General features: G+C 40.8%; 1 protein-coding gene across 7 annotated transcripts; it reads right to left on the bottom strand.

Moving 5' to 3' along the window:
- Positions 1–38,380: 38,380 nt before the first annotated feature.
- ZNF608 (zinc finger protein 608) lies at positions 38,381–121,775 on the bottom strand (the record flags this gene model as incomplete). 7 transcript variants are annotated; one of them, XM_084504032.1, is made up of 10 exons in its annotated part: positions 119,291–120,006; positions 117,302–118,353; positions 83,475–83,730; positions 49,705–49,792; positions 46,771–49,222; positions 44,574–44,991; positions 43,831–44,003; positions 42,752–42,905; positions 41,393–41,474; positions 38,381–38,707 (listed from the first exon to the last, which is right to left on the bottom strand). In XM_084504032.1, exons 2-10 carry the CDS (start codon positions 118,190–118,192, stop codon positions 38,695–38,697), a joined length of 4,527 nt encoding a protein of 1,508 aa, XP_084360158.1. In that variant the 5' UTR covers positions 118,193–118,353; positions 119,291–120,006. The 7 variants fall into 7 exon arrangements, with proteins under 7 accessions (XP_084360158.1, XP_084360156.1, XP_084360155.1 ...); XM_084504030.1 differs by lacking the exons at positions 38,381–38,707; positions 119,291–120,006 and adding exons at positions 38,897–40,379; positions 120,964–121,775 and having other exon boundaries at positions 41,415–41,474; XM_084504029.1 differs by lacking the exons at positions 38,381–38,707; positions 119,291–120,006 and adding exons at positions 38,897–40,379; positions 121,019–121,775 and having other exon boundaries at positions 41,415–41,474.
- Between the last annotated feature and the right edge of the window lie 22,404 nt (positions 121,776–144,179).

Genomic DNA, 144,179 nt, shown 5'->3' with positions numbered 1-144,179 from the left:
ACAACAAAAAAAATAGTACATCTGGCTTCAGTATTGTTTCTAGACTCAGGTTTTTCACGTTTTTTAGTGGATTCCCTGTTCTGAAGACTATTGATTCAAGAACCGTGCCCTTCCCATGCTGCTCAGGGGCTTTATTCTCTGAGGAATAAACTGACTTGAATGGGAATATTGGCAGCATATGGCACTGCTCAGGACATCTGAAGTGGATGGTTCGTTATATGGGAAGAAGATTTACTCTTCTTTAGCTCTCATTGTTGCACGCGCTTTTGAGCAGCACACGCCCACTAACTCTCCAATATGGCAATTTTACTGCTCCCGTTTTTCTAGGATTTGCTGCCCTGATGCTAATAGAAGTGAAAGAAACAGTACAGCAGCTCGTAGGCTGGGATTTTAACTACTAAGCTGTTGGGGGAATTTGTTTTGTTTTGTTTTGTTTTGTTTTGTTTGTTTTGTTTTTCTTTACTGCAGTGGTAGCAGAAATAGTGTGTATGTGTGGGGGGGGTGTTACTAGGAAGATAAATCTTCTGTGTATTTAACTTCTAATATATGTGAACATGGAGTATCTCTACTTTATCCAGAGCGCTGGATGTGTGTTTTTGCCCAAGAGGTACAACCACCCTCTCCACATTCTTCCATTCAAAATAGGATGAGCTTTGAAAGAGAGAAATGACTGGAAGGCCTCCTCTCATCCCCAAAGTCTACACCTGCTGGAAGACTGATGGATTTACCAGCTGGTCTGCCTTTCTTTAATCATCTTCCCGCCAACATCTGCTCCAAGCAGCAAAGCCAGCTCCATGTGCTCAAAATGGCCGAGGGAGGAAAAATAGATCTGCTGGTGGGGTAGGGGACTGCTATTTCACATGAGGTGTGAGAAATAGGAAAGTACAGTTATGTTTTTCCCTGTGGGTTTGAGCAGAGTGAATTTGATGAAAAGGTGATGTTGTGTTAGAATTGGGCTAAGCAAAGTATTAACTGAGAAGGGTTGGACAAGGATCAGTGGAAGAGACATGGGACACAAAATTCTGCAGACTAGGAGAGGAGATACAAACTTCTGTGCCTTCATGAAAAGCTGTGAACATCTGTGTGTTTACAGAGGATTGTAGTGGGAGCCAAAGGACAGAAAGGAAAGAGGAGTGGGGAGGTGCAAATGCAAGGAGCAAATCCGAGTCTTTTTGCTCAGGAGAACAAAGCCAATGTTTCTTGTACAAACACTGCTTCGGTCATGCAGGAAAAATGACTCAGCTTCTGGGGACTAACTGAATGTTTTGGCTGTGCTTCCCTAAGCAAGTCATTCTGCTTCATTTGTACATGATAATTGCAACAGCCTTTACAGCTTGTAGTCCCCTTACTGTTAAAGAAAATTTCACGTGGACCAATTTAGGCCAGAAGGCCAGGTTTATTGTATGTTGATCATGTTTGCAAGTTCATATACAGGCTAGATAATTTCTTCTTTGGTAGCTGAGTCTTAATGGTGTTTTCTTTTACATGCCAGCTATTTTCTAGCTTTTAAGTATTTTGTCACTCTGATATTGCCTGAACCATGAAACCTAATGAAGTGATTACGTAAGCTAGTGAATATGGCTTGGTTCTTCTCTCTTTTCTTTGCTAGAGTATCTGTTAAATACATGAGCAAAAAACAGCTCTCTGACCTACCAGCGAAAAATAATAGAAGCAGGAGCACACACACTCAGTAAAGTAGCCTTAGATTTTTACATACACATTAGTGTTTAATTTCAGTCTGTCAGACAATTAAGAAGATTGTTTAGGTAATATTTGTATAAAAGGCATGTATAAAATTTTCACTGAATCATTGGCTGGGTATAAGACTGATCACCAAAAGCAAAGCAAAACCCAAACAAAGGTTTCCATTCTCACAACAATTATTCTATTCTGATCAGCTGAGTGTATGGAAATATCCCTTGACATGCATACACACAGTACTGATTTCCCTGTAAGTAAGCACAGTCCACCACTATCACATTCCAATTACATAGCTGTGCTATGAAGACAATTGTTCACTGAAAGCTGTTGGGAAGGCAAAGTTCACATGCCTTTAAAAACAAAACAAAACAAAATGTAAACTTTTGACTGTTAAAATTCATTATGCTTCCCACTGCTCTTCACTTCAGTGAAGGATCTTGCAGGAAAGCTGTTACAACAATGAAAAACCCATTGCTTTACATGGGGCTGTGTTTGCAAATTCCCTGTGGCTGGTGCATTTCTTTCTCAAACTGAAAGAAATGAAGTGTCATGTACATCAGGTTGTTCTTCATTGCTCACATTCTTCTTTGTGTTTACCAGAATTTTTCATCACAAGAATGCAAGAATGGCACTTTACTTAAAGATGGTGCGCTATGTTAAGCAGACAGTATTGTCATTATTTAGCTGCTATGGTAGACTGTGGATGCAGTCCTGTTGATTTTATTAAAGAGGTTGTCAGGATCTATAATTCACACATCATTAACCGCTTCATTAAAACTACAGCAGCTCTGTGAGCCCTAAACTTGTAACAGTTTCAAGACAATACAAGTAAATGCTCACTGTCTGAGACATGCAGACATCTCCAGTGACTTGTTCACTGAATAGTTAAAAGACAGTGTTGGTTTTTAGGAAATACTTTTTTTTCAAACTATAAGCATGAATGCATAAAACATGTTCACTTCGAATTTGATTTAAGTTAAAAGCATTACTTTGCAATGAGGTGTGCATTCTCACATCGTCAATCAAAAAATAAAAGGCAATAACATACCAAAATGTACAGTCATTTAAACATTTTCATATGGTTTAAGTTTTCTTTACTGGAATATGAAGCAGCCGGTGTCCTGAAACAATGTGAAGGAGAACACTAACAGTCGTGAGCAATGTGAATCATATTTATTTAAGAACTTAAAATTAATGGAGCGTTAATTATGTAGAGATAATTTTTATTTCCCTATTATTTTCCCAGAGTCCTTCTATATTTCTGTTTTGCTAAAGTCAGTGTCTGTCTCTTGTCTTCTCTTTCCCTCTTTCACCAGACACCTCCTTCTCTTTCCCCACTTTCTTTGCTAGAGCTACTCACTCAGACACAAGCATATACCATGGATTTTTGAGCTGTGCTTTGGAGCCTGGTCAACTTGAGCACATTTGGAACCAAGCAGAAAGATTTGCACTTCCACCCATAAGCTGTGGAAGCCTCATGGGTGGGATGCATGTGCAGCTCTCACAGCTCTTTCACCCCTCTTTTCAGAGCCACCAGCCATCCCCCCTTACACTCAGGGAGGTTTTTGGTAAAGCTACATGGTGTCCCCATGAATTCAGATCTTGTGCACCTGTCCTATAGGCTGCCAGCCTTCTCCCACACTTCCATCACCCTGAGCACCCCAGCCCCATGGTCAGCCCCACAGCCACCCCTGCAGATGACCTGACTCAGAGCCACCAGGATGCTCTGAGCTCGTGTCCCAGTAGGTCTGGACCTGCATTTCTGGGACCAAGCGCATTGCACTGCAGTTCCGCAGCAGACTGGCATCCATGAACCAGGGTTCTACTCAAGCTACAGGCACTACCTAAACATAAAGAGCCAAAATCTGTATTGCTTGCAAAAAAGCAAGTAAAAGCTGAGCAGATGTCTGGAAAGCTGGCAGTCTTGTGGGAGTCTCAGTCCACTGTTATTGTTAGAGGTAGGGTCAAGGAAAGAGCAAACCCAGAGCTATCACAAGAGTAGGGCTGCCCAGGGAAATTGACTGTTCCCTGGCCATCACACTCTATGGGTTTTTATCACCTTCTTTTGGAAGGCTGCTAAACAAAATAAATAGCCCTTATTGTATGTCTTATTATCGGTCCAGGAATGCTAAGCAAAGCATAATTGATTGATGTTGTCCTGAAAGTCCATTTGAGTTTTGCTAACTTTGAGTTTACAGCTTCACTGAAAAATTAAATAGCATATTTGTTGCCATAAAGTAAATCTCTGGATAAATGTACTGTCAGCAAGCATATTGTACCTTTCTTGGAGTCAGTATGTGAATATCTCTATTGACATTTTTGTGGAGAAATAAGTCAAATTTTATTTTCAGAAAGTTTTTTCTCTTCTCCTTCCCATTTACCTAGACAGATAAACAGATGTATAGATAGCTTTCTGCTCAATCATGCTAGATTCTTTCAAGGTTAAATCCCAGGTCTCCAGGGGAATGCATTATTCTCTTTGCAAGATGTCAATATTTCCAAGAATGGTCTAAAAAGGAAAAAAAAAAAAAAAGGCATTTTTTTCCAATAGCACATTGAATCATAGAATCATAGAAGATCCCAAGTTGGAAGGGACCCATAAGGATCATCAAGTCCAACTCTTACATTCCATTCCATTGCTTACAACTATTTTTGCTGGGACAGAGCAGTTCATGATGGTCACAAGTTATAATATGCTCACAATTTATTGGGATGTCTGGGCAGTAAAACTGTGGCTTGGGTTGAGATTATTCTTTCCATATTTTGGTATAGTAGTAGTTACTGAGAAATAAAATCAGCTACGGTTAGTAGTCTTTGTCTTTAGCCCCATCCAAACATGACAAATATGACAAAACTGGCTTTTGTAAAAGGGGAATGAATGAGGAACTCTGATTTTATTTATTTATTTGTTTGTTTATTTATTTATTTTATGTAATTATGACTGGTGAGTATTTGTGCTCTCAGCAGAAAAAGTGCTTGTTATGTTGGGAACCGCTAGATCTTGACAAACCAGAAGGCTAGTCACTGTGTAAAGAGTTAGAAGCCAAGATTTTTATTTATTTATTTATTTTTGCCATGACCTTGCACTGACCTCAGCCTTGAGGTAGGAACTTCTTTGCAAGAGATAAACATTAATGCCTTCCTTTCTGTCCAGGACAGATGGCCTAAGACATGGCAGTAAATTCAATCTGCTCAAGGACATTCTCTGGCAATGAAGCCAGCCTACAAGGAATGGCACACATCCTTTCCTTTAAACTATCTCACTGCTCATGACAAGTTGGCCAAATCTGTACCCACAGGTTGTGCAAAGTCACAACCCATGCCCAGCACAAGACTGCTAGCTGGTACAGACAAATCTGGGCTGAGGCAGCCCTGGCACTGTCGGTGTGGGTGGCTGAGCCTAGTGCCCAGATCTGTTTCCCAGCACTCTTTCATTTCACAGTATACCATATATATGTAGCAAGGGGGCTGCTTCTGGTGCTGTCCACTTTTTCTGGGGAGTAAATCTACCCATTCCATGTTCATTTTACCTAGAAAACTTGGAGGAAATACAAGCAGTGACCTCTTAAAGGAAGGTCAATTGTTACCACAAAAGCTTCTGAGCCAGTCAGATTGTATTCATACATTTTCCCAGCACAATTAGCACATTCCTTTCACAGCCTTATCCTTTCCCTGAAACCTGTATTCATTCTTCAGCTAAAAGTAGATTGAAAAGAAGAAAAGAAAAAAAAGAAAAAAAAGAAAAAAAAGAAAAAAAAGAAAAAAAAGAAAAAAAAAGAAAAGAAAAGAAAAGAAAAGAAAAGAAAAGAAAAGAAAAGAAAAGAAAAGAAAAGAAAAGAAAAGAAAAGAAAAGAAAAGAAAAGAAAAGAAAAGAAAAGAAAAGAAAAGAAAAGAAAAGAAAAGAAAAGAAAAGAAAAGAAAAGAAAAGAAAAGAAAAGAAAGGAAAAGAAAGGAAAAGAAAGGAAAAGAAAGGAAAAGAAAAGAAAAGAAAGAAAGGAAAGGAAAGGAAAGGAAAGGAAAGGAAAGGAAAGGAAAGGAAAGGAAAGGAAAGGAAAGGAAAGGAAAGGAAAGGAAAGGAAAGGAAAGGAAAGGAAAGGAAAGGAAAGGAAAGGAAAGGAAAGGAAAGGAAAGGAAAGGAAAGGAAAGGAAAGGAAAGGAAAGGAAAGGAAAGGAAAGGAAAGGAAAGGAAAGGAAAGGAAAGGAAAGGAAAGGAAAGGAAAGGAAAGGAAAGGAAAGGAAAGGAAAGGAAAGGAAAGGAAAGGAAAGGAAAGGAAAGGGAAAGGAAAGGGAAGGAAAGGAAGGGAAGGGAAGGGAAGGGAAGGAAGGGAAGGGAAGGGAAGGGAAGGGAAGGGAAGGGAAGGGAAGGGAAGGGAAGGGAAGGGAAGGGAAGGGAAGGGAAGGGAAGGGAAGGGAAGGGAAGGGAAGGGAAGGGAAGGGAAGGGAAGGGAAGGGAAGGGAAGGGAAGGGAAGGGAAGGGAAGGGAAGGGAAGGGAAGGGAAGGGAAGGAAGGGAAGGGAAGGGAAGGGAAGGGAAGGGAAGGGAAGGAAAAAGTCAGATATTCCTAACTGACCTGGCAGTGTGGAGGATTGTTTGTGTCTAGAGTCTGGATGACAAGAGGCTTGTATCTATGGCAAATCAACATGTTGTAAACGTTACAGAAAGTTAGCAAGGCTTAATTAATTAGTCCCACAAGATAGTATTGTTGACTAACTGGGCAAGTCAACAGTAAAATATTTTTCCTAAAAGATCATCCAGCTTTGCAAGAGCTGAAAATTCAACAACTTATGATTATGGGCTGCAAACAAAAACTCATAGAACTCATCATGAGAAAATCCTTGTCACATATAATTGTAAAAAAAAAAAAAAAAAAAAAAAAGTGTTTGAAAAATAACTAGGAAAAAAATGTCTTTCCAATAGATAAAGAAAAAAATAAAAAAAAAAGCTGTGTTGTCCCTCTCATACAATTCCAGAAACATGCATACCTAACACAAAGATACTGTAAAACAGGCAAGTACATCTTTTTTTGACTTTTTTTTTTTTTTTTTTGACCATGGATCACTTTACTCAGCACCCAGCCTGATGGCTGCATATGGGTCCCTATCTCCAAGGGGAAAAAGGATCCTGGGCCAGGAGCTGGCAGGGCTCATTGAGAGAGCTTTAAACTAGGTAAGATGGGGGATGGGGTTGAAACAAGGCTTGTTGGAACTGTGCCAGGGGGAACAATGGCAAGGCCGGGGGATAAGGCAATGGCCCAGCTGAAGTGCATCTACACCAATGCACGCAGCATGGGTAACAAACAGGAGGAGCTGGAAGCCATCGTGCAGCAGGCAGGCTATGACTTGGTTGCCATCACGGAGACGTGGTGGGACCAGTCTCATGACTGGAGTGCTGAAATGCCTGGCTATAAGCTCTTCAGAAGGGACAGGCAGCACAGAAAGGGTGGTGGTGTGTCTCTCTATATTAGATAATCTTTTGATGTTATGGAACTCGAGGCTGGGAATGACAAGGTTGAGTCCCTTTGGGTTAGGATCGGTGGGAAGGCCAACAAGGCTAGCGTCCGGGTTGGGGTCTGTTATAGACCGCTGAACCAGGACGAGGAGACAGATGAGGAGTTCTACAGGCAGCTGACAGAAGTTGCGAAATCGTCAGCGCTTGTTCTCGTGGGGGACTTCAACTTCCCTGACATATCCTGGAAGCACAACACAGCCCTGAGAAAGCAGTCTAGGAGGTTTCTGGAGAGCGTGGAAGATAGCTTCCTGACGCAGCTGGTTAGTGAGCCTACCAGGGTTGGCGCCCCACTAGACCTTCTCTTCACAACCAGAGAAGGACTGGTGGGAGATGTGGTGGTCAGAAGCTGTCTAGGGCAGAGTGACCATGAAATGGTGGAGTTCTCTATTCTTGGCGAGGCCAGGAACTGGACCAGCAAAACCGCTGTATTGGACTTCCGGAGGGCTGACTTTGAGCTGCTCAGGACACTAGTTGGTGGAGTCCCTTGGGAGGCAGTTCTGAAGGGCAGAGGAGTCCAGGAAGGCTGGGCGCTCTTCAAGAAGGAAATCTTAATGGCGCAGGAACGGTCTGTCCCCACGTGCCCAAAGACGAGCTGGCGGGGAAGAAGACCGGCCTGGCTCAACAGAGAATTGTGGCTTGATCTTAGGAGAAAAAAGAGGGTTTATAATCTTTGGAAAAGTGGGCAGGCCACTAGGGAGGACTTTAAGGATGTAGCGAGCTGTGCAGGGACAAAATTAGGAAGGCCAAAGCTCATCTGGAGCTCAATCTGGCTACTGCCGTTAAAGATAACAAAAAACGTTTCTATAAATACATCAACACAAAAAGGAGGACTAAGGAGAATCTCCAGCCTTTACTGGATGCGGGGGAAAACCTTGTTACAAAAGATGAGGAAAAGGCGGAGGTGCTTAATGCCTTCTTTGCCTCAGTCTTTAGCGGCAATACCGGTTGTTCTCTGGACACCCAATACCCTGGGCTGGTGGAAGGGGATGGGGAGCAGAATGTGGCCCTCACCATCCATGAAGAACTGGTTGGTGACCTGCTACGGCACTTGGATGTGAGCAAGTCAATGGGGCTGGATGGGATCCACCCAAGGGTACTGAGAGAACTGGCGGAGGAGCTGGCCAAGCCGCTTCCCATCATTTATCACCATCCTGGCTATCAGGGGAGGTCCCAGGTGACTGGCGGCTAGCAAATGTGACGCCCATCTACAAGAAGGGCCAGAGGGCAGACCTGGGGAACTACAGGCCTGTCAGTTTGACCTCAGTGTCAGGGAAGCTCATGGAGCAGATTATCTTGAGAGTCATCATGCGGCACTTGCAGGGCAAGCAGGCAATCAGGCCCAGTCAGCATGGGTTTATGAAAGACAGGTCCTGCTTGATGAACCTGATCTTCTATGACAAAGTGACACATTTGGTGGATGAGGGAAAGGCTGTGGATGTGGTTTACCTTGACTTCAGTAAGGCTTTTGACACCGTTTCCCACAGCATTCTCCTCAAGAAACTGGCTGCTCTTGGCTTGGACTGGCGCACGCTTCGTTGGGTTAGAAACTGGCTGGATAGGCAGGCCCAAAGAGTCGTAGTAAATGGAGTCAAATCCAGTTGGAGGCTGGTCACTAATGGCGTTCCCCAGGGCTCGGTGCTGGGGCTGGTCCTCTTTAATATCTTCGTCGATGATCTGGATGAGGACATTGAGTGCACCCTCAGTAATTTTGCAGGTGACACCAAGTTAGGTGCGTGTGTCGATCTGCTTGAGGGTAGGAAGGCTCTGCAGGAGGATCTGGAAAGGCTGGACTGATGGGCTGAGGTCAACTGCATGAAGTTCAACAAGGCCAAGTGCCAGGTCCTGCACTGGGACGCAATAACCCCAAGCAGAACTAGGGCCTGGGAGATGAATGGTTGGAAAGCTGCCTGGCGGAGAAGGACCTGGGAGTATTGATGGATAGTCGGCTGAATATGAGCCAGCAGTGTGCTCAGGTGGCCAAGAAGGCCAACAGCATCCTGGCTTGCATAAGAAACAGTGTGGCCAGGAGGTCTGTGGAAGTGATTGTTCCCTTGTATTTGGCTCTGGTGAGGCCGCATCTCGAGTACTGTGTTCAGTTTTGGGCCCCTCGCTACAAGAAGGACATCAAGGTGCTTGAGCGAGTCCAGAGAAGGGCGACGAAGCTGGTGAGGGGCCTGGAGAACAAGTCCTACGAGGAGTGGCTGAGGGAGCTGGGCTTGTTCAGCCTGGAGAAGAGGAGGCTCAGGGTCGACCTTATTGCTCTCTACAGATACCTTAAAGGAGGCTGTAGTGAGGTGGGGGTTGGTCTGTTCTCCAACATGCCTGGTGACAGGACGAGGGGGAATGGGCTAAAGTTGCGCCAGGGGAGTTTTAGGTTGGATGTTAGGAAGAACTTCTTTACTGAAAGGGTTGTTAGACATTGGAACAGGCTGCCCAGGGAAGTGGTGGAGTCACCATCCCTGGAGGTCTTTAAAAGACGTTTAGATGTAGAGTTTAGGGATATGGTTTAGTGGGGACTGTTTGTGTTAGGTCAGAGGTTGGTCTCGATGATCTTGAGGTCTCTTCTGACCTAGAAATTCTGTGATTCTGTGATTCTGTGATCTACAACAGTTACGTGAATACATATCTTATTGGCAAGGTATCATCATCATATTGTTCAATAAAGGAAGTACAGTCCATGCTTAATCAATGTAAAAGTAAAGTGCAGCCCAACACAACTAGAAACTATAAAATGGTAAAAAGGGAAAAATATTTTAAAATTAAAATTTAAAAATATTTAAAATATTTAAAAATATTTAAAATTTAAAATATTTTAAAATTAACCCCTTACAGGAAGGCATTAGTCATAGCATAGAAATGTCATTTGAAAAAAAAAAAAAAATAGTAAAAATAAAAATAATAGAACAGAAACCTCTTACTGGAAAATTTTAGACAGTAGAGTACATTTGCCTCTACTCTAGGTCTTGTCATAGCCATATAACCTTCCTAACAGTAAGTCTGTGGTCTCTTGGGTACCATCAGAAAGATGTCTAAAGAAGCCAGGTGAAGAAAGGAATCCAGAGATGGTGTTTAAATTTTTCTCATTACAATGAGTTGTGAATAACTATAAATTAGGACTTACAGAGCACAATTAAACATACATAGTATTACTTCTCTTACATTTTAGCCTAGATGAAAAGCACCTGTCTTGTGAGGATAGGCTTCTGGCCTGAATGACCTGGCTTCAATATGTTTGCTATTGGTTTGCTATTGTCTTTTTGTGGGGAGGTCAGCTTGTAGGTATGCCAATGAAAGCAAAGCCAAAGAAAGAAATCTTTCACCTGGAACAGATCTTTTTTTTTTTTTTTTTTTTTTTTTTTTTTTTTTTTTTTTCCCCACTTGGAAGGAAGCCAGAGGGAATTGTTTTGTGGGGCATATGATGATTACATTTAATGCATATGCTGACACAGAAGGCTTGTCCATGCTCCTCTTCCAGTCTCCCAGCCAGTGGCTATCCAAGCCCTTTGGCCAGCACCCAGCCTGCAGGTCCTGCAGAACTGCATCTCGTGCAGCTGCCAGGAAGGCAGGCCATGCTGTGCACCCCAGTCAGAGTGACCAAGTCCTTGAACAGGTTGCCCAGAGGGGTGGCAGCGCCTCCATCCTTGGAGAACTTGAGAATCTCAGCGTGACAGGGTCCTGGGCAACGTGCTCCAGGAGGCCCGTGCTTGAGGAACGGGCTGGACTACATGATCTCCAGGGGTCCCTTCCAAGCTCAGACACTCTGTGCCTCTGTGAGCCTGTGATGAGGTGACACTTTTGGACTCTGAAAGTGGCTGAGGACAGGCTTTGAGCAACCAAAGCTCTTGAATATGTACACCACCTCCCCGCCTCCAACCCCTTAAGCAAGAAGAGATGAGGAGCAGGCAGAAAGCTGTTGGGTTAGGACGAGCAGTTAAGCAAGGGCAGGTGACCTTATCGTGGGGGTCTGCTACAGGTCAGTTGACGCTGAAATCCAAGAAGTTGAGGTCTTCTGCAGGCAGATAGAAGCAGCCTTCCTTTTAGAAGCCCTGGTCATCACGGGAGATTTTGACCATCTCCATATCTTTTGGAAAGACAGCACAGCAGAGAATAAGCAATCCAAGAGATTCCTCGTATGTGTTGATGTTAAATTCTTTACTCAAGGAATAGAGGAGCCAATGAGGCAAGGTGCCATGCTGTATCTTGTTCTCACCAAGGAGGTGCTCGTTGTGAATCTGAAGGTCAACGTCTGTTTTGGCTGCAGTGACCATGAAATGGTGGAGTACAAGAGTCAGCAAGGAGGAGCACAGCAAGCTCAGTACCTCAGTCTTCAGTAGAGCTGCCTTTGAGCTCTTCAAAATTCTGCTTGGTCATGTACTGTAGGATAAGGCTCTGGATGGGAAGGAAGAAGGGCCTAGTAAAGTCAGAGTCAAGGACTACTTCCTGCAGGCTTAGGAGTAATGCATCTCAGTAAAGAGGAAGTCCGGCAAAAATGCCAGGAGGCCTTCATAGGTGAACAAGGAGCTCAAACGCAGGCATAACAAGGAAGTGTACTTCCATAACAAGGAAGGTGGAAGCAAGGACAGGTGATGTGGGAGGAATACGGAGACAATATCTGAGCAGCCAAGGATCAAGTTAGGTAAACTAAAGCCCAGATAGCATTGCATCTGACAATTTAGGGACATCGAGGACAACAAGAACGGCTTCAACAGTATGTCAATAACAAAAGGAAGACTGGGAAAATTGTGAGTCCTCTCCATAAGGAAACAGGAGAAGTGGTTATCCAGGACTTGTAGAAGGCTGAAGGACTCCACATTTTTTTTCCATTGCCTGTCTTCACTGGCAAGTGCTCTAACGAGCCTGAATGTACAAAAGTCCATGGGACCTGATGACATGCACCTGAGTGTCCCAAGGGAACTGGAAAATAACGTTACTAAGCCACTGTCCATCATCATGTTTGAGAGGCTGTGGCAGTCTGGTGATGTTCCCACTGATTGGAAGAGGGAAATCATATGCCCAATAATTTAAAAAGGGAAAAAAGGTGAACCTGAGGAACTACAGTCCAGTCAGTATCACCTCTGTACCAGGCAGAATCGTGGAGCAGATCCTCCTGGAAACTGTGCTAAGGTACATGGAAGATCAGGAGGTGATGGGTGACAGCCAACATGGATACACTAAGGGCAGATCATGCCTGACAAATGTAGTGGCCTTCTGTAATAGGGTTATGGCATTGCTGCATAAAAGAGCAACTGACACCATCTACCTGGACTTGTGCAAAGCGTTTGACCGTATCCAGCACAACATTCTTCTCTCTAAAATAGAGAGAATAGAATCGCCTTTTGAACACTTGCACACATTCTAAAAATCCAAAGATTTTAACACCTTATGATAGTTAGCTGTTTCAACCCAATGATTTTAACCATAACCAGTTTACTCAACTCTGTTCTTACTGCATATTTTACATTCAATCTTGGAAACAAACAAACAAACAAACAAACAAACAAACCACTATCTTTCAAGGGTGAAGCTTGGGAATAAAGCAAAAATCAGCAGCTGAATGTAAACTTACATATTATAATCTGTTATCGAAGTCCTGGAACTATTCTACAATTTATAAATCTAAAATGCATATGGGGTTCTGTCTATGTGGAAACTGGAGTCCCAAAGTAGTCTGAACTCTAAATCAAGGGTAACCTGAACAAAGACACATGAACTGCTGTAATCTCTCTGCCATATGTGCTTTATAAAATTCCTCTATGGCACCAGTGTGGTAATATGAATCCAAACTATTGACCTACTGGATTTCAGCCGTTTCTCTAAAACAAGAGATGCCCTCAACTTTTAACTGTGTCTTCACCATCAACAAGTTTAATATCACACAGAGGTGTATAGATGAAACTACTCAGAATACTTTTAAAGATTGCAATGAAAGACAATCACTATAAATATTTTTATACATCCCCATCACCAGGTACCGTGCACTGCTGTTTTTCTGGAATCCTGCCCAGATTTCTAACCTAATCCTGGTGCCTGACAGCATACACCAAATTTATGTATACATCCAAGATGTATGTAATACACAGAACATGCACACTAAACAAAGCATTTCTTACACATGGCAGTGGGATAGCGTGACCCTTACAAGTCTGAATAGTGTCATGATTTTTTTCTTGTAAACTAGTGGCCTTTGTGCTTTGAATCCTTGCAATTGGTTTTTGGATTAAGGTTAATCTAACAGAGCAATACTTTGTCCGCAAGTAAATAGGTTTTAGACAAATGAAAATAGCAGTGGCTTTAAAAGTGCCTTTTCTGTCACGGATGTAATGTGAGGACAACTAATTCAAGGTGATAATGTTAATGGAGGTTGATAAAGTGTTCGAGCAGACATTTGTATGGATTTATCAAGTGAAGCATGCATCTGAAATGCATTAGAAAATGATCATCTCACACTGATTAAGGATGTAAAATTTCTTTCCATTGAGACATGTTTTACACCTGGGAGGCTGCACTGAGTCTTGCAAATAGCTTAAGTATTTCACAGGCAAATTATGTGTTTCTCACTTCTGCATGTTCTGTCACTAACTGAACAGAGACGCCAGAAATCTCAGCTCTTAAAAAAAAAAAAAACAAAAAACAAAAAAACAAAAAACAAACAAACAAAAACAAACAAACAAACAAACAAACAAACAAAAAAAACAAAAAACAAAAAACAAACTTTCATTGTTTTTCCGTCCAAAACAGCCTTTATATTATGAGCCAGCCTTTTTGCAAGTGCTCTAATACATTTTGAGATGTTTCTCTTGTATTCCCTTAGCAAGCTATGACACAGCTAGATAGACATGAGGAAACTTCAGCCTTGTGAACACTTGCCCACGAGAGACATGTAATCCCTGGCAGCAGTGCTTAATCACATTCCTCAGTCAGGTGTCAAACAGAGCAAAGGCACAAACACACAAGCAAGTTTTGTTTAGAGGACCTCAAAAAACCAGCCAAGTGGCAAATTTGGACATCTGTGCTAGACTGTGGCTGTCCTGTTTTTCCAGTCTAATCTGTCAAGATAACCATTTCCCCATTCTCTTAAACAAACACAGACTTCCTTGTTTAAACACTGCAACAGTTCTAACAGAGCACAGGTTTTAATCATTCTCTGCTAAGTACACTAGCAAGAGACTGCAAAAAGAAACAAAACATCTTAAATGTGAGCTGTTGATTTTGCTCTGTGCAGAAGAATAGGTGCATGCAACCCTCAAATTTCAGATGGACTGTAAACAGTGTGCTTGTAAGAAAAAGCTGCAGCTTAAAAAGATACAAGCTCTTTTTTTGGCCTTTCAGTTTGAAGAAGCAGCTGAATTCAATTCTACTCTGACAGAATAATTAGAATGGGGGGAGGGGAGGGTTCATTTTTCTTTCCCTATAGGGTACACTTTCCTACGGATTTTCTCTTCTACTCAGATTATATTAATGTAGCATTAGTGAAAGGTTTTCCATGAGTGATATAATCATAAAATATGATAAATGTTGAACTATAATCATTCATATTTAGTCACTGCTTTTAATGCCAAAATCTAGGAAGAAATAAGAAGTCATTCACAGGAAATATAGATACACAAATAAATCCAATTAAAATCAGTCTTTTTTTTTTTTTTTAAATGTATATATATTTAATATTGACTTATCTTTTTTATTCTCTTCAGGCTTTCCCCCCCTGTTCTTTTGTATTAATTCTGGTTTATTATATTCACTTCTATATTATTTTTTTTTATTATTATTTTATTTTATTTTTGTTCTGCACATTGTTCTCTTGCCCTTCTCTTCTGTAACTACTTGTTCTTTTTCTCTTTGAAAGGAGCATTTCTCTTCCATTCATTCTTCATTGCTTTTATGCCCAGCACCCATTACTGACCCACACACACGCTTCTCTCTCCTTTTCCTATGATCTTACGCTTCTTTTCTTTTCTTTTGTCTGTTTCTTTTCATTGCATTCTATTGTCTCTTTCTTACTGTCCACTATCACGTTCATCCTTATCCTTTATCCCCAGGGTCTACTTTTTCTTGCCATTGAATCTCTCCTTTTAACTCTTTCTCAATACGGGATTTCCCCACATCCTATTTCCAACATATGGTGCTTCTAACCTCTCATTCCTTATGAGGTCTCTCTTCCTGTCGTCCTGCAAAGGAAATATTTCTACTGACAGAAATACTACTCTCCCATCTTCCTTTTTCACCTTTTGTTCTATTTACACTACAGCAACAGCTGAGTCATATCACATGCTTGGAAATCAGTCTGCACAGGGTTTGGATCTTGTGATTTCCCACACAAATAATTCTGATAATTTTCCACCTGTGAGTCACCTGGGTGTACTCTGGGTGTGGGTTCTGGGTTGGGAGACTCCTTTTCCCTCAACAGAAGAAGAGTCTCAGCCAGGTCCATGCAGCAGCCCCCCATCACAAATTTTCCCATATAGCTCATACAGACTTCCAAGCGCTCCTCTTCTGTGGTTCTCTGGTTGAAAGCATTAAAAAAAAAAAAAAAAAAAAAAAAAAAAGTCTGCAGAGGGATTTTTAAAATACTTTATTCTTGGATAATACAGAAACCACACTGATCCGTGTACAAACATGAACCCTGCATATATCTCTTGGCCAGAGTTAGTTCTTCCCTCTTCAGTTGTTCTTCAGGTTCAATTTATGACTGAGGCAGCTGCACACCTTTCCTCTTCTTCATTACTCTCCTGTTTTCTAAGGATGGTTCTTCAGTGGGGTAGGGAGAGAGGTCAGATAGGTCTGAGAAGATATCTATCTTCAAGTAAGACCTGTTCACCCTTGTCAGGTTACTCACCACTTTTAATATCCTAGCCAGATGCCCAGGTCTGACTTCCATTATCTTAGTCTATTGACAAAATATGTCATTTCTCCTTTATATTCAGGATAAAAATAATTAAGCAACTGGTTTTACAGCACAAAATGGGATGAAACAATCCAGAAGTAAAGTGTCATGTGCAGTGAATCTGAAATACCGTGTATTTTGACAAAATGAGATGCAGGCAAATTCACAAAAACATTGTGATTTCTTGCACAGTAATGTATAGAAAATGCTTCATCAATAGTGTATGGACACTGGAAAAAGAAAGGCACATACCTGGAAAATGTTTCTCCTACCCAAAAGGTGCAGTGTGCTGCTGGGATCAGTACTTCAGATTGAACAAAATAATCATCCTTAGGTACTCCAGTGGTATAGCTACCGTTCTTGCTCATTGCTAAATAATGCCAACACCCAAACAAACGCTAAGGAAAAAATATTAGTAGCTAAGGATCATAAGTAGCCCAGATCTGGAAAGAACCAGAAGCTGTTCACAGTCTTAGCAGGCATAAAGTCTTAAAGACTTGGACATTGGAAATGAAAAGAAATTGTAGTCATATCCCCATGAGACAGGAGTGAAAAAAAGATCACTGAACTAACTGGAAAAAGGACCTAAAGAAACAGCAGGCCCTGGTTCGGGTCTTTGTCCTAGGTCTGACTGCCTCAAGGTAAGTTTCCCTCACATAGGAAATCCAGACTTGTTTGCTACAGGGGGTCCCTTTTAGAGACCAAGTGCAGAACAGCTGGTTGTCCATAGTCTCAATTAAAAAACAGACATTTTAGAGCTTCTGCAAAGAATTTTAGCAGCACCTACATATAAATTCTTTTTGTTGCTGAAGTGTGACCATACTTAGAAAATCCTTGAATACAGAACTTATTTAAAGACAGACTTTAAAAATTTCTAAAATTGCACTGTACTTCTCTGTGCTTGCAAAGATGTCTGCCTTTGAGTCTTCTATACATGCTATAATCTCAGCATTCTGCAAAATAAGTTGCATCCTTCAAAATTATGAGGCCTGCTTTGGGAAACCTACTGTAGATTTCTCATGTGTACTGTGTTGAGGTCATCCATTGAAGCAACACGTCATGGGTGAGTTGTTTTCCACTTAGTGTTAGAAATTCTGCTGAGGGCTTTTATGTTTATGCAATATTGTGGCGTCTTTCCTCAGTTCTGACAAGGAGACTAACAAAACCATGGAAGGATAATGAATTAGAGACACAACATCCAGATTTCCTTCCATATTTTCCTGCTAATCTTGCCCTGCAAAGTCGTTAGCTAAGCAAGTTCATAATCCATCAACACTTGCACATTCTGCAATTACTAATCACCTGGAGGAATTTATAGCTTGGGGAAAAGAGCATAGTTCTAAGAAGAATCCAAATATTAGTGAGGACTGATGTTACAAAGCAGTTTCTCACAAAGGGAATGGAATATTGTCCTGAAGGTTTAAATGTCAGAACATTATGTGGGGAAATGCAAATGGCCATATCACTCAGTGAAAAAATGAGGTTTTCATAAACTAGATGCAAGGTGTGTGAAGTGAGGAATTTAGAGAAACACAGAACAGACTGTAATCAAGAATGAGAATAGAAATAAAAACTCCAGAGGCATCTGAATGGAACTAGCATCTACAAAGGAGAAATGTGAGAATGAAGAAATAGGACTCCAGAGCACCAGGGCTGTCAGACATGGTATGTGACACTGACCATCCAGATTTTAGGCTGGTGTCCAGTCTAGGACAGAATTTGGCCTGACGTGGCCCAGGATTGGCTTGCATTCCTGCTAGGGCATGCTGCTAGCTCATGCTCACAGTGGTGACCAGGGCCTTTACCCAGTCAGACTGCAGCCCATGCCTTTGCCTGAGATCACTGTGTCCCAGGTACAGGACTTAAAGCAAGCTTTGTTACACCTTGTGCCATTCTTTATGACCAAACCATCCAACCTGTCTACGTCCTGTACAGTGGCTCTTCCTCCCTCTGTACATAAAAGCTGCTCCTACTTTGGTGTCATATTCAAACGTTACCCTTGGTAAATATGTGTTGGCTTTTCCCAGTTGCATTCTTGTCCTTTGGGTGCTTGAAAGCAACTCACCACGAGATCTGTACCACAGTTTTTTCAGGGACTGCAACATCCTCTTCTCAGGCTTGAAACATCCTGGATCTGTATTTGCTCTGACCTGCCTCTGATTTCCTGGAACTGTTATCTTCAGTTTAACACCCTATGTATTGGAAGGACACAAATGGGGTACCTCCAAAATTTGTGTGTATCACTTGAGAAGATGACATACAAAATGGCATTCTAGAAGCAGGTGCTCCTGTGACTCATTTAGTCCCTAAAAAGCCCTTTAAGAGGTTCATTTGGGTCTTAGAGCATCCTGTAGTATAGCTCAAGGCTGAGCTTACAGTATGGCTTTTGGAGGGGAAAGAGAAGAAGCTACCCAGAAGCTGCGCAAAATGTCTTCGGTACATAGGCCAGGTCAAGCACTAATTGTACCTCTCCCTTTTTTGTCATGACCCAGTATGTGTCCAGCACTGTGTTGCCCACCCACACAGGCATACATTATCTGAGTGTCCTCAGGTGAGGCCCTTAGTACTTATAATATTGGTACCTTCACACGCATGCCCTGTTAGGACAACATAGGCATATACTTTGTGGGTTTTGCCTGTGTATACATCAGGCTGTGAGTGAGCACTCTGACTCACAGAGCACTCTGTAAGGCTGTGAGTGGCTAGGATGTTCTGACTTGCACCTTAAAATCTCTCTGTTGAGAGAAAGAAGGTAGAATGAATATTTGTTTGATAAACTCAATAGAAGAGGTACCTGAAGGCATGTCTTATAAGGCAACACAAAAGGGATCATACAAAATACTAAAACCTACTTTGAATATTTTCTAACAGAAGAAATAGGTTTTGCAGCGTAATACAATAGTAAGGGAATAAAGTTATCACTCATATATTTCTACCATTGTATATCTCTGCCTTTACTTTCAGACAAAGTAATTTAAACTGTTATACTGTACAGATACCATGTAAAGTCACAGAAAGGCTGTGTTCTTTTTCAAAAGGTGAATTTTAGCACTTCAACAGTAAGTCAGATTCAAGAGCCATGTTGGCACAATCAATATAGTTTTGTGAATATTTGGCTTATTATCAGCATGAATAATTAATTCAATCGAGGTAGACTCCTTTAAAAAACAATTTACTAAGCTGTCAACCAATACGGCAACAAAACACTAGGAAAAGCTTGCTAGGAAATGCTTGCTAAGAGGCACAACTTTAAAAAAGAATTAATTATTAGATTAAAAATATGATAAAAATACTTTTCTTCTGAACCGTGTGGTTCAATTGCCACATTGTCTTCACAAAAATTCACAACTGTGAAAGATGTGTGGAAGACAAATGATTTTGTTATTATATATATATATATCTGTGTGTGTGTGTATATATATATATATATATTAAATGTAACTCCCTACAAGAGATATTTCACATCTAAAATAAATGTTAAATGAATGTATTGCTTACTTCAGAATGATTTAAATATTCCTCAATAATTAATGTGCTGCTGTGCTAATGTGGCATTATAGAGAAGAACTAATTCAAAGGCAATTAGTAGTATCAGATGAAAGTTTTGCTTTGGGGACTTTTATTATTTAGGAGCTATTTTTTATCATTAATTTAAACTCAGTGGCTTACATTTGAGGTCGTGTGGCTGTGGCTGCCTGCTACATGCATGCATGCTCTCCAGCCCGCCAGCCCGTACAGCCCAGAGACAGGGACCCCAGAACAGCTTTCTGCATTCAGGCTATCGCATGGGTGTGCAAACATTTTTAACCCTGCCACCTCCTTGCTATTGTAGCTAAGATATAAAGGAAGAATGCAGCGTCCTGGCTTTGTCTTGCACTTCAGTCCTATGGAGAGGCAAAGGTTAAGAATGAGGAAAATTAGGCAGACAGCCCTGTGTGGCCCAGAGAAAGACATGCTCTTCTGTGGGGGCCAGGTCCCCTTACATAAATGGGAGAAGGCTCTATGAATGAGATCATTTTGACTTCCTCTGCTCACATGCTAATTTGGGCTTTCTTCCCTTTGGCTGAAGCAGGTCAGCCATGCAGCATGGTTCAGCGCCGCATTGTGAAACGTTTCCGAGCCCCTGGTGCCCGCACTGTGACTCAGGCCTGACGAACGTGATGTGAGAGGGCTTCTCCCAGCAGCCCAGCATCCACGGAGCCCACCTTGGTTTTCCCACTGAGATGTCTGCAGACCAGAGACCAGCACAATCAGGAGGAACCATGGGTAGCGGGTTTGATTGCAGGCCACTTCTCAAGGACTTATTAAAATGAGGTTTGTGTGTGCCCTGCCCTCACTGAGAGAAAATTAAATTTTAACAGGGTGCAGCTATAGCGTTTAGGAGTGCCAGCCATCACAGACAAGTGACAGAAAAATCAGACAGAAACACTCTTTTTCCTGGTGTTTAGTTGGTGGCTTTTTTTAATCCTTGGATGACTTTGCCCTCAAATTCTTGTACAGTTTGCTCACTGAGTTATGTTCACTTCAAAGACGGGCATCCAGTTTCCTCTGCTTCCACAGCAACCATCAATTCAAGCTAAAATGAAAGGGTCAAATTCAGAGGCAAGCAGACAGTGGTGTAAATTTCTTGTTAGTGAATCAGTCCAAATTTGTGAAATTCTTTGTTATTGCACCAAAGTCATCCCTGCTTTAAGTGAAACCAAAGTCCATTAATTTCTTTGGGAATGGCATGTTTTTTACCCTCTGCTTGATTCATTGGGTCAGATTACCTCTATACCCTTGACATGACTGTGAATTTGGATTAATTATTAATTATTAATTGTTGTTAATTATTAATTACTTATGTGAACATAAATCTGTATAATTCACTGCTGAGACGGGAATGGGGCTGATGTGGGAAAAAAGAAAGCAAAAGACTAACGAGTTTACATCTATGTATGTGTGCATATATACATACAGATATGTATGTATATATTTATACATATGAAATTTTAAAAAGTATACTTAAAAACAGAATATATCACACAATAAAAATAAGAGAAACAGAAAGGCAAATATATGTCCTTTACTGTGGAATTACTTCTAACCATAAGCTTTTTTAATGAGCCTTCGTTCACGGAAACTTTGCATCAGCTGCAATTTTCTCCTCTTTTTCAAAAGACATCTTTAGAGACGCTTTATAATATTACAAAACCACTATAAGAGTCCTAAATCCTTATGAAATGGATGCATTAGTCAGGGTAGGTCACTTTTAGCAGTAATGTTGTCAAGGACAGCCTCAGCTGCTCTTTTTTTATTATTTATTTTCACGCTGTCCAGATTTGCTTGATATTGTTTTGCATTTTTAGCCCTGTTATCTCTGAAAGCCAGAATGAAGCATTATACCACAGTCATGCTATTATCTCTGAAATATATGTGAACAAAGGCATATTCAGAAGTACATGCAGTTTGGAGGAAATACTATATTCAACACTGGAAATATTTAATGGATCAGATTCTATTCAGTCCCTTTAGGCAGTACCGTCTCTTCCCCACACACACATAAAATTAATATTAATATATTTTTAAAGGAGATTTGCAGGTATTTAGCTCTACGTGCTTGCCTGCACAAGAGCCTTATAGAAATCCTGTTATGCCTAGAATTAATTTGTGAACAAGCTGAAACAGGATGTTAGCACCTACAGCTGTAAAGACCACTGAACTATACGCCTCATACATGAGGAGTCACTCACATTTCCTGCAATAGTGATCAATATACATTTGATTGGACTGCAGTCTCTGAACTAAACACTGGAGCCTGAGCTGCTGTTATGTATCTCTGCAAGAAAAGCTAGAGCCTGGTTTGCAGTCTGACACAGTGTTTCCCATTCGACACTCACTAAACATATGTTTTTGAAATGGTGGAGAATTGTAATAAATTCCAGGGCTGTAGATGGGAGGACGCACAGCCTGGATTCAAATTCTTGGCTTTGAACACTTTGGATTTCAGATTTGGATCATAATCTACGCAGACAGTCAGTGTCAGATTTGCTGTGGTCAGAGTCTCGTGTGAGCTGCCAATTGTATTTCCTATCAAGAGAACAGGAATTTTATGAAAGCAGCTGTTCTGGAGAGATTTTTGCTATTCTCCAGGCTGATTAGAGCTGATTTGTCTTTATCTACTTCATACCATACTCAAACTTTGGGAAATGTACTTCATTATCCTCTTTGGAGTGACTGAGAGAGTCTGTGTTATCTGTATTATCACCAGCAGACTGATAAGACTCAGCTCACCTTCCCACTTTGCTCACTGGTAGACTCGTATCTGTGAAATAGCAAAATGGTGGAGGAGATTTGTGTGGTGTTGTGCCTCGCATACCATCAGACAGAGGAACAGCCACTCAGTACCACGCCAAAGGCTCTCTCTGCAAGGGAAGGCTGTGCTCCTGCTGTGGAGCCCTGTCTCTTCTGCCAGGAGCCACGAGGACATCAAGAGCCACGCACAGGCTTTGGAGGGTGTCAGACCTCAGGTATGCAAACCAGCAGTTAAAACCCCAGCTGGTCTTTGCAAAGCTCATATTGTACACGCTGATGGATCATAGTACTGAAATCACTTCAGTCCAAGCTGATGAATGCTGAATTGCTTCAATTTCTGCTGGCTTTTAATGGTGCCCTTGGGGGCCACTACTCTGTTTGGAATGAACTTCCTAGCACACACACTGTCTACCCAGCGTGTGCTGTAAATACAACATCAGTCAGACAGTTCTTAAGGAATTGTTAGCCACTGGCTGATTCTTTAGATCTAATCACCTACTCTTGAGAAACCTAATTAAATTTGTTAAAAATTTCTTCCAACTCCATGTGAATAGCATCTGTATCCTTGCCCTTGTATTCATTTGTAGTACAATGGCCCCAAATATTCATTTGTAAGGAAAAGATTTGAAAAATGCTGCTGCTGCTGTTGAACCAATGTACACCCTCTTTTTGGCTAAAAGGCACTGTCTTAGTTCAACTTTCAGAACAGAAGGCTGAAGGGAGACCTGACTGCTGTCTACAGCTACTTAGTGGGAGGATATAGGGAAAGCGGAGCCAGGCCCTTCCCAAAGCTGGACAGGAGTGTGAAAAGAAACAACAAACACAAGCTGGAACATGGGAAACTTCAACTAGGTAAAATAAAAACAATTTTCACCATGAAGGCAGTGAGACACTGGAAGAAAAGCCTGGAGAGGTGTGGGATTTTCACTCTTGAATATATTTAAAACTCAGCTGGACACAGCCCTGAGCAACCCCATCTGACCAGACCTGCATCAAGCTGGGTGTTCTGTAATTCTAAGAGCAAACCAAGGAGGTGGGTTTAATAAAATACAGCTGTGGGTAGCTGTTTCTGATCTTTGTTGGGCTCCAAAGAGTGTCCTAAGACAGTCGTGCCTCATCTGTCTATACAAAATCACATGACATTTCATACTGCTAGATTAAAATGTCCAAATACCCATCATTTAGCAACTTTAATCTCTACCCTGCTGTATGCAAACACAAAAGGCACTTCCACACTTGGAATTTCTGTCAGGGGAAGTCCTGCCTTACAAGCCTCTTAACACAGCCTTTTGGGGGATCAACAAGCATATGGAAAAGGATGATTCAACCAGATCACCCAAGTGATAGTGCCTAGTTGGTTTTCCAAGAGCTTCTTGACAGAGTCTTTCATGCTGCTGTAGTTAAACTCAGCAGGCAGCTAAGTGCCCCAGCAGCTCATTCTACCCACGTAGTATGGGGGAAAGAATCAGAAAGGTAAAAGCGCAAGAACTCATGGGTTGAGATAAAGACAGTTTACTAGGTAAAGCAAAAGGCGCGCACGCAAGAAAAGCAAAACAAGGAATTCATTCGCTGCTTCCCATCAGCAGGCAGGCGTTCAGCCCCTCCCAGGAAAGCAGGGCTCAGCACGCGTAATGGTTCCTCAGGCAGACAAATGCCATCACTCTGAATGTTCCGCCTTTCCTCCTTCTTTACCCCAGCTTTTATTGCTGAGCATGACGGTACATGGTATGGAATATCCCCTTGGTGAGCCTGTGCCAGCAGTCCTGGCTGTGTCCCCTCCCAGCTCCTGGTGCACCCTCAGCCTCCTTGCTGGCAGGACAGCACCAGGAGCTGAAACATCCTTGGCTCTGTGTAAGTGCTGCACTGCAACAACTAAAAACTTCAGTGTGTTAGCACCATTATTTTCATCATAAATCCAACACACCGCATTGTGTGAGCCTCTACAAATAAAATTAACCAGCCAAAACCATGACAATGTCCACCCCTTGTTCCATACCATTTATGTCATGCTCAGGTCCCATACTTTCCAATACATATTCATTAATCACCACCCTTGAATACATAGATATAATTTTCTTAGTCTATGGACCACCCATATGAAATGTCCATAAAATGTCCATTAAAAGTCCACTGATTTCTTTTAGTCCATGACTTAGCTTCTATCTGTTACGGTGGTCGCTCAGGACAGGAGACGTGGTGTGTTGCGTGGAGTTATTGGACGCCAAAGTCAGCTCAGGTCGGGTCACTGCTGTACTTGCACTGGTTCTTGTGAGGCTCATCCTCTCTTGATTCGAGTGTTTCCTGCTACAGGAATCCTGTGATCAAGGTTTACAAAAGTTTGAAGGCATATCCATCACAATCTCCACCCCTTGTCCTTTTGGACCAGGCCGTAGGGTTTAGCATTGCAGTGAACTCATCCCCTTGCCCCTGCTCCAGCCTGGGCTTCTCCACTGGCCACTGTCCCTTAGAGGTGTACCTGCTCTGGAATGGACTCATTCATGAGCCACAGTCCCTTCAGAAGTCTACCTACTGTGTTGTGGACTTACCCATGGCCACTAATGCCTTGTGGTCTACCTGCTCTGGTAGTAATGGGCCACACTCACTTTGAGGCGTTCCTGCTCTGGCACAGCCCTTTTCACTGGTCTCAGACACCTGTTCCGTCATGGTCTTATCCACAGCCACAGACTTCTCAGGATGTTCTGGCATGCCCTTATCCATGGACCCTGCAAGGTGTACCTGCTACACAGCATGGACTTCTCCATGGCCGCAGACACTTTGGGGTGTATGTGCTCCCATGTGGACTCACCCACAGGTCACAGTCCCTCTGACATGAATTCAGTCTGGAGCCCCAGCCTGCCTAGTACAGCAGCAATGAGAATGAAAACAAGAACAGCAGCAATGATCTGGCCATCCAACAGCCCCAGAGAATGGTCACGGCTGATACCAAAATGTTCCCAGGCACAGCAAAGCAAGATGCTAAGGAGTAGAGCAAATGGCAGAAGCAGAAGCAGCCACTGACAAGCACTGGACTCTAACATAAAGTAAGGCAAGCAAGCTCCATGGCAAGCACGGGAGCCAGCCAATTAGCAGCTAAACAGCTATAATATTTCCACACTCCAATCAAATCTGTCATCATCTCCAACCTTTCATGGCATATGTTGGGCTCCAGAAAGGACTGCTGTAGTTTAACCTAGAGGGCAGCTTAGCACCACCCCGCTGCTCACCCACTCTCCCCAGGTAGATGGGGGAGAGAATCAGGAAGGTAAAACTGAGAGAGAACTCATGGGTTGAGACAGAGACAGCTCACTTGGGAAAGCAAAAGCTGTGCACACAAGGAAAGCAAAATGAGGAATTCATTCACTGCTTGCCATCAGCAGGCAGGTGTTCAGCCACTCCCAGGAGAGCAGGGCTCAGCATGCACAGCGGTTCCTTGGGCAGGCAAACACCGTCACTCTGAACATCCCCCCTCCCTCCTTCTTTACCCCAGGTTGACCATGACACCACACAGTATGGGACATCCCTCTGGCCAGCCTGGGCCAGCTGTCCTGGCCGTGTACCCTCCTGGTGCACCCCCAGCCTCCTCGCTGGCAGAGCAGCACCAGGAGCTGAAACGTCCTTGGCTCTGTGTGAGCACTGCTCTGCAGCAAGTGACACATCCATGTGCTGTCACTGCTATTTTCATCACAAATCCAAAACACAGCATTGTGTGAGCCTCTGCGAAGAAAATCAACTCTGTCCCAGACAAAACCATGACACATGATGGCTTTTAAAGAAACTCACCAGCATAGAAGTGCACAGAAGGAAAAAACTGGCTAAAACCCAGGAAGCTAAAGGTACAAATAAAAGGGGAGTTCTCACAACGGGAAGATGGATATGTGTCTCCACAGCTTAACAATTATATGAGAAATTAAAAAGGTTCAGGGAAGGATGGGAAGAATGATTAATAGTCTCCATATAGCAAAAAAAAAAAAAAAAAAAAAAAAAAAGGAGAAGGAAAAATAGAAAAAAAAGAGATTAGTCTGGAAATCTTCAGTGAGGGGAAAAAAAGATCACTTAAGGGAGAATATATTAAAGTCTATAAAATCACAGGAGGTGTAGGAGGAAGATGATTAGAACTGAAATTGGTTTTGTTACTTCCAGTACAGGAATCCAGGTCTATCAAATAAAGATAACAGGCATTGCAGTCAGAGCACACAGAAGGTCTTCATGCAATGGCCAGCACACATGGCAAAATCCTTGGCAAGGGACACTGTGAACACAAGAAGTTTCTATTGCATTCAAGAGGGGAGGGAACAAGCAGCTTAAAAATGTTTGTACATTATTACATAGAAAAAACACAAGAGGGTCGGAAAATACCCTGGATGAAAACTGCCAGAAAGCAGGAGAGCGTTGGCATGGTTGAGTATCCTCTTCATGCTCTTTCCCAGGCATTTGCTTGTGGCCACCGGTGATGACCAAGCTAGCCAGATGTTTGGCCCCATGTTCCTTGACCTCCTCTCTGACCTTCCTTCACTCCGGGTACTGCAAAGAGCACCGAGCAAGCAGGTTCCCTGGCCGCAGGGCCACCCCGCATTGCTCAGCATGGATGTGTGTCTGGGGATGTTGTCCTGCCTCCAGTGCCTTCGTGTCCCGGGGTGGCCTCCTGGCTGTCCTCCTGTGCAGCATACACCTGAAGGCTGCTGCAACTCTCAGCTTTGCATTTCAGCCCTGGAGCTATACCTTGTCAGACCTGACGTGCAGGGAGAGGGGAAGTGAGGCAACTCTGTTGCCTGGACCTTTCTGCTGCGGAAGCAGCTGGAGTTTCAAGAGCATTCAGGTGCCTAGAAAGCTCTTCAAAGGAATCTCAAAATGTGCTTTGCTAGATAGTTGCCAGATGCCTAATTCCCCTTGATTTCACTGTGATAGCACTTGTGGAAATACGTATCTACCTATCTACATCTTTAGGTGCTTAAATCACTCCAGTGTGCTGACCCCATGCCCTCCAGAACTTAAAAATAACTTTGCCTAATTGGACCCCTACTTGACCCCATGTGGCTTGAGGCCCGCTCTGCCTGCATGGGATGACAGGGCAAATGAAAATGTATTAATCTGAAGTGAAAAGCACTTATTGCAGATGGAGTGGGGTCCCTTGAGGAACATTTCTTATCCCAAAGTTATGGACAGGCAGAGCAATTTTAATATTAATACTACATTTTAAATAATAGAGAAGCTGTGAAATGTTCAATTCATGGCCTAACAAACTATGAATCACGCTTTTGTATGCCAGATTAAAGGACTGCAATCCATAACTTTTCATGGTTCTCTAGTAAAACAGCGCTATCGTATTAAGCAGAAAGCTGCTATCCATTTGCTTTTTGTCCCCAACACAACCAAAAAGAAAGAAAGGAAGAAGGAAAATGACTGGGACAGAGCTCCGTTTTTAAGCAGGATTGAGTGGACCATGCTGGAATATTTGGAGGGCAGGGTAACATACCTTCAGTGGGAATACTAAATCCTGACACAGAACAAAAGAGCTCGGAAATAGAAAACACAGAGCGGGAGACACTAAGTCCACCACATGTGCACGCGCCAAAGATGACCAGGTCACTGGGGAGACACACATGTATGTGTGCTTATTCAAGGGTTCTGCTGTGTTCTTCTCTCAGGGAGCAGTTTTGTTACCAGACCTGGCCATTCCCATGCTCAGCACATTCACAATTCATTCCTCTGCCTTTGCAATTTTTTGCTTTGTTTCATTTGTCGCAATGTCAGCTGCTGTTAGCACATTCTCTGGCTCCTGATCTGCTGGAGATGTCTTCTAGTCCAATGCACCTGCCCTTGGCAGCTCTGAGCTACAGGTTACAGCTCTGGAGGAGAGGGAGGCATGGGGGAAAGCCTTCTCCTGCCTGGCCAGCTGACTGCTCAGCGTGCAGCACCAGGTGCAAACCATGTGTCTTCAGCAACGCAGGCGTTTGGTTAGCTGTCTGGATGAGCCTGCGCCAAACATTTGGATTCAGAAAGTTTGTTTTCAGCCTTTGTGGCTGCAGCCCTGCTCCTGTCCAGTGCTCCTCCCCCCACTATTTATTCAGCTAAAACACACAAAACTCTTGTCAGTGCAGCAAGGGTGGGATTAGTTCCTTTCTTCCCTCTTCCAAGAGAAGCATTGTTTTACAAGAAGAAACAGCTTGTGTCCAAAAGTAAATAGGTTAGCAAAATTGCTGGTGTCAACACGAGAATCCTGCCTTCCTGTGCGAAACAGCTCATTCATTTGGGTGGTTAAGAAAGAAATTAGGTGCCTGATTTTAGATGCCCATGTCTGGAATTATTGGCCTAAAGTCTCAAACTAACCCTTCTTGTGCCCTAATTCAATTCATACCAACCTTTTTTTGCACAGCAGACCAGTGAATCCTTACAATGGATGTTTGTTGTAAACAACAACAAAAAAAATCACTACTGCGACTTCAATTACAGTTAGCTAAGCTCAGCACTGTGCTGCAGGTATCTTTGCTTGATATTTCCTAACTAAACGGACATGCACATGAAAGGGAAATAAAGATCCCCACAAGCCGCGCCAACCTCATTTGAACATTAGATTATTCACTTTCCCAACTAATCAATAATTGTTATAATTAAAATTGATAGCTGCAAATAACATGACAGAGTGCTGCTGCCAGAATACTGATTGTGTATTTGGCTTGGAAAGATAGGCAGTAGCGTGGAACACTTATTTTCCAATTTGCTTTTAGCTGTGTGCAAATTGCTTTAGCTGTATCCAGCTGATTTAGACCTTGCCTGGAGGTACACTAGATTAATTGGGAGCCACACATTCATTGCTTACAGAATGGACTCTGTAATTGGTGAAATTTGTTAGTGCCAGTTATAAAATAACTATATAGTTCTGCTTTTTAGTTGTCCTTTCATTACTCTTTCAGGAAGGGGGAAAAACAATTAGAACATTTCAGACAATCAAGATTGCTTTTAAGTCTTTATGTAAAACTGCCAGTGTGACCACAGTCAATATTTTATGCAAGCAAACATTAGTGTGAATATGGTATTGATTTTTTTTTTTTCAGAACTGAAAAGCTCTTCAGCACACACAAAGAGATTTTTTTCTCCTTGTTGTGACTGAACTTTAGATAATGAAACCATTATGTTGTTACTACCCAGAGCTTTCAAAAATAATTTTTTTTTTTTTAATTTTAACTAGCTTGTTATTAAACAGTAGAAAAATTCATTGTTATTTGTTGACACCCAAAAGCATTAAAAGAAGACTGTGGCCACAGCTTTCCTTAATCCATACTTCTCTGTTGCTTGTGTGTATGTAATTGGTACATGTAAAACCTACAGCGAAATATATAAATAACTCTACAATGGATTAATTCAGAATTATTCATTCTTGCGATTACTGATGAATCTAGGAGTCAAGAGCCATGACCTACACTTATTTCAGTTTCCCGTGTTATTCTTGGCTTTACCCTTAAAAGGAACAAGCAGTAAACAAGCTACTTCTCCTTACAACAGCTGCAATCTCTGGAGATGTCCTGCATCCTGCCTGTGGTGCAGAGCACGATGCAGTTTCACACAGACAGGGCTCAGGTGAGGCCCCAAACACACCCCTTTGTTGTGAGGGGAAAAGATGTGGCTAGCCCACTGCCACCTTTAGGATTAGGTTTTGATTGCTCAGGACACACAACCAGGCTGCAAAGATGAGAGCCTTGCACAACTCTCATTTACAGTTCCTGTGGTCACACCTTTCCCTTGCACACGTCAATCGAGCCTGTTGTAGTTAAGCTACAGATGCACACTCCAAAAACACTCCATAGCTTCACAAGTACTGGCAAGCAGGCAAAGGAGAGGCAGCCTGTTAGTGGCCTCAATTAGGAAAAAAAATTACAAAGTTCACACCTTATTGAACATCTGAGAGTCCAAACAGGCAAGAAAGCCATTGAAATCTTGTCTTTACTAGCTGCAATTCTCATAGAACTACTTGTTCTTTTTCAAGTCTCTTTTTCTTGGTGATTAGTTAGCAATTTACTTTTGATGGTGTTAGAAGATAGGGGTAATTCAGCTGTTGATTCAAGTACAGCATCTGACCTTGATGCTATCTTAGGGACTAAATACACCAGCTGAGCCAGGGGCAAACGCATAGTTTAAAAATGGGGTGGGGGTATGTGAAAGGGGTGAAGAGGTCCCTCACTGCCATAAATGCCCTGATAGACCTTCTCCTGAAACCAGTGTCGTGTTTGCTTTACAGATGTCACATACAGAGATTTTCAATGCTCATCCATATACTAGTCAAAAGAGCTTTAGTACAAGTTACAGGGGTAACTGCATTGATAGATAACTCTTTGAAACCAATGACCTGGGCTGAAATTTCTTTTCCTTTGTATCTGGTACCAGATGCTGCCAAGAATCTGGATGGCCTGTGAATGCATTTTGTCTTTTTAAAGAAACAGCAGGAAAAATGTGGAAGTTGAACACCTTGAAACTTTTTTCTCCTTTTCACATGAACAAGATCTCAAAACAAAACAAAACGTTACTAAATATACATGGCACTTAATCACAATATCACAAGAAGTGTTGAGGTTGGCAGGGACCTCTGGAGGCATCTGGTCCAACTCCCCAGCTCAGGCAGGGGCACCTAGAACTGCTTGCCCAGGACTACAGCCAGCAGCTTTAGAGTACCTCCAAGGGGGGAGTCTCCACAGTCTCCCTAGGCAACCTGTACTCAGTCACCCATACACCATAGGAGTGTTTCCTCCTGTGCTTCAGTTTGTGCCCATTGCCCCGTCTTGCTACTGGGCACCACTAAAAAGAGCCTGGCTTTGTCAAATATTATGATAAATAATACGAAAGTCTAATACTAATTTTGAAGATTCAGCTGAGGCCTCCTTTAATGCTGCATGCTGAAGTCCTAATTGTCCAAAAATGTAGCAGGCAAAACAAAAGCATCTAGTAAGATCAAAACTATCATGTCTCATTACGGAAATACACTTCTTACAGAGAAAAATACTCTGGATGGATTCTCAAACGTTTATCATCCAATTAATGAGGAAAAATACAGGTCCTTTGTACTGGCGGCTAGTAATCTAATACTGCCATTTACCGGGTCCCCCAAAAATATAAGAATTAGATCTACTTAACAAGAAAACACAGAGAATAGTACCAAAGTTTTCAACTTACTGCCATGACAGGAAGTGCAAACGGACAAACACACTTCTGGTTTGACAGATAGGTCTCCTGGCTGATAATGTTCTCCTCTGTGATAAAGTTCTTTCTCTCTATAAAAGAGGAACTCCTGTCTTCATATGGCAGACATGGTTCTTGCTGTAAAGCAGCTGGAAAACAAGTGAAATCATCTTTCTCTGAGAGAGGGGAGTTGCCTGTTTGTAACATGACAGGTGTAGTGCCTTCTAAAGGCCAAGCTTGAGCTCTGAGGTTACCTCATGCTTTATCTTGTCTCATTTTCTGTACATTGTTTGGACTTAATAACCCTCACCACTCTTGAGATAAAAAATACCACATCTCTTGATGCTGCAGACCTGTACCACTGAAGAAAACAAAGGGTACTGAGACGGCAGCTCAAGAGCCAGCAAAATATGAGCCTGCAGTGGGTGCCTGAGCACTTCACAAGAGTCAGATTGGCTCTGAGAGTGCTTGATCCACATTAGTTACATAAAAAAGATCTGCCTGTCCAGTGCCAATGCTTTACTAGGAGGCATTGCAGCCTCTGGTATCAGCATTTGCTCTCTACACCCTTGGTGCTCACCTGTGCTTGCTCAGATGACTTGTGCAATGCCACTCACTGTTCCTTGTGCTACTTGGGTGACCCTGATGGACTTGTGACTATCCAAATCCCTGTTCCAGTATAAAGTTTAGCATGGGAGTCTGTAGGGCAGACTGAGAAGTTTTCAGTTGGGTCACTTTTATGTCAGTCCTGTCCTTCCTACACATCAGGGCCAGTTTTAGTCATTCCCTCCCGTTTCTTTATATATGTTTAATGATCTACCAGCCCCATGCACGGACATGCACAATGCTCTTCTTTAACAATACTGAATTTTGGTACAACCATCACTCAGGAAAGCAAATCCACTTATAAGTGAGACATTTTTAAAAGCTCATGACCAGGTGCAGAGATAAAAGGCCAAATTTGAGCAGTTATTACTAACCTGGAGAACTATTTTATTGCCTGTGGGCTTCAAAATAAAACCATAAGAAAATTAATATCAAATAATGCACATATTATTTATATGTGACCCTTTAATGAAGGAGATAGTGAGTACATAAACATCTGAGTGGACTTGCATGTGTATATACTCAAGGAAGTAATAAAGACCTATAATGAGAAGCAATTATTGATCTGTCTCAAGGTCCCAAATCCTTATCTGAGTTGTAACAGCAGAACTCACCTGGAACTAATGAGAGGTACTCTAGCATAAAAGACAGAGATCTCTTTCCTGTGATTTTTGGTGTTTACTTATATGACAGTTTCTTCCGCACCTTGGTTCTTTAGAGCAGTAACTTGCTATAGCAAAGCTGGGGACAGACTTGACAGATATATTGGGCTTACATGGCAAAGTTTTGATAGCAGGGCAGCTGCAGGGGTGGCCTCTGGGAGCAAAGCCCAGCAGCTGCCCCATGTCAGAGCAGAGCCAGCTCCAGCTGCTCCAAAAGGGACCGGCCATGGGCCAGAGCCAAGCCAATGAGCAACATTGCTTGGGCCTCTGTGAGAGCAGATTGAAGAAAGGGGAAAAAATCTGCTGGGCAACAGTAGCTGAGAGAGAAGGGGGAGAACCAGCCTTGCAGACACCAAGGTCAGGGCAGGAGGTGCTGCAGGCAGGCAGCAGCAGTTCCCCTGCAGCCTGTGCAGGGAGAGGCCCCTGGTGGAGCAGGCTGTCCCCCTGCAGCCCATGGGTCCCACATGGAGCAGATCTCCACGCTGCAGCCCCCCCATGGGTGGAGGAGCCCCCGCTGGAGCAGGTGGATGTGGCCTGGAGGAGGCTGCGGCCCATGGAGAGCCCCCTCAGGAGCAGGGGGTCTGGGGGGAGCTGCCGCCCACCCGTGGGGGACCCGCGCTGGAGCAGTTTGGATGGACCCCGTGGGACGGAGCCGTGTGGGAGCAGTGCTTGAAGAGCTGCTGCCTGTGGGCAGCCCCCCAGGCTCAGTTTGGGAAGGACGGCATCCCTGGGAGGGACCCCAACGGAAGCAGGGGCAGAGAGGGACCGTGAAGGAGCGGCAGAGACCAAGTGTCAGGGACTGACCGCAGCCCCCATTCCTTGTTTTCCTGCACTGTTTGGGGGGAGGAGGTGGAAGAAGGTGAATCAGGGGGAGTTTTTTTTAGTTTTAGTCCTCCTTGCAGTAGTCTGTTATTAGTTGGCGATAAATTACATTAATCTTCCTTATGCTGAGCCTGTTTTGCCCATGATGGTAATTTGGGAGTGATCTTCCTGTCCTTATGAACCTTTTTTCATCAAATTTCCTCCAACACCCCTTCTGAGGAGGGAGAGTGAGAGAATGATGTGTTGGTACTGCGCTCTCCATTGGCGTTAAACCACCACAGTATGTAAAATGGAAACTGGCCATCTGAATTCAATGAAATCACAAGACAGCTACAAAGGCTGAGCATTTGGCAAATTCTCTGTTAAAGGAAGCCAGATTATTTGAAAGCAGAATGATCATGAAAGGGCTCAGCAGACACTTGAGGCAAAGCCTGGTACTAAATTGTTACGTTTCAAAGCATGGCATGGGGAGACATATTGTATCATTGACATTTCAATGACCTTTTCTGTATGGAGCTCTGCTTAAAAATCAGTGGCTTGATCAGGCTCATCTCTGTGAGCACTTAAACTGATGTGGAGATGGAGGTGGGGAAAGGTGTGAAGAAAAGGCCATTAAAAAGCCTTGCTCTGGCATGCATAAGCAATGGAATAGCAGAACCATCAGCCCTTCCTGCAGTCCATCTAGCCCCTTGATCTGCTTCTTCCCACTGTCTCCTGTGGAACACAGAGACCCAAAGGAAGAAGGTAGAGTCAGGTTTTTGAAGCGACCAGAAGCGCTGAATAGAGACTTATCAAGGAGAAACTGGTTCTGACAAGGAAGCTACCCAATTTGAGCACACATATTAAAGGCCAGCTCCTGTTAAAGCTAACTGCAAAGCCTATCCCTTTCAGTCACCCGTGCTGGATATGGAGAGGAAAATTTTCCCCTCTCCCCTCAAGTTTTTTCTAGTGTCTTGTGGACTCAAGTTTATATAACTGAGAAAATCAGAAAAAATGCAAAGAAAAAGAGGAACTTTTTTTTTTTTTCATGGCAGCCTGTTAACTACATAAGAAGTTCTTCAATCAGAAAACTCTGGGGCTTTTTATCCCACCTCATTTCCACTGTTCTGTAAAGAGTCTGACTTGAAATACGCACGCAAAATTCCTCTTTCAACTTTCTTTTGACTAATTAAGAAAATATTAACAAGGGTCTGACTGAAGCACATTTCCTGCATACCCTTCTATTAGAAACAGCCCCAAACCAAGTCCAACAGAAACTACACGTCCTTGTTCACCACTGCCAGGGTATGGCCAGCAGCAGGGGTTCCCCTGGGGCCATCCTGGTCTCATCACACCCTCCTCAGCCAGGAACTACAACCATTTACTCTGCCTGTCAAGATGCATACCTTAAAATTAGTCTCTTGTGTTTAGGGTTTAAACGAGCTTTCAGAGAATCTTTGCTTCCTGATTCTTTTTTTTTTTTTTTTTTTTTTTTTTTCCCTCCATCAGGCACTGCTGTACCATTCAGTTTCATAAAGAAATTCTGAAGTATTATGCTGAAAGCTATAAATAAGCACTGTTTTACCATCAGCAAACTCAAACAACAGAAATCATGTAACTAACATACACCATTATACCACCCCAAAATACTTCACAACGCTACTGAAACTACTACAAAGCTACCAAAACATTACTACAGGTACTGGCTTCGTTTTATAGCAGTTCATTTGTCTATAACAACATATGCATTGAAAGTCCCCAGAGCACTTTTCTATATTATGGTGGAGAATAACAAGTTTTCTGCTTGATAAATATTGTCAGGTAGCAAGTAATAATTACCTTTGTGAAATCCTAAGTTTGTTAATTTATCAGCCTAGACAAGAAGTTTCAGAGTTGCCACTGAGGTTGAGAGTGCTATTTAGCATGTGCTGCTTAAAATTACTAACAGACACCATGAGGATTTAAATGGTATTCTATAGGCATTAAAATTCCTTACAGAAATGGTTAAGGCAGTGAAAAAATAGTGTCTTTGAAAAGCTTTCCCATTCCTCAAAATGAAACAGATTCAGCTAGTAAACAGTGGGTATGCCAGAAAGGACTTTCCATACTCTCTGGTAAAGCAGAATGTTTACTGGGTAAGTAAAGACATCCTGAATATGAGCTGAAACACCAAAGTTATTAGACTTCTTTTGTTTTCCGCTTTCTGTAAAAAAAGAGTATCTTTTAAAGCTTGTGCTCTAAAGAAAGGGACAAAAAGCATAATGAAAACAATACAAATCAAGACCTAGGGTTTTTCCACATTAAACTGAAGTGGATAGCTTATTCTGCTACCAAAATTCAAATGTACACTTGAATTAAATCATCATGTATTTCTAAATAAAAGTAACAAGTAGGACTTGCTCAAAAAAAAAAAAAAAAAAAAAAAAAAGCTATCTGACTTTCTCAGTTTAGACAATATTGACCTAATTAAAAACCTACATCAAGGAAAACTGTAGTTCATGGTAATGCTGTAGAGCATTTAATACAGAAAGCTAGGTAAAGGTTAAGACTGAAACAAATGAAGAAAACACCTCTTTCTCTAAAGTAGAGCAAAGCTGGCTCATTAAGTAATGACTATGTACCTCCAGTTCTCTCTGATTCAAGGAAGCTTTAGACTTCCTATATAGGCTTGATATCATTCTCAGTTTTCGAGGCAGTAATGGTTTTAACATAGCTTTCAAAACCATAAAGTCTTTTGTCAGTTATCTTAAGCTCCTTGTTAGTAATGGTCTGCTCTAACTACTCATGACATCTTGTACTATCATCTACCTGATGTTAGAAGCATCCATTGCTATTACTCAGAAAGAGCTATACATATGTCCATATGACCTACATTGTGGGAATTTGAAGTGAAACATGTTTTGTGTCCCAAACACTTTATACTGAAGAGAGACAGGCTACATTAACACAGCATAAAACAGAAAAGAAAAAAAAAAAAAAAGGAAAAAAAAGGTCAAAGAAGGGAACGTGATAAAATAAAAGATCAGATACTAATCAAGAGCTGAGATTGCAAATGTATGCAGAAGGATTTTAGCTACACAGATAGAACAAGTAAGTTTTGATGATATCAAATGGAAGTAAGCTAGAGGACTTATTAAGTGGCCAAATAAGGTGAAGGGGAGAGAAGGAGAGAGATGTGGAGAGAAAGAGGAGTAAGAGAGTATGGCAAGCAAGTATTAGAATGAGATTTTATTGCAGGATGAGGACGGTACATCTGTAGTTGTGATAAGAGTGCAAGACCATGATGCCAGAAGGAAATAAGCACTAGATTCCTTGCACAACTCTCCCACTCCTTCCCTGAAAACAGACAGGGTGGAGAATTGCAGAAGGGCACCATGGTGTTGTTTATGCCATTTTTTGTGCTATCAGTGATACCTGGTGTATTTTAGGATGCATTAACGGATTCTCTCATCTTATATCCTCTGAAAGCACATGCACTGCCAGCAATTGTCAGAGACTTAATGACCCGATGATTACATCCAACCAACACACCCTTCAGAAGCAAAGGAGGGGATGAGATGGCACAGAATTAGCTCTATGAGTTCTTAGGTGTTCACTAAAGTGACCAGGGAGTCTAAAAATATGAAACTGGAAAAATGTTTCAACTGGGCTCCACTTTCAATGGTTCCAGTCTAGCCCTGCTAGTCACCCAACTCAGTCAGTTAGACCCTTGTCTTATTTGAGCCTCTAGATCTGTAAGATTAATCAAACCAACCATGCCCTCTCCATTCACATCTGTTTTCCTCCCAGTGCAAGCACCACAGGCAATAACTCCCTGGCTGGGGTTTTGGGTTGGTGTGATGATGGGCTCCCACTGACAGACTTTTCTTTCCTCTAACTGCATGCCATGGACAGGTTAGAAACTCACAGAAGTCGCTGTAATACTAAAGCCCTTGTTCACCTCTACGAGACAGCTGGCAACACCCGAATGAAAGGTAGAACAGGGTCACTGACTGCAGCTGCTAGCAGAGCAGAGTGGTAAGGGTGTTAGCTGGAGGTCACAAGGAGCACAAGCCCTGCCTGTGGAAAACAACAGCACAGATAGATCTGTACCATGCTGCTTCAGCTGCCCCCTTTCAGTGACCAGCTTCTGTGGCCCTAAGTTCCCAGGTTTATAAATTGTCTTCCTCATACTGCTGCTTCAGTTTGCTCATCCTTTGGATACACAAGGATGAAATGATTACAGCAGCTGCATGTCAAACTTGGACATGCAGATGGATATCTTTTGGCTTTGGGGAGTTATTGAGCCAGCTGCACAGCCTTTAAGGAGGTCAGCATGGCAAGTGCTAAGTTAAAAGGAAAGTTATGAAGATAGAGGGAAAAGAATAACCTTAAGTGGAGGAAGACAATAAATGGCAATGTCTGTTAGCCTCTCTTACAAATTTCAAGGATATAATAAAGTTATAACATTAATTATAATTTTAACTGCTGCTTACCCCGTATCAATCAGAGTAATTCATTCCAGTTACTTACAACACTATATTAAACCACACTAAATCAAAATCACCAATAGTGTGAATTTATAAGATCTGTTTTGCTGCAGAAGCATTAATGGTCTAGACTGAAAAGAAATCAATGGTACATTTCAATACAAAAACTGTCTAAGCTTTTAATATAGAAGTAATAAGGCACTTATTTTTAAGGAGTTCTGCATTCACAATATCCCCATCCACAAAAAAAAAAAAAAAAAAAAAAAAAAAACAAAACACCTCTTCCTTCCCATTTTTGATGAAGTTAATTTGTAGTATGTCACCACTGTGAAACTTCTGAACGTGTTCAAAACAAGATGATAGGAGTAAGCCACAGATGAATAATGTGTAGTAAAAATCAATAAACCTTATTACTAGTCACTATGGGAACTTATTTTATGCCTATAAAAATAAAACAATTATACCAATATGAATGGCAGATTCATCATAGTAATATAAAAAGTCCAAGTGTGCTTGTCTGCTGGGAATCTTTAATTCATCCTTCTGCATTAAGTATTCACAAGGCAGGAGAAATGGAACCGACTTCATAAACAAGCTCTAACTTCTAGTAATTCACCCTGCCAAAAAAAACAAAACAGTAAAACTTTAAAAAACAGTTTTGACTACTAATATAACTGGGATACGTAGGAAAGGATAGAAGTTAAAGCCTCAAAAACCTGACCAGTAAATCTGACTTTTTTCAAGTCATAATTAGTGTTTTCATATTACTGTGTACTGTGTTTAGTGCAATTAAACAAACCAGGTGGTATAGCCACAAAAAATATTTATTTTGTGGTAATACAAGTACCAATGGTTAAGCACAGCAATGGCCTTTTTCTTTTACTCTACATGTCCTCAGTTTTTGTGCATTTATTCATTTGGGGGGGTTCAATACAGATATAACAAAAAAAAAATCACCTGTAATTTATAGTACACAGAGCTGTGCTAAAAAAGGCAAATCTCTAATGCCTTTTGGAGTACCTCTAATATTACACCCGAGGCTTCTATGGGCCTTTTCCAAGCCTACTGGGGTCAGCAGAAAGAGGTCCAGTGCTATCACCTGGCTTGGGTCCCGCATAGGCCCTGGGAGAGGAGAGCACTGCGGGCCCGACAGGGCAGGCAGAGGATCGCTGCAGGGGCACACTGGTAACTGAGCCCCAGGGAGCACTTCTGAGACAGACCAGCAGTGGAGTGGCAGCTTCAGGCTCTGCTATCTACACCTACAACACATCTTTCAAAGTGGCCCATAGACACCAAGAAAGTACAAAAACAACTTTTTTTCTTTATTCTGATTGCCAAATTATTTAAGGCAGGTATAAAAATGAAAGCATTCAATATACATTTTACATAAAATAAACTAGATTACAGCATAAAACAAGTAACCAGGCAATGGCATTAAAGTCTCTCTTCTAAAACTGGATAATTGTAAACATTAAAAAAAAGACTGCAGGACTATTCAAGTAATAGAACAATCACAGATGTCTTCTGTTATGCAGGCTATTGGTTATCTGCCATTCAAGATTATCAAAAAAGACATTTCATTATTCACAGATGCTCATTATTTTCCATTTAAAAATTTTACATTATGTACAACACAGTTTTTGTGGTACTAAGATCCCCATGCCTTCCAAAGGTATATTTTTCACAATACACAATTACAATGAAACAGTGAATACAGTAACATTTTACACTGATGCATCTTAATAGGAGCCACCAAATAGACATCTACATTGTACCAAAGTGTCATCACAGTTAGCCTCTCTGAGAGCTTGTGGGAAATATCAGAAGGGTACGCAAGGTTCAGGCACACTGATACATAACATTATTTATTTACAACTTGAAAGAAAAAAAAAAAAAAGAAAAAAAAAGAGAAAGAAACAAACAACCTTTTGCGGTTAACACTTTCTAAACATGACAAATACATTTCTCCTTTTACTATGTGGTTTGCAACTTAGCAGCAGACCCTGTGTGCGAGCCTGGTTATTGATACAAAAAAAGTAAAGAATATATATATATTTTTATATATATATGTATATATATATACGCATATATATATATAAAAACAGAAGTCTAATTACAGCAACATTTGTTACTCTGTGATAAAATCTGCAATTTACAAAAATGAAATGACTGGTTTTTGCCTGCCATTAAGGCATTTCAAATTAACACCATGGAACTGATGTCTGTAATAAAGCGCTTCCTCATGTGATCCAGTCACATGACAATGTACATCTCCAAACTCATCATTCTCTGAAAAGAGAAAGAAGAATGTTTTAGTATGCGGTGTCCTCTTTTCCTAATGTTTTCTGCACCTCGGACAAACACTGTGAAATGAAACCTGCACAGTGCTCTCAAACCCAAGCAGGAAAGACATCTAAGCCACGTCCTTTTCCCTCCCCTGCCAGGAACAACATACTCGCGAGTAACATGTGCCGAGATCCATCTCCTGGGCTCTGAAACCCTAGCATGCATCACCTCTCTCAGAAGTAGAAACCCTTCTCATTCGAGTAATTCCAGGTGAGAGCCTTACATGGCCACTTGTTTTCAGAGTCAGCTTTCAGAAAGACATCCATAACCACAGAACTTTATAGTACTACCTAATACATCAAACTCCAAGACTTAACATGGCAGTGATGAGAAAGACCCTACTGTTAAGGGCGCTTTGGGATTTTCAGTTGAAATGGGATCATTATTATACACAAGAGTCTCTTTCCTCTTGAAGGATAAGGATAACAGTTAGAGGGTTACTTCTACTGAAGTAACTTCTACCTAGTAAATGCCTGAGAGGCAAGAGTACAGTACTCTTAATTTTTCCTGGATCTAATACAATGGATCTGATTGAATACTACGTTTAAAACCCTTTAAAAATACAATAAACAAACAAACAAAAAAACACAATTTATAATTTCACAAAATTTCACTTTACCTTAATAATACCAACACTTATAGTCTATGTAAAATCTCAGAAGGCAGACTACTTGCTCCCTGTTCATGATCTATGTTACAATTAAAAGACGCAACATGACAAAATGAAGAGAAGAAAACTATGAGAATATGAGAAAACTATAAGAATATGAAAAAACTGTGAGAAACTTAAAGAGAATAAAACTATGATTATCCCGAAGTCCCAGCCAAGTCCTTCCTCCTCCTTAAAAACTACATCACACAAGGAACTTTAGACCAACAGAGGTTGTAAAATTTATTATTTGCTTTCTCCTCTCTACGTTAAAAAAAAAGTAACTTAAGATTTACTGGCTATTTACCTTCTTTGTGCAGGAAACATACCAGTTGCAGATGCCTGCGCAGCCACCTGCTGAGTGGCAACAAGGGCAGCAGAGGTCAATCCTGAGGGAAGAAGAAAGAAGGAATGTTGATGTACTTCTGGATTTAACACATTTTTGTGAGAAATGGTAGGAAGCATCTCCAAGACAAACAGATAAACAAACAAACAAAAAACCACCATCTGAAAATGTGTGTGTGTGTGTGTGTGTGTGTGTGTGTGTAACACTACACGAATGGCAAATGTTTTGGGCAACAGTATTAAGGAAATCTACCCAGTATAATCAACTTGGCTTCTTATAGTATACCGAACTGTCCTTGATAGATATTTTACAAGAAAATACAGCATTCCTACTGATTGTATTCCTTTCCAAGTACTGCACTGCATGCTGCTAAATGGTTTGTATGAATTCCTGAATAGGAAGCTCAGCAGAAGTAATAGGTACCAGGAAACAACAAGAATCAAAAGTCACAGTGAATTACAGAAACGACATGCCAGCTGCTCAGAATACAATACTTTCATAATAACTTATCATTTTTACAGTTTTCCTACTGAACAAGCATAATGCATCCCATAGGCATATGGAATCACTGAATCAAACTGAGAAATTTCAAGACTTTTACACAGGAAAAATAGCTGCTGAGGCACCAAGTGAACATAATGAATTAATGTCATTTTAGCCAGCAATTGTGATAGCACGTACTTTGCTGCATGGGAGGAAACCTCCTTTTAATTTAGCTAGAATCCAGGCTTAGTGAAAAACAGTCAAAGACTGGTATAAAACCTAGGGAGAATGAATCGTGTCTTACTGTGCTGCTTTTCCCTGACTGCAACTTTGTGCACTGCATTTGCAAAAATACAAAGAGTTCTCTTTCAGACAATCAAATTATAACACGCGCAAGCCCTTGTGACTCCAATGCCTTGTACATAAAATATGCTCATTATCAAACGCTTCTGTCTTTGCTATATTTCTTCCATTCCTTACACAACTCTAAATATACAAAAACAAGGTTGTTTGGTTTGTTTTTCACTGCCTTTCAGCCAGTTAATGTCAGTCTGCAGTAGGAATGAAAACATTCATGTGAATGACAGCCTAACTGGTGCATCTTCACTAATGTTCTAAAACCCAGCTTTGCTAACAAAACTTAGTATTTCTCAGGCATGAAGTTATCTATTTGCTGTTAGCCCTCACTGTGAGTTTCAAAGCCTTCTTCCTAAAGGTAAAGCATTTCTGATCTAACAAGGGGATTCAAAATGCTTCATGTAGATATGACTTGCAATGTCAAGGTAATGACTTCACATGGTGAGCTAATGCCATCACTGGAAACCTTCTTCTGCTCACCTTGAAATGGGTCATACTGTCCAGGTATAAGTGGGTAACCCATCCCAACATGTGTGTGATGGTGTGTATGGAGATGTCGCTGGCTAAAAGGAGAATGACGGTCTCTTTCCCTTTCTGCTTCCCGTTCACGCTCAGCTGCTGATTTTTCCACGGGCTGGCAATAAAAGGTGAAAGCAAACTGATATTAGATTTTTTCTTTAAAAAGGAGGAAATCTCAACAAAAACACACTCACCAATATTATGTGGCAATGACATTCAAATGATGAAGCTTTTTTTTTTCTGATGAAGAAGTTTATAGAACGGTTTATTTGCCTTTGATTCTAATCTAAAGCTTGTGTCTCTGACTAATGGAAGACTTTCTCTGAGCAGAAATTTCGAAGCAACACACTGCAGCATGAAGGCTTCCACCTTGCTGACCTCTAGTTTTGGGCACCCTTATGCTTGGCTGACTTGCCAATGCCTGAACAACCTATTTAAGCTGCTGAGAGCTGATGTAAATGAATCCTCAGCCCTCTTTAAAGCACTCAGGGGATCAAGCCTGCCTGAATAGCTAGAAAGCCCTTTCAAAAATAGAATCAGTCAGTGACTTGCTCACAGTTAAAACCAGCACCAATTTTTCTGGAAGTGACATAGCAGTGTTTGTGCTAACATGGAAATCTTCAGAAATTGGAGCTTGTAATGAGCTATTTGGAAATACGGCTTCACCGGCTTCATGGTAAATACAGCAAATTGATATTATGAGATCCCACAGCCCATCTTCTCATTTCATTATCTGTTTCCAAACAGGAAATAATTATTAACTGCAATAAACCGTGCACCAGGAGGTACCTCTGGATCTTGGTTTCTATACGAGTCCATTCATTTAAGTCAGAAAGACCCTGAGCACAGAACCCTGTTATATGTGTCACTTCCAATTTGCCACAGAAGCACTGTGACTTTAAATTGGTTTTATTTTAAGCAATACTCTAAAGAAGCATCATGCATTCGAAGCCTGATGTCTGACTGTGTGCTTCTTAAAATTGTGCTCTTTACCCCTCCCCAAAAGTACTGCTCCTTGGTAACAACAGAAGAAGCCTTACAACAGGGGACTTGCTGCGATACTGGTTGGCATGCTGCTGGAGCAAATCCAGTGCTTTGGACTCAGTGGTTGATTTTGCGTTGATGCTCGGGCTGGTATTGACTTTCTCCGCCTCTTCTCTCCCTGACATCTTCCCGTAAACTGGGTAATGAAATCCTGGAGAGAGATAGGCCCCTGTAGGTAAACAATAAATACCACATCAAGTTACTGTTTTCGTATTTTGGATATAGAGAGGTAGGAGGAAGGGATACCAGGACAGGGGGTAACATCAAAAATGGATCATGTGACTATCAAATGGTATCTTTGCTTCTTTTTTTTTTTTTTTTTTTTAACCTACTTTACACTGATGAATGGAGGCTATAAAGAGGGTTGAGCTGATAGCCATTTCAGACATTTATGGGTCGTCTTTAAGTGAAAGGAATAGTAACTATAATGGTTCTGACAGTAAGTGCTTAGAATATTTTTATAGGCAATAAACTATCTGTCAGTCTAACAGCAATAGCAGACTGTCAAGGGTTGGGGAAACTCTGGCTGGAAATGGTGACAGTTCATAAAAGGAACATCTTGTATTAAATCAGTTTCATCTACAGAACTTTACCTAGTGGAAGCAGAAGCAATACAAATGTCACCCACAAAGCTTCTAATTTACTCAAGCTACTAATAGAAATAGTAAAATGCAAGCTTTACTGCACTTTGAGCGTGTAAATCTTAACTAGTGTACAAGACAAATTTCAGAATACATACCAGGATAGCTGTGCATTAGGACAGGAGAGACTGCACGATAGGCTGGATGGTTGGGATCGTACATCTGTGGATAAGGATAAGCATGCAAGTACTGGATATATGACTGATGCTGACTCATTGGTGAGGAAACTGCTACTCTAGCACCCCGAGAGTCCTTCCAATTTACAGGAGTCTTTCGATCATCGTTTTTTATCTTGCTCTCATCCACTGATTGAGAATCAGAACGCTTGACCTCTTTAGGCTCCTCTTTAATGCTTGCTAACGAGACAGGAAGGTTAGGCAGGGAACTTTCCTTGTTAGGTGTTTTTCTAGGGCTGTCTTCTTTTAACTTTTTCTCACGATCAAGTTCTTCTGATTTTTGCTGATCAAGGTATTTGGGCTGATAGACATAATGATGCCATGTTCGTGAATCTGGATCCTAATATGGAGGAGAAAACATTTTTTTTTTCTGAACTTATATACTGAAATAAAATTATTATTGATATTCCCATATTTCAGTTAATGTACTTTTAATAGCTGTTTTAATAACATAACTGTATTACATAGAGGAGAGGTTTGCTTGCTACAGGGTGCCTTGAGCTCAAAGTCAAACCAACATTCCCATGAAAGAGCAAAAGGCTATTATCAAAATTTAATTCAATTTCTTCATCTTCTATCCTTCTTCATGCCTTTAACTAGTTTAATCATGAAATACATATGCATTGTATCGAAGTTCTGAGAACACACTGTTCATAAAACATTTTAATCAAAGCCCAGAGATATTTTCCCACTAGAGAGCAAAAAATATCTGTGAACCACAAAATTAAAGCTGCCTAATGATATGCCAGAACTCTTAGATTACCTGGAACAATGAACTTGAAAAATGTATCTAGCTGGAAGGATACTTGTGCTGTCCCTGATATTACAAACATTCACGAATCAGTGGAAGTCAGACATTTAGGCAGACTTCCTCATCTGACAGTCTTACTTTATGTTTGTAAAACTACACGTTAAGTATTTACAGGATCAAGACCACAAGGTTTAGGGAACACATACAGGATATCACAAATACATTTTTGCTTAATACATTACACAGAGCAGTTTATAAACATGTTACAGAATTAAACAGATGAGTTCTTTACCAGACTACATCAAATTGGTATTGAACAATAACAGGAAGACTTTGTTGTGTGTTTGTTTGTTTTTTTAATGCAAGATATGCAAGAGCTAATTGCAAACACTGTCTCCAACAGATACACACTCATGGCACATGCAACGGAAACATAAGAACTTGACGCGTGGACTGTCTGGTTCAAAAAACCATTTGAATCAGCAGAAATCTTCTCCTACCCAGGCCTGTACCATCCCACTTCCTTTAGAGCTCCCTAACTCCCATTCACCTGACCCCACTGCATCTTCAAAGGCAGACTGTTAGGGTGAAGTCTGGGATGTACCGTACACCAGAACATGAAAGCATTAAGCATCGAGGCTCCAGTTCAGAGCACAGAGGCAGTAACGTTCCCTGGAATGAAGGAAATCTGACATCTAGGAAGGTCAGCATGAGCCACTGGATGAAATTCTGGTTCCACTGAAGTCAATGGCAAAACTATCACTGACTTCAATGGAGAGATGATTTCATCCATTGTGTAGGTCTGTAGGGGCTGGAGGTTGGCTGAGGACAGAAGGGGAACTTAACTGTTTCAAAAAGGTCACCTTGGGTTAAGATAAAGAGCTGAGCTTCAAGACAACTCTTCAAAGAACCAGCTCACCCATCTTTTGTAAATGCCAACTGTCATTTAACAAAAAAAAAAAAGAAACACTTCAAACCATGTTTTGAATCTACTTTAAGTCTTCTCACAATGAAAGCTGCTTATGTTGCTTGAAATTTCTCATTTCTGAACTAAGCAAATTGCTTACAATTTACATCTAAAAGAGAAATCTAATTCTATTTTATTCATGCATGTAATTTAAAATAGTCTATTCAGGTCTTAAGCCTGGGTTCTGTCACCACCTTGCTAGATTTTTTTTGTCTTTTCAAACAGCTCAACTGAAATGTCTGTTGGTCTATTCACAGACTACATTACTAACCAGCAAGAAAAAAAGGATGGCAAAGCTTGTTTGACTGCAAAGGTAGAAGAACATAGCAGAATCAGATACAAAATCTCCCATGATTTAAGGATAAACCAAGACACTCTTGTTCCATTTCCTGTGATCTCACCTGTTTAAATCTCGTGGTTGGATCCACTCCTGTTTGCTTCATGGAGTCCATAACAGATTTCATCTCCACAGCCTCCTTTATGAGCTGATGGTTTTCCATTTGCTTGGCTTTGAAACTGTCAGACTGAAGCTGCTGCTGGTGATTGGAAAGGATCTGTGATTTGCTCGTCTCCTCAGCTTTGTTAGGGACTGAAGACCCTATTTTAGTGTTATTTTTGCTTGACTCTGGAGTTGAAGGGGCCTTTGAAATAGTAGCAGATGGGATATTTTTCTGCTTGTTATCGTCCTTTCCAATTTCCTTCAAGGGGGGTTCATTCTTCCTTTCACAGTCCCTCCCAGTTTGTGCCATTTTCTGTTCTGCTAGTCGCTGGTCCTCATAGTATTTTTCATACTGCTGTCTGTAAGCAGGATTAGAGGCCATTAAGGACTTCTGGTCCATATAGAGCCCATAGGCATACTGTCCATAATAAAGTGACTGAGCAAGTGCAGGGTGTCTTTGTGTTATTACTGACTGATGTTGTGGCTGCAAATTAGAGGAACTGCTTTCACTTTTCTTGGGATCTGACAGTTCTGCCTTCTCTTTCTTTTCAGCCTCTTCCTCAGCCTCCTTTTTGATCTTCAGTCCCTGTGGGGTGCTGCTGTTCCCAGCTGCTGGGGTGCTGACCTGTCCAGAGTGCATGTAACTTGGAGAATAATAAGGATCGTAGCCATGGTAATAGGGAGAATGGGACTCTTTCGCTTGAGCCGATTGTGCTGTGGTTGAAGAATGTCCTTTTACAACACTGTCCTTATTAGAAATAATATCCGAAGGAGAGCTGGCCTTTGACCTCATGCCCTCTGATCGGCTGTCGGAGCCACCGTCATCAGCCGCATCAGAGATATCCGAGTAAGCAGGGCTGTTGGTTTTAGCGGCAGCGCTATCTGCACCATTTTGTGTCAACACATGCAGTGGCGCCATCGAAGATTGTCCATTCACCAAAGTGCTGCATTCCATCCTGGAGGCACTCCCTATAGAAGGGCTGGGAGCATTGTCTGTGAACGTGTAAACCTTATCAGCTTCAGCCTTAATACTCGCCATCCTGCTCTCTTGAGACTCGGAAAGTCCATTAGCTAACACTTCATTCTTGTTGAGATGGTCCTTTAAAAAATGTCCAGATAAATCTTTCCCAGTCCCTTTTGAATCCTCTAGCTTTCCCAGCTTAGAATCCATCTTAGGGCTTCCAGTCTCTTTGCTTTCTTTGTCCTTTAGCTTTCGCTTCTCCTTTTTCTTTTTGTCTTTGAGTGATGTGAGAGCTGGGTTTACAGTGCTTGGCTCTCCCATAATTGTGGGCTTTGGTTGAATAGGTTTTAGCGGAGGGCTCTTTGGTGTAGCCTGAACAACAGTAGTTGTTAGAGAGGGCAGTCCCGGTATTGTCCCTGTAGTGCTGGTTGTAAAGGCTGTAGTAGGTATAGCTATTAACTGGGGAGGAGTCGGTGCTGGCGCTGGGGCAATGGGCCTGGCTGTTTTCAGTTTGGAAAGGTTTTTATCCACTTTGCAATTATTAGCTTTCTTGCCTTTATCACCCATACTCTTCTTATCTATTAGCCCTTCAGCCTCCAGTTTTGGCATTTCAGTTTGCAAATTGCCATCTGCTACAGAGCAATTATCCAGTGTGGCTGCCATATTAGAAATTACTGGAAGGCTGTTCAATTCACTGTTCAGACCTTTCTTTTTGCCAGAATTCTTGCCAGTTTTGGAACCGATAACTGAACTGGGGCCATTGCTGGTCAGTTCCCTTTTTCCCTTGGGGGTCCCTGGGGTAGTGATAGAGGAAGGAGATGTCGGTGCTTTTAGCGGATCAAAGCCTGGCAAATTTGTGCTTGGCTCACTGCATTCAAGTGCCACATTACTCAAAGCTTCTTCACAGTCTGAAATTTTGTCTTCACTGTCAGGCTCAAACTCCAGTTTGTTTTCTGGGTCTAAATGTGCATGAGCCTGGTGGTATCGTAGTCCATTAATGTGCTTGTACTTTTTGTTGCAGTTGGGGTGAGGACAGTCAATCAGCACTGGAGAAGAGCAGCCTTGGTCCAAAAAAGTAGTCTCTGGTTTCCCCTGTGGGGTGGTGGGAGTGCTTCTAGAGTTAGTACGAACACGTTTTCCACACTTATTGTCCTCCGAACTGGAGTTCAAGTCTAGCTCCATTGGAGGCTTACTTTTTCTCTTGTTTGTGGATGAGGGGCTGGCTTTGACTTCATCCACAGCGCAGTTTGGGGGTGTCCTGCGCCCACTTGAGTTAAGGCTGCCCCTCCTTCCCTTCCCATTAGCACCACCTCGATTCTTATTCTGAAGTCCTCTAGACTCGGTAAAACTCGTATCATTTCCAGGTACAGCTGCAGCTGCAGCAGACCTTGCCCTCTTTCCCCTGCCCCGTCCTCCTCGCATTTCCAGGTCACTTGTTGGAGATTCACAGAACCTATATATAAACAAGAGCAGATGTCATCAGCAGGAGCTGTGAACTGAACAGATACCAAAACAACACCATTTCCCATAACAAAACCTTTATTTGCATTAAAGGAAGGATGTCCTTTCAAATGAGAATGTAACAGTCTCAGAGGGAATGTGATAAAAAAAAAGACAAAAATGGTAAAAACAAGACCAATTAATTAGTTGAAGAGAAAGCTTTTCGAAATCTGCAGAAATGTATTTTTAAATTGATCCCCTCTTTGTCTGAATCCCATGTATTTCCCCTCACGCTCAAAAACACAAAACAAAAGGAAATAAAAATGCCCACCCGCATGTCCCCACTTTTCAGCGTGGAAAAGAGAATTACCCATTTCATGGCTGTATGTTTTCAATTATATCCATTTGTTTTTTATTAATGTCCACATAGTCTCTGGGCAGAGACCGAGGGTGAAAACACAGCAGAGAAAAAACAGACTCAGAATGATTGCCTACCTGGGAGGGGCCCAGTCATGCTTCGTGCAGTCCAGCAGTGTTCCCACATAAGTCTTGTTCCTCCATGTAACGTTTACCACCAGGACACCTGCCAGTGGGAGAAAAACAAAGTATTATCACAGTCAGAACAATAACTGAGAGGGGGTTTTTCGTTTTGTTCTTTTTTTTTTTTTTTTTTTCCACGTTTTTTCTTTCCCACAAAGCAAGAGCTTTATTCTCATTTGCTTTCAAACACTGTGGTCTATACTCTTCCTCTTTTCTGGTTTCAGTGACCTCAAGTTAAAACCCACAGGAAAGAAAGCAAACGATAAAGAACAAGAATGTGTGTGTAAATGTGTGTGCATACGTGTGTGTGTGTGCGTGTGCGCCTATCTGTGTGTTCAATCAAGATACAGCTGACAGAAGGAAATGGTTTTTGCCATGTCCTGTTGTAAAACGGCAACACTCACCTCTTAATTTTGCTATTATTGCACATAATTGCTTTCGTTTGGCAGCCAGCCAGCATAAACTGAGCACCAGTTACAGTGTTTAAATCAGTAGGTGACTGAGAAGAATCTGCTCTGCTTTGAACAATATGATAATGACGCTTCTATTTATTTGAAATTGCATATATCCAAACACACAAACACACACACAGATGCATTATAAGTTTTGTTCATCAGACAGAGGTGTTTATTATTTGCCTTCCCTTTATTCTGTGCAAAGCATGGGACTAGACATGAAATCTCAATCATGTAGTATGGCTAAGAGAAACCACTACACAGATACGTAGAAAGAGGACTCCTTTTAAAAAATGTACTGTCACTTAATTGCTTCTCCACTTATGGCTTCTTTTAAATGCAAATACACCTACCCACCTAAAACTGACTTTGAATTTTGGTGGAGAGGGATGTCATTTAAACATTTTCAGGCTCCCCTCAAACCCTTGCTCGCACAGATAATTTATGGCCCTGTGTACAGAGCAGCCAACACAACGACCGCCTTACTCCACTGGCCACCACCACTGACAAGCACCAGGTAACAGCTATCTATTCTCATCAGAAGGTAACACTGAAATGGAGCAGCAGGCACTATTTTACCCAGCCGACTGGCACGGTGCAGCCTTTTGGACCTGTAAGAGACACCGAGGCTGACTTGCAGCACCGTGACTCATTTTCCCTTTGTGCTGCCCATATTCTGGCTCTAGCTTTTCCATTGCAGATATAAGAATGGCCCCGTGCCAGGTGTCCTGAGCCTGCCTGCTTGGTCTTACCGGTGTGATTCCTAATTCTGCACAGTTAGGAACCACACCGGTAGGGAGGCTGCCAGCAGTGCCTGGTCCCAATGCAGAGCGCTGCAGCCTGGCCTCATTCCCTGGCCTGGTGCCGTGCCAGCAGACCCAGGCACGTGCCATGAGGGAAGGCCTGCACATGGAGCACTACTTTGGGGCAACACATCTCCCAAAAGGGCACCCTCAGCGCCCCATCTGGTAGTACCCCCATGCCCCACTCCCTCAGCACGCTTTCCTTTTTCCCCAGCTAGCTCCCCTGCCTCTTGTTGTTAAAATGCAATGGGCACTTCAAACAAAATAAAGGTATACCTCTAACGAGTATCCACCTCCCTCAGTATCTGAATTCTTGCTTCTCTCTGTATGCGTGCTGTATTTGTAAATGAATTTATGAAAGAGCTGTTACCCATTAGAAAACACATAGTTTATTACCTGTTATTAGAACAGAGGGCAAAAAACTAAGACGTGGAGCAGGCGTAACAATAAAACCCTGAAATCAATAAGCATCTCAGTAATTCTTAGAAGACATTCAAATGACCTTCAAGTGTAAGAAAGTCAATATTTCAAAGCAAACATAAGTAAGTTCCTCCCTTACAGTCAGTTGCATTTAGCATCTCATTAATTTTGTTAGTCTTAGTGAAGGTCCCAGTATGTAAATAGGAGGGAAGATTGATCCCCACGCCGTGTTAGAGTAACCATGGTACAGAATACATTTCCCTTCCCTAATGAACAGCACATTACTCAACCACAGGTAAGATTCTACAGAACAGGCAGTGAAAGTAGCTCATTTAATCTTCTAAAATTATCACAGAAATGGGTCAAAAGAATAGAAGTAACGTGGGAGGTAGAACTGACCCCTAAGGCAATGTGCAACTGGCAGGCTTATTAGACTAAAGCACTGGGAAATGAAAATGGATATGAGGCAGGTAAGTAGTCTACTCTGTATGCTAGAGGCATGACCAAAGAGAAGGTATTATTCTTGCTGCACCAGTCAGGGTGTACTGTTACAGGTTTCTTTGATCCAAAATTCTTGTCCTAGCACAGAACTCCAGCACAAAACAAGAGCCTCTGCTGGCACTTCCTTCCAGGTCTCAGAGGCAGCAGACAAATTGTACCACAGCAGTCTTTTGTTCACCTCCAAATAATGCATCTGAGCATACAGAGCAGGAATTCATAGGCACGCTGGCCATTCTCTTATCTGAGCATGTGTGAGCTCTGCACGTACTGCTCTATCTCATGAGGTAAGCAGTGTATCACATGCAGGATCAAACCTCTCTGGGGCTGCACCAAGTCATACATGTAAGGAGCCCCTGTAGTGAGAAACTCCCCAGTACATTACACTGTACATTAGACTGAAACAATCTTTTAACACTCATTTCCTTAGCATTGTCTGAACAAGACTGAAAATGTGAGGGCAGTCTGAAAATCCCACAGGTTTCATAATACCTGAATACAGCAATGTATTTTCACTTGAGGGGAAAAAAAAAAAAAAAGAAAAAAAAGCCCTGAAGGCTTTAACTACTTAAAATAAACACTACTGAAGAATGGAAGAAGAAAATACACGTTTGTAATGCAGTGTTAACTAAGGGTATTTGGGCTAAGACTCTAATTAAGGAAACCTGGTCAAAAGGTCTAGTCCAGTTTTTGTGAGGTAGAGTCAAACAATTGTGAATATACATACATAATATACAAATGTTTCTTCTAACAAGTAATGTCATCAACTCAGCTTGAACAATTACCAGAGCACAATTAACAAGATTTGGATTTAATAGAGAGAAACTTATCCCAAAACAGGAATGTAAATTTCTTGATTTAATTCATTTATCATTCCATGCACAAACTACTCAACTATTCACTTGCAGTATTCCTGAAATTAGCTGTATTCTCCACAGTCCTCAGTGTGAAATATGCTAAATTAAAGTAGCCAAGAATAAGAAATCATCTTCTGAAAATTTCAAAAGTTACTACCAATGCTACTCTTTATCATCAAGGAGTGGGCACAGTAACTGGTTGACTGATAATGCTCAGGGATTGCCAAATGCAATCTAATACAGGGAAATGGGGTCATGTTACTTAGAAGCTTTACAATTCAATTCCCCTACCAGTCAGTACCTTTTCTGCCAAAATCCATTATTAGCCAAGATAGGATCATACACAATCCTTAATGTAAGGTGACAGTCACACAGAATGTTACCTAGTGCCCACTGCTGTCAATGGATGTCCCTCCCTTAAATCAAGGGGAATCTCTGTAGCCTGTTAGCAATAAAAAGGCTTTATGTATTTTATTTTTTTTCCATGTTGGATGTATCATTATGAGTTTTTTTTCTTCACTCATCATATTCATAATCATAACTCAGGTAGCTGGACTCCAGGCAAAAAGTAAGCCAATTCTAGCTGGGAAAAACTAACACGTGCCTAGAGGACCAAGAAACAATTTTACATAAGCATGTGACAATTTCTACTCAGATTTTATTAAGGAATGAAAGGTCACATGTCACAAAAGTGATTAAAATTACTTTCAGAAAGGAAGAAGCACTTTTGAAGCATTTTGTGAATGTGATACATCTTTCCTTTCCCTACATTTCCTTATTTTCAATGACTGAACAGCAAAAAGCAGCACTAAAATGTCATTGGCTATTTACTATTAATTATATCATAAAAATTTGGAAACAAAGAAACCAATATTATTACTCTGCTGTTTAAATGTAAAAGAACATGGCTATTTTTTTTTGATCTAACAAATGCAGGTGCACCGTCTTAACATAGAAAAATAGTTAGTACAAGAGATATTTAGCACCAAGCCAGGATGGTGTGCATGTTAACTACCTTGATATGGCATTTCTAGCAGCTGTGCTAAGCTTGTAAAGATCTACCCAAATCTCTTAAGATACATGTACACTGTAGTAGATGTTCTTTCACCTAAAGAAAAAAGGTTTTGTAACTTCATTTTCTGCAATTAACATAAACCAAGAATTTTTATGCTTCGTAGTCAAAGTTCTAAAAATGAGATTACATGGCTAGGAATCAAATTACCCTGTTATTATCTTAAATGCAGGGCACAATTTTTTGAAAATAATGGCTTTAGAAAACAAACACATTCAAAGTCCAGTGTAAGTAGACATTAATTAATCAGACTGGAAAGCCTGATTTAACGTTTACAGCATAGGCTACTTTTGTTTTCAGACCACAGCAACTGCTAAAAAATTCTGTTTTAGTTCAAGCTGGTTATTTTCCTAGACAACTCGAAGATCAGTTATCTGAAAGGGTGAATGGGTATGTCTTCACTTTTTTAAAAGGAGCTGTTCCCTCTATTCTTAGTAGAGAATCTGACCCAAAATTATCTTCTAAATTCTGGTGAAAACTGCACAAGGTCTTTACTGAACACTTCTGTAACTGATTTACTGAAGATTATCCAGAAGATCTTCCAAAACTAGGAATCATTTGTTTGTTGGTGTTTGTTTTTTTTTCTTTACTTTTTTTTTTCAGTTACCAAAAACTACTGCTTAAACCTAAAGGAAAACTTGCCCTAAATTCCCAATCAGTTAACAGTTCTGCCTACTGCCTATACTATGCTATTTATTTATTTTAGATGATTTTGCTGATGGCAAAGGAAGACCTGCCAAAGTATACAGTGCTTTGCAGTCATCATAAGACTATTTTTTTAAAGTGTAGTATGACATTCCTGCAGCAATATTCCTGTTATATACTATGTCTTCAAAGTTGAGATGCAGCTCTCAGTATTGACAAGGCATTACATCATCATTTGACATAACATTATAACAAAATCAGTTCCTCCTATCTTTATTATCAGTGAATCCACAAATTCGCTTGCAAACCAAATTCCATTTGACTTTTGTCCCAGCTTTAATAAGTACAAATAATACAGACATGCATAGGGTAGCCAAACCACAATATATATCCATCAACAGTGAGCACACCACCACCAAGGATTAAACACATTCTATTCTGCATCTGGCACAACGAACTTTTTAATCCCACAAATATCTGTTTGACATCACTGTTCTAACACCAACTGAAGTATTTCAAGTGCAAAAAGCAGGCGGATGAAAATCTACAACCTTAGGATTATCTCAAGCTTTTTTATTACTATTTGTTTAGTAAGAGCAGCATAACTCATTTGCCTCACAATATCCACCACATCGTCATAAATTCCTGATCCACATATACACCTGCAATTCATTCAGGCATGAAAAACACAGAACAATGTTTATATTAGACTTGCAATGCAAATGGCTTATATTTTCCTGATTGCTTCCATCAAGAAAGTAATCTAAAATTAACAGTAAACACTATGTATAAAGCCAAGTCTTCTACGTTGAATGCTGATCTTGTAGACATACAGTTTATTTACTACTTTAATCACACTGTCTAGCATGGCACAAGAACTTAACTGCATCTACAGCAGGTGCACATGTAACAGGCATCAACATCAGGAAGTCTGAGAATGTAATGACTGTCAGGTGGCCTAGAAATGCAAGACTTTTTTTTTTTTTTTTTTTTTTTTAAAGTGCTCTACTGCTGGATGTTTGAAAAGTCACTTTAACCACATCCTGTAATCAAACCATCTGGAGCACAGATCTGCAATTAGTCATCCTGGACATTGGACTTTATCTGAACAAATACTGTGTAGCAATGAAGCTGAGAAGATTGGATAGCATTAAGGAAAAGATGCATAATGAATTACTGTTGGTGCAGTCATAAACCTCTGAGACACTTAGCTGTGGTGTTAATTTAGTACTTTATGAAAGCATAGTAAGCTTAAAGGTTAAAAGGGCTGAAAGGCTAAAAACTGCTATTTTAGATCGTGTTGCCCTGCTGGTGGCTAAAGTAGGCTGGTGTTATTCTGGCCACATAAATTACAGCAGACTCTTCAACAGCATAACAAACTCAGCTCACATCCATGTGACTTCCAGTAAGTTCTGAGTAATGTCAACCTAAATTTGACACACACTTTATTCAACAGCATGCCTTTTCCTTCCCTCTTTAGTATGAAGTCATCAGTACAATGTATTTAAAGTTGCAACCATCACCTTAGATTTAAAAACTGTGTTATACCTTTAATGAGATACAGGCAAAAAATATATTCCCTGGACTTGCATGACTGTCATTTGTATTCAGAAAATAAGCATCAATTACAGGGTGAGTACCTCTTGAAGCCATGGAGTCAGGCCAGCAAGGAGACAACCTTTGCATGCTACCTAATAAAATGTTATTAATAAGAAGGTTTATCCCAGACCGTATAGAAGAATAAGCATTGAAATAACCGAGTAAGGGCCTGTTCCCTCACAAGCCCAAGTGCTTAATACGCAGAAGAACACACAGCCACTTCCATCACTGTCACATCCCCTGCAGCCTTTGTTCTGAAGTCTGATGAGCTGTATTGATTTGGGAAAATCATTTTGCTTCTTGGAAAACTAGACTCTAGCTTATTCACTGCCATCAATTTCTTTCTCGTGAAGACAGTTGGTCAATATTCAGTTGACTGGTCAGCTACAAGAAGCTCTGCTTTCTTTCCTTTTTAGTGCCTCCCTAGTAACGTTATTGTTTTTCAGCTTTATGATAAAAGAAAATAGCACGTTAGAAGACCTTTTGCTAGGGGTGACCTGAAATGGTAACGCCTCCAGACAAAGCAATGACCAAAATGCTAAAGATAGGTTGTCTCTCTAAGACTGGCAACATCTAATCAATAAGATTCATTATCAGTAATAACAATAATTATGGCATTCCATTTTTTTCAGTGTATGTTTCTTCTAAAGACATCCTGCTTAACAAATAGCCAACAAGCAATACCTAAATACAAATGGACAGCTGAAAGAAAACCAAATGGTCCTAATGAAATACAAGGCTATACTCATTAACAGAGCAACAGAAGATGCAATGAAAACTGTGTAATACCCTCACAGAAAGTACATCAGATTGGGTCTCACATGGCTTGTAGGTTTATCCACAACTGAATAGTTCTACTAAAATACAAGCTACTTCGAGTGGTGACTTTGAAAACTATGAAGCCACAGAAACCAACATAATTTTCTCCTGTCAAATTTATATGAAAGTGATTAGATTTTGGCAGGACTAGAAAAACTTGTGGATAAATTGCTGTTACACCTCTTGAATGTCAGACCACATATGTGTTTACAGGAAAAAGTGCAATTAATGTTATTATAAACTAACCATGGGTTTCTGACCTCCAGAGTACAACTAAGGATTTGTTTTTATACAAACCTTACCTTTTCTTTGGCCAATGTAACTGAACCACCTCACTGTTCCAGTGACGCTTGAGAATAAAACTGCAGTCTTACACTATTTCAGTTGATACTAAAAATCTAAGTTGAAAATCCTTTAACATCTGTGTGTTCTGAGGAAAACCAAATCTGTTTCAGAAATAAAGTATTTTGTTTCTAGCAGATTCTTCTTCTCTTTTACTTCAGTAATCATAACTGTGATTCACATACCCTGACACTAAAAGATGTCACACAGTCAATTTTAGAAGAAAGAAATGCTATTCTGTAATCCTGTGAATTTCCCGCTCCCTTCTCAAGGACTGTTATTTCAGCTCCTACGTTGTGGTACTGTGGAACACACAGACATTCTCCTGCCTTCTCGTAGAGTGAAAAAAGGAAAAAAAAACACATGCAATCCACTGCTTCTACTTGTAATGCTAGGACCATATGTCACTTGAGATAAGCAACAGAACACAGGGCTTTTCAACTCATCTGTCACACTTGCTTCCTGCAGTTTATATTAATTACAGGATCTCTTCAGCTAGTTATTCCTCTCCCAAAACTCTTTCACCCTTAAAAGCAAGTAAATAGCAAAGCAAAACCAGAGTGAAGTGTAGGGCAAATCGTTATTGTTTAAATATGAGAAGTAAGACCAAAAAGAGAAAAACATTTCTTCTCACCCTGACAAACATTCAGGAGTTCCTTTAATAATTATCTGCCTTCTTCCTATTCTTCATCTCTGACTCTAGACCACAGAAATACTGTTTTCATCAGCAGACAGACTGTTGAGAAGCAGCTGCAGAAATAGGGAAGCTGGTATATATTTATGTGTGCATGCATCAATGCATGTGTGTGCATCTATTTCAACACACACACAAAGGAAGCCTTAAAGAGCTTACGCTTTTTCTTTCTTTCTTTCTTTCCTTCTTTCTTTCCTTCTTTCTTCCTTCCTTTTTTTTTTTTTTTTTCCCTTCCTAACAGGAGTACTAGGACATCTCAATAGAAGTTTGTGTCCCAGCTCTGAACTCTGCTTCTGCAGGAACCATTCACTTGGCAAGTAAAAACCAAACAAATTACAGATGACAAAAGGCACCTATAAAGTGCCAAGTGTCTCTGGTGATTAGTCCTCCAGTGCTGTACATCACGATAAAGACCTGCCAGGTGCAAACAGTGCTACAATTATTTATCAAACAGTAGAGCAGCTAATGAAACATTAAGGAATGGGAAAGGGAAGAGAGAGAATTTGTGGGAAAGAAACAGCATGGATAAAGAAACAATTCCAAGCCCAAACCATGAAAATGCTTCCAAATCTGTAGGCTGCAGATACCAGAATTGCAGTAGAGCCAGGCAGACAATTCTGCTCAACCTCAAAGAGCTGCTGCTGATCCATATACCTCATTGGGATTGAGAAGCAGAGCCTCTTATAAATTATGATGCTTTATTTAAAGTCAAAGCATTTATTTGCTTTTGTGCCAGCTTTGGATCCTTTTCATCTCCGGCTACCAGGCCCAAGAGAGAACACATTCCTGTAGCTCTGCTGGCAGCCAGCTGTGGCCTCAGTAAATCATAAAGCCTCCTAACAAGCCACTCTTTACAAAGGCCAACTGCAGTTACTAGACATGATAACTTCTCTATTATTCCACTCACTGGAATTTAAAATAGTAATTTTAAGCTGCTGGCTGAAAACACTGAAATCTACTGACCTGCATTCTACCTGCGCACATATGCTCGTCTGTATGTGTGCTTGAGTGAAGCATTGCTTACTGCGTGGAGATTTGTCCTCAGGATAAGTAAGGGAAAAGGGTAAGTAAACACCTGAGGCAGACACACCCAAGACAAAGGGGAAGAAAAAAGGCATTTGGGATTTATTTCACAGAACTCCTTTAAGATTTCTTGCAGCAGCTAGCAGGAGACAAGTACCTCTTCATTTGTTCAGTTTCTGGGGTTTGCAGAGACATGTTTTATTTTTGTGGAGGCAAATTTCTTTAAGACCTTAATATAGGGACACCCTACTGTGAAATTTCACAGTAAAATTTATACAACTAAAATCAGTGTATATTCAAATACGGGGCATGTATTAGAATACTGCAAATATAACCGAGAATTCTCTCTCTTCTACTTCCTTCCCACCCGTGCACCTAAAAGGAATCACTTAACTACGTTATGGTGAGGCCCACCATTTCCTCTGTGTAGGAAAAACAGATTAAAAACAAAACAAAACACTTTTGAAGTCTGATGCCCTCCTTCATATACAATTCTTACATATTTGCTTCACTTAAGGGTTTGGAGTAACATTATTTTAAGGTCTGTTGTTCCTATAGTTAGTGGATGAAAAAAAAAAAAAACAACAATGCCTGAAACTCCACCTTCTAGATTTCAAAACTGCAAAACAAATATTATGCATTGCCAAGCTCTTAAAAAAGGATCTCAAAAATGAAGGTGGCTAAGTGCTACAATTTTTATGGATCCTTTCCCACAGCCTACTTTTTTTTTTTTTTTTTTTTTTTTTGTAATTCCCTTCAAAAACAGCAGGCAGTGTTAAGCTTCCTACTATAAAATTCTTATATTTTACTAGGGGAGAAGAAGACCAGAACATGTACAAGTATTTCAGTAACACACGTAAAACACCAGTCCTTTTTGGTAAACAAGCCTAATGAACTATGACTAATAGCGTTCTCCTTGAGCAGAAGAAACGTAAAAGGGCTTTTGTTAGCATCTACTGAAGCGAAGTAGTCATTTCGCTGGGACAGAACAAAAGTTAGCTACTTATCAACTGACCAGCTTCAATAGATGTCACAGTTCTGCAGAGCAGTTCACTGTGATTTTCTTTTCCCTATTTTAAATTACCTCCCAAGTGGGTAAACTAGTAAAATGTCTGGTTAACCAGTTGACTTCTCCCAGCTGTTCCATCACTACTGAAGCAATGCCAAGGGAAGTTACCAGCAAGCAGATTTCCCATTAGAGATCAGTACACTTTCTGCTAGGCATCTCTCATTTTGCCAGTCATTGCATGGACAAATTTCCTTCAAGTGTCCTTCATGCCACATGTCCCAGTTTCTCCCCTTACTGCTAAGAGCTAGGCTGGTTTTCCCTGACCGGCTGTGAACTATGCCTGCTAGTACAGCCTCACTTGGCTTTTTTCATGCACTAGATCTGATCCACCTTTGACCTTCTTAGGTTTAGAAACAAAACCATTCAGACATAGAGTACAAGCCCACGTTCCACAAAATGTAAATAAAGTCTTAAGAGTTCTAGGAATCCTAACATAATCAGCTAAAATTTCTTTTGGCAATGAAACATCCCTCAAATGAGCATCACAGGCATGTCCTCCCTCATTCAAGTACAGCTAATGTGATGACAGAATCACATATTTCAGTATTATTAAACTATTTTCCCATGTCATTAAAAGAAAAAAAGAGGTTGGAATGTCAGACATGACTTAATTCCTTCGCTGGTCAGGCAAACAATATCAAGATAAAGCTCGCTTTACTCCAGAATCCACACACAAATTTCTGTATGAATTATAGACTGCACTTTGGCCTCATCTGAAAAAACGCTGGCCCCCGAGGCTGATAAGCTGTGACCCCAGGTGGCACATCCAGCCCCTCACAAGGGGCAGGGACATTATTGCTTTGCACTGAGGACTGCAGCGTGAGAGCCAATCCATCAAGCTCCCTGACAGCTTTTACAGCCTCCTCACATTCGGCCCAAGTCAAACTCCACGGCTCCTATTGTTCACATGATGCTTTTTTTCCCTGCTCTGATGAAGTTAGGGCAAGTCCAAGGCTTCAATGAGAAAGAAAAAAGGCTATTGTGAGCTGCCCAGAGTTTATTGACTCTGAGCTGTGCAACAATGGCCCAGAAGCCCTTTCCCTGAAAGTTACACATTCCTAATTGCTAATCATCATCACGATTCTGTACATCAGCACTTAGACACAGATTTGCATGAAAGAAAGGTGTAACTAACATTCAAGCAGATAGTCTCATCATCTTAACACAGTAAAAAAAAAGATCTGCTAAGATGCACAACAAGAACTATAACCTTTCAGCCTCATAGAGCTGTCATACAAACACTGGTATGTTCCCTAACATTGCAAGTGTATTAGAAAACCAGTGACCAAAACAGATTTGATTAAAAATATCCCTCGTGGAATAAGCTAACTGCAGACAAGCGGGTTATTTTTTTCTTTACCCATTCTATAGCATTTTAAGATCAGCATCATGTTGTGCTCAAAACGAAAAAACAATTTCAGAACTGACTTGGTGTCATTGTTTCTCCACAGCGTTCTGCTGAGGTCTAAAGATCATTTAAATGCAACAATGACAGAGAACAATACTGCACTGCCTTTGAAAACATTCACCCTTAATTATTACAATTATTTTTAAATAACTATGTATCACGTTAGTTGCATGCATAAATCTTACTACCACCAACAGGCCATTTACACTGTCATAATGTGCCGTCACCACATGTTCAGAAAACCCTTTTTTGTCTAAGAACTTCAACATTGCTTAACATGACTGGATTTTACAGCTGGCAGAGTTCCATGCCTTTTTTCCTCTTTATCAGAGTTAAAACTGGAAAGAAGAAAAGGAAAGGGAGGATAAATCAGCTTGCAAAGGACTTGTTTTGATAGGAGTGGAGCTCTTGATCAACTACTAGCAGCCAAATACAGTAACTCCAGAATTCAATTTCCCTGGATACTGAATAAGAAGAAGGAAGAGACTGTTTCTTCTTTTAAACTTAGCTGTAGCTTTATATGATTCTGCCATTAAAAAAAAAAAAAATAAAAATCCAGCCTTTAGAAAGGCTAATCTCATTTTAAATTACAGAATAGCATTTTATAGACATATGTAAATATTTAGTTACTTTCTTGAACTAAAATATCGCTATTAAGATAGTGAGGGGCACTTCTAATTAAACTGGTTCATCCACGTATTTGTTCATGCACTGACTTCACAATTGGACGGGAACTGGTACGATACTCAGTTTGAAAGAACAGCAGCTTCCTTCTGCTAAATCCCCTGATACAGCAGCTTGCTCTTTCAGCTGTCATTCAGTCCAGCACGGCTTTTCATACAAAACCAGAGGAGATCAAGTGCAGACTAAGGGCTTGTTTCAAATGAAGGATTCACCTCCCTCCCTGGATTTCAGCTGAAAGCATATTTACACCCCGAAGAATAAGAAGAACTTGTAATTTGTAGTCCATCAAATAGCGCATTTTCAGATTCTGGTGAAGATTAAGTTTCACAGGTATCTAGGTGGATACCTGAAAAAATAGAGCAGTAAGAGAAGCACAAAGAAGCACTAGTAGTGCTGGAGTAGCATAATAAAAAATAAAATACAGCCAGCCTTTCAATTTATTTATATAACTACTGTGGATCAGTCACAGTATTAGTAACTCAAGGTTTTACCTATCTGAATATTCTCCTATTTCCTTTCTTAAAAACAGTAACAATGCATGCAACGTCACATTTCTTGTCTCTACAAGGAAGTAAGATGTGGCTGAGAAAAAACTAGCGAAGAAGTGTTAAAAGGTAAGTGCTGTAGCACCCAGAACTGCACTTGCAGTGTAGGTTAAAAAAAAAAAAGGATTTATGTTTACAGTGCTGTCAATTAGATATCACTCACAGGCACTGCATTCAGCTCCAGATTTTTTTTAAATGGAAATAAATGTAACGCTATTCTTGTCAACTTACAAAGCTGAGAAGTAATGCTGCTATATTTAATCTAAATTATGTTTTTCATGGGTGCTCTGTAGGATGAATGATATCTGATTTAGAAAAATGACAGCGATTTCGCTGAGCTTTCCAAAATCAACACCCATTTTAGTTGAACAAAACAAGAGGCTGCTGAAGCACATTTGTCTCTCTGATGATGTATATTCACTAAGTACAGCCCATAACCCACCTACTCACAGCAGCTTCAGACAGTTAGCCTCACCCACAGCTCCTTGCAATTTAATGAACAGTCATATCCAACAAATCTCTTACCAATAGCCTGACAGTAGTTATTCTTTTAGACTCTAGGCCCAAAAGAGAAATTTGTCATTGCTTAAATAAATTTTACAGATGTAATAGATAAAGGCAATAAAGAAAACAGGGCTTTTATAAAACAAAATTGACAGAGCAGAAAGCTGTTCCTCTAGAATGTGCATTTGTGTGCGCAGGCGTGCTGGGCTTGTGTGTACTGAAGGGAAATAGACAATGAAGGTTAGGAAGCATGAAATGACAGCCTTCTTTGCCTTCTAGGGAACGTAAATTTTATTCGCAGGGTAAAAGCCATGGTTTTCAATCTGCATGCGTGATCAACAGAAATTGATTTCAAGGAGATTTGGGGGTATTTAACTTATTGCTCAGAGATGCAAATCCCATCTTGTACAACCATTATTGTAAAAACAGAGAAAAAAATGGGTGATGTTTCAGGGCTCTGCTTAGACATTTTTATTTTTCAGATGTTCAAAGCTCACTAAGCTTTCATTTCAAATAAGGACCTGTCTATACTGAAGAACCCAAATAAAGCTGTATATGTTCCGTATGTTTTAATCCAGTGTAAAACTCCTACTCACTAATACAGCTTAAATGAAAGAAATTCTTGAATATGTTTGCCACTACGTAGCACACCCATGCTAATGTTCCTCCTTAAATGAGGAGGAAAACAGTGTTTAAATGCTTCAGTAAACATGGCAGCAGCACTAATGTGGATGCAGTGCTGAAAAGTTTTTGGAAATGAATAAAAAGATTCCTTGGCTTTGGCATGTCTACTGCATTTCACAGAGGCTTTCTTAAAAATTTTGTACCTCTTTTTTGATACTTCAACACTTATCGTGAAACCAATCAGGTAGAAAACTGTTGTTGTTAAATTAAGAAATCAAAACCCACAGATTCTTGAGCGTAGTATGTCATGTTAATACATTATAGTATGAAAAATCTCTCTTAAGTGCAGCCTTTTCTAACAGAAAACAGATCTATTCTTGAACACAGATGAGCTTCCCCTGTGTCAATAAACACAAATTGACTCTCTTTGAAACACAGAGGAAACTGGTTAATTTCTATCTCAATAAAATTTATGAAGCAATAAAAACTTTGTTGTACAAGCTGTGTGGTTTGTTTCACTTCCTTGTCACATGAATTAATGAGGAGAATTCTTCCCTTCTCTCAGACTCTTCACTGTTTCACAGGCTCTCACTGGAAAGGGCACCTTACAGTGATCAAGAGACCCTGGCGTACAATTCTACTTTCCAGTCCTCACCTCAATTTCTTTCTAGAATTTGGCACTGAACATTTTAATTTCCTATCTTTGTGATGACAATATTTGTGAACTTGATTGCCACTATACTGTGAATTGTGCTTAGTTATACAGTCTGAATGACACAAAAAGAAATGGCATGTCTGAACTAGGTAAACATCACCAGAATGAACTAGTACAACCCTTAATCCTATTTATGATACTGAAAATGTCAGCTAATTTGTCCTGCAACCCCTGAATAAGATCAAAAGGGAGGGGGGGGGGAGAATTGTACTGTCTGAAAATATGTGCCTATAAGAGTGGGAATAAAAAAGTCCGATAAAGATTTTATGTATAATATTTAGTCAGATTAAGTACAACTCTTCACTACGTTTTATTGTCATTTGTCTTCTCTCTGACCACATGAAGAAAGCCGCTTTTGACAGGCCACAAAAGCAAGGCTTCTGGGAATGTTTTGTTCTCTCTCTTCAAATCCTCTGATGCATTAATTTCCTGACCTCTCTCCTAATACAAAACTACAGCTCACTCTTTACACAATCATCTTTGTCAGAATAACTTCTGCTCAGACAGCAGCTAATCCACCAAAGCTAATGGCTTCTGTCAGGAAGGAAGTAAGTGAAATGATGCTATCACTACACTACATGGATAAATCTACATACCTCAGGTGGACCTCTCCTTTTGTCAGACAGGAGCACCATGTACCAAACACATACGTAATCTAGCTCTCTCAGTCCCAACATGGGAACACGGTTCCATTAGCCAGTGCATTTTTTTTGTGGTGAGATTAAACCACTGGAGACTGTGGGCCTCACTGGGGTGGGAGACAAATGTATGGAAGGACTTCTCCATTGCTCTTGGTCCTTGACACTGGAGATGACCATCTGAAGCCACAAAGAAATCAGCAAAACCAATACTGTCTTCCCCCTTCCTTAAGTACTTTCTGTGTAATGTTCACCAAGAGATTAAAGGAGCTTAGAGGGAAGGACAGAGTGGAATCATGCAAAACCAGGAACAGAAGATGGCAGCGCTGACAGAGTGCTACCGGGTCAGCCCTCTGTATACCTCCACCCGCCGCTCCCAGCAATGGGCCACGTCTCTGAACTGCAGACAACCAAATGCACTAACAACAGATGTCACAACAAGAAGTTTGTAACACTTCGGGAAGGTGTGAAAGGAATGACAGTTGGCTGCCTTTCGCATTGCTTCAGCAGAAGCCCCCCTCCTTGCCATGAAGGCAGCCGAGGCTGTGGCACCATTTCCTCACAGGTTCGCCTCAGTCAGACAGCTACATGGATTGCAAAGGCTAGGTTTCCTCCTCACGGTCACTCTTCTGACAGAGACAGAAAAGACAACTATTTACGGTAACTGCTGAGGGCACACAAGAACACGGAGATCCTTCTGCCTCTTTATGGGAACTTAACAAAATTAAGACTTTTGCCCATTACCGAGCAGTTGTTTTCTCCGGGAAGATTTTTCCTGTTCTGGCTGAAGAGCCTCTCCAAAAGTCATTTTGAGAAAGAAATGTTAAAATGACCTATGAAAAAGCCACAGGAGAGGGACAAATTGCTTTTGAAACAAAGATCAACAACGGAGATAGAGGACTGCAGATTTAGTAACACGAAATGATATATTCTTCTCACCAAAGACCCAAAAACACCTAAAATATGTACCAAAATATTCAATCAGAAGTATAACTAGATTTTTAATGAATGTCCATGAAAAACATCTGTAGAGGATATACAAAATGCCTTTTTCCCCTCACCATATGACAGACAGTCCAGTTACAGTTTGCATCTTTTAGGAGACATCCTCATTTTCTTTGCAGAGGCTGATCCGCTATATACATAGTCAGAAACAGCCTCTTTTAGGAGGAAATCCCTTAGGGATAGGCAGATGTAAGGCTGCTTGGCGAACTGAATCAGACTTCAAGGCGAAAAGGCTTGAGGACACAGAAAAACTGCTGCAAAGGAAACCCACAACCTCAGCTTTTTGTGGTCTCTTCCCAGCTGACAGGATTGGTAGGCTGGTAGAAAACTACTGCCTTTATCCTTTCATTTGTGAGAAGGGTGAGAAGATTTTGAAAACTGAAGGAAAGGGATACCATGAAAAAAACTCTTGATTCTCTGTTACCAAGCAGCTCCATTCTAACTTCCCTTCAGTTTTGCAAACTCCTTTAAATTTATGTTTCTTTCCTCTGAAAATGTCTTTCCCCCTCTTCATAAAACTACTTAGCGCCAGAGAAATATTTCTGAGAACACAAAAATCTGATTTTGGTCCACCAGAACTCCAAGATTTACCAAATAATTTATGAAGACTATTAATATAGACTTTTTTTTCTTTTTTTATTTATTTATTTTTTATTCTAATAAGGTCTTGAAGGCATATCAGAATCATAGCTTGAAGCAATCTGCTTTTCCTCAAATAATAATACACTGAATTACTATTCCTTTTGGTAAGTTTCTGTTGTTCTGAAAAGAAAATTCTTGACCAATGGAGAAACTCAAGAGAACCTTAAACTTCATAAAACTTCATGAAAAAAAAAAAATAAGGAAAGAAAACTTATTATCTTATCCTTTGTTAGTACTTAATACACCGATATAAAAAAAGACAGGTATTTTATAAAGACATGAAAGAAGGACTAGTGACTTCACAGCCTCTTCAGGTTTTCTAAGATACAGAAAAGGAGGTTTGTTTCCAGGTTTGTCTACAGGTTAGGCCACAAACAAATCCACTTAAATGGACAATTCCCATGACTGTGTCTTCTAATCTCAAAGACAGTGCAAAGGAGACCTTTAGAAAGAGCCCAAATGAATGATGAACAGGAGAGAATGTTGTTTGGTAAAGCTCACTATGAAGTCTCTTTGTCTGGCTTATAAAGTCATTCATGGGGAAAATACCACAAAAACAGGAAATCTTAAATACTGTCCTGATAGGTGACAGGAAATAATGGAACGTATGAAAAGAGTTGGAAGACTCTGAGTGAAAGTCTGTCTTTTTATGGCTGGCTGCCAACTCTATTATGGACACCATAAATAAAATATACCTGGCCATATATTTGAGACCTTGAAGATATTTTTTTCTCCTCTCCAACTAAAAATCAACATACAGCCAATAACCCTCAAAAGAAACAAACAAAACCATGTTAACACATATTTAGTGCTGGAAAAATATTCCATTGAAAATAATTTGAAAAACTGAAGGACATGAGCAGTATATCTTTATTACTCTCCAAACTGAAACCAACAGCTGCCCTCACAGAAGGAAGATTAGTGTTATTTATGCACCTCACTCAGAATCAATGGTACTCTTGGATCTCAATAGGCTGTATTATGTCTGTAACACTTCCTTCCCTCATTCTTCATCAGACAACTCTAAAAGATTGTTACAGCAAAGCAAAGGTTACTGGAGAAGTGTCCTTTGAAATTATGAGATATTTACAAGCGTCGTATTGGTATGAAGAACGTAATTTTAAGCCAAGCACAGAGGTAACTTTCCAGTCAAGAACACCTCCACAGTCTTTTTTTTTCCCCCTTCGGCTGTAGAGTTTCAACAGTTGGTCTCTTCATTACTAGGCTGTCCAAAGGAGAGTTGTTCTCTGTTCCATATTTGGTCCTCATGAGCCCTTGATTAATAACTGACTGCTATAATTTATATATAGCCCTGGTTTAGGCAGCATAATTTCCTTTTTACTGACATTTTTAAATGTTTCACTAAATGCTGTTCAACTAATTTTAAAAAATAAAAGTGACACTCCATGTCCTAATTTCCTAGAAAATTCCTGTGTGAAAAATAAAAATAAAATAATAATAATAAAATCAACTATAAACTATCTTGCTCTAGGAAATGCAGAACTATAGAGCTGAGAAGTCCAGTTAGTCCACCCAGTTGGTTCTTGACCAGCATCAGCCTCTATCCTGAGAAAAACTGTTTTCACAGTTTTTTCCTCTAACAGCAGGTTTCGCAAGCCACCAGACAAGCTATTCCAAAGCCTCATTACCCTTCCTGTTAGAAATGCTTCTCTAATGTCTGACTTGAGTCTCTCTTGCCACAATTTAAGGTCAGTATTTCCTGTCCTTTCTGTGATGGTCACAAAGAACAGAGCAACCTGTGATACACCACCTATCTCAGATCTCAGCTGTCTCAATATTCTCCTTCCCTCAACCTCCAACCAAAACAACAAAAAAATAGCAAACAAACAAAGCCCTGAATTAACGTATTTTCACATTGAACATTTCACTGTTATGATGTATTTTCCAACCTAAGCTGTCTTTTGACTTTGTTGGACAAGATTTGAGTATAAATAGAGTTTGGGCATAATGGAAACTAATTAAATCCTGTGGTTAGGAATATAACACTATTAACTAATCTATTTCCACCAAACCTGTATTTCCAACAAAAATACACTGTAGCTGGCCTGAACTTTCTGTTGTAAACACTTAATGCTACAGCAACAATTAACTAACGTATATTTTTTCAAAAAGGTTTTCAAGGAATGGGTTTAGAGGGGAGGGTTTTTTTTAAAAAAGACCAAAGAAGAAAAACTGTTGCACAGTCTTTTTTTTTTTTCTTCTTCTTTTCTTTCGCACTGCTTAGAACAGAAACCTCTTGTGAGGTCTTCTAAAATAACAATTCAGCAAAAAGTGAATGCTGAAGCCACTGAGTCAGCCCTTATAAGCCCTTTTTTCAAAAAGCCAGCTTTCAATGAGTCTATTTTAAATGTTTCCACCATCCCCCCCCAAGTTATTCTTATATAAAAACTTTCCCTCCCAACCCTTTCTCTTTGGAAATTTGGTAACCATAGTTTCTGTATCCTGCTGAGACTTGATATGTAGAGCTGTATTCTACCTGCTATTAAGCTGCTGATAGCAGTGTTTCTGTTGCAATTTATGAGAAATGTCAGTTGAAGGCAGAGAGTATTGTACACACTATATTTTCCCAGCTGGATACCTCCGTGAGCAGAAAGCAAAAACATGAATACACATGCTCCATACGTTTGGGGAGGGGAGGAGAGAGACTGCAGGGAATAAAGGCTGCAGGTTAGGTGTGATGTTGGGTGGTCTGAAACTGGTGGAAGATGAACGTGTGAATAGGAAGCTACCTCTAACAATATCAGGAAACACAGAGGTTCTTGGTGCAGTTGTTGATGCTGTATCACCAACAGGGAGGTCACTCTGAAGATCGCTCAGATGCCTCCCTTCCCTTACACAAACTGAATTGTTGGATTTTGAACACAGTGACATTTCTCTGTTTGTTTCTCTCACCCAGGACTGTAGCTTCTTGTTTAACGTTTAGCACGAAGACCTTTTAATCCTGAATGCTGCTGAGCCGTTTCAGTGGTAATTGTATCTGAGGGTATTGTGTTTTCTTTCTTTTGTTTTTCAGTAGAGTGAGAACCAAGTCACCAAACACAGGAAATAAAATCATGTCTTAACTTGCTCTTCAGAGTTCTTCAGGATCAGTTTGCTTACTTCAATGATAGTGATATAGCAATACACTCAGTGGTGAAAATATCTGAGCCTTTCCTGGATAACAAGGACAGCAGCTTTCATGTTTCTTCATCGCACAGACAGCTAAAGGTAATAGACCTTACCAGAGAGAGGAATCAAAGTCCAATTCAGCACAGAGTGAATGGGAATTAAAGCAAAATGCTGGCTCTGTCTTCTAAAACCACCACAGGGCCATAACACTTTCTACACCAGAAAGCATTGAAGATTACAGATGAAAGTATTCACTGAAGATTACTACTCTGCAAGAACTGCCTCCCTGGAGATCAGAGTTTTGTGGCCAAGATTTTTCCTCCAGAGTACAGTATTGAAATGAAAGTGTTCAGGCAAATAACATAACAAATCCTTTAGTTTATGCCTCCACAGTCCACACTATTCAGAAGCATTCATCTGTTGATGAAGAACTACTCCAGATTTAAAAGTCCCGAGTAAAGAAGACAATGATTGTTACAGCAGCAAAATGATTCGTTATGGAACATGCGTTGCTCCCATAGCATGTGTCTTCCCCAAAGTTACCAACTTTTGCCACTACTAACTGGCTTCCAAATTTGCAATTAAACTTTGTCATCCCCCAAATCACCTCCTCCATTAGAAGACTGGAACTGAAAATCCCAAACCTACTAAAGTTAAACTGCTCACAGTCAAACTGAGGATAGAGCCAATTACCATTTAAATAACAACATGAAACTCTTTGAAGAAAAGGGCTTTTGATCTCCAAGTTTCAAATGCTGAACAGTTTGAATCCGAGTTCTTTAAATTTCCAGGGAAAAAGCTAAAAAAAAAAAAAAAAAGGGACTCTGACCCAGGCTGTCATTCATGTACTTAAATCCCTAGCATTTTTTACTGTTAAATGTAGCTGTCTTGGCATGTAATTAGTGGCAATATCATCATCAATATCACGGTTATTAAATGCTTAAGTAACTTTTCTTTCAGGTCATTCTAGTGTGAGGGAACAGGGAGTAGCAAAAAGGGAAAGGAAGACAGGCCAAGAGTGAAATGCGGGTTGTATTTTTCATCTTTCTCCATATGGAATGATAAATTTCAAATTTCCAAGTATTCATCAAATCACACTTTGCTGTTAATATGTATTTTGCAAATTTGAATGCCTTGTTAATTTCAAATTCAAAATAGTGTAAGGTCAAATGGCATTAAAAATCTCATTTGGGCACAGAACTGTATTGAACTGCAGTTCAAATTTCTGTCATTTTTTAATGCTTTCTCTGGAGAGCTCGGAAGGAATGATGCTTTAAAAAGTGCTTTAGCCTTTGACAGCCTATGGAGTTTGCTGATGTCACACTTCCTAATTGACACAACACAGGGTCTGCACAGCACATTGCTACAACATTTGTTTTACAAGTGCACATTTCACAGGAAACCAACGATTAATTTCCCAAAGACTTACAGGCATACATTTCCAAAAAGGGAAAAAATAAAACTGTTACATATCCACACAAATCAAAATTCACAGAATCATGGCAGCTAGCCAGAGAAACTACTCCAGGTCTGCTCTCCCATCTGCTTGGTCTGTTAACTATCAGAGAATAAAATCAAATTGCTCCTTCTGCAACTAATTCTGAGAACTCCTTTTAAAAAAGTAAAAAAATCCATGATGCAACTTCAGTAATGCAGAATGCCTTACCATGATCAATAAATGCCCTAGCACAGTGCAATGTAGACAAAACAGCTCAGAAATAAATTCCCTCCCCAACCATGGAAAAGGTGCTGCAGCAAGCCATCATCGCTGATCACAAAAAGACCTCTTGATCCCTGCAGCAGACTGAGCCCTCTAGCAGATGAGCTCAGCCAAATCTTGATGCAGTGGGAGATGTTACCTGCTCTTGCATATCTACCCTGACCCTTTGCTTGAGACTACAGCCCTTGGAGCAAGAAGGGTAGAAACAAATACATGCCAGATCCTTGGTCACTTCCAATCACATTATTGAAGTAAAATGAAACTGTCACTGGCTTATGCAGGTTTGTAAACTTGCTGGTACTGGGAAGCATACACAATCCCTGTTGTTGCTTCTCCTAAATGGGAGGTAACCTACACAGATCAACAGGCTGAGCAGTTGAGGCTGATAACACCTTCAGCTATTTGTCTGCTGGAGCCCTTTGACAAGTAATTCTCAGTTTATGGCAGTGTACCCTGTCAAAATCATTATTTCTTCTTTTAATCTATAAATTAAAAGCCCATAGTCTTGCATAGCTTTTCTATGTCTACCACTGCAATGGTTTACAGTAATTAATATACTACAGCTTTCTACTTCACAGATTAAAAAATAATTTGACTAGGAGCACTTTCAACAGCTGCCCATAAATCAGCCTGCTCTGCTTGTAAAGTTCAACTCAAGAGTTATTGTGTCTATTGTGCATCTTAAGGTTCAAAGAAAGATTATTCATGCATTCATTCATAGCCAAGAATGTATCCCAGCAATGAAATTTACCCTTCAAAGCTGACCCAAGCTTAACCACCAGGCTGACTAAATAATTTAATTGCACAATGATACGCTATATCCCTTTTCTGAAGATTGCGTTTTTGGTGAATCAAGCTAGGTTTACACCAGTGGTATGTTAATGGCACAAATTCGAAAAGCGTAAGCAGCTGCTGTCCACAAACATTGCCAAAATGAATAATAGGAATGCAAACAAATCTCCTGGTACACAGTTAGGTTTTTTAAAGTATTTAAAAATTGTAGGGTTACAAAATTGCTTCTGTGGAAGAAAGAGGCAGAAAATAGATGAAAGCAAAGCTGTTATTTACAGACAGCCCCTAATAACTGAGTAACGTTGCCAGTATAAGAACATTAATTCTGTCACCTACTTTTCATAACCACCAATTTATTTTCCTTTCTATGTGGGGTTTCTGTGACTAGATGTAATCACAAAAAGAACAGTGAGTGTTCTTGTAACATACAAAAAAGTCAGAGGAGTCCCGTAGCAACTTTCAAGAGAAGCTGTCTGGTTCAGCTAATTCGGTAAACATTCCAGCCCTTCCTAGCTACAACAAGCCAATGCAGCTAGACTGAAGATTAAGCAGAAGGATAACAATTACATTGTGTGCTACTGCCAGCGATGCAAAGACTCTAAATCTCCTTGAAGCTGAAAGCAAATTAGCAGCTTTGCCTGCATCAAGCTGTCTGTCCAAATGGAGGTTGGTTTTCACAACAGTATTACTAACTGTGCCCCTTGAAGACAGCTCTTTGGGGATACAAAAACATTTTCTCTAAGTTATTTCCTGTCAATTCCTTGTCTAGACCAACAGAACCATTTGTAACCTGATCACCACCAACAGTCTTGAAGCAAAACCCCTTAGGAGTCCCTCTCCCTCCATATTTTTACTCACTTTGTAAGTAACTTGATTGGACAGAATCAGGATAAAAGCAAAGAAATTGACATAGTCTTATGGTTCCTGTTTCATAAAAACACACCACCAACTGGTAAATCTGAGCTTCTACAGTGTTTCTGGTTGGCATGAAGCTGTACCTTACAACAACATGGAGGTTGAGGCCTCCAAATCTTCATGTTCTGGAGAAGGGAAAAGTCAAAGAAACGAGTCTGAACAACTTTTGGGACACACACAAAGTCTAGGAGACTACTTTCAAGCAAGACATGAAGGTTTGTTATGGGAAGTTTGCAAAAGAACTATGCTGCAAGAAAATGTGTGTTGTTAAATGGGTGCCTCAGGCTTTCACACGCTGGATCAGCCCAAGTTGGAAGCACTGGGGAGATGTCTCTGCCTTGTACCAGCATTTGTGAGCACAACTTTGCTGCCTTCTTTTCCCTTGTCAGTAAAATGATGTTTGAACATTTTCTCGACTACAGCTGTTGCCAAAACAGGCTGACTAGCCAGTTTAATTAGAAACAAAAGATGCCATTATGTTTCAAAAAACAAGGCCTTTCCTTCCCACTCTGGAGGAAACGGGGCTTAGCTGGGGTGTGCAAAAAGTTGGCTGTGTTGAGAAAGTTCAGAGAGTGGCTACTGTCAAAGAACTAAACTATATAGCCACTTAAGAGATCTGATGTTCTTATAAATACTGAATTCTTAATTTTTATAAGACTAACAAAAGACTTTTCTTTCCTTCATACAGTAAAGAAAAAATGAAAGACTTTTCAAATCCACGTGGACCATGAATGAAATATTGTTTCCCTATTAAAGAATTCATATAAAAATAATCTGTATTTTCATTAAGTAACAAACAGTAGCTTCCACTGATTGACCTTCAGGTTTGATTATGGCTAACACAAGTCCCTAGCTGGGAACAGTTCCAACCTTGGATGATTTGTCCACCTTTCTCTCTTTTTTTTTTTTTTTTAATTGCTCAAGTTTATAACCAGTGATGCTTCTTAATCTCAAACTGAATGAAATTAACTGATAGCTGGAGGTTCTTTTGACGAAACTGGCTTGAAGGCAGACAAACTTGTACCAGTTTCATAGCCACCAAGAGTGGCTTGAACAAAATTTCTGAAGAAGCAAAAATTAATTTCTTGCAAAACATTTTCATTAATGACAGAATCTACAGAAAGATTTTTCAGAACTTTAATAAAATTGTAGTGAATAACCTACAAAGTAAACCTTTTTTAAAATCTGTAACACACATTAGAGCAAAATGTGTTACTGACTCCTCTACAAATTGACATCAGCTAATCTCTTCCCTAAGGAAAACTGCTTCCTTAGTGAAACCTGAGACTATTCTTTCTACTTCTAAAATCTCCTAACTACGGGGAGAGGGGGAGTTGGGGGGGGGGGGGGGGGAGGGGGTCATACAGCCTCAGGCTTTAAAAGATCCACAAAAGCCAGCTCTGTGTGAATACAAGGTTAAGAAGTATAGGTTCAGTCACTGTAGGGGAAAGTAAACAGGCAGTAGAACATAATTACTTGTTTCAACCTACTTAAATGCAGAAGTTTTAAAGTGAGTGGGGAAAAAAAAAACAACTCTAGATTAACTGAAGATTGATCTGGAACTGCTTCTCCACAACACTCGTCCTCAGTGTTAGGAGCAAACATCTACCTACAATTAACTTCAGCTCCTTTCTTTTGGAGACCTCTATACCACTGGCTAAGTCACTGGAAAAAAAGCCAATAGGCTGTTCTAGCTGTTATGACTATACAGAAACAAACAAACAAACAAAAAAACTCAGACAAAACAAAATCACTTAAGTACACTAAAATATCACATAAAGCAAAGCCCTAAGAAACTTCTCAAGGAAGCTTAACAACTAATTGACATCTGCCAAAAAAATGTAGGAAAAAAAGAAGGCTTTTCTTAAATACCTCTTAATTAATTTATTTTTTAATGATTGAATCCTTAGTCAGGGTAGTAAATTCAGGGTGTAACTAGTTCTATGACTTTTTTTTTTCTTTTACCAGGTGCTATTTATTCCCTTAAATCTTACGGTGTTTGGGGATATAAAATTAATGAATCTCAATTGTGGTTTCCATTGCAACACTAGCTTTAATAAATCTAGAGCTAGTTTTTCAGTCTAAATCAAGAAAGCTATTTCCCTTGAGCTTTTCTTTTTCGATATTCTACTCTTTGTCTTCACACTCAACCTCTACCTTTCCTGTCTACCTGTCTCAGAACAAAAACATAAACTGTAATCTTTTAGTAACCCTGAAGGCCAAAAACCTTTTCACTGTTCAAAGTTCTTAAAACGAGGTTTTTGTTCCATTTTTTGGATTGTCACCAACAATTCCAGACTGGTAGCTAGTTACTACCACATCATAACAATTGGAAAGAATTATGCATATATACTCAGGGTGACAAAATTTAAGTTTCCACTGATTATAAAAAAATGAAAAACTGCATGTTAGGCTACACACTGGTCTTGTGCAGGCAAGCTAATCCCAATGCCAAAAGCATCTTTCTGCTACACAGCTTAAACATATATATGTATTTTAAAAAAGATTTAGTTCTTTTATTAAACTGGTATTTATCTGAGCTAGTGAAAACATAGTCCCATAACAGAGAGAATTCTCATTCACCACCCTGTACAACATGAGCAGTACATAGGAACTTACCAAAACTAGAAGACCACAGCTTGTCCGAACTAGTTAAACTATGTACAAAATTTGAGTGACTGTGAGAACATCTTTAAATAAGTGGTTTAATCCCTGAGCCACACCAGTTAAAGGTATCATTTCAGTTGTGCTTTTATTCCTCACTCCAGTGATATTTATTCAGTAAGAAAACACTTGCACGCATACACGCTTTCTTCATTAGCAGTCAATCTCTCCCCCCTGCTATCCACAAATCCAAACGCCACATGTTGCAAGCATTTTGTACTGGAATGGTCTCACTTCTAAGCAATCTGCTGCTATTGAGATTTTGCTTTTGAGCAGTAAATGCTCAAAACTCTTGCTTTTCTTAAAGCAACTCCTTCAGTCTTCATAACCTCACTGCTTGAGCAGGCTCAGTTTCACATTCAAATAGCTCCAAGCAAATGTTTCCAACCTCAATTATCCTCCTTCCTTTTTCTATGCACCCTCCCTGCCCCCATATGCTTGTTTGTAAAAGGGATAGTTTTCTATGTATGTACAAGCAGAGCAGGGAGTCTTCCTCTGTAGCAGTCTGCCAAGACGTAGCTTTTTATGTAAGCATTGTCTGGAATTTGGATTTTTTTTTTTTTTTTTAATCCTCTGCCTGGGGTTATACCAAGATGGTTGCACCCAACCTCACTGAGCTGTAAAATGTGGCATTTGCCAGCTCTCTGCAGACAAACTGGCTGTTACTAACTCGGATAAATAAGACACTTAGGATACTCTCGGTCAGTTACTGCAACTGAACTGTGGCTATGCTCTGCTTAGCATCACATCTCTATCCCTAAGAGTGGAGCAACAAGACAAGCACTGGGCAGTAAACAAATTACGCACCCCCCAAGCCACAGAGATGCACTGCATCTATAAACAGTGCTGTAGGACTAGCACTACTTACAGCCTGCAGTGTGCGTATGTTCAAGGAGGAAGGCTGACATTTAGAAACCAAATTTAACATTTAACATAACAGCATATTTACACGTTCGCTGATCTGAAGTGATGGTGTAAGGAAGGAATGGAAAGGGGCAATGAACTAGCTGGATTTCTCTACTGCGTTAAGAAAGATGGAAATTCACAGTGGTTCTGTTTTCATCTTTTTTCTCTTTTTTTTTTTCTATTACAGAAATTCACTAACATGTGATGCACTCTATTACCTAAACAAATAGCCTTAAACTTAAATTACTCTTCAAATGAACAAGTAGTTGAGCATTTCTGAAAAAAGGCATGTTATGTAAAAGAAACAGCATTAAACTTAAGGTCAAAATATCTCCTTCTGACCTACAGCTCTGCCAGCAGGGAACATTCATTATCTATTTTGCATCTCTCTTTCACTGAGAAGGTTTATACTGACATCATTTATCTACTGTTTGCTGTGAACTAAGAGCCCGCAAAGGTTTGGTTATCGTAGGCTGGCTGATTCATGGCAACTCATTAAAGTCACATCAACTCAGCTGTGTACACCTGGCTTGGAAGAGCTGGTCCCAACGGCTTGAAAACACTTTAAGTAGCTTCTGTGGATAACACAGGGGTTTGCCTCTAAAATTATTATTCGCTCCAATTATTTAAGGTGAAAACAATCAAATAGAGGAGAAGTAGCAGACTAATTGGGAAGCTGAAGGGTACACGTAACAGTTTGTTCAGTCAGAGAGTTCCCTTTTTGGTTGTCTCAGCATAAGCATTTTTGCTACAGACATGCCACAAGAATAAAGTATGTCAAAATGCAGCTAATGCCATACTGGCTTAGTCCAAGCACTCCTTGCCTCCCAAAGAGGCCTGCACTACGTGCTGCAGACAAACACATGAGAAACACTGCAGAAGCCAGTTATATGGCAACATCAGGATTCACATCCATTAACAAGCACTACACTGTAAGGACAGGCACAATGGTGAGGTGACCAAGAAGGTCCCATAGACCCAAAAAACCTCAGCACACCTACTCCTGAACTCCTCTCATGGTCCAAGTCCTATAAAATTATACTCTTAAAAAAATTTTCTCAGATAGCCTCCTTTAGCTCTAGGACACAAAGCATGACCTCCCAAGATGTCTCTTGCAACACAGGTACGGTTTCCATAAAACACAACACTCTCTTTTCATCATTTCTCATGTGCTATGAGTTTCCACACGACACATGCCAAGCGTCAGACTTCATGTACCTTACCTAATCCAGCGGGGCAGCAGAGCTCTACAATTACAGATTTCAGGCTTCGTTAAGTCCATTCATTTACTGGCTCTGATCTCACAGACAAGAGAAAGAGGAACAGTAAAACAAAACATCTCAAGATATAAACACCTGTGCAGGCTTTTTGTGGTCACATACATTTTGATGATACTGGCTGGCACTCATACATGTCAGCTGATGGCTCTCCTAACAGCAGAAAAAAAGCTGGGTTTAGCTCTTTTGGCTAGCTACATGAAGGGAACATCTATCTCCTCCATGAGCTGCTTCTCCCTAACACAGACAAACCAAGCATGATGTTTGAACAGAGAACATCTTTGTGTTTCTCTCCCATAAAAATACGCAGTCTTTCAGTTCTGTACTGAACACAGTGGTTAAGAATACCAAGCTGCTACTTCCTGTATTCAGCAAGTTAATGCTCAACATTACACATAAAGGGCAGAATGCAAATACACTCGGCTTGAAAGCTTCTCTGTTTTTTTTTTTTCCAACTGTATTGCTTGGTTTAATAAATGACATTACCTCTCTCTATAATCCTTGCCTGAGCTCAAGACAACAGTCTTAATTAACCACGTTTATCTGAATTTTTATGTATTATTGTAACGTTCTTTGATAAAACATATTAGAAAAAACAACAACAACAACTGAATTTCTGCATTTGTTTACTTAGATATTTGACAGTGCTTTCGACATTACAGGTTTCATTGTTTCATCATGCCTTTGCATATGTGAAAGTAGGAAGATGTGGTTGTTAAACCACAAAAAAATTGCTAAGGGGAATCAAAGGCAGCCAGACTACTTCTCATTCTTCTAATGCTATTTCTATACTCACATACACACCCTTACTTACACACACATGTATGAACACATACATAACCAAAGACATTTAAAACAGACTGTGTTCTTTCAAAACAGCATTTTGCAAAACCAACACCACCTAGTACAGCAAGGAGGAATTAGCCTTAGTTCTGTGCAACAGACATGTTTTCAAAACACCACCTATGCATATTAGATGCAAACATGGCTGAGAAAACCACCCACAAGTATCAGCATGTCTCTCTGGGTTATCTAAGTGTTCTCCTTTCTCCTGGAAATTTCTGCAAAACAGTGTCAGAACTGATGCTAGCGTAAATCTGGAACACCGCAGAGGTGATCCCATCACACTTCTGAGATCCAATATAATTAAATTTCAGCAAACTTCAGACTCCTGTTTCTGACACCCGCCAACTAATCTTGAGTTATAAAATCAACAAGTGAACACTTTGAAAGATCCAACTCATTATTCCATTATTTATTACTGAACAACAACAGCAACTTTTACCCAAGCTGCACAAGAGGAAGAATGTTGATGCAGCAATGCGAGAACTCGAGCGCTGCGTGTTGACAGCTTGTTCTGCACACAAAGGCAGCAAGGTGACGGATGGCTGTCTCCTACACAGTTTTCAAGCAAACAAGACATCATCAGAACTAGTGCTTCTCACATCTAAAGGCTAACTCTATTACTAGACGTTGAACCAAAAACAGGACATGACCCAGGGCAACTGCGTGTGAGAAACACAACAGAAAAGCGAGCTCTAAGCAATTTAGAAAGTTGGTCGGTGGTTTCCTTTTTTTCTGGGTCATTTTTATCTCCTCCAGGCAGTAAGAAACAATTACTGCTCTCTTCAAAACTGTTTTCCCAGAAGATAATTACACAATTTAGCAAGTACCTGATTCTAGATAAACCTTATTTTTCAGTATGGAAATACAGACATTTAGCAGTTGCTTCCCAGAGCATCACAAAAACAACCAAACAACAAAATACACTCCAGTAACACTACCAAGCTGCTTTTTATGATGGATTTTTACTGCTACTGGATGGTAGCTCTTGGCATCAAATGTCCAAATCATCTGCAAACTTTCAGGTTGATTTTCCCATAACCATTTCTCATTCCACTATTATACAATAACCCCAACTAGTTCCTTCCATACAATTTCTTCTTCAACCATTTACACCACTTCAGATACGTTTTCAAGTTATTTAAACAAGGATGTTACAGTGAAGAAAATGCATGCACGATACATACGTAGAAATTAAACACTACACAACTGAATAATGCAACTGAGAAATGCTCACATGATAATAGCGTTCTCAGGCAATTATATTAGTAACACCACAGCTGTGGTTAGTTACAAAGCCTTGTAATAAGATATGACAGAATTCAGATACCAGCTTCACCTATACACACCTTAAGACTGAAACACTCAGTGAAGAAGTCTGATTTATTGTATCTGCCGATTAAATCAACTGAATAGGTTATCACGGAGTAAATGAAAAGAGCTGTAGTAACAACACACTCTTAATCAGCCATTATTTTGTCTGATATCCAAGGATGTTTTTTTTTTTCCCCCTTTGGGACAATTATCTTAAAAACATGAGTAGTAAAACCAAACATCATCCTTCTTGTGACCTTGAAGAAACAATGCAACAGAACTTCAACATTCCTAAAAGCAAACTGGTTACTTCAGATACTGAAAACCTTCAAAACATGCATTCTTGAGAAAATATCTTCTCTTCTAGGAAGCATGTGGTGGAATTAACAAAGAGGTCTATATAAACCATTGGATTTCACCTTCCTGTACTCACTTTACCTTTTTTTTTTTTTTTTCTTTCTAAATAACTATGTTCACCACATCCTTTCTGTGTTTGCATTCCGAACGCTAGCTGCTGCAGCATATGATGTCTGCTCAGCAGCACATTTGGTTCACAGTTCCCATACGCAATAGTGGTTATGCAGACATCCTACAAGCCTATTCTAATCAGCTTATGACTCATCTTACAGAGTGGCTAAATCAGATACAAAATAATTCAAATATCTCAAAACACAAGCCAAGGTCAGAAATTTTCATACCTTAGCTTCTTGTTGTTGGTGGTTCCCTAAAACAGCCATTGAATTTATAGACAGCTAATTAGATGTCAGTCTACATGAATGTTTTTATTAGGCTTTGGAAACCAGTGAAGGGAGTAAATATGAAAAAACATATGCAAATCACAAAAGAAATTCATATTTCAATTGGACATTATGAACAACAAAGATGGTTTTGTATCTCACCAGCTACAATGATTTCGGTTAGAGTATTCTGGATCTACACCAATTTTAGCAAAGGTCGTGTTCTGGCCTAATTAAAGTCAGAATCGTAACTGGAGAAAATGAGTATCTGATAATCATCCTTCTGTTAAAGGCAAATAGAAGACCCATCTGCACCCTGTTTTCTAAAATTTGGCAGAAATGGCTTTATGCAAGCTGCTACATAGTTGCTTTCATGAATGTGTCAGAAAATTTGAAAACAGCTAAATATATACATATATGTGTGCCCCAAATGTCAAAACCCAATTAAAACGCAAAACCGATCATTAAGAACTCATTTTTCATAATAGAGTCTTGATTGTGAGCGCTGGTTTGGAGGAAAAACAGAATACAAGTTATGATATTTTCTTCAGTTAAGCAGAGTCTGAAACAATACAAGACCACAGTACAAACTGTACAACACAAAACCCTATCAATTATCTTCAGTCGCTAAAACTACATGCTAGCATTTAAAATCCCACTGCGTGGATCACTGTACTCATTCATAGATGTAGATTTGCCAAACAGTATTTGTAAAGCTGTGAAAACAGGCACATTCAAAACCATTACACTTAAACACGCTGTCATTGAACTCTGAGTTGTTTCAGAAAATTGTTTTAGACAAACTGGGAAAAGGTTAAGGGAGTTAATTTCTATTAAATAACAAGAGCTTTTAAACCAGTGGAGTGCTGAGAAACTGGTAAATGGAATGTCATCCTGACCAGAATGCACTTTTTTTTTTTTTTTTTAATACTTCATTTCTGGTGCCAAACCTTTAACAAGACAGGCTTCTTAAATTCAGTGGGGGTCAGAAGTTTAGTTTATTCAGCAAGAATAACACTATTAACGGCTACTGCTCTTTCATGTCACCACAGTTAACGCCCACACATTCCAACTCCGGTTAATACAGGCCAGTCAAGGAAAACCGGAGTCGCTACAGGCAGTCATCTCTGCAGGGATATTTTAAAACAGAATTTATATTGTGCTTTAAAAACAATCTAAAAGGATCAATCTACCTTATGAATCTGCTGTAGACATACAGAGAGAAAGATGGATGGATGAAAGCATATACAAGCGAGTAAATCTGACTCTATTGATTTTTGAGAGGACAGTGCAGAGCACTTTGGTGAGGTCTTATGTATCACTGCAAAGGACCAAATGCCATTAAACGTACGTCTGCAGGATGTCAGGATTTATCACGAAGCAATGCACCGCTGTATTCTTTCATTACATCCCTTAGTAAATAATCTTGTTCTCACTGTTGATGGTGGTAGACCACTAACAATTAAATTATCCTCAAAACAAACGTAAGAGTAATCAAAGGAAGACTCTCATGCAGCTCTAACTGGAGAAATCCAGTACTGTCAAAACAAAAACTGCAGTAGTTTAGGGGATATATGCTAGTATTTAGGGGATATATGTTAGTATTTTTAATATTAACAAGAGAATAATAATGAGCTTTAGAAAACAAAAATGGAAAAATCTGCATATCACAGCATAATCCTCTTTCTACTTTGTTCTAAATCATAGCCAATCAACATTTAGAATTCCCTGAAGCTTTCCAGCACTCCTACTTGGCCAAATGCCTTCAAAGGGTATTAAAGAAATCAGTCTGGCTTAGATAGCACTTCTTCACCAGATGGAACATCTCTCTTAGAACAAGGATGTTTTCCTCTTAAACCACGTTTCAAACAACCAAAATGCAAATGATGATCACAGCATCAAACAGAATTTCTGAAGGGTCTCTGGGGCCTCTATTACTATATAATGGCAGAATTTTCGATCATAGTATCTGATATCCAAAATACTCGGCTTTCTAAGTTTTCATGTGAAACATTCACATATCCACTCCTCTCACATACACTCTCCTCATGATTTGCATTTAAACAGCATATTTTTGCTATTCTGTTAGATTTTTATTCATACACATTTCTCACTACAGAAATAGGAAACAATTCCATTGTTTATCGGGGTTACATGGCAGGTCATTTGGAAAAAGATGACTGCTTAAATAATAAAAACCTGCCATTTGTTTTTAAAAGAAAAACCCACTAGCTTAGCTAGCAGCTGTGCCTGCCACTGTACATTATGATGTCCCAATAGACGAGCAAGCCCCCGCACAGTACCCAGGCAGAATCTTCTCCTTGTTAACATATCTAACAGACAAGCCTAATGGAAAAAACAATTTACCTTCTTCGGTTTCATGCCACACAATTCCTTCCAAGTTCACGCTGGTCCCAGGCTCACAGGGTCCAAGGCATTCAGGTTCTGTTACAACTCCAATCTCGCAAGTATTTACACCCACTGAACGAGTCCGTACCAAAAGCTGCTCGACTGGTGCTGCAATATTGGATGAAGATGGGGAAAAGTAGGAAGGCAGAATCTGAGGTGTGATACTGCTGGAAATCGGAGGTGGAGGTGCAGGCACTGTAAACAGGGGATCAACCTGAAAACAACAGACAAACTTACTATAACGATGCTGTGAGATTTAAAAAAAAAAAAAGGAAAAAAAAAAAAAGCTAAAAACAAACAAAAGAAAATCCAGTTTGCTTGGACTGCATTTGCATATGCAGGGATTTGAAGTAGCATTGGTAATTTCAGTTTTATGAATTTAATTTTGTCAACATCAGCCCAAATGCTGCACATGAAAAATGACGTACAAAAATATCTATCATGCTAAACAAGGCAAATTGCTACGTTTCTACAAGACTATTCCCTGTTGTCACAGACAGCTACTATAAAATAAACGTTTTTGGGTTTTCTTTTGTTTTTAAGAAAAAAGGATTGAGGACACTTTTTTCTTGGTGCTGACAGAGACTGATTTGGGGATGGAAATTAATTTTGCAAACTGGCAACTTCATTTTCTATTTAAAGAAAAACATTTATAAAGACAGAACAAAGACACAAAAATGACATTTTTTTTCATCTGCATCATCGAGAAATTAGTACTTGGAACAATTCTAATACCCAAATGCCATCAAATATAATCTCTTGTCTTCCAGCCACTTAAAATGCATTAGGATCACCCACCTAACAGCTTACAGCTAACATTTATGTCTTTCCACTTGAAATAACAGATGAGGACTTTTACAGGAATCTATCAAAACCACATAATATCTAAGGGCTTCCAAAACACATACATGGAAGAATACAATTTGCCAGACAATCAGCCAGTACACAGAAAACTCATATACAGTCAATGTGTCTACATGGACTTTAGAAGTTATGTTTGCTGTATGACTTTCAGTATACCCAGTAGTACATTTTCTGTACAAGGATCTCGCCTGAGTGTTCTTAGTATTTTATTATGGTCATAAGGTCTTTTGAAACTGAAAAGATATAAGGATTGTACCCACTAAACTAGCTAAAACAATTAAATGTACCACCTAAAATTCATGTATGTTTGCCCTCCTGGATCATAGACACCATAGCCCAAAATCCTTCTTCAGTCCGACAATTCAGAAAGATAGCTTTCTAGCTGCTTTCAAATTGATGATTAAATGTCTTTAAGTCTAGGTTTTTAATTCTGGACCCCTGTAAGAGGGCTTAACAGGAAAGAGAAGATGACTCACTTCACACTGTCATCTAGGTCTCATTCAAATATATCTTAACATAGATCAAAGTTAATTCTGCATTGTCTTAAAGCCCAATTAGCAAATGGGAGGCAACGAGGAAAAAGTACTAAAGAGTATTTATTACCCTTCTATCACATATCCTTTGGATCACGTATCAGATCACTCATCTCATGGACAGTTTTGATAATGAGAAAATGAAATGAAAATCTAAAACGATAAAGGTAAATGGCCTTTGTAAAAATTAATTCTTTTGCTTTAAGCATTATTTATACAAACAGAGGGCCAACTTTAATTGTGCATGCAGGTCCTGAGTGAGCTAAATATTAAACAAAAGCATTTGGTATGATCTTTGTATGATGAGCCTGGACTGTAATCTTGATTATACTAGAACAAAGGAGAAGACAAGAGAGACCTATAGTCACATTCTTCCCCTATAACTTTTCTTCACTTGGGAGGAGGAGCTCTTCTAATTTAAGACTGTAATAGAACTTTATATAGGCCTTTTTATTTAGGAATAATTTTCAGGTTAGAGATAGAGCAAAGCAAAGAGAAAAAAAAAAAATCAAATCAAAACATGAATACTAAAAGTATCCATTAGGTGTAAAAGCCTACTAATACCAACAAAACACTACCCAGCACAAGCAGTTACTGTGGCACAAAAACAACACAGTGTTGCAGAGATATCGTCACTCTTTACAACACGGTGCTTGCAGAGTCTGAGCACAAAGACACGTCCCTTGCAATGCAGACATGAGTCCACAGATGCAAATCATGCACTAAATGGCCCCCAGGAGCAGCAGCTCTCTTGCAACATCTAGCAGTAAGCGCAAAACCATGACCCGTGTGCCTGGTCCGAGGGGACACGGGCTTTGTGCTATGTGGACGGGCTGCCTCGTGGGGCTCTGTCAGTGTTTTGCCATCAGCGTGTACCCTGGGGTGCCATTTGGAGGAGTACTCAGCCCTCAACCCACATCATCACAAGCCAGAGGACAACTGGGATCTTCAACCAGCAGGGCAGGGCAAAGGAGCCTGGTGCTTTAGAAAAGCTAAGCCTTATAAAACCTTAACAAAACGAAGAAACGCTATTGAATGGCCTGCTTCATGGTTTACGTGGTGTTTTGCAATGCTGTGCAAACTCTCCTAGTCCGCTTGCAACATCATTCTTCCATAAAACATGCTCACCAGAAAGACAGAGGGAAAAAAAAAGTTTGCTATTATCAAACTAAACTAGCAAATGTTTTAAATGGATGCAGACTAAACTGGAAGATGCGTCTTCCACTTTCCATGTCTTTTAAACGGTAAAAAGCAGCTAAAAAGAAAGCACAGATCTGACAGTGTAGCCTATCACCTTCTTTGTTACAAATATTTGTACTTGGCTCTGGCTTATTTAGAACTGCTAATAGATGTCCATGTTTTCCATGGAAATGACTCCTATGGGACAAGGCCAAAGAGTGGCTGCTGCAGAGAAAGGGGCTGCTGCTGTGCTACATCTGAGCACCAAGCCTCTGGCTGAGAACTCGGTGGACATTAATTCTCCCTGAGGTTCGTGAGAGCTGCACGAGTACAATGACCTTACTCATACCACAAAATACACAGAGCGTAAATATTGCTTCAGTTTTCCGTGTTTTAAAACGACCCCATCCTGTTTGATAACCGTAATGCCAGCAGAGCGGAGTGGAGGCTCTCAGTGATAGCTGTGGTGACATGGTTGCTGTCATGAATTCTACAAAGGGCACTGATGCGAGCTATTAGAGGCAAAGAGGGAGGCAGGAAGGCCGCCATCTCCAGTGGAAAACAGGCACATAAGACTAACATCTGGTGGTGGCAGACTGTCAAACTGAGGAAAGTTAATGTCAAGAACAGACGCTCTGCAGTTTCTCAGCGTTATTTCTGCATGATTATTCCCAGGTGTTGGTGCATACTGAGCAGTAGCCTTTCTGTTTATCACACAATCCAGTATGAGAATGAAAAGCTAAATCTGAGGAGGGTTATTTACATAGATGCTCTCTTTATACACATAATCAAAGGGCTCCAGAAAAGACTGAAATATTCAAGCAATATTTTCTTCATTCACCTAATTCCAAGAGCTTTTGAGAGCTGATTAGTAACAAAGGCTACAAAGCTGGAGTGTTATTCATGGCAGCTTTCCACTGCCAAGTGTTTGATTGTATCGGAGAGCTATGGCTCTCGGTAGCAGAAAGCTCACAGAAAATGAAGAATGCCTGCCAAGCACTGTAGTCAGTGCTCCATGGAGTGCTCCTCTATCTGAACATGACAAAAAATATTTCAGTGGCAGCATGACATTAGCCTGTACATGGGGAAGGGTCTGGATAAGAGAGGAAATGCCACTCTAGCTACTTTCTAATACACAGACCTTCTAATAAACAGGCTTTTCCTTCACTTACACAGGCACTTTAGATGCTGTAATTAAATAATACTCATCAAAACTCATCTTTCCAATGCAATGCAAGTTTCCAAAATCATGTTTGCAAATGGATATTTGAAGTTCTTTGCAGACAATTTCCTGAAGACCTGTGGGCAATGCTGAGCGCAAAGAAGGCAGTGCACAGATTTGAGGGGACTTCCTAGATGGGCGAGCACTCAGCATCCGACTATTGCAATCAACTGTATCATACTCTGATTCCTCCAGGGGTGGAAGAATGTCAAGTCATTCTGGGACAGACTCTCATGTATTCCCATGGGAAACCCACATGAATCAAAGAGCAGCAAAATCTCAGGAACATCTACGGTCATATGCGCCATGCCATCTATTTATCTGACCAGAAGCACATTCACAGTATTACTCAAAGTAAACTCCCTTCTCAGAGAGATTTAAGCAGATAACATTTGATCATACTACCACATGAATGTATTCTGTATCTATTCATATCTATGCCCCATCCCTGGAGGCATTCAAAGCCAGGCTGGATGCGGCTTTGGGCAGCCTGCTCTAGTGGTTGGTAACCCTGCCTGGAGCAGGGGGGCTGAAACTAGATGATCTTTAAGGTCCTTTTCAACCCAGGCCACTCTATGATTCAATGATTTACTTCAAGAATTTACTTCATTCATTTCAACTTTGAAAACTTTCAGAGGGCATCTGTCTAAAGCGTGAAATGTCTCTGTCATAGTCATAAAATGCAAACAAGAAAATAGCTGCCACACAGCCAGGCCATGTGATGTGAACCACTGAAGTGTGCAATCACATCTAGAGCCGTGAAAGTATGTGTAGTTTTGCCTCACTAATGAAGATACATCTTTTAAGATAAATTTTAATGAAGATAGAGTCTACCGGCATAAGACCAAACAGGGTCATACACCACCCCAGTGTCACCCACCACATGATTCTGAAATGCACATGACAAAAGCCATTAACTCCATCTACCAATATACACACTAGAGAAAAGTCCAGGTTTAAGAAGCAACTTTAAGGCTCAGGATAACCTCTTGCAAGAAATTATTGCCTTCTAAATTGAGTAACATTTACTACAGGCATTGCCAAGTGGGAATGTCTGCAGTAGGACAGAAGAAGAACCTCTTCCAGACCTAATTTGGGGTACACCTAAAAAACAAAGCCTGCCTCTTTGCAAAACTAAATCAGTCCTTAAAAAAGACACCAATGGAAGACTGAAAGAAATGAGAAACCTCCAACCTTGAACACTGACAAGATCTTTAGTGTTATTATTACTCCACATGTCTGAAATGAAAAGCAGGAAATAAAGGAAATCAGGCCTATATGAAAGTCTTGCTTCTCACCAAATTGCTTTTCCTAGATTTCATAGTATAGGAGAGATTACCTTGTTTTTATATAAAGTATGCCTGCCCTACCTTAATGCTCTAAAGCAACAATGACCCTAGAAGACCTCATTCTAATCTGATTTATGATGTTGTGAATGAGAAGTAATTCTAATGAAATCAATGAAAACTACTTTGAAAGAAAACAAATGTGGGAGAATCTGACATGGAAAAAATGTTGGTGTGCTCTGGAGTGTGTCTGCCCTTCTCAACATCTCACATAACCCTTTCCCCATGAGAACTTACATCTAAAACATAAAGCTAGTCCTTCATATTCTACTGTTATCTTATGCATATTTGTTACCCTGTAACAAATATGACCATATGACCTCCATAAAGAATATTGGTTTATCTGAAAAATACCAATTAGATCTCAATTTAGTATTTCTTTCATTCAAACTCACTCAAGAAGCCATGCAGAAGAATTTTTACTCTGTACTTAACTGATGTTTATTGTTTTTGTTTGTTTGTTTGTTTTGTTTTTTTTTTAAATAGTACTAAATTGTTCCCAGAAGTAATTATACCTTTGAAACATGGGTTAATAATAAAGATGCTGTATTTATTAAAACATACTTACTGACTAATATAGGCATTTTAGGAAAACAAGTTTTCTACATCAAATTATTGGGGTAAAAAGGTCAGTGCTGTAAAAAACATGTTTAGAATATAGGAAAGAATAAGACACAGATGTAGAGATCTATTACAAACCTTACATGCAACATACAGGACAGTCAGAGGTAGTAAGGAAATTAGTTATTTTGGTCAACTTATTTGAGAATCACAGGAGCTCGAATATTAAGGAAGAATGAAGGAAATTCAGACTGACTAAATTGCATCCAAATTTTAGACTTAAATTCTCAATTCAAGAATAATCCATAAAATGTGCCTTCCCAATATTGTAGTATATTGACAAGAAATCCAAGATGTAATTGTGTTAAACTGAATAACACAAGTAGCATCTACATAGAGACTCTAAGTATTTCCTGTACTTAAAGTGAACTTCTCCACTTAACTCAACTGAAAGCTGGGGAAGGAAAAAAAAAAAAGAAGAAAAAAATAAAAGAAAGAAAGAAACTGAAAGGACATTAAGGGAAAATGGCCTTTTTTTCCCCCATACATTAGCACATCACTAACATCTGGAATAACTTCTGTATTCTGAATATGAAGCCAAAAAAAATCCACTTAAAACTCTTACATTATTTTCTGTAATGGGAAAAAAATACTACTTGTATTCAAGTTTTTATATGCCACTCCAATTAACTGCTAAAGAAGCAAACACAGTCCTGCAAAGACAGTACCTTTTGATAGTTATGTACTGTTTATGCATGCAGACCTCAAGCCCTTCTCACTCTGGACAGGACTGTATCTTTGGCTGTTCCACCAATACTATACAGGTAATATTTCTTAGGAAAGCACTAACATACAATGAAGAGCATGAAGAGAATTGAAAGCTTTAAGTAGGGTTTAATGCAGAGACAATGGTGCTGAACACCAGGCGTGGAAGCCACCTTGTCCTCTCTTGTACCTCCTGTTCTAGCTCAGATGCTTGGGATTTCCCAGCGAGATTCACCCGTTTTACTGTGGGAAAGATGAGCATTTGACAGCTGCCAGAGATAGCCTTCTGCCAAGGGCTGCATCTGTGAAAAACTGTATGTCAACTCAAACGTTTGGCAGAGGCCTGGGAGGATGCCCAGATCACCACCTGCAGTTTTCTAGTGAAGACATTTCTCCTCTTTCAGCCTGAGAACACCACATTCATTGAGATAACTTTGCCCATAGGTCTCTAGAGCAGCCTTCTCCACGGAAAGTTGGTTTCTCCTACTCAGCAGCTCAGCCTGCACTTCCAGTCTTCAGTCACCACATGGCTGTTTTGCTAAGCCTTAACAGAGAACAAACAGCACTGAACCTCTCTCAAGATCCCTGTGCTGTCCACAGGGACACACACTGTTCCACTCATCGAGAAAGGACATTTCTGTGAACTGCTTGGATTCACAGAGTGTGCACAAGATGATCTCCAGTACCAGACAGTGTCATGTGACCAGATACGGTAAAAATCCAGGTACCGATATTTCCTAGTAAGGGATTAGGTATAGCTTTTTCTAGTTGTTTTTTTTTTTTTTTTTTTTTTTTTTCTCTCTAGTTTTTCTAGTTTTGGAAGAGGTAGACTATGACAATGATGGTTTTTGTCTAAACAAAATGACAATCACTGCTTCTTCACAAGTGTTTGCTTGACTCAACCCTGAAAAATGTAAGTTATTTCCTTAGGGAAATGCATTGTACTGTTGCATTTTTTTTCAGGTTTTCATTACCTCTCCAAGCAAATCTTAACCACAACCCTATGACCCTGCAGCAGCAGTTAACAAGATTAACAAAAGATGGTTTCAGTTAGTCAACAGTGTCACTGCAGCTCTGGTGGAAGAACTGCCTTTGCAGCTATTCCAGTAGGGATACAAAGAATCAATCTAGTTCAGTCATTTTTGTTTCCAGGAATCTGCATTGCATAATCCGGACTACAGCAAGACTCTGAAGAGAGCAAGAGTACCTTTAGTCAGGCTTCTTCACACTTCATTGACTTCCTGTACATTGATATGCCAGCATTAGATTTTTGTTTCCTTCTACCCATTTCTTGACTACTCTACTTCGTGAGTTTGAAGTCTATACATTGTGATTCAGGCTGCTGATTCTTCAGTTCATTAATTCACCTCTATAATCCTCAGACAAAGAACTAAACTTCCCTGATGGTCCATGTATACAAAAACCTTTTATTTGTCTAACTAGATTCTTACAGATGATATTTTTAGTGTGTTCTGAACATTAATCGCTTCACTTCATGGACCTGTATTTATCCGTGTCTACTGACCCCAAAACTTCTAACTTAGCTAGACCTTAGATGAGACCGGTGAATCTTCCTATACTATTGCCTTAGGTATCTCACTTGGGCTTTTGCATAGAATGTAGGATCCTGCCTTGGTTAGTTCTGCTCTCTCTCTCATACAACATTTCATGGTATTAGCTATAAACACTACAAAGCATCTGATACCACGCTCCAATTCTATTTAAAGAACAAGTCATTATTACTGTCTTTAAGAATGGGACAGATGCATTTATGATTTTTCAGCAGCTCACTGAAGAAAGCAGGTTTAAAATGACCTTTCAGCTTCCATTTTCAGCCTGGTAATTCTACTGAAAAGGAAGCTGAATCATTATTATTTAGCTATCCCTACAACTACCTGCTGTTGGAGAATTACAGTTAATAATAATAATAATAATAATAATAAAGTCTTACTCACAAAGTAAAAAATAAAAATAAAAAAGAACAAAAAACCCCAACCAATTCTCCATCTCTCCCAATTTGGAATATTTACAATCTCTTAGGGAAAGTCAATTTATTGTAACACTTTTTTTTTTTTTTTTTCCTTTCAACTGGTGTATATCTTTACTCTGGTGTAAATCCAGAGCAGTTCCACTGAAGCAAAACTAATGGCAGAATTTGGATTGTAGTGTTTGTTTTACCAGCTACAGGGGTAATCAGCATTTCAAGTAATTTTTTATGTGAAGATTTTTAAGAGGAAATAATCCTTGTGAGGAGGAAACTGCTAATACTTACTTCATTCAGAATGCATTTTTTTCCTCTTTCTACACTGAACATGGTACTGACACAAAGTGTCCAATAATCCTTAATGAAACTAAAGGATTAAATTTGCAATATGAAGACAAATATAAGATCTGCAGTTAACACTGAAGACTTCTGTAAATTTACTTACCTACTTGCCTCAGTTTTGAGACAATTCAGTCTTGGCAGAGAGTAGAAACCTAGGTTTAGTGTTCTTTTAAGTCTTTTTTCATGAAACTATCTACACTATAGGCACCAAATCATCTGGTTACATGCCCTGAACAGACAGCTGAAGCCTACTCTTCCTGTGGCTTAACAGCAGGCAACCTTGAGATGCCTCTTCTCATGTCCCTACCTCGAAGACATTTTTTCCTACCGATTTTACCTTAGTACCCAGGGATCCTCATTAGCATGTTCTCTAAGCACCCAGCACAGACAAAAGTTTACGTTTGCAGACTTTCAGCAAAGGCTTATCATTTCTGTCTTGCTGAGAAAGAACAGAGCCATGGAAAGGGCATGGTTTCACTCCACAAATTCCAGATACCATTACTGAAACACCTTGTGCTTCAGCACATCAGTCTAACCTTTAACTTCCCCCTTTCACACGCTGTCTCGTAGACTATTTTACAGTCTAGCAGTGATCAACAACTGCTGCAAATGAAGCTTCCTTTCTATTCAAATAGCAGAGGAAAGCATTAGCTCAAATATTCCACATTTTATGTGGCATTCTACAGTCACTTGCACCTTCTATTCTCTGCTCTGCCTGAATTGTACACATGCTTTTCACTCTGTTCACTGCATGATGAATTTATAACAAAAAGAAACATTTCTGTGCATGATAGAAACTCAAATATTTTGTTCAACTGAAATAAAGAATAAAACTAATCTAAGCTGTCATGAAATCATGAAATGCCTCTGGCAGTTCTATCAAAGTATATAGACATGTACAGATCCTTTGAAGAAATGAAACTGCAGTTTATCAAGTGTGATTTATAAGCAACACAGATTTAGCTAGGAGATAACACTGCTGTCTAATCATTAGTAGTCAGACAACAGCCATGTGAACACATCAATTATGGGCCACTGCCAAAAGCCCTTGAGATCCCAGAGATTAACAGCCAATCCTCTGTTTTACAAGCTTACATCAAAAAGAATATTAATAAGAGGAGGGGCGATGTGAAAGCTTGTCAGAGTAATTCACGCACTAAAACAAGGCATTTTTCCCTTTGCTCTGCCTTGAACTGGTCCATGAAAAAAGCTGGCATCAGCTACAAAGCGCAAAGCTGCCAATTTCTCAGAAAATGTTTTTCATTAACATATGGGAAGTTGTAAAAGGCTGCAAAAGCCCTATTGGGTGGATAAAGGCGACAACTTCTATGCATTCCTTTCCTGAATGTATCAATTATACAACCTCAATCATTATTCAGATATTTGGAAATGAACATCCACGCACAGGAGTGTTTGATGGCTTCTCTCTCAAAACCAGAGCCATTTACTATTATAAACAAATTAGCCAGCCTTCCAGGCATCCATTTACTCTGTCTCACTAATGACTTACAAAAGCTAAAGCAGAAATACTACCAAATCAGGTTCACTTCAGTCTTCAAAGGTGTGGGAAAAGATCCCACAAATGTGCCTTTCTTTCTGACTTGTATGCAGCGTGGCTGACAAGAGGTTTATTTTTCTTCCAAGCAAATGAAGAGAAACAACATGAGAATACAGGAAGACAAAAGCAGCTACGTCTCTGTAAAAATGCAAACATGGCTATTGAGATGGACCTAAACCAGCCTACCACTGGCGTTTCAAATGCTGCAAAATGAACTGCCTGAAAGCACAGCATGCTGCATGGCATCAGGTCCTCAAAGATCTATCGCCCATGGATTAGCAGCTGACAGAATTTTAGAAATACTTTGTATGTTATCCTAGACATGGTTTGGGAACATGTCCACTGCTTTCAAAGAAAAGATTCTCTCTGATACATGTCCAAAAAAGATGCATGTCTTTTTCTTGTCTAGTAGGGACTCCATGCTGTGAGAGGCCACCTTCAAAAAACCTAAGTCTTTAATTTTAGTGTATTCTCTTGTGTTTCATCTCTATTATTTTATGAGGACTGCCAATTTTTAGATGATTTTGTATTAGCTGCTTAAAAGCTAACCTGGGAAAACATTTATTGGGGAGATGTCATCTAAACCAATTGCTAACCTTCATAAGAGTAACATAAAATAGGAAAGTGATTCAGCCATGGTGAATGAAATATAAGCTGATGAAATAGAAGAAGAAAAAAAAAACACCTTCTTTTTTTTAAATGAAAATATGTTAGATTTATTAAGAGGCCGTGTTCTTGTTCAGCTGGCCGAGACAGGAAATTTATCTTCCAAGCGTTCTCTCACATTGTTTTCAATTTTGCATGAACTAATGCAGAGTAATGCCAAATGTAGAACTTGGTGTGCCAAGTGGCATGAGTAAGGTTTGACAGGAGTAGCCTTCCAACATCTAGCAAATTACAGAGAGAGACTTTATTTATTTTTAGACTGAGTTCAAAGAAGCATCAAGATGTTCTAAATTTTCAACTTAAAGACATCATTTACAGAGAGTGATGAACAGTCTGTGTACAAGTCTTGGACACCCCAAATATCTCAAATCAGGCAATTAAGGATCTCTTAAATCATTATTGAAAAAAAAAAAAAACAAAAAAAAAAAACAAAAAAAAAACAGTTTAAGGGCACAAACAAATAATATGGTGCCTGGATCAGCTGGGTCTTAACAGAAAAGTAGAAAGAGTTTAACTGACTCATGACTTAGATTTGCTCCTGCTATGCCTCCTAACATGCTATCAATAAATTCAGGGTGCAACAGCTAGTGAAAACAAAAATTTTCATAAACCAAGTGCAAGGCAGAACTTAAATCCAGTAACCCATTTTTGGTGGTGATCCTGCACAAATGCTCTGCGGGTTTTACATTCTACAGTTCTCAAGGAAGTGTGAAAATGATATAGATAGGAGCGCTGTAAAACAGGGAATGCTTGAGAAGATAATAGTTGGATGATATCCCTAACACTGAACTCCTGATGATGCATAACGGCAGAATCTTTCTTCCAAGCAACACTGGCTTCTGTTCAAATTCACTTTTAGAAAGTCGCTGATACACTGGTTTTCAGCACTGTGTCAGGCTCTAAACACTTATTTGATTTAAGACAGTGTTAATGACTTAGATAATCACACAGTTTTATAGTTCTATAATGTACTGTGCTATAAAAATTAAACCAGTGTTTATTACACCTCTGCTACTTTTACTTTCCTTCTTATTGCACCAACTCTTAAATGAGTTAAAGCAAATACTGTACAACAATAAAACATAAAAAGTGCACTGGTTGACAACAATTCGCAATATGTAATATGGTATTTTAGTTCAAAGCCTACTCTCAAAGTAGTTCCAAACACTACTTTCAGGTATCAAAAATGACAACATTCTTAATTCAATTTTGAAGGAGCTATCCAGTCTGAAAATGTAGAAAACACTATCAACACTTAATTACCTTAAAGTGATACACATTAAAAATGGAATTACCTGGCTTATAGTACTTTAGGTAACTAAAATGTAATTAGATTGGATGGCCACTGTATTTATTTACTGCTGGAATTTCATTCCTGGCAAACACTAGAAACAATGTAGTCATCTTTCCTTTTCATGTTTGAAATGGCTGAAACACAACTCAATCTGTGTTTCTGCAAAATTATAGGTTTTTACATAGTCTCTTTGATGTCAACAAAATATTTATGTGACAGGTCCTGATACTGTACTGTCAAAAATGCATTGAGAATAAAGCTTCCTTTATCACCACAGTATCAATATGACTAATGGTCAACCAGAAAAAAAAAAAAAAAAATGACTGCATGATACCCAAAGACATACTTGTATGTTGAGGACAGAGAAATGAGAAAAATGAACACCAAAAATAACCTTGGAAAATATGTAAGAAGTCATCTGCGGCAGAGATAGGGTCAGTGGATCTTTGAATACAAGCACAGAACTTCATACACATGCTTACACTGAAAACTAACATTTCTATTTAAAAAAAAAAATAAAAATAAAAATAAAATAAAAAAAAACTCTTCAATCTCAATATACATAACAGAAAATTCTTCACTCTCACATGGCGAAGGAAAAGGTATTTAAACTACCCTAGTCTGGATTAGTTTGAGTATCTACTTAAGATTGACCACTTGCTTTCATTACCGTTCAAAATTAGAAGAGAATCACCGAGCATTCTATTGAAATTAGTGTAACAACACTTAAAGTCTGCACAGTATTTGTTACTGCCTGAAAAATGGATATAGCACCTGTCCCAAAACCAATGATATTAATTCACCCACCCAAATCATGTTAAAGAGTCTGATGATAATGCAGGAATGGATGCTGTCAGTGCTTATGGCATAGTATGACTACGTTCCATGCCATGGTGCCATCAATTTCCTTTGTGGTTCTAAAACCTTGAAAGGCTGAAATAAAATACATACTTATTTGGGTCTGAATTTAGGCTCTAAAAGCCTCTTCATATGGAGCTATTCAGTATGGAGACATATTGGTAATGTTCAGTAACTTCATAATCTTTCCATCTCAATTTCACTGTCTATAAAATGGCAGCAGCATTGCGATTATGAAGCTTATCGCTAGCCTGCATACTATATTTAATTATAACTTAAAACACAGAACTGATGGCAGATTTTCAGAATACCTCACGAATCGAAACAACAGGCCAGATGTTCAAAAGAACAAAGCACACTGGGTGCACAGCTTCCCCTCAGATTCTCTTATAATGGCAAAGGTAGGTGCTAGATTGTTGAAAAATCTTACCATAGCTGTAGGTGTTAACCACATAAAAACCTGCTTTTCAGAAATGAACTCCTAATGACTACTTTGCTTTGAGATCCTTGGAAGAAGAATGAAAGAACCAAGCATTGAACTATTTAGACTTAATTCCTCTTTTCATTGCCATAAAAGGAATCTGGAATTTGGTCTTCCATCTGTTTGGGGGCAAGGAAGAGACTGTTTCTTGGCTTGCTTTTTCCTTAGTATCACACAGAAAGTCTTCTGTGGTTTTTTTTTGCACCCATTCGTTCAAAGTAAAATGAAGAATGAAGAATAGAGATCGAGCAGGATGCCAGTGGATAAATATGACAAATTAAGCTACGCTTCCTTCTCCCACACACAAGCCTTCAGCTTAGTCCAGCACATCACAACAGCACAACAGAGGAGAATGTATTGGCTTTTTCTGCTACACTCACATTTGCATGAAAAGGAGCAGTCAAATGAAAATTAAGCACTTAAACAGCTTAAAAAGCACTGGTTCAGAATACTGTACTTCAATAAAACATTCATTGTTATTCAATGCTTGGCAAATGACATTGCCATCAAATACTAGTAGAAGAACCGTGAAGAATAAATGCTATCTGAAAAAGAGGCTTGTACTTATGCAGCGCTAATGACCATCTAAAAGAGCGATTCTGCATGGTTACATCCTCTTTTAGATTCGCAGCTGCAGTTTCACAAGAGCAGCCATACATCATAATCTGGAGCCATTTTAGGCTACCCTTGTGCTTTAAAGAGCAGTATGGGCAGCAGAGAACTCCTAATCTGCAGAGCAAAACTCCAATCAGTAACAAGTTTATTTAACTGCAATGACTGAGGATTTTAATGCTCCGCTCGTTGTAACAGCGGAGACAAAGAGGAAAGAGATCTCCACATTTAGCTTCATTAGAGAGTAAACATTCTCATTATTAGATTTCATTCTAATTAATTATAACAGTGGCACAGAGTAGTACATAAGCCATTTCTTTAAAAAGGTCAGATAACTGTATATTTTAAGACTGTAATACTTACATTTTAATTACTGTTTAATTTGTTTATTTAACAACATGCCGATCCTATAAACATCACTAATTAACTGATATACAGTGACTTTTCAGGAAGTTAACATCTTGGGAACAAACATCGTTTTACTGAACTTTGATTTGATAATCAAAGGCAATGTTAATACCCACTAGATTAGTCATAGACTTCATGGGCATGCCAAAGGTAGCCTTCACTTTCCAACTGCATGAGATTTACAGCCGCGCCCGCCGGAGCAAAGCGTTTTCTCCAGTTACGCATGCTTCTTCAAGCTCAGGTTACCTGGAAGCAGCAACACTCGGGTCTCTGCCCAGTACATATTTGTGGCTTAGTAACACATCTCTTTAGGTCTTTAATTAGGACAGACAAAAAGCAAACCAGTTTTAATGTTCTTTTGGCTACTGTACTAGCTTGCCTCATACATTATCTTTGTCTCATTCTAGAACTACCTAAGGCACACTTCTCAGGCCACGTCGTTTCAAGCTCGCCCTGCATTGCCCTGAAAATGGCATGTGCCCTCATCATGGAAACTCCCAAGATACCTTTATGTACAAATTCGGGATAGGAAGTTCCAGCACTGAGAACCCGGGGCTGGTGCCAGTTCAAACCATCAGGAGCTCCACCAGAGGTTAACAACAATTAACCAGGAAACATGGTGGTTTGCTTTCAGCCCCCCGTACTAATGGAGGTGACTGCCAAAATATACTTCTTGTGCTTTTTACGCTTCCCTTGCTGAGATGAAAGTAACTTGAAATCCAAGTTACGACAAGCACAAGCATCTGTATGAAAACTCTGGAGTACTGAGGAAAGACTAACCCTTTGGTAATTTGTTATGGCCACATGCTTCTGTGCACTGTCACAGAGTACCCACGGGGAACAAGTTCACACTAAATGTTCATCAATATATACTGGTTACTAAGAACCTACATTTTCGTGTCACACACCTTACTTACAGTATCATATCACAGGTATGAAGAGAAGGACAAGAAAGCCAAAATTCATGAGTTCCTCTAACCCCATGTTGAGAACACAGGCACTCAAGAAAGAGACTGCTCCCTTACTGACGACTTACACTCTCTTGCTTCCTCTTCCCTTCCAAAAAGGTGGTTTTGTATTTCCTTATCATGGGATAGCTCTCAGAAACCTAGCTAAGGTGCATTAAATTAAGACTAGGAGAACAACGCCCCATTTCCACAATCACACCACCAGCTGGCCTCCAGCCAGCCTCAACAGCACAGATTTGTCACATAAGCATGGAATCGATCAAATTAAATCACCTGCACAAAGAATCATTTGGTCACCTATTAGCACAGGTTACTGTAACTATTACACCTGGCACACAGGGCAATCAACAGGCCAATAAATATATTCCCAAAGGACTGTTCAGCGCTCAAGAGTGACGTAAGAACAAAGCTGTTTCTGTCTTGTGCCAGCTCCAAAACAATCTCTAAGCTGGAAAATGAGTCTTCCAAAGCCTCGTGGCAAGCATGGAAACAGAGGCAAGAAAAATCCCCACAGATGTGGCTTAACATCCTCCCCCTGAAAAAGGACTTCCCTGGCAGAACAGAGGGGTGAATCTTCTTTACCTGGGTGCAACTCACTCGCATGAAGAGACTCTGTTCCAGCTCCTGCCACTACACCCCTAGCCTCCCTCCTCCTTGCTCTCCATGATATTCCTCCTGGTGACTCTGGAGCACCTGGCCACCAGACAGGCAGTTGAGAACCACCAGATACTGATAATGAGGGGGTCTGTATGGACACTTGGAGGACAAGGCAGTAAAAGATACAAAGATTTCACACTCAGGTTTCCAAAGGCACTGTCACTTCAGGCTAACGAAATCTACTTAGTTCCCCCAGTAAAATGAAAACCCTGAAAAAGCTGTTCCAGATACATGGCCTACCCTGGAGACTTTGCTACATTTTTGCGGTTTCACAACACATTTTCCTATCAATTTGGAAATACTTTCCTCTCCTCGGTAACTGGTTGATAAATCCACAGAAATAAGAGGGAAAACTATCAGTCTACAGCAGGGAACAGGAGATTTGGCTATGTATATAATCTGTCAAATGAACAGGAGGGTCTTAAGGGAAATTTTCTGTCAATATTCCACCTCTTCTGGTACCACTGAATATGGCACTAGATGGGAAAACAGTGAAAGAGGCACTTCAGTGAAAGATTACACTACGCAAAATTAGCATCATACAAATGCAATAAAGGTAAGAATAATCACTAATCTAGTGGAAATGAAGGGAAAGAATTACACATGAAGTAGTGATGACCATTTAGAAGAAAGACTCTAAATGCCCATGTCTCTTGATATTTGTTGTTGAATAAATTCCTCTGGTTAACCAGGAGATCAAAAATGACGGTCTAAATGCCCAAATCCATTCAGTACCTTTATGCTGCAGTCACACACCTGCAACTGAGCTAGACTGAAACGAAGGTATCAAATGCAGCTCCTCATCACCAGCCCCACCTCACCTCCTCTGGAGATCATCACTGCCTTCTTCTCCAAACTACCCACACAACCACACGCAGCCACCTTTTATCCCAACCAAGCTGGATACTAGGTTCAAAAAGGCATGCTATTTGGATCACTTGGACTTTTTGTTTGTTTTTTGGCAGAAGCAATCTGGGGAACAGCCCAACCTGTAAAAGCAGGAGGAAATGTGAGAAAGTACTCATCAGTGACGGGTGCTGGCAGCACCCTGGGCAGATGCAGTGGGAAGCACGCATGGGACCACAGCTCCTGTGCAGTTTTCAGGAACCGAGCAAAACTGTTCCACTGGTGCTCGCACGCTGGGGCGTGCTCTGGCAGCCAGCTGCCAGTCTTGTCCTGGCACTGCTCCACTCACACCCCCTTCACAGATACAGCCTCACTGTACATCCAGACGCAAAAGCTACATACAGCCATGACAAATTTGTAGACACTCTTTTGTATGAGAGCTGTGCAAAATCTCTTGCAAGAGAACTCAGCAAAAACATGACCTTTCATGTCCTTAAATCAAGAAAACAAGATTTACCATAGCCCACTTCCACAGTGGCAAACCAATAAAGATATCAAAGAATTTCAACAGGGCTGTAATAGGATTTCATCTTGGAAGTACTGGCTCTTCTAAGTGCAGCCTGACTTACACCATAGCACTACTCAAAGGACTTGTAGCGATGCTCTGCTCTTATGATGAAAAACAATGAATTCTGCTATTCAGCTCTCAAGTGAGCTGCAAGTTTACTTTCAAATGAAGATCTAATTTAAAAGGAGAGTCAATTAATCTCAAAATAACTAAGATTTCCTCTCTGCTCACACCCTGGTTTCTCAGAGAATGCTTTACAAATTTAGCAACGACTAAAACGAGTTAGTCTAGTATGCTGACTTTCCGTTCCCAGATTAGACAACCTTCTCTATGATAAAACACTGAAAATGCTTAAACTGTGAGAAGAAACAACACAGGTGCCATACTCCTCATCCAAGAAGCTGGTCTCCATTCACACAAGTAAGCACAGTGACTTCTTTGTGCCACAGAAGCAAGATCTGACTCAAAACACCTATGGGCCATAGGACAAACAGGACAGAGGAGAAAGGTACCGTGACCTATATATTTAAATTTATCAAAGGTTTTGTTTCTGGAAGATCCTCAAGTGGTTTAACCTGCTTTCCTCCTCTCATCCCTCATTCAACTCTGAAAGTAGTACTACATTTGCCTGGCCCTTTTTGGAAGCATTTGAAGTTGTTAAATGCAATTACAAGGCAGAGGGGCCCTTATGCCACCATATATACTATCCATATCTATTTTTTATCTCAATGAGTTCAGGTCACGTCCACAATTTCATTTTGCTAACAATTTTACCATCCCTCTGGCTGGTATAAAAATCAAAATGAGCCTGTAAGAAATCTTACGAAATCCTGAGATTAAGTAATTTCTTGGCCTTAAATTGCCAATTTAGAAGGCAAATTTCCTTTTGAATTTACAAAGGCCCACATTCAGGGCAACATTGCTTAATTATTGTTTTGACTCTACCAATGAGACAGAAAAGCTCAGTAAGCCTAACTTCACTACATTGATCAAAAAAAGTAAGAACTGGCCTGGGGTGAATTTGTCTCCTGATAGTTAAGCCTCATACAGCCACAAAAAAAGGAGTAATTTTGTCTTGAGAATTTATGGAACTTCACCCATTATTTCAACGCTATCATTTTCACTGTGAAGTATGAAGACCACCCATGCGTCTGTTAGAGGCAGCAACAACAATAAAATTATACACTTGTAATTAGATGCAAAAAATATTACCATGCTGAGGCTATGCCTCCAGAGGAAACAAACTTCCTCTTACAGCCTGTTTCTGTGGCTGTGCCAGTTGTGCTGTGAAAATTCCAGTGTGAACATTACAGTGTGAAATCACAATACCAGAACACAGAGTTCTTTAAGGGTCACTCAGAACGCTGCTTTCAATCATGCAACATATGATGCCAGTGCTCACTTTACCAAATAGGCATCAGATAATAGAGGGTGGTTTACTGTTCCAAGGGAAACTGCCATTTCAGTGCTAATGGACAAAATGAAGGGACATCAACACGCTAAGAATACACACATACAATTAAAACTGCTTGTAACAGGCAGAATTCCTATCTAACTTCCCAAGCAGTATCCTCCTTGCAGAGATGTTAATCCTAATGTTGCCTCTCATTCCCAGGCAAGCAGATTCTACCTCTAAATGCAATTAGAGAAATGGACTGTTACTTGGAAATACAGCTGCATGCACGTTACCATGTAGTCTCTCTCATTCTCTGGGTAAGGAAATACAGCAGAAGCTAATAGAAATAAAACAAAACAAATTATTGAGGAGAATACTATTCCTAGGGTTACTAAGCAGTACACTACAGCTTGTCAGGAACATTTTTAATAGCCCAAGCTCCTGGCACTGCTGCTTATGTTTGCTTATATATAAGCAGAAGGAGTAATACTCCATACAGCATTAGACGTTTCAGTCAAGAGGTACAAAAAGAAGCAACACATTGCAGTGCTAAACACTTAAAAGGCCACACCTAAAGCTCATTTAACATTTTTCTGTCCTCTTACAATTACACAGCATAATACACACTGAAAGCTTTCCTATTCCCTTACTGGATTTCATATATGAAGAACCGACAATTTCTTTTTTGCCTGTATTTTTTCTTATTTTTCTTTACATGAGCTTCCTGCTAGTCAAAGGGATGAAAACCTCAATGCCTACTTTATCCTAATTTAAAGGGAATCAAACTAGGAGTATTTTATAATGTCTTCAAACAACCAAACACAACTCGCCATACTCACCTATGCCCAATTATTCTCTCACACAAACTTATTACAGTTACTGAGGATGTAAAACCAAGTATAGCCAAACATATAGCCAAATCTTCATAGGCTCAGCATAATCCTCAGAAGGTTCATAATCTGATCAAATCAACGCCATTTTTCATATTAACAGTCATGAGACATTTTCCCCAAAAGCTCTGCTTCCCATGCTACAGATGGCAGGGAAGTTTTGTATATAAACAAAATCACAGAATCATTAAGATTGGAAAAGATCTCCAAGATCATCTGGTCCAACCATCCCCCTACTACCAATGTCACCCACTAAACCATGTCCAACCTCTCCTTGAACGCCCCCAGGGACGGTGATTCCACCACCTCCCTGGGCAACCCATCCCAGTGCCTGACTGCTCTTTCTGAGAAGAAAAGTCTCATCATTTCTAGCCTGAATCTTTCCTGGTGCAACTTGAGGCCATTCCCTCTTTTCTTTTACATGAGGGTTTGGTTTCCAATGTCCATATTTAGGCTTCCCAAATTAATTGTCATGTTGGTGAAAGTGAGAAAGTTACAGTAAAGAAGTCACAGAAAATTCAGCTTGAAAGGTGGAATTGTTGAAAGGATGCAAATTACTGAAAAAAAAAAGAAGATTCAAACAAAAAAGCTTAAACAACTTTTAACTGTAGAGGTTACTCCACTTGTGCTGTAAGACTTTCCTGCCTTTAACCTTTAAACCAATGACTCATGAAAATGATATCTTCAAATTTACAGGCAAGCAGCTAGTAGGACTTTTGAAAAAATGTTGTACAACAATAAATCAGGAAGCACAAGCACTTTTGAGCCTTTTGAACTGTCTGCTAATTAATTACAATACTGAAACAATGAAACAAAGGCCCATTAAAAAAAAAAAAAAAAAAAAACTCTCATAAAGAAGAAAATAGAAATTAAACATGTTGTCGGGGAGAGGACTTGAAACAAATGAATTACGCTTGCTCAGATTAACAGGGGCATTCCAACCGCCCCCCCTTCAGACAGAAAACACAACAGGGCAGGTCTTCTTGCCACCAGCGGGTGCCCCTTAGCTGGAAGCAGCTCCAGCTGTCAGGTTGCTGTCAGAGCATAAAGCGCAGCAACACTCCCTTCTCCCACCCTTTTGTTCCTACTAAATACGTGCACTGTGCTCAGCAGCCTCTGCTGTTAAACAATTCATTTTTCCTTGCCTCCTCTGTTTTAGGAGGAGGTAAAAATAGCAGGACTTAGTCACAAAATGTAAAGCTCATTTCCTGTACCTTAGTGCCTCATTCTTTCACCTCCTTGTCCATAGGATTTGGCTACCAAATAGGTCTTAATCTGTAAACAAATGATTTGCTCTACAATTAAACCATTCATTTCCTTTTTTTTTTTTTTCTTTCTTTGGCTGTTTGGCTGCTGTCCAATGTGGAGGCTCATAGGTTCTTCTATTATTTAGTGCTGGTTAAAAGGCAATAAGCTCATTTAGAGTTTATAAAACTATAAGCTATCAACAAAAGCATTTAATGCTTCTCACAAGCACCGTGGCTTTTGCCTGAAAAATTAATAATGTGGGGTTGTGTGCATGCATGTGTATGTGTACATACCTTTGGGCGTGGGGGGCTGTTTTTTTATGTGCTGCCCTGGTTAAGCACTGTGGATATCTTTAAGCCTGTTCCTGTAAGCTGTAAATACATACATTTCACTTTGGCTTCAATTATCAGTGCGTTTTTTTTCTCAACAGCTGATAATCATAAGAACTGCAATTCACCTTGACTACAGAGCTGGCCCTCACAGACTTTGACGTCGCATGAGAAAAGAAAAAAGGTCATGCTGCTGCAGCATTTCACCATGTTTGCAAATACTGTTTCCTTATAAAATGATGTTGTGAATCACAGGAGTCTACAAGAGGAAGCGAAATCTTTAGAGAAATAAATAACATTCTAGGTTTCTCATCTCTACAGTGAAGAGTCATTTTTGACCCAAGAGAAAACAGGGTAACATCAAGGTCATTTTCCTCTATCTCTCCTTTTACATTTTTGTTCCTGCTGCAAAATACTTTCTCAGGAACTGTGAACCCAAACACGATGTGTGTGCGTGTTCACCTCCCCTCAGATATTCATATATATATATATAGCATGGGACTAGCAGGCTACCAACTCAACGCGGGATGGTAAAGACAGTGAAACATTTCAAAAAAAATCCGTCTGAAGTAAGTGAATTACTGCAAATGAACAGCTAAATTTACAGGTGCAAATCTCATTTAGAAATGACAGGTACTTAGCAATATCAACTTCAGCAATATACTCCCAATGAAATTCCGCAAGCCTATTTAAAGTCTATTACGGCTGCTGACATCAATCTGCCAAGCTGCAGAGTGCTAAACTCTACCGAAGATTTGCACCTATAAATTTAGCTACTGGTACATTTGAATTAAATATACTGTGTTTCTCCATATAGGCAACTACAGACATAAGGCTCTGAGGCAGAAGGGCAATCAAGCAGAACTGTCATGGAGGCTTCGATACTGGTTTTGCCCAAACAAAAGTTCAGCCTCCGAGCAGGGTTTAGATTCCAGTCCTTTCTGCAGTGAATTAATCCAGATCTCTGGACTTTCCATCCAAAAATACACTTCTTTCCCAGCGAACTGGAAAAGCTGTATCCCTAATGAAATTACTCCTAGGAATACAAATGTTACCTGAGAATCCCAAAACTCCATTTATGTCAAATCTTTTAAAGATACACCCATGTACTCATGTAGATACATGTATACACAAGCACAGACACCTATAGGTGGATGCACACAAACAGATTTTGATTAGCTCTATGTACAAAAACTCACTAAAGACCAAACACATCTCTGTCTCTCCCCTACCAACCTTTCAAACAAATGATGACTTCTGGAGTCATGGATAATAAGTCGCTTGCAGACAGGCGGCAACTAACTATGTTCATTCTCAAAAACTACAATAAAGGTAAAAAAAAAAAAAATTGTTGTGCTAGCCCTGAAAAAAAAAAAAAAAAAAAAAGTGCTTTGTATCCTGCTTTGGCATAGTAGTCATAAATTTAACCTTAATTATAAGTATTGTTCATTTTTAGAATTTATCCATATGTGATGCATCTTCTGTAATTACCAGTCAGCTGAAAAGGTTTTGTAAACATAAAGCAGTAAGAGGCATTTTAAGTCTACAATAAATATTACAGTTTGAGGAAAAAGGTAAATCTTGGAAGTGCTTTGAAAATTGTTGGCAACTCTTCCTCCCAGCATAAATCTGAAGGCTCAAAAATAAATATTCAAGAGCATTAATTTGTTTCTAGATGTGTGCGTGCAAGTAAAACAGCAGCCATAATGTGGAAATTTGAGTCACATTTTGCAACTAATTGGAAGCAGATTAGAATTCTGCCTCAGGGGAACATTGTCAAACTAGAAGCTGGAGCAAATGAAGAAAGAGGTGAAAGCATCGTGAAGAGCTGACAGATTTACAGTGCTCAAGGCAATAAACGGGTACTAGATGAAAATGAATGTGCCTCACTGTACTGCATGCAGTTCTCAGTCATATCTCAGCAGCAACAGCATACAGCCATGAAACTATTATTTTCAGAGAGATGGTGAAGGAAAGAGTAAGAATGAGAAAAATACTATCCAGGTGGCGTGGAAAAGAATTACGAATCATATTGAGACTCAAGTTGCTACAGGAATAATCAAATTGGTCATAGTAGACCCTGTTCTGTAACCTGGACTCATCTCAGGCAGGATTTACTCAGACATCAAGTAATGAACTACTTATTCGAGTTGAGCAAGAGTCAAACCATTAAGCACGTAGCAGAGAAAAAAAAAAATCTAGCAGGTCTGATATTTTTAAAGCTAAGAATAACACAGAAGCCTGCAGACAGATACATCAGAGGCAAAGGGAAAATTATTTTTTAAGGAGTGATTACAAAAGGTTGGAGGGGAATATAAAAATGAAAATAAAGCGTAGACAAAAATGTACCAATGCTGTAATGGAAACAGCTGCTAGCTTTCTCCTTCAGTGTTTGGCATCTGGTGCAGCATCAGAGGAAAGACTGTTAAAGGATCTGGACATGAAATGTAAATAAAGACTATTAGCCAAAACTCAGCTGATGTATTATAAAACGGTAGCATTTCTTTTTTATATATGTGTTTGTGCATGTATACACCCAATATACATACATATGTGTACACACACACATATATGTATGTATTTGTTTATATGCGTAGGTATATACAACCCTATCCTTAAAAGGCAACTAGCAACACTAAATTTATTACATGAGACTACACCTTACTAGCGGTTGAAGAGTGTCAGATGAGTTTAGCTTTATAGGAAAGCAGGGTGTGCCAACAACAATCTTCACTGTTCTCAAATTACAATTTTTTTTCCTTCAAATTCCTGAACTCCAGTGCAATTCAACATACCCTGTGTAACACTAATCCCAGGGCAAAAGTAACTGGTAAAACTCTACATCAAGTAGGTTCAGTAGAGCCAGCATGCCTCTGGAGTATTAGATCTGTATCTTCAGTGCGCACTAACTAAACAACTCCCTGGACATTTACTAAATCAGATTTAAAACTTCTAGCAGCAAAACACAGTTGCATTGAGGTCCATTTCTAATTTTATTTGCTTCTATTACCTTTTGTTGCAGAGATACAGATCTAGTTCCATTCTCTTCCTTCAAAAAGAAAGAATTGGCAAGAACGCGAAGCCCTGGAACATGCAACTACTGCCATTACCCCACTGCTTTAAGCCTATAATAAAGCACAGATTTGATAGTCCTACCCATGTAGTGTGGCGAACCACACACAAATAAACAGTTCTCCATGAAGAATGAAAACCCAAAGACCAAACTCTTCCAATTCAAACATTATTGTTGCTTTTAACATGAGCCATCTGCAGGAATCAGCCAAGGAGGTGACAGGAAATCCAAAAATAATTTGGTCTGGCCCTGTGCACTATGAGAACTGAGATTACAAGTTGCATTTAACTCTTCTCAATGGTTGAGGGAAGCAGTGAAAACTGTAAAATCTGTGCTTGTGTAATGTAGACCTATGGGCACACAGAGATACACTTCTACCATAGCTTAATGCAGTATCACTGAAATTCACCAATGAAGGTGGCATTTGAGTAGTGTGAATTTAGGAGTGGGGGATGGACTTAACAGGGCCCCTGAATTAACTCAATGGCAAATGCAATAAATTAAGTGTGTGCAAAACCAAAGCACCTTGTGCATCAGAGGCCAGATGCACCTCAAAATTTCCTGGGAAACTCAGCCTAAACTTGAATGCTGCCTTTTATCAGAATAATGGAAAGTGAATTCTAGGAGTTTACATAAGTGTGACCAATTGGAGCTTACTCTTCTGTTGCTAATTGGAGCACGAAAAAAAAAAAAAAAAAAAAAAAAAGCCAGTTTCTGAGAGCAAACTACAAATATACTTTTTTATACTCCACTGCCATATGATAAGAAACAGAATCAAGCTGACTGGTAGAAACTTGACTGGCAACCAAAGACCAAGCTATTATTTCAAACTGTTATGGGAAAGCAATAAAATTGCTACCAGGTCTCCTCATGTTACTCTTCAATAAAAAGAAGCCATCAGGGAAATAAGAGGAAAAGAAAACACATCAAAACCTCTAAAGTTCCTTTAAGTAAAAGTATACTTTTGTGGCATAATGCCATCTGCTTGCTGGTTAACATGACAAGACAATTCAATAACTAGAATACCAGTGTTCCGAAAACACCAAGTAACCACAATCAATAGATTTTTAGTTTGCTCTTTTGACTGCAAAAAAAATTGTGTTCATACACCACTATTGGCATATGCTTCAAATATCCCCATGGGCACATTTTTCTTGTGTTATTATTTGACAGTGGAGATTCCCAGGAGACTGAATCACCTCAGCCAAGCTGGGTTTGTGCCCAGGAATAAGATTTAGTCTAGAACGAATCAAAAACTGGGAGAGGAAAAATGGGAGAAGATTAAGTTAACCAATTTTAAGTGCTTACTATTTCTAAAAACAATACTAAGTCATACTGGTTGAGGAAGGCTTATCATAAAGGACACAATTCAATATTGCCCTTCTTTGCATTAAAAATTACTTAACAGAAAAAAAGGAATTTCAAATTTAAATTTCCAATGGCTTTTTTTTTTTAATAGCCTCTGTGGAAATTACAGGTAGATGTTAGAGAAGGTGAGATTTAGCAGCGTTTGCTTGCCTATTGGAAAAGCAGACATAACACACTTCTCTCCATAAAAATGCAACTTTTTTACTGGTAGTGTTGTGATCAAACACCATAGCTACCCTTCAGGTCAAAAATCTAAATACATGTACAATCCTCAAACCTCTTTTATTGCATGCAACTTACCCTACTCACTCTTAAATCTTTCTATCAAATAGCCCTGTTTATAAACACAGAGTGTGTATGTATACATGCACACATACACAAAGCCGTAAGAAGCAACCATCTATTCCTACCCGCCTGAATCTTCTTTTAGCTTTTTGAAAAAAAAAAAAAAAAAAAAAAAGGGAAAACAAAAATTACAAAGAACATGCTTGTCAGTCAAGTCACTCTGAATAGTTTTACAACCTTTCATTCAAATGTAAAGACTTTGTTCCAATTGCCAAGACCATTTAGCCCAAATTAAGACAAAATGCAAAAGAGAGGCTTATTGAAACCCTGGCTACAACACAACCCAAAATCACAGTCTGATCTTTGCATTTGCCCAAATGGCTACTCATAGCCTGCAGTGAACTGTGGGTTTAATTAATGAACATAATCAGAAAAATCTTGTGATTTAAAATCTCGTATTAAGAAAACCCCAGAAGTCCTTCTATGAAAACTGGTTATTATCTTTATTCAAATTATCTTATTTCAAACATATTTTTAAGCAAATTAAAAAATGATAGCTTGCATTATTATTCACTTTGGTTAAACACTGCACCACAAAAGAGCATGGGCAGAAACATTCTGATGTGAAAAGGGAAAAGTCTGTCAAATAGAAAAAAAAAAAGAAACATGAACAAGCTTTTATGAATTTTAAAAAGATATTTACATTTTGTATTTACATCATAATCAGCAATTTTCACACAACCATTTTGCTATCTTTCACCCAACAGGGAACGTTGTACATAGACCAGAGGTTTTAGAAGATCAATGTATTTCCTGTGATTATTATTAACAAATAAAAATAACTCCCCAGTATGAAAATATAGCGAAACAAACACAAGCTTTTAGCAGAACTATGGCCAGCCCTTCAACAGAAGTGAATGCACCCACAGCTGTGACCACCATCTGAGGACCCATGAGAGGATGTATTTATTATAAGCAATAAAGCACAATCAAGAAGTCAGATAAGCTCTCTGTCCTTCCAGGAAACGCAGTGACATATTGTAGTGTACACTACAACATTACGTAAGGACAAGGTAAAGCCAGCATAGTGTCAACCCTGTTAAGAATAACCTGTCTGTTGGATCAGCTGTACTAAGTACATTAGCTCAGAGCAAGGCAGACTAAAACCTGGTTATACTTGGCAATCTCACCTGTATACCGTGGAACAAACCTGGAATACATAGCTGACTGGCAACGCAAAACCTGAGTGCTACAACTGAGGAACACTGAACATCCAGCAAGTACATGCCAAGCCGCCCAAGTATCCCTGGAAGTGACACAACCTGTTTCTAAGAGTGGATGATGGAAATCCCAAATACCTAACTCAATGTCTTTATCGGAAACAGCAGTGAAGGTGGTATTTCCAATAGCAGAAATGTTAGTGTTTCCGAGTCTGCCTTCCTGACAATGCTTGTAAAACGTGCTCAGGTACCATGTGCACTGGCAACACCACCCCAGGCTGCCAGAAACACATCCTGTAACTAAAAGGAGCACTTCAAAGACTTGCAGCCAAGGCTATGGGCAGCTGGGTCAACAGCAGTGCAGTTTGTCAAGACACACTGGGCACTCTCAAGGCAGTTGTTCAAGGCCTACTTGGCCTACGCCTCCCATTCCATTTCCTTCTGTCCTCTGCTCAGGAAGGTCTTCTGACCTACTGTTTCACAGACCCCACTTGGTGACTATTAATCCAATGTGTGGTTTCTGGACAGGTGGGATCCTCCTGGCCCAGAAGAGAGAAAAGGGTGCCTGTATGCAGCTGTGTGGTGCACTCAATAGTCAGCACCATTTCAAGGGTGTCTCAGCTTGCCCACTCTCCCTTCTACCTGCCCCCTGGGCTTTAACCATGTAGCATGTGGTCTGGCTCTCAGCTGGAACAACACCTCCAAACACCCTGCGGAGCTGACAAAGTCACCCCTCAGGACACGCTCAAGCGTCCTGTGCTTTAGGGACTCGCCATGGAGACCACAGCAAATCTGGGAAGTCCAGGCAGGGCACTGGGGCCAAGCAACCACCAGGCATGCAGGTACAGAACAGACTGGATGATGGATTTTCTGAGGACGAGTCCTGCCATCACTGACGTAACAACGTTTAGCCCAGCGTTACGAATGCAGATTGCAGGGATGGTAGAGCAAACTGATGGGAACGCTGCCTTCAGGATGTGTTCAATTAGCAGAAGGCAGCCCAGGCTCTCCTGTAAACACCAAGGGAAGGATGGAGGTGGCACCTTCTCAAAACCGCATCATGCACAAACCACAATAGCTTTAGCGTGCAAGAAAACCCACACATCCCTGACTTCCAATTTACGTTGCCATTGTCAAAACAATTTTCCAACAGTCAAGGCCCTCAGCAGAGGAGCAGGAACGTGGCCAGAGCCTGGGGTCCGGGCTTCACCTTTCAGCCTGGACCGTGCGGATCCACCCCGCAGCCCGCCATTAACTTGTCTGCTTCCTGTCAGGCCACGCACAGATAATGCCATTTATCTCGGGGCGGCACAACACCAGTCATTAGCTTCAGTCAAAGGCCTCCAACAAAGGCCGGATGGCGTTTTATCCAGGGCTCGCAGGCTGCAGCCAGGAATCGCACTGCCAGACAGGTCAGAACTCAAGTTATCTTTAAAAGAGTAATTTTCCTGCTATCAATGATCCTAGAACAACTCTCCCAAGTCTCTGCACGGAAAAATTTCGTCAATGGTTTTATCGTATGCGATTAGGTGACTGATAAGAGCTTGCTAAAGTTATCTTTGGAGAGTCTTCTTTTTATTTTTTTTCCCCTCCTTCCTTTTACCTCTTGGGGAAAAACTGACAGAATAATTCAGGTTCTAGCTAAATAGTAAGATCTTTGAAGAACTGACCCTTATTGTGTTTGCCTGCAGGAGGTGATTCACTATTATAAATTCTTCAATGACTGAGCTTCTGGAAATCTCTTTAAATGAAAGTGGAACCACTTAACTGTATGTAGGAACATGTGTTTTCGCAGTCTCTCCTGTATTATTGCATTTCAGAAAGCTTCTATAAAGTGCCAGGTGAACTTTTTAAAATAATGATAATAATAATAAAAAAGGAGAGAGTCTCAAAAATATGGGCAAATCTCAACTATTCGATTCCTGGTTTTATGCTGAAAACTAGGAACAGATGGTACTTTCCATGTTCCTTGAATCTGGTTATTGAACACCTCTGTGGTTACGGGAGATTTTGCTTAGCACTTTTAACATACATTTCATTTATTGGACTATAAAATGCTACTTTGGAAAAACAAGTCTTTATATAGCTATAATTAAAACAGTCTTGCAGCAAAGCCCTTTAACATGGAGAACATGGTTAACCTCATGACATCTGGACAATCAATCCCTTCCTTTTTACTGGGTATTTATGAAGTTATTAAAATTGTAAAATTACTGGTGCCGAAAGCGCAGCCTTTTCCCAGCAGTCCCACGCCGTGCCCCAGAGGCTCCGCGCAGGGGTGCCGCAGCAGGTCCGCTGGCGCGGCCGCACCGGGGTCAGCGGCTTCACGCCCACCACCTCCCTCGGCCAAAGGGCAGCACCTCTTCACCCGGCTCAGAAAGCACCGCCACGCTGCGAGGCTGCCCTACAGGACTTTGAGAACCCTGAGCCGTGCTTATTGTTAGGCACCCATAGTTATCACTGTTTTTAACAGCTAAATCCCTTATGTAGCTTTCAAAACAGTTTGCTGTCAAACAACAATAGACTTTGTTCTTTAATTACAGCGGGTGACCTGCTTGCCCTTTTATTTCACAGTGAATAAACTACACCCAAGGCCAGCGAGGAAAGTACATGAAAAGCATATCGCCATAACACCATTAATCAAAGCATGTACCTCAATGATTTACATCAGTGGGTAAAATGCACACCAATTTCCTGACAAAGTGTAGATCACCCTCAATCCTGCCATGAGAAGCGAAGATAAAATGAACAATACCAGCCAACACGTTAATTTGCTGACGACAAGGTTCAGATGCGAAACGCAGTCTTAATCCAACACAACGTGCTAAGACAACAGAAAAATCCAATCCTGGAATATCACTTGACATTCATTTAAAAACTGCACCTGACTACAGCTTGAGATCTTCTGTATTATTTTCAGTTAAACACACAGATTTTCATGTGCCAACTACCATTTTCCCATATCGCAGAGTACATTGTGACATTGTGTTTGAATCCCCAAATCTTTCTGCAATGCACAGAAAGTAATTTTTTGTAGATAAACTGAACTCTTTTCAATGTAACAGCTGTTAAAAATACAAAAACATAGCTAAAACAGATGAAGAGTTCATGCTGACAAACAGTAACTGTGCTAAAAATGGTATGGTATGGATAAGGAATGGAAAATGGAGACAGGTTTTAACACCAAAAATCTTAGGAGTGGTTAGCCTACCTGTCAAAGCTACTTATTCAGACATGTCACTGGTGGCTTAACCACAAAACGGGCTGCACGAATATAGCTCAAACATCTTAGAATTACAGCATACTTTGACTTTATCCACATATTAGGGGAGTGGCGACTTTTACAACATACTTGCGGTTTCTGCATAAAAGAGCCAGCAGAACACAGTCATTGATTTAATTAGGCTTCATAAGATCCTATTTATCATGTTTTACATGACTTTCTGCAGCAAGGAAACAGAATAAATAGTCCAAAAATAGACATTGAAGCATGCTGTGAAAACTAAACAGTGACTACAACTCCAGGGAATCTGCTCCAAGCTTTTCACAAATAGTAAACAAACGCAATTCTGTACCACATACAAAAAACCTTTAGATTTTGACTCAGCAGGCATTAACTCATTTCTATCTAGTAGGACGCATCCAGATTCATGAGACATGTCTTTCACAGCATTAAGATAACTGAAAATTGATTTTAACATGCAGGCTTGAAAATTATCTCTCTACAGACACAAGGTGCTTTATCCAAGTAAAGCACACCCAGCCTCATCTGAGCACGAATTTAAAACCTTTACGGGAAAAAAAAAAAAAAAAAAAAAAAAAAAAAAAAAGCCCTAATGGTTATTAACCATTTGGGAAAAAAGCCAAAACAACAAACATAAAACACTGAAGTTTCACTTCTGCCACTGTCAGCAATGAGGTTTATTATTGTCGTATGTCAAGTAGGGAACATTCTCTAGGAAGAGAAACGCTAAGGGATGTTATTTAAGACAGCAAGCAAGCACACCAGTGTGCCAGACAATGGCCAACACTGCACGACTCTAATGTGCAAAGCCTGTATTAAAGTCACTGTGTGCCAACAGCACTGGCTGTTAGCAGAAATCCACGCTCCAACCCTCCTATTGGAGCAGCAGCCACAACGCCAAGGGTACCACCGGTTCTAAAGCACCCCGTACGTGTCTGCTCTGAATTTACAGACCGTCCCATTTACACTGCACATACGATTACTCGCACGTATGTGAGTTCTTCATACAATTTCCTGTGTGACTCGAGACTGAAAAGAACACAAAAACTGGAGAAACCACACCACTCTCTAATCTCTGTTGCCATGACAGCAGCCTTTGAGATACTGAAATGTTCAGATTGCCAGCTAAACAAAATTGTTGAATGTGAACATTTGGCTGAAAGATTAAAAGGCTAAGGGGGTTGCAAAAGGGCAGTACCTCCCACATTCCAGGCAGCCACTGAATCCAATCAAATGGCTCTGACTCTTTAACCACAACCATTGTGAAGACTGGATTAGGGCAATTTATCTAGATAGTTAAAACAGATTAGAGAACTGCAATTTGAAGACTATTGGCAACAAAAGTAAATGCCTACTGTACTAAGTTAATAAAGAGAGTATGAGATTTTAGGACACCTTCTCACAGTGAGCAGAACTTCCATAAATCAAAGTGCAAACATATACATATGCATTGAATCAATCTGGTTTGCTCTCATCTGCATTTAGAAAAGGTCACAAGGCTCATTCAAATTCATCTGGAGACACGCTATCTTAAAAGCAGTAATATGCATACAATATGAAATTTGATTTGTTCCTTGCCTCAAATACAAGCCCTTGAAATTATTTTCAAGTTTTCACCAATATCTCATGCCACAAACTCCCAAACCTAATCCTCAAAAGTCGACTTTGACGTTACAAAACCTTCAACAGCACTGAAATGCTAAAAAGCTGGTAACAGGTCATAAAGAGCCATAACTTTTCCCTGAGACCTACAGCCCTCCCAGACGCTTGCAGACCATACCATTAACACCAGCCCGAAAGTTTTCCCATCACTGAGCATTCGCTCAGGGAAGCAGTAAAAGCAAATAGCAGACAATGAGGTCTCAGTCTAACACCCTGATACTACTCGCTCATGGGGCGTCGACTTGCTCCACTTTTTGGGTAGGCTGGTAGGTAGGTAGGTAGGTTATCCGTGCTGGACAACCTGTGGAGTCCACCTGACCCGTGATCTAGCCCCCCCAGACCCCACGACAACGCCGCCTGCCCTGGGATGGAGCAGCTCCCGCTGACACCAGAACCTCCTCCAACAAGCTGCTACGAAAGCCGTGCTCTGCCTCCACCCTTCCCTCCGAGCACAACGGTGGGCATTTATTCGTACAGAAAGCATCCTTGGCTGCCTTAACGGAAAGGAACAAAAGCACACACCCCCGCTTGGTGCCTTTCACACATTTCCACCACTCAGCACGCAAGCAGTGCACGTCCAAGCGCCAGCGGGGCTCAGACCAGCGAGCTCCCCTCTGCTCCGAGAGCCCTTTGGCACACACGTACGTGTGTGTCGGGACGAGGTGCCTCCCCTCCTGCCAGCCTCCGCCTTCCAGCAAGACCAGAGGCACCGCCTGCCTGCCGGATCATTCCTCTCTGCACCAGCACCCGGGGGCTGCTGCCCCACCACAGGAGCCCCCCTGTGCGACCAGCATCCCTTGTCCCCACAGAGGGGCACGGCACAGCCCAGGGGCCTCGTGGCTGCCTCCCTTTTCCCACCCTCAGCTCCTGAGAGCGCGACTAGGATGTGGGGACCCTGTGGCCTCGTGGCAGGACAGTTAGCACGTGTCCGAGCTGCTGCTGGAGGAGCTGGAGCTGTGCACCCCCCGAGGCAAGTGGGGGCACCTCCAGCCTGCCACCCCACGTGCCGTCCCGCCGGTACCAGCACTGCTGCTCTCGGCTGACACCGGGGACAGCTCACCCGGGGTCACCTCGGGGCTTCTCCTCCTGGGCAAAGGCCACCAGAAGGCAGGGGCAGGATGGGAACGTTCTCCGTGTCTGGGTACAGCGGGGGAAATCGTGTGGGAAAGGAGCACACCCAAAACGTGGCGTCTCCCACCCAGGGGAGGAGGTTTGTGTCTTTTTTTAGAGGAAGAACAGACGCATGTTACGAACACAGAGCAGAGGTAACGAGACAGGAGCCAAACACACAGCTGTGGGAAGTTTATCATAGACACGGGGTGACACGGAAGAGGAGGTGGAGAGGAGCTTTGTCCTACCTTTTCTGTCTTCAACTTCTTGATTCGCCTGTGGCTCTCTTCCTCCTCCTCTTCCTTCTTTACCAAAATAGAGTTCCCCATTAACCCTGAATCCGGGGCACTTTTGCTCACCTCCCCGACGGCGGCGGCGGCAGCAGCGCAGTGGAAGGGGCTGCCGCTCCCACCGCCCTTGGACCCGTAGCCATAGAGGTGCCCTGGGGGGGCCTGGCCACTGCCACCCCCGGGGCCGTTGGGGTGGCTGGGCTGCAGGTCATGCTGCTTGTCCTTCCTGGACTTCCCCGCATCCTTATCCCGCTTGGAGCCTCTGCTGCCCTGGTTTTTACCTGGTTTCTCCTCTTTGTTTTTCCCACAAGAGGCAATAGTGGTGGTGGTGTTGCTGGTGTTGTTATTATTGCCGTTCGGGTTACCGCTCACGCTTTGACCCAGTGCTGAATTCATGCCAGTTGCCTCTCCAGGGCGCCCTTGGACTTCCTGCCTCTTGCCAGCACTGCTGATCTCAGGAATCCCATACAAGGCAGCAGAAGGCAGAGATTTATTAGCATCCTTAGAAGTTTTACTCCTTTTCACTTTTGATTTGCTAGTCTCTTTGTGAGAGGAATTCCCCTGGGGAGCAGAGGGCTGAACAGAAGCAAATTTTAGGCCATCAGCTAAGGCTGAGGTAGTATTAGCCCCACTGGAAGCCAGACCCCCACAATCCTTGGAGCTGGTGTTGCTGCTGCTGGTGGTATTGGTAGAATTATTCATCTCAAATTTCTGTCTGTCCTTCTCCAAATCGGCGTCCAAATCGATTATTAAATTCCCAACACCGATTTCCCAATCATCGCCACTGTCATAAGTGTCAACCGCGTTTGGATCCACACCTTTTCCTGTAGTGGAAGTGTTCAATGACATCCTGAAGATGAGATCTCTAGAGTTAAAATCCGATGAACTTTCCTTTGGAGATGTGGGGACATTCGTCTATCTCCGCTGGGCTTTTTTAAGTTTTAATTCTTCTTGCCTTCCTTCCCCAGGTGTGTCTAGGTTTATAACCTGCAGTCCACGTCCACCTCTTCCTGTGAGAAGGGGAAAAGTCGGATATTTCTTGTCAGGGTCTTACCAGAATACAACACAACTAATAAAAAGGGCCAAGGTGGGGGGAGCGAAATCACTCACTATTTCCCCATTTTCCCCCTTAAGTTTGTTAAACCAGAGGCAATGGCTGTGATGCCTTTACAGTGAGCATCTTTAATCTAGTTGTATCCCAACATCCACAGTCTCTCTTTAAAAACATGTCCACAAATAGAAAAGAAATTTAAAAAAATATATTAATAACTGCATGATTTAAATCCACAAAGCTCAGGAAATACAGTCTTAGAAATGGTGCCTAGCTGTTGGAGCACATGTTGTAATCTAACCCCTTGGACCACCACCTAGGCACGAAAGGGAGAAAAGGAAGGACACAGATTCACTCCTCGCTGCATTCCATGGATTTCGTGGCTTTAAACCAGACTCTTGAAGTTCTGTGACTTTCCTATGTTATCTTTTACCCCTTTTCTACTTAATCTCTTTTTTTTTTTGGAGGGAGGGGAGAGAGGGGGTTGAGGGAAGGGGGAAACCTAATTCTCCTTGACACGACACAGCTTTCTATTAAAAACCGACAACCCATAAACACAAATGTTTACTGAAAAATATTAAACTCTATAGGCAAGAATAAAACAAAAAGGAAATAAAGAGATCTTTCTTTAAAATATATGCTCAAGATAACATTTCTAAAAGCAGTTCTAACGCACTCCTAGGTCACACAATTGTTAGGTCTGTTAAATATAGTATTACTGACTGTACAGGAAACTGATTAAGACATACACTTTAAGTGATCTGCACCAAGGTGGCCTCAGTGACCGCAAATGAGTGTGTGTTTGACAAAGCTTAGTTAAAACGATTTTTAAAGGGATCTCTCCCTTTTACAGTCGACTGTCGAAATATTTATACATATATACACATAATGCTTACCTTTAATCCTTTATCATTTTTTAATTAAACCAGCAAATCAAAGTGCTGTTCCCACTCGTCTCAGCAACAACTCTGTGTCTCATTTTACTTAAAGAGCAAGTGAACAAGAAGTAGAAAGCAAGTATCATCTCAGCCAGTATAAATCGGTCAGTAACACATCTCCCCCTACTTTGGCACACGGATCAGAAGTCCTTTTTTGTTTGTTTGGTTTTTCCTCCTCGCTTAGAAAAATAATAAAAATTAAAAAAAAAAAAAAAATTGCTGCTGTTCCTCACAACTTTACAAGCTGGTAGGTAATATTTCACATTCAGAACTGGAGCATCAGGTTTTTTGTTTTGTTTTGTTTTTGTATTTTTTTTTTCCTTTTAGCTTTTTTTTTTTTTTTTTTTTTTTTGCCTGTTTGCTTTCCTGAGTAAAAGCACGGAATCGTAATAATAATCACAGTAATTTAAAAAAATAAAATAAAAATGTTATCCCCAACTTCCCACTCCGTCTTCAGCCCCGTGCTCGGAGCCAGCCTGAGCAGTAAGTAATGATCCCGTGCAACAAACCTACAGGCGTCCGGGTGTTACGAGACAGAATGTGCTAACATCGGGATAAATTAGTGAAAGGGAGGAAGGGAAAAAAGAAGAAGAAAGGACTGAAAATCTGGGCTGGATTCCGCCTGTTAGTTGGGAAGTGGCATTTTTTTCGCCCGTCCTGACAGATCTGATTTCTTCAAGTAACTTGAGGGGGAGAAAGGGGGGGGAGGGGGGGGGAGGTGTGGGGGTGGGGAAGGGGGGGGAGGGGAAGGGGGGGGTAAGCACTGATCTGATAAACCGGTTATCAAAACATTTGGGGGGGGGGTGGGGGGGCGCCTTGACGGGGGAGGTGGGGGGGGTGGGGATGTGATGGGGGTGGGGGGTGGGGGGGGCGGCTTCAAACCCGCCGCCGAGGAGAAATATCGTAATATTAAACAACAAAACACACAGGCACAGGCACACACACACACACACACAACACGGGAGCTAATCAGTCACGCGGTAAGTAATTCGGTAATTAGAGCCCGAGGAGATAAAGCAGACGACCTTTTCTTCAGGACAGACCGCTCCCCCCTCATTGTCTCCGCCAGCCTCGCGGCGCAGCCCGGCTCCTTCCTCCCCCCATCCCCTCACCACCACCACCACCCTCCTCCTCCCCCCCCCCCTCACCCCCCCCCCCAACAAGTCAGACAGCCGCGGAGCTTTAAGCTTTAGTATTTTTAATTAGCCGGCGATGGGAAGCTAAAAGCCGTAATGAATTGCCGGCGGCGGGGGGGGGGGGGGGGGGGGGGAATGTGAGGAGAGGGAGGAGGGAGAGGAGGGGGGGGGGGGTGTTGAGGGGTGGGGGGGGGGGGGAGGGCGCTCGCGCCCAGCAACCGCCAACCCCCGCGGCGCGGCGGTTCCGTTACGGCTCGGGCGGCGCGCGCGCGCGCGTCACGTGACGCCCGCCGGCCGCCATTGGCTGGCGGGCGGAGGGCGAGCGCTGAGGGGGGCGCGCCCGGCCCCTCGGCGGCGGCGGCGGAGGGGGAGCCGCTGCCACAGCCCCCCCCCCCCCCACACACACACACCCCCCTCCCTTCCCCCGGCTCTGTCCCCGTCCCCGTCCCCGTCCCCTCCACACCCGCCCAGCCCCGGTGCCCGGCCTCGTCTCACCCGCAGCGGCGTGTGAGGGAAGGAGGGCAGCGAGCGCTGCGGCGAGGCGCCTTACCGGCCGCTCCTCGCCTCACCGGGCGCTCCGCGCTCTCGCCTCGCGGCCGCCTCGCCCTGCGGCTGGGGATAACGGGCGGGCAACGGGCTGCCCCGTGACGAGACCAGCCCAGCCGAGCCCAGCCGAGCTGTCCCGTCCCGTCCCGTCCCGTCCCGTTCCGGTCCCCCACGGGCAGCCCGGACCCCCGGCAGGCGCCCAGCCCCCTTCCCGCAGCGCACGGGGGGTGTGGGTGGCTGTGGGCACGCTGCGCTCGCCCTCCTGGCTCCATCCACGCTGCGCCGGGGATCGGCTTCTCCTCTCCTCAAAGCCCCGGAGAGCCCTGCCTCAACTCCCCACCACTCGCAGGAAAAAAAATAAATAAAATAAATAAATAAATAATAAATAACAAGAATCCCCTCCAAGTGCTACGGACACCACGCAACCGTACTTACGGTCTGTATGGGCGCCAGCTGACCTTTTTCCTCCTAACTGCATAGAGTGTGTGTTTGTTGCAGCCGCTTTTTACTGTTATTATTATTATTATTATATATATATATATATATTTTTTTTTTGGAAGCAGAAGAAAAAAAAAAAACCCTGATGTCTTCAACAGATTTATTGTGTCTGGGAGAGGAGAAGCACCAGATACCATGAACCTCCCTTTCTAGAAACAAAATTAAAACAAAAAATAAAAGCGGGTGTGTGTGTGTGTGTGTGTGTGTGTGTGGGAAAGGAGCCCACCCCCCTGCAGGCACACAGCCGTTCTCACACCCCTGCACACTCACACACACACTCACACACACACACACACACGCGGGGATTTACACGCGCACACGCGCAGGGATACGGCGCGCGGGCGCGCGGCCCGGGCCGGGTACCTGGAGGGACTTTTCTTTGTTCGCGGTGCCCCCGCGCCCGCGGCCAATGGGAGCCCGGCTTTGGGGGAACCGCGCGCTCTGATTGGCCGCCGCTCCCTCCCTGGCCTGCCGGGCGGCGGTGCGAGGGACGAGCGCGCACGCGGCGCCTTGCAACGCGCGCGCCCGCCCGCGCGGTTTGCACGCGATGCCCCCGCCAGCCGGCTGCAGCCCGCCGGGTGCAAGCCCACCAGGTTTCCCGTTTTCTGTTACCCCGTGTGACATTTTGGGCTTAAAAACAGAAAAAAAAAAAAAAAAGACACAAAACAAACAAACAAAAAAAAAAAAAGGAGAAAAAGGAGAGAAAGAGAGGAGGAAAAAAAAAAAAAAAAAAAAAAAACAGAACCCAAGGTGTATCACAGCTCTGCCAAGACTCACACGCTGGGAGGAAGGCTCCCTCATCTCGCTTCTTTAATTTAATTTCAGGGCAGTTTTGGAAGCGGCGATGAACGATTTTTTTTTTTTTAATCATTATTATTTATTTATTTATTATTTTCCCTGTGCCGGTTTCAAAGAGGCAATTTAGGCACCTCGCTCATAATTTTTAAATGCCCCCCTCGTTCGGGATTAGAACAGCTTGAGGCCGGCGAGAGGGGGCTGGTAATACACATGTGCGATTATTCCCCTGCTCGGCGGAGGGGAAAAGCAAACAGTGTCTGCGGGAGGGGGCTGGGGGCTGGGGGCTGGGGCCGGGCAGGGCAGGGCAGGGCAGGGCAGAGCCCCCCAGCCCACCGCAGCCCACCCCGCACCCCATCCGCAGCGCCCATCCCCTGGCCGGCCGCGGTCCCTGCTCCCTTCTGCAACATGGCTTAAGTGAGGCAGGTCGGGTGATGGTTCCCCCCAACCCTCCCTCCCCCCCCCCCCTTTTTTTTTTTTTCGTTTTCCTCTTTTTTTTTTTTTTTTTCGGAAGGAGGGGGAGCAGAAAATAACCCTTTTGTTCCCAGCCCCCTGATTTACTGCTGCAGGCACTGAACTGTGAACGCCGGCGACCATATAACTACCACGTGAACATCCTTTCACAGGAATTAGTAACACAAATCTTCCCTATCGGGCTTTGTGTCGCTCCGGAGCGGTGCCCCCCCCCCCCCACTCACACACTCACACACTCACACACTCACACACACACACACACACACACACACTTCGCCACCCCCCTTTGTTTAGCCGGGGAGCCATTGTGCCACGCCGCTGCCTTCAATCGCCTTTAACCCTTCGCAGCCGGGCATCCTCGGGGGGGGGGGGGGGGCGGGTGGCAGCGGAGGGGCAGCGGGCAGGGCCGGGCAGGGCCGTGCCACGCTTGCACCTGGGCGTGCAAGGCGTGGGAGAGCGGTGGGGCGGCGTGTCACACGGGGTTGTGCCACACGGAGATGGGGGCTGGAGGAGGGGGTGCAGGGGAGGGTACAGCGGGGGGGTCCCCCGGGGAAATCGGTGACCAGCAGTCAGGGCAGGGAGGCCAGACCTGGGGGTGTGGGTGTGGGGTTTGCGCGGGTGTGCGGTGGGGTGGTTTGTTTTTTTTTTTTCAGCCTCCTTAGTTGCAGATCGCTGTTCCTGTTTCTTTACGATATGTATTTTTCAGATTTAGGTAATAGCCCTGATTTTTCAATATCGACCTCTGTTTAGACACGTTTCACTTTGGGCTGCTTCTCGTCTGCGAAATTACAGTCATTTTCACATTATTATACAGTGAGTAGGAGACAGTTTGTATTTAGCATCGGGTGGGGGAAGGGGTATTATGGGAAGCGATCTGCTACGGTCAGCACATAATTTCAGCCCAAAGAAAATTGCTTCTGAATAGATGGTCTGTTAACTAGCCAAGGAACAGTCGCCGGGAGAGATTGCAAGAATGCCTCTGCTTTATCTGCCTCACACCATCGCCTGAATTCCCCAGAGCAGTGGCCAGCGCAGCGGCCTCTCCTGCGGCCGCCCAGGGATGGGTAAAAAGCCCTGGCAGCCCTGCATGGGTTGGAGCATCGGAGGAGGGCTGTGCCGCACCGGCCCCAAGCAGGATTTTTTATTTATTTATTTATTTATTGCCCCATTTTGCCCACGGGTGCCCAAATTTACACCGCAGTGTCAGGGCAGAAACCTCCCCACTTCAGAGGGGCCTCGCCCGCCCTCCCGCCCGCCGAAATACATCGCGCCTTCGTGCTGCCGCACGCTTCACGAGACAGACAGCAGGCCAGTAAATTAGCGGTGTTTGCCTAAAAATAGGAAATCCGCTTTTAATTGATGCGGCTGAGGAAACCGCCCCCCCCCCCCCCCCCCCCACTCCCCTTATCCTGCCAGGCGCACGCACCGCGCGCCCTAGACAAAAATCACCGGCGAGCACCAATGCGCAGCGCCAGGCCCTCCTCGTGCGCTGCCGGACAGCCTAAAACCCTAAATCCCCGCGTGCTGTGCGCCGAGGCTTCCTTATTTCCCCCCCCCCCCTCCCGCCGGGATAAATCACGGCTCGGCCGCGGGCACGCGCAGCCCCGGGACGCGGCGGCGCGCCTCTCCCCCAGCCGCCCGGCGCCCCGGCCGCGGGGCGGGCAGCCAATCAGCGCCGCAGAAATCGCTTTCCCGGCCTCTGATTGGCTGCGGCCCATCAGAGCTCTCGTGCGGCTCCGGCCGGAGCGCGCGGCCCGTGGCGGGGGGGGTGGGGGGGGGGGGTGGGGGAAGGGCGGCGGCGGGAGCGCGCGCGGGACGCCGTGCGGTGCCGTGATTTTGTTCGCTCGTGTGAAACTCGCCAGCGCCACGTGTTTGGTTGTTTATGTATTTATTTATGTATTTATAACGCCTGGGTGCCCTCAGGCGCGGTACCAAGCCCTGCACGTCCGCGGTGTTTGAAGCCAAATTTTCCCTTTCTCCTCCACCTTGCACCCAAAGGACAAAAATCTGCTCCCCCCCCCCCCCCCCGGATTTATTTACCGGGTTAATTGGGCAAAGAGCGGGCGGCGCTTCCTTTGTGTACACGTACACATACACCATTTCTCACAGCAGATGTAAAAGCGGTGCACGGGACGCTATCATGTTGATCAAAAAATATTTGGGGGTATCACCTCCTGAAGGTCCCCACGAACTTGTCAGAGCCTGTCCCGCAGTCTCCTGGTCAGGTCTGCAGTCAGTGTGCGCAAACCACTGGCGCTGCAGATTAGTTGTGGATAATTTATTACAGCTTTGCAGCCTGCCAGTGATCCATAAACTGAAGTGTGGGAACTGGTGATACAAACATACAGACGAGTCATTATAGACTTGGCAGATACTTATGTTACTTTTTTTTTTTTTTTTTTTTTTTTTGAAAGAGGCAAGGCTAACAATCTTTTCTTCTTTAGAGTAGTCCGTAGGCTCCTTTCCATTTATCTGCATATTCACAACGACTCTCAGTTTGATATCTACTCTGAAGGTCACTATCTCTGCATATAAATACATGTAATGTATGAACACAAAGTACCACTGTGGTGTTTGTAGATGAGAGGCAAAAATGACCTGGCAACTGGCAACTGTAGGGAATGATTTATGAAAGAGTCTGTGTGTATATTTGTATTTACTCGGGGGATAGGGGCACAGTCTAAAGGGTACGCAGGACAGAAACCAGTACACAGGACATAAACTATCTAAGAACAAGAGGGATAAAAATAAGAAATACAACAGTTGAAGATTAAGAAAAATAAAACTGACAAAGGATTTTGCTAACTGGTGAAATAAATAGCATCCCAAGGGAAGTTCTTAAGTCCCATTGCATGGGACTTTAACATTAGTCTGGAAAATACACTAAAAAACAAATACTATCAGTAATCATTGTATTTTGGCATTGGAATGGATTGAATGACCTAGCTAGTCTCTCCCATTTCCTAAGTTAACAGTTCTGTGAAATTCTGATGTAGAATTTGTTCTACAAACCTTTGACCCGGACATGAATGTAGCCTTCAGCTTGCTGTATACTCATTTTCCCCCCAACTAATTCAAACAACAGCTTACTTATTTATGTAGTACATTGTGTAAACATCCAGACAATATTTAAAGACATGTATTTATTGTTTAATAGCCTGCATGTGATAGGAAACAGGCAATACATGTTAAAATCTGTTATGGCGTTTTGTCATAGTCTTAGCACTCTATTGCATGCTGTATTTTTTACAGCTACTTTCATACAAAATAGCATAATGTTTCACAGTCGATTATAATTTGTAATAGAAATGATGGATGAAGGTACAGTATTTTAGTCAGGCAGCATCCACATTATAGTAGTGCTAGGGAGAAAAATGTACAAAAGGCCAGTGGCTGGGTGCCATACTTCAGATTTTCAGAGAGAACAAATGAGCATGGGGAAATGAAACTGAGGCTTAGGGAATAGGATTAGATTGTTTTATTAGAGAGAAGGCTAGGAGTCATAGGCCAGGGAGAGGGAAGATGAGTCTTGAAATGGAATTTGCAGAGAAGTAGTCAGTCAGACGTAAGGAGTCTGCAGCAGAAGCTGTGGTGAGAGTAATTTGTTGTCCAATGTGAAAGAAGAGAGTAGGCAGGAGCCTGACATTGGGTAAGCAGAAGGAATCAGCCAGAGATAAGATCAGATAGTACATATTAGGATTAAGATAATGGTGACTAAGAGGCAGAGTGTGTGGAGTGAGGAATGAATCTGTGAAAGTTTTCGAAGCCGAGGTTAGGTATGCCAACCTCAGGGGAGGAACGAGGAAAACATGCTGCTACAGTTTTGAGAGAAAAGAGCCCTGAAGAGGACGACCCTGAAAAATCACCACAGAAGTTATCAGAACGTGTCTGGGAGTTGCTATCTTGTAGATTTAAAAACTGCAGCAGTGTGGCAGAAGAAAATAAGTGCTCTAGGAGAAGATGAGTGCCTGAGATCTTGATAATCAGGCTGAGACGCGTATTAGTAAATGAAGTATATGTGCTGCTGGAGCTACAAGTGAAGAGAGCATGTGTATGTATACCAGAACAGGTAGCTATGGCCCCTGGCTTTTCTGGCAGTCCTCATTGCTCTCCTGTTGTTTCCTTTGCTGTACTGGAGGCAGGAAGAGAGAAACCCCAAGATACCTACCTACCTTTAGCTGCACAGGCAGGGACCTGGTGGAAAAGAAGCATAAGGAGACAGAGATCAACACAATAGAGAAAAAAATAAAAAATTAAAAAATTAAACAAAAATTTAAAAAAAGAAAGGGGGGGGGGGGGAGGGTGTTGAGACCAGGAGAGGGAGACAGAAAAGGAGGACAGTGCAAACACAAAAGGGGAAGAATGATCTCATTAGTGCAGAGGATGGGGGATTGGATGTTCTTTTCTCAGCTGTGTCACAATTATTGTCTGACCTTGGGGAGGTCACGGTACTTCTCTCTGTGACTCAGTCATCTTGCCTTGAAATGGTAACAAAAACAATGCGTGGATGTAAAAACATCCTTAGTTCCTCAGGCAAAAATAATGCAGTTGGATTTTTTTATAGTGAAAAGGGAAGGTGGATCAGATGAGACATTACTCACATTCCAGGCTTACTCACATTCTCACTGGATCTACCTGAAACTGCAGAACTGCATTCTTGGTGTCTAAGAAGAAGATCCATCCAGCCTTTAGACAGTAGCTGCATAGATATAGGCCAAAAAATCACAGACAGGTCTGAGCTATATCTGCATTATGTAAGGAATCTCTGTGCTTTCAAAACCCTTAAGCAGGGATGACTGCAGACATTTTGTCTTATATGCTGAATGAGAGAATAATGAGGCTTTTTACAAGGGCATGTAGTGATGGAACAAGGGATAATGATTTTAAACTGAAAGAGGGTAGATTTAGATTATATCTGAGGAAGAAATTCTTCACTCTGAAGGAGGCGAGGCACTGGACCAGGTAGCCCAGAGAAGCTGTGGATGCTTGAACACCCTGGAGGTGTTCAAGACCAGGTTGGATGCAGCTTTGGGCAACCTGGTCTGGTGGGATGTGTCCTGGCTCATGGCAGCAGGGGTGGAACTGGATGGTCTTGAACGTCTCTTCCCACCCAAACCATGCTATGGCTCTACTAATCGCTACAGATGTGCAGAAAAAAAAAAAAAAAAAAAAAAAAAAAAAAAAAAAAAAAAAAAAAAGCCATGCCTGGTGCACTGGCATCCTGAACAACCTCTGGGATAGAAGATCTCTGAATGGAAATTCTAAATGAAGAATTGTAAATACAGAATTTTAGAATTTGGAAATTCTAAATAAAGAGGTCTTGAATGATAGGAGATGCTCAGGGATACTTTTGGAGCCCTTTGTTGTCTTTGGTGTCCTGGAACCAGCGGTGCTATTTTCCAGCTGAAATGCTAAAAAAAAAAAAAAAAAGAAAAAAAAGAAAAAGAAAAAAACATGTTCTGAGGGTCATTCCCTCATTACTTCTACGGAGTATATTCTAGCTCATATTCATCAAGGATGCCAAAGAGAACCTTTCCAAAGTGTATTTGAATGACAAGGATATTTATGAATTACTCTGCACTGTGGACTGTGGAAAAGTACTTTGCAGAGTGCATAGTCCTCCTTCCTTTTCTCTCCCAGATCTGATATTTAAGAACTAGTTGTATAATTTTTATTTTAAAATTTCCTTTTAATTTTACACTTCTGTAGTTTTAAGTGCTCAAATATCACACCCTCAGAATTAAAACACTGGTGTTAAAATTTTGCCTGGGGCAATGTTTTATAGCTTTTAAACAGTGTTGTTGATTTTATTTTTAATTATGATATTAAAAGATACCTACAAGTATATTGATATTAGTAAGAATTATTAAAATGCATTTTTTTTTTACTTTGGAGAAATGAATTTGTGTGAACTGTTTCTAGCTGTAAATCTTTTTATCTAGCACTTCATAGTTTGCTGGTTAAAAGCATTCCTCTGAGGTCAAATAAAATTTTGTAATCAAATGCAGACCAACTTTCTCTTGTACTGCTGTTCAAAATGGGGAATTAGTTCTGAAATATAATCCGTTAACATATTAATAATAAAAACATTTAAACACTGAGGTCAAGGCTTTTGAAAAAAAAAGCTGTTTTTGTTTGTTTGTTTGTTTGTTTGTTTGTTTTGGGGGGGAGGGGGAAGAATATCTGTTATCTACTCTTCTTACTTGTTCTATGTAATAAAATTTGTTTATAATTTGTCCTTGCTGGAGAAAATGTTGTTGACAAGGCTGTATTGCAAGTGCATAAAGTAAGTGGACAATGGCTTCTACATGGTTACTTTGCAAAGACGAGGTGTGAGAACTGTGCTTGTGTCAAGTAATACCGTTATCACATCAGCAGTTCCACAGGCTTCAGTGTGAGGAAGAATGCCTGAACGTGACCCTAGGCAGAAAATATGAAGCCCCAAGTATTATCTGCCCAACATTTTAACATGTTCACATACTTCAGAATGATCAAAAAATTCCAGGGATACACTGCTGTATTCACACACAGTGTCACAACAACTCAGACTGCAGATAATTGTTCCTAAGTTCAGTTCTCCAGAAGGTATTTATAGAAAGAGCTTTGAGGAAAATGTGATTGTGTTCCTTTTATTTCTCTCTATTTTAGACTTATTAAAAGGAGAAACTATGCATCTGAAAAGAAAAACATGAAGAGGAGACCCCAATGTCATTACTTTGGAGTGCTGAGAGGTGGAGAATGAAAAAGCCATTGGTCTCAGTTTTACTACCACAATGGCCTTTTATGAGAGGGATTAGATACGCCTAGAGCTGGTGCAGCATTCAGTGCTGCCCTGGACAACAATCTGTAAAGAAAGATGATAAAAATCAGTTTGTCATAAGGTTAAATCACCACAGACTAGCTAGATTGGCTTTTCAGATTGTTTTTCATTTGGGGAGATGGGGAAAAAACAGAAAGAAGGAGAGAAATATGGCTTAAAATCTGTTTTTACATTTTTTTCCCTTCTCTCTCTCTTTTTTTTTTTTTTTTTTTTTTTTTTTTTTTTTTTTTTCCTTTCCTGCAAGATGTAGCATTCAGAAAACATGTTGAGCGAGTTGAGGCATTAAAAAGATCAGTCTTTGGTTGCTGAATGAAAGACTGTTGTGCGTGTGACTCACATACTAAACAGAAATCTGCCTTCAAAGCCTATTTTACTGCCTAATTATATATACACAAAATGTAGCTGTCTGTTTCAATCAAATCGTAGGAAAAAGAATAAAACTCCTCTTAAGATGCAATTTTCATGGTTTGTCATAACCTTAGAACACACACTGTTAATGCAAAAGGGAGAAGTACAGCTGCAAGGTCCAGATAAGGCACCAGTAATTGTTTTTCTTTTAATTATTACTTTATAAAGACATTATACCTCCTACTCAGAATGAGGAAAATTAGTGTCCTCTCTATTTTTTTTTTTTTTTATTTTTTCCTTTTTCCAGAGAAAGCTTGTTATACAGGAGCAGCCAGCCACTATGGAAAGTACTTTTAAGCAGGCTCCACAATAATAAGCCTTCAGGAAGGACCTAGGAATCCCAATCCCTACAAATCTTTGTGTTGTACTGAGCATGCCATATGAACAAAAACATATACAGACTGAAAGAATGCACTATAAAATATAAAATAATTGCTGGCAATCAGCTCTCTTGGAAACTTTCAAGCTGGACAACATGTGTGAGCCATTTCTTTTACGAGAGACAAAAAAAATAATAATAATTTTAGCTCTTCCTGCAGTAATGTGAGTATGTGCATGCATGTGAGTATAAGTACATACATACATATATATCATTTTCAAAATCTTCTATTTGCTGGTCTTTTTGAATAACTTGAACTGTAAAGTTTAATAAGCCATTACTAATTTACATCCTCTTGCAGATACAAATCATTAAAATGAAATGATGTTTTAATGGCTTATCCAATATATATCTAATTGCTCCTTAAAAGTGTCTTACTCTGAAGACATCACTGGGTATCTCCTGAGCAGACTGTAAGGGTAGAGATGGACATTCACTTAGCAAATGGCTGTGCCAGTGGAAGAGGTACTGTTTGTAAGCCTCCTGGGGACAGCACGTCGCATTTGCACTGACCTGATAGTTCCCCAGACTATTTCAGGCAAAATGAGACAAATTAGCAAAACTGTTATTCCCTGCATTTAAGCAGTTGAACCCACTTAGACAGAAGTGAGTGAGAGGGGGCAAGCTCAGTGGGTAGAGCTGGCATTCGGTAGCTTTTAGGAGATGTGGGGGGAATGGCGACGAACAAGTCTGTGTAACTGTAGGAACAACTTTACCTCCTCAGCTTTGGTTGTTTGCAGTCTAATTAATAGCCATATCCTGAACCTGCCCCCACTGTTGTTAAGCCATTGATTCTAATAGAAAGTTCTTGCTAATTACTAGGCAGAGTAAGGTCAAATTTGGTCATGTAATTCCAAAACACATTTGCTGTCCCAGCCACGGGTGTTACTTATCTTTCAAAAAAAAACAAAAAAACAACAAACAAACAAACAAACAAACAGAAAACAAAACAAAACAAAACAAAACAGTGATCAGTGTGCAGTGACTGTACTTTAAGCAGGTGATCTGTGTGCTGTTTCGGGACCAGCGAAGTCCCTGTGAGGCGGGCAGGGCTGTTGCGACTTCGCAATGCACTCACGACCATGCTCCTCCTCACACAGGGGCACCACTTTGGGTGCACCCCAAAGGGGCAGTCCCACTCCCCAGGCCCCATTCTCCCTCTTTTTTAAGCTGTGTTATCCCATCCTCTCCACTGCCCAGCCATTTGACCCCTAAGTGAGGTGGACTTGAACCAGTTGCTGGCCTGCTGAGCTCCCTTGGCTCACCACTTACCATAGCCGGTTTGACAAGAGCATCACCCCCATCCGAGGCACAGGCAGCATGTGGGAGGATGGGAGCACAGGAGCAGGATGTGGAGGGACAAGCACCCCTCTTCATGGCAGGGAACAATGAAGCTGGCTTGTGCCACTTAAATTAACCCTACCCCAAAGACACAGACCTCTCGGGCTGCTGCCCTGGCTGCCATCAGCAGACCTTCCGGCTGAATCACCAAAACACCTCAGCCAATTCACCTCATTTTGCCTTGAATAGACTAAGACAAAGTCATGAAGGCACCTAATTCAGAAAAACAGGTAAAAACTTTCAGCACATGGGGATAGACACCACTTCCACTGACACAGATGCAGTAAAAAGAAAAGATTTGCCTCTGTCCTCACAGCATCCGCAAGGAATATAGTGCAGAAGAATGGCTGTGCTATAAATTCACAGCAGTTCACTTTGCAGTAACTTCCTGATGTGAAAAAAGAAAATAGAAAAAAAAAAAAAAAAAGAAAAAAAAAGCAAAGAAGTCAAGGTATTGGGACAGGGATTCATGTGGACTCACAGAGACATATGGGAAATCCCAGGCAAATGAAGGGAAGAAATAAACCTGCTTTCACAGCAGAGCAGAGAGGTTTGGCTGTTAGATCAACATATGTAAGAGATGATGAGCTGAGCTGAAAGCAATAAATGGTTTGGAAGACAAATGACTTGGAAGAGTCACACGTAATATTCTGGCCAGGCCATTGACTGTAGAAGAATGCTCCAAAATGTTAGGAAACTGGGAGTAAGAAAATAACTGTTTCTTATCTTTGTCTGTGTATTTTTGAGTGGATTGCAACACAGTGAGTGATTTAAGAAAGCCAAAGCAAAGTAAATCTCTGCATGACTTCTTCCAGATACAACAAACACAACACAAAATCACCTAATTTCTAGCTGTGTTACCCTCTGGTTTCTTCCCTCATTAAGACACATTCTGAATCCTAGGTCTGGTAAAGACTCAGTATGAATTCCAAATCAGTAATGGGAGATGGGAGATCAATCAATAATAATAATAAAATAAAATTATCAGATTGTTATGGTGGTAAAACTTTTAACAATGGTTATACTACCTACATGATAGAATATTGCAGCTTCACATAAAGCCAATGGGGTTGTTACTGGTGCAATTTAGTCTCAGATCAAGCCATCTAAAATGAACCATGAGGAAGACTAGGGATAATGTGGGTCCCTTGCTGAACGAGGGGGGTGTCCTGGTAACAGGAGATGCTGAGGAAGCAGAGATACTGAATGATTTCTTTGCTTCAGTCTTTGCTTCAAGGACTCCCCCCTGGGACTCCTCAACCCTGGAGGGAGGAGAAAGAGTCTGGGAAGTGGAGATTTCCCCCCTTGTTGACAAGGGAGTGGTTTGGAAGCGTCTGAGTGGGCTCAACGCACACAAATCCATGGGTCCTGATAGGATGCATCCACGTGTGCTAAGGGAGTTGGCAGAGGTGATCGCCGAACCACTTTCTATCATCTTTGAAAAGTCCTGGAGAAGAGGAGAGGTGCCTGAAGACTGGAGAATAGCCAATATCACTCTTGTCTTCAAGAAGGGCAAGAAGGGCTTTGGCAGGGAGGTTGGACCCGATGATCTTTCAAGGTCCCTTCCAAACCCTACAATTCTGTGGTTCTGAGATTCTGTGATTTCTGGAGGCAATGTTGTATACGCATTCATTTTGATGTACTGCAAGGTCCTACCAGTTAACTTTAAACTTGTCTTAATGAAGGTTTTGGAAGTAAATATTCTCAAAGACAGAAAACAGGGAACTTTAAAAAAAATAAAAATAAAAATAATTTTTTACCTCTTATTTTAGAGTTAAAAAAAAAAAAAAAAAAAAAAAGGAGGAAGTGTGGTGTCTTTTGTAAACAGATATTCATATATTCATAATATTCCAGTTCAAAGTATGTGGCAGAAGCCTAAATAAGAGGGAGATACCTAGTAGACTACTAACTAGGTAGGTAGGTGGTGTAAAAGGATGCAACTTCAAGTATCTTGCCAGAAGTCCATGGCAGAACTAGGAGCACAATCTAAATTATTGGACCTCTTACCATTTTGTAAGAGGTCACCAGAGCAGACATTAAGAAAGGACATTTTCTACTACAAGTCCAAATCTCTGCTGTTACAGAAAACCATGCAATAAGCATTACAGGACATACACAGAATGTTCAGCACGTGAGTGGTTTTCTATACACTACTGAATCATCGTCATCATAGGTCACAGAATTAATTCCAAAGTCCTGCAGCAAACACAAGACCTATTTCTAAATGACAAAAGCCATGATTATAATATGTCTCAGGAAGTGGGGTGGGAACTTGTTAGAGAAACCTCCCAGATGACTGATGGGAAAAGACTAATTTTACAGAGGAGTATCAAGAGTACATGCCAATCAGATCTGAATAACAATTGTTTCCTGACGTCAGTTTGGTATAAATTTGTGAAAAACACACATGAAAAACATTCCTGAAAAATTTCATTTCTACTAAAAGCATCTTCTGCCTTCAGTTATTACCAATGTCTCTGTTAATCCTGAAGAGGAACACTTCTTTCAAAATGCAGGGAAGCATTAGACTTTCTCATTACTTTCTCCACTTAAAACAAAAACAAAAACAAAAACACTTTTGGCCAGTGAAGGTTCATTAGAAAAGTGGTTAAAAACTTAATAATGCCTGAAATCCTGGTGAAATATCATTATTCTTCTGAAGCCTATAGAGTTTGGTGTTGGGGGTCCTTTTCAGGATAAGATTCCTTACAAAGATGAGATGCTTCCCTGTCAGAGACCTGAGGTGCTGATATGCCTCCTGCACACCACAGAACCAAGGTAGGAAGTGTGCGACTTTACAAGGAGGAGAGGATGACTCCCTACAGTATTCAGTCCATCTAGCAATAGCCAGGAATCTATTTTGTGTTTTGATGAGGCTACAAGGGCATGTTTATCTACTTGCTGTGAGTATGGTTGGACACAACATTACACAGCTACAGCTGGGGCCAGTCTTGATTTTGGGGTTAGGTGTACTGAACAAAGAGAACATTTGTTATTTCAGACCATTGCTGGGCCATTGCAGAATGGCAAAATAATGTTAGTCTGCATTCTTTTATAGTTCGGTAGTTTAGTTTCCACTCCTGTTGCTGCATTGCCTAGTTTCCTAAATTTTCTGAAGCATGAATTTAGTTTTTTTGACACTTCAATATATTCTCAGGACACAGATGACTGACTGTAAACCCCATGTCACTAAATGTTTTTCTCCTTGGGGGTTTTCAGTGGGAATTATCCGTGCTTTGATTACCCATTTATGATAGTGTAGTGTAATAGAAATAAAAATAACTTAATGGAAGCTTACAAGAATAGACAAAGGAATTTTTACAATCTACCATACAGTGCATACAGGCAGAGTGTAAAATGCATCTTTTGCACTTGCAACAATATCAGCGTGAAATATGAAGCACTATGGTACTGATATATATGCACATACAGAAAGAAAAGAAAGTGTGAAAGGGTAACAGATTTTAAATACTCTTTGACTATTAACGTTGCTGTCTTAAAATATTACAGGATTCTATCACTTTTTTTTTTTTTTTTTTTTTTTTTTTTAAATCCCAGAATCCCAATTTGAGTTATATAAGAATACACTAATGCATTTTTAAAATATATGAATAAGTAAAGGGAAAAAGTCTTCTCTGCAATTCAGAGAAGATGTTAGTGTTTTTATTCAAAAGTTCTAAAAATGGGTTAAATAAAGGAGACAGCAACAAAGCCTTAAATATAGATGCGCTGACAACATAGTAGGAAAAATCTCATATCATTCTGAAAGCTTGCTACAGCACTGCTAACATATTTTGTTACAGTGCTCTCTTAGTCCTTCACCAAATGTCTAATTTCAAATCCGCTTCACGTGCTTTCCTTGCAGGGTTTAATGTACGTGATTAATCTTTACTCAGCTTAATACTGCTAGGAATGTGGCAATGACCTCAGCTGAACACTGGCAAAGTGATTAATGTTACATGAACTGGGATATTTTTTACCCAGGATCCTGAATAAACACAGACATGCTGTATTCCGTTACAGACCTTTGCTCAATTGAAAATGTACCGTGGTTTCAAAGAGTAATGTTTCAGATGCAATAAACAATGTTAGAGGAAACATGGCTCTTGTTAAAGAAAATGCTGTTTCAGGCTAAAGTCCCAGTGATCATAAAAGATATATGATGCAATAAACAAAATGAACCACAGGCAAGACAGGTCCATTTGACGACTAACCACTGATTGAATTTTCCAACACTCCTAGACATTCTGTGAGATAAACTATTCACAAAAGGTCCCTATTAAATATAAGGTTGTCATTTCATTTTTATTTTTATAGTGAGGTCCAAGAACTCTATGAATTTCCCCTATTGGTTGTTTGTGTTTTTGAATTTTTTATGATATGGGAAGACAGGCAAACAGTTGCTATGATTGTCAAATGTCTTAAATCAAGTAGAGAAAATGCAATAAAACACAGTTTCCATGGCAACACATTGTAACCTAGTACCTCTGGATTATGAACCAGCTCACATCTATGATCATTATTTGTTGACAAGCCTAAATTGAGCCTAAAAGCATTAATTTCAGAGATAAAACTGGAATGTTGAGCTAAGTAATAACAATGTTTAAATATTTCAAAGGTAGTGGCAGCAAATCAAGGGTAGTTATGTTGCCATTTACATATCGTTAATAATCTAAATGAAAACACTTTTATTTTCAAGCTTTTCAGGAAAGATATAACGAATATATACATCTCCAAATCTGGAAGCAGTAATTGACACATACTCCACATAGCCAAAAAAATACAACAGGAGCAATTATACAGGATGATATACAAGACACTATGGTCAAATAATGTGATTTTGATTTGCAGGTGTTCGACAAAAAATGAGAAAAAGAAGTATTTAAATGCTTATTTACTAAGACCATCTCCTTCTTCTGAATGCTGCTTTCTCTATTGCCCATTGGACGTTTTTGTAGGTTGCTGTGAAGCATGAAATCAGAAAGGGGGAGATGAACTTTGTTAGTAGAATTTATGTAAATCTGTCACCAACATATACATTTCAAAAGCATAAAGGTGATTGCTTTGTCTGTTTTTCACAACTCGGTTTGACTTGAACAAAACAATCAACAAGGATAACGAATCTGTCATTCCAGAGTGCTTCTCACTCTTACTTCTAGCATTCAAATAATCTTGGAGCAGGGGTCTGTGGAGTTGCAGGTCTCCTTTCACAGAGGCTCCCACAGAGTGGTGAGATTCCCACAAGTGGCATGTCAGATCCAATTCCCACCAGGCATGTCAGATCCAATTTCCATTCCTCATAAAGCTACTCTGCAAACCTGCAGACACCCTTGGTGCTACCAGTGCACTGAGGCTGCAGTACCTTCAGAAGCAACGTCAGGTATCCTCATGCATGTTCCTTCAATTTTACCACGTGTACAGAGAAAATATGTTCCATGCTTTTCACTTATTTGAAATCATCCTGTTTCTTGAGAGGGCCCATTTTGTCAGTTGATGGCTTTTCTCTACAAAAGTTACGTGAACATCTTCTGGTGGCTTATCAACAGGCACGAATGGATATGAATGGATTTTCATCTTTGTTGTCACTAAAACAAAAATCCCTGTCACTCAAAGTCTTTGCTTTAACTTTCTTTAGGGTTGTATGTCTTGAATATTGCTTTCAGATTGATTTTAGAGAAGAGACTTGATAACTCCTAAACATAGATTTGTACTCCCTGTACCATAGCTCTATTTAAAGAAAAATAATTTTTATCCTTTTAGTTGCAAAAAGTCAGATGTGCCCTGCTCTAACCACTGCAAAAGGAAAATTTGACAAACATACGCAGAAAGTTTGGGAGCAGTGAAAGCAGAGAGTAAAGCTGCTTATATCTTTAGAGCCTAGTATATGAATGAAGGAATACTTATTTAAATGAACCCCCCCCCCTTTTTTTTTTTTTTTTTTTTCCTAGCTAAATGGCACCAACTTTGTAGGGATTACAGTCGCATTTTGCAAAAAGCTCTTTGAAATTGCAGAAACAAGTTATTTACAGATATTTTCATAGCAGAACAAACATATTCCTTCATACTTATTACATAAATATCAATTTGAAGATCTTTAAAAAACACATTTCTTGGTCTTCCTTTTATAGGACTATTGTTGTGACATATTCTAATGTCTATAAATAGCTTAACAAGGGCTCTAATTCTGATGGTCTTTACACCTTACACATGTTGATACTTCCTGTGGCTTAAGAAAAAATGCAAAAGTGGCTTTCATACAAATAAAGTCAAGATGGAGTTCTGTATTTTAAAAATCATAGGCATTCCCAGGCATTCCCTGTGTTCTTGAAGGGCAGTACCAATTCCTTAAACTACTGGGGTAACATTGAAGTGAGAAAGCTAGTTACATCTATATTAGGAAAATTATGTACAGGCCCAATACTCTTATAAATAGTTCAGTGATTCACAGAATGATGTGTTGTGCTTGAAAAGAATCATCAGTACAGGGAGAATAAAATTATATTTAAACACAAGAGTCATTTAGTTCTTTTCACTTTAGCAGTTGCCTACCATAAATACACTACAAGAGGGGTGAAATATTGCAATTAATCGTAGTAATTATCGTACGGGTACAATCTGACCATGCCCCTTACAAAAGAAGAAAATTGGAATCTCTGTGCAAGTGCTTACCATTGAAATGCTTACCTTTTTCTCTTGACCTTCTGTGAGATGAACACGTTGTACATTGCTTTAATTTCTCTGTTTTAGACAGAGTAAGCATCCTACTTAGATTATAGCTTCCATATGAATATCTGCCTTGGGTGCTAGGTGACCTTTACCTTGGCATCTCTGCAGCTAGCAATAGCTGAGATGTGCTTTCCACAGCAGGAGCCACATTGCTCTGTGTTCTGTAGCTATGTTGGATCTCAACAACTTCATTTGTCTCATGTATTTCACCTTGTTGTAGTTCGCTAATTATAAGATGAGCTCGGAGGTAATCAAAGCTAGAGATTTTAGATAGAATCTGAATTCAATTTGATGGTGAATTCTGAAGCATATTCTATCCAAAGCAGGTATCCTGCAATCTAGGATGGATCACAGAATCATAGAATCATGTAACAGTTTGGGTTGGAAGGGATATTAAAGATCATCTGGTTCCAACCTCCCTGCCATCTAGTGGGATGCTACCCACTAGATCATGTTGTCCAGGGTCCTGACTTTGCTCTTCATCAGGCCCTTATTCCTTGATCAGAATCAGGAACTTAGTCAGGGTACAGTTGCTGCAGCCCAGACGGCCTCCAATCCTAACCTCTTCTATGAGTTCATCCACATTGCTGAGCAAGAATAATGCTTCTCTTCTGGTTGCTTTGTTGGACCAGGAAGTTATGTTAAACATATCTCCTGGATTGCTTACAACCTGCTGTGTAGCTTTTACCAGCAGACATCAGGGTGGTTGAAGTCCCCCATCAGGACAAGAGCGTGTAAGCATGATGCTTGTAGCTGAAGCAAGAAGGCCTCATCCACAGGCTCCCCTTGATCAGATGGCCTGTAGTAGACCCCGACCACCTCGTGCTCTTTATTGGTCCCATCCTTAACGTCTACCCACAAGCTCTCAACTTGTCAGTGTCTTTTTCTCAGAGGCATCTCTTCTCAACCAATCAATTTCCTAACATAGAAGGCAACACCCCTACCCCTCCTTCCCTGCCTGTCTCTTCTGAGGAGCTTGTAGCCCTCAGTTCCAGTGTTCCAGTTATGTGACCTGTCCCACTATGTTTTTGTGATAGCACTCAGGTCATAGCTCTCTAATGGCACCATGGTTTTTAGCTCCTCCTGCTAGTTTCCCATGCTGCCTGTGTTGGCGTAGAGGCACTTCAGCTGAGCTATCAATGGCGTCACCTTTTTATAGGAGCCCTTTCTACTTGCTTTGGAACATTTCACAAGTATTACCTTTCTGTTTCCTAAAGTGACAACTTTCCCAGGTTATCTCCCATCACTCAGAGGTACAATCTCTTCTCCCACCTCATCTAGTTTGAAGCCCTGCTAATAAACTCAGCCAGCTCACTGCCCAGAACACTTGCCCCACTTGGTCAGGTGCTTTCCATCTAGGTCAGCATGCTTGGTTTCTCAAAAGTGTGTCTAATATCACAGAACCCCAAACCTTGATCATGGCACCAGCCACATAGCCAATCACTCACTTGGTCTGTTCATCTCTTTCTTCTTGGGTCCCAATTACCAACTGGGAGGACAGAGGAGAACAATACTTGCACTCCTGATCCCTTCACCATCTTCCTGAGGGCCATACAGTACCTTTTGATATTTTAGAGTCTCTGAGTTTCAGCCTCATTTGACCCTACATTAAAGAGTATGAATGAATGGTGTCTTCTAGCCCTACCAGGCTTGTTAGCCTCTCCATAACATCATGAATGTGGTCTCTGGGCAGGCAGAAAACCTCTCGGGAGAGATTATCTAGATTACAAATGGGTGCCTCAGAGAAAACTCTCCAATTACTAACTTTTTTTTTTTTTTTTTTTTTTTTTGTGGCACTGTTTCTAACACAGGTGGTTGACAGGGCCAAATCTGCATGGTTGCCTTTCCTGGGTCTTAACTGTTATTAAAACCCTGCTTTTTCCAGCCCCAGAGCATCATATCTGTTGTGCAGGGGCACTTCAGGGACAAGGGGGAGACTTCTCCTCCTGCTCCATACAGAGAGGAGGGTCCATCTTCCTTGTCTTGTGAGTCAGGCAAGTTTTGTCACTTCAGGGTTGGAAGCTAGCTTACCTTCCCCTTGCCAGGACTTAAAGCAGCACTGTTGCTTGGCCTGTGTCAGTGTATAATACCATTTATCAATCTTCCACTCAGATTCCTGGATATTATGCTGCCTGTTGAGCTCCTCTTGCAACACAGACACCTGTTCGAAAAGTACATCCAGCTGGGCACACTTGCACCCATGACACCCACCTCTGCCTTCTAAACTTTTTCTAAAGAGAGTTTATAAAGACAGGAATAGAAGCTGAGCTGGGTGGCATCAAGCACAGTCTTTCTTCAGAATAGTCTCAGCTGCTGTAATCTTCGCAGTGATTCTTGGATTATATTGCTCGAAGGAGATATTTATGATTAGAATGATAAGATCAAGTATTCTTCAGTGCTCTTCAAAAGTGTTAGCAGTCACAAAGTTTAATTTCACTGCTAGTGGCTGTAACTTTCCACAAGGATCTAGTGTTTTTTCTTTTGGAGATTAATTCAGTGAACACCATGCTTATTCACTACGTTTTACAGCTTGATTTGCTTGCTCCATGATGTTGCAAATTCCTCTGGTTTTCAGCTGTGAAGTTGGCGTGGGCCTCTTGCACTGTGACATTCTTCATTCTTTAAATTTATTTATTTTATTTTATTTTATTTTATTTTATTTTATTTTATTTTATTTTATTTTATTTTATTTTATTTTATTTTATTTTATTTTATTATTTTATCTTATCTTATCTTATCTTATCTTATCTTATCTTATTTTGGTATTTTGTTTTATCCAAAGTGTACTTTCCTCAAAGTCAGTAGAGTTATCAGGAAGAAAAAGCAGAACATAACTGCAGAGTGGAAAAGCAAAAGAACATCTCCTTTGCCCATTAAATTCCCAATTAAGCACATCATTGGTCCAAATCATTTGCAAAGGCCAGTGCAAGGTTATGTGGTTTATGTTACTTAAGCAGAATGGTTTATAGTTGGCATATCTGTCCTGCTGAGCAGATGATTTGCAGAAGGGAAATGTGCACATATATTTTTAAAGGGCCAAAGCAAAATCCACAGGAAAGCTTTAGGCTGCAGGAACTGTTTAAGGTTGCCACATAAGCCGTATTTAGAGAGTTAGAGGTTGAAAGACTGTAGCAGATCTATTGAGCTATTGTGTTAACTTTTCTTTCAAACATCATATATACTGCTCAGGATATTCGTAGCTCTGTATCCACTTTCAATTTAACTTGGCATATATACGCTTATGGTTTTATGGTTAAAATCACTATGAAATTTGTTAAGTGGAATTAACAATCATACAAAGTATCCACTTTTCTATATAAGCTATTATGTTTAAAGGGTGTAGATCACTGAGTTCGGTGAGAATTTGCTCAGACAAAACCAAGCTGGAAGCTGAGCGCAGCCAAATGCAATGACATCATACATTGAGTTTAAAGTTGGGCCTCCCGCTTCTTGGCCATTAACACCCAGCTCTCTGATTCAAAAGAAGCTTCATCTACATTACAAGGCATTTCAGCTAAAAAGGATAATCTATGTTGAGTTACAGAAGCTTAGAAGTAATGCTACAACATAAAACTGCGGGGTGTTTGTATTGCTGATTTGTCCAAGAGAAACCAGAAGAGAAATTTTCAGTGTCACTTTTATTTTTTTTTATTGTGCCCTGTTTTACAGTGCTGCAGCTTCATGCTGTAGCTCCTCACCCTTCACTGTGCCCCATGTTTAATGTTAAAGAGGGACCCACAAGGATGTTGTTGAACAGTCACCGTGAGTACTGTGTTCAGTTTTGGGCCCCTCAGTACAAGAAGGACATCGAGGTGCTTGAGAGAGTCCAGAGAAGGGCAACAAAACTGGTGAAGGGTCTGGAGAAAAAGTCTTACAAGAAGCAGCTGAGGGAGCTGGGGTTGTTCAGCCTGGAGAAGAGGAGGCTCAGGGGCGACCTTATCACTCTCTACAGGTACCTTAAAAAGGAGGCTGTAGCAAGGTGGGGATTGGTCTATTCTTCCACATGCCTGGTGACAGGACGAGGGGGAATGGGCTAAAGTTGTGCCATGGGAAGTTTTGGTTGGATGTTAGGAGAAAATTCTTTACTGAAAGGGTTGTTAGGCATTGGAATAGGCTGCCCAGGGAAGTGGTTTAGTCACCATCCCTGGAGGTTTTTTAAAAGACATTTAGACATAGAGCTTAGTGATACAGTTTAGTGAAGGACTTGTTAGTGTTAGATCAGAGGTTGGACTAGGTGATCTTGAAAGTCTCTTCAAACCTAGATGATTCTGTGATTCTGTGATTCTGCAGCATTGCCCTTGGTGTCAATGCAAGCTCCTGTGGCTGTACCCGCTCCAACGCCAGCAAGTCTGTCAGGGCCAGGCAGGCACTGCTGCTTTCTAAGCCCTGAAGTGCCAGTACCACCTAGCAAAGTTGTTGGGAAGACCCCCTTCCTCCATCACTGTGCAGGCCTGCCTCATGAAAGGCACATTACAACCCTAAAGATTTATGACGTGCATTGACTCTAATGAAATTATGCCTGCACACATTACGAGTAAGTTGCACTGGGAGCAAAGTTTTTTTTTCAGTGTTTCTGTGGGTTTGTTTTTCTTTCTTTCATTGTAATTAATTGGCTTTTGGATTGGATTTTGAAAGTAAATGCCTTTATTCTTTAAATATGGTTTTGCATAATGAAGTAATACCTGTAATAACCAACCCACAGTATTTAATTTTCTGAACTCACTTTTGTGAAAAACAAAAGAAAATAAAAAATAACAACAATACAAACAAAACATAACAAAAACAAACAAACAAACAAACAAACAAACAAAAACAACACAACCCCTTACCCTTTTAATCCTACTTTGGGCAAGGAAAAGAAAACCCAACCAAACCTGAGCTAGCTGAAATAATGATCTGTTCAGATGAGGTGGGTGAAGGAAAAGCTGTTCTACTGGCATGCCCTTGTTCCACCTCCTCTTATCATTAGTAATTCTATTCCATTCTTATCTGATTATGCAGGGACACATTAACTCAATCGCAAATGAATGCGCTATGGAAAAAACTCCCTCAAATGCAAATGAAACAGGAGTTGCTGATACTGAACACAAGGAAGCTTCTTGTACTCCTACCCGTCTGCTGACAAGAAGCTGCCAGCCACCCTGACAAAATCTACAAAAATAGAAGCCTTAATCTAGCAAATATTACTGAAATTATGCCTTTCTCAACTCCTTGGATGAAATCTGATATTCAGCAAACCCTTAACACTCAGACTTATTACTTATATGACATTATATTTTTGAAATGCCACATTTCAACCTTTAAAATAAAGCAAAGAGCAAGCTTAGATAACATGTACACATCAAGCCTAGTCATTGGACATATAGAAAAGCTTGGGCATAGAAATCTTCAGGGGTACATGATTCTTCCAGAGTTTTATCATCTCTCCGAGGTCTGTTCAACAGCAATAGCTTGCCCAGCATATTTTGGGCATGGGCAAGTAGAAAAAGAATGAACATTTTAACATATTATTTTAGAATTCCCATTCTGATAACCTTTTTTTTTTAGATTCACAAAACAAAAGCTTTAGGAACAGAAAGTATCACCTGTGTGAGAAGAAAAACAATCAAAGCAAACAAACAAGCAAACAAACAAACAAACAAAAAAGGATTAAAGATGGCTCCAAAGAGACCATACACCAAAATATACATATTGGAAAACTACTCGTATCTTTTCAATTTTGCT

Source organism: Aythya ferina (assembly GCF_964211825.1).
Source record: "Aythya ferina genome assembly, chromosome: Z".
Classification (NCBI taxonomy): domain Eukaryota; kingdom Metazoa; phylum Chordata; class Aves; order Anseriformes; family Anatidae; genus Aythya; species Aythya ferina.
This window is presented reverse-complemented; position numbering and strand designations above follow the sequence as displayed.